The 144,179-nt window shown below is 41.7% G+C and overlaps 5 protein-coding genes across 9 annotated transcripts; 4 read left to right on the top strand and 1 right to left on the bottom strand.

Annotated features, from left to right (window-relative positions):
• The first annotated feature begins 15,261 nt into the window (after positions 1–15,261).
• Positions 15,262–18,268, top strand: enam (enamelin). Of its 2 annotated transcripts, none has more exons than XM_064925859.1 (7): positions 15,262–15,355; positions 15,945–16,005; positions 16,158–16,181; positions 16,328–16,399; positions 17,121–17,144; positions 17,347–17,442; positions 17,610–18,268. In XM_064925859.1, the coding sequence occupies exons 2-7, from the start codon at positions 15,952–15,954 to the stop codon at positions 17,976–17,978; spliced, it is 639 nt and encodes a 212-aa protein (XP_064781931.1). In that variant the 5' UTR covers positions 15,262–15,355; positions 15,945–15,951; the 3' UTR covers positions 17,979–18,268. The 2 variants fall into 2 exon arrangements, with proteins under 2 accessions (XP_064781931.1, XP_064781930.1); XM_064925858.1 differs by having other exon boundaries at positions 16,325–16,399.
• Positions 18,269–52,070: 33,802 nt separating this feature from the next.
• Positions 52,071–62,773, top strand: synpo2b (synaptopodin 2b). Its single transcript, XM_064925993.1, has 3 exons — positions 52,071–52,308; positions 56,380–58,580; positions 61,887–62,773. The coding sequence occupies exons 1-3, from the start codon at positions 52,071–52,073 to the stop codon at positions 62,424–62,426; spliced, it is 2,979 nt and encodes a 992-aa protein (XP_064782065.1). The 3' UTR covers positions 62,427–62,773.
• A 4,822-nt stretch (positions 62,774–67,595) lies between these two features.
• On the top strand, positions 67,596–78,594 carry myoz2b (myozenin 2b). 3 transcript variants are annotated; one of them, XM_064925855.1, is made up of 6 exons: positions 67,596–67,729; positions 69,005–69,127; positions 72,161–72,327; positions 75,781–75,883; positions 77,306–77,489; positions 77,891–78,594. In XM_064925855.1, the coding sequence occupies exons 2-6, from the start codon at positions 69,046–69,048 to the stop codon at positions 78,120–78,122; spliced, it is 768 nt and encodes a 255-aa protein (XP_064781927.1). In that variant the 5' UTR covers positions 67,596–67,729; positions 69,005–69,045; the 3' UTR covers positions 78,123–78,594. The 3 variants fall into 3 exon arrangements, with proteins under 3 accessions (XP_064781927.1, XP_064781928.1, XP_064781929.1); XM_064925856.1 differs by having other exon boundaries at positions 67,596–67,771; XM_064925857.1 differs by lacking the exon at positions 69,005–69,127.
• Positions 78,595–80,331: 1,737 nt separating this feature from the next.
• On the top strand, positions 80,332–133,173 carry usp53b (ubiquitin specific peptidase 53b). 2 transcript variants are annotated; one of them, XM_064925991.1, is made up of 19 exons: positions 80,332–80,716; positions 84,504–84,694; positions 84,954–85,129; positions 85,386–85,478; positions 85,901–86,035; positions 88,240–88,353; positions 89,019–89,101; positions 94,585–94,690; positions 100,179–100,325; positions 102,562–102,711; positions 104,008–104,176; positions 106,753–106,863; positions 108,873–108,995; positions 110,740–111,553; positions 111,939–112,003; positions 124,302–124,380; positions 124,511–125,394; positions 125,670–125,758; positions 128,765–133,173. In XM_064925991.1, the coding sequence occupies exons 2-18, from the start codon at positions 84,628–84,630 to the stop codon at positions 125,744–125,746; spliced, it is 3,393 nt and encodes a 1,130-aa protein (XP_064782063.1). In that variant the 5' UTR covers positions 80,332–80,716; positions 84,504–84,627; the 3' UTR covers positions 125,747–125,758; positions 128,765–133,173. The 2 variants fall into 2 exon arrangements, with proteins under 2 accessions (XP_064782063.1, XP_064782062.1); XM_064925990.1 differs by having other exon boundaries at positions 111,936–112,003.
• Positions 133,174–133,357: 184 nt separating this feature from the next.
• fabp2 (fatty acid binding protein 2, intestinal) lies at positions 133,358–135,313 on the bottom strand. Its single transcript, XM_064925992.1, has 4 exons — positions 135,196–135,313; positions 134,619–134,791; positions 133,975–134,082; positions 133,358–133,639 (listed from the first exon to the last, which is right to left on the bottom strand). Exons 1-4 carry the CDS (start codon positions 135,260–135,262, stop codon positions 133,589–133,591), a joined length of 399 nt encoding a protein of 132 aa, XP_064782064.1. The 5' UTR covers positions 135,263–135,313; the 3' UTR covers positions 133,358–133,588.
• Between the last annotated feature and the right edge of the window lie 8,866 nt (positions 135,314–144,179).

The raw sequence follows: 144,179 nt of genomic DNA, 5'->3' as shown, positions 1-144,179 counted from the left end.
CACTGGGGATGCTGAACACCTCCTTTTGGTCACTCTTGCTAGACTGGGCAGAGATACAGAGTTGCTTTTTGATTTTTCTAAAGGTCGTTCTAAAGGTTTCTATCCAAAATAGCCCAATCAAAATGAAAAACTCCTTAAACGTGGGAATATGCCAGGCATATTTGGCCATAATCAATTCCAAACGTGAGTACAAAGATTTATCAATCAAAAAACTGTCATGAAACGTTTTATGAATTTTTGGAATGATTTTGGAACGTACGTATTAAATTGCTTTATTTTTGCAATATATTTGTTTTATCTTTTCACAGCTGTTCCCGAATGAATATCAACCACAAACTGTGCCACAGCAAAGACCCAATGTAGGACATCCCTTTCTTGACCTGTAGTTATTGTAATGGGTGCAAAGATGTACGTGTTTCCTTGATGACAGATGGTTTTGAACAGGGGGCAAAGTGGGGTATTGCAGGGGGTCCACTGCCAAATCTCAAAATATATCAGATTTTTATTTAGTACATTTTTAAAAATTAATATTGCTTGCAAAAACGGATTAAACACATTTTGGACAAGTTCTCAATGGAAAGAGTTTAGAGGGTGCAATACAATGCAATGTAATATACAATTTATGTTCTTGGGACTTATATGTACAACATGGCCCTGGGAGGCTCACAGGGATATTGGTATCCACAGCAGTGATCAATTATAAAAATGTTCGACTAAATTCTTCTTGTATTCCCCTAAATGTTTGTTTTGAACATAATTCACTATAATTTAAGCTTTACATCTGCTCAATGCTATTTCTGCCCCAAGGCAACATTTTCAGAATTGCAGGAAATTAACTTTAAAACTGCAACATGCAAAGTGGGAGATTTTAAAAGGTTATTTCCAGGGTCCTGAGGCTTGATTAGTCCGGCCATGCACTATAGAGGTCATAATAAAACTGATGGTATGCTATTTTTATTGAACTCTAAAGTAAGAGTTGTATTCTGATGTTATGAGGGGGTCCCTCATGAATTTGTTATCACAAAAGGTGTCCCAGACACAAAAAGTTTGGAAACCCCTGCTTTGGTGTCCAAGACAACAGGTGCTCTTTTTTCTGCAGATCCCATTCCCACCATACAACTCTCAACTTCCTCATTCCCAGGATCCTTTGCAGCCAGCTGAGCAGGAGCAGCCAATGCAGACAGGCCAGGTTGGAAAGCTAGAATTTTATCTATCATAACTATATGTACAACTTCTTTCCTGAACATCATTTGGAAATGATTTACCTTCTTTTCACATACTCTTTTACTATATGTCATCTGTAGTTTAAGAAATACAACAATAACAGTGAACTTTTGACTGAAAAACAACTCCTTTCCTGAACATATTGTTTAAGTGATTCATATTTTTTATACCTGCTCTTTTACTAGATGTCATCTATAGCTTAGCGGAAATCAAAGAATGACAGTGACATTTTTCTTTGTCCATAGGTACCTCATGTGCAACCATAGAATAGAAACTGAATGTAAGTCTTAATTATGCTGTAAAGTCCTTTGACAACAAATGAAGACACAATATACTTTATTCATTACATTATTCCTGCTATTCTTTTAGTTACCAGCTTGAAGGAAGTACAAAGTCTGCCGACCCAGAGAAGACCAGATGATTTGCTACTTCTATATGGCCTATTGATATTAATTGGGGTATTTACAGTAGTATGGTTATGAGTATCAATGTAGAGTGTTAATCTACTGTCCTTTAGAGTTTTTCCCCTTGAAGTTTCTAGCGGAGGCTATTGTAATTAGCATAAAAAGCTTATTACATTAGCATCATTGATATTACAGTAGGCAATAGAGAGTATGGGTGGACATTATCTAGCTTACAATCTTTCCTTTGCTACATTTAATTTAAGCCATGTGTTTTAGTAAAGGCAATTAAAGTATGTTTACAAGCAATTATTGAGTTGTTTCACTGTTAAATGTCATTGTGTGAATTTAAAGAGGAGAATAAGTTATTTGATTAAACAGTTCATTTTATTCATGTTCATTTCAGGTGGACAGTATCGATCGATGGATATCTGTTGATAATAACAATCAATGTCCATTTGTTTATAGTTCCCTCTTACTTTACCACAAAAGGAGTTACCAGTAACTGTAATTCTTCATGGCCATAAAAGTCTAAAATATATAATAAAGTTTTGAATTTGAACAGTCATATCACAGGGAATAAATTCTATTTCCCAGCATTTTTATTTTGTGGGGGCTAAGCTTTATGATAGCCTTTTTTGACTGTGGAATAAGCAAAGAATGTCACGCCAAAATACATTTCACTGCATAGTCCTCCAAATCAACATAAATGTATGGTGTATTGTAGAGTAAGAAAAGCAAACTATAATATCTGGGTCCTACCAGCCATGTTCAATCAGATGATCGTACAAAATAAACAAATAAGAGAAACATTACCAACAAATCCACTACATGACCAAAAGTATGTGAACACCTGCTCTTCTGGACCTCGCTTTCTGCACAAGGAGATTGTAATGCTGAAACAGGAAAGGGCCTTCCACAAACGGTTGTCACAAAGTTGGAAGCACAGAATCGTCTAGAATGTCCTTGTATGCTGTAGCGTTAAGATTTCCCTTCGCTTTACCTCAGCAGACAAATAATTATTGTCTTTCTGGTCTAGTCATCCTTCTCCTCATCCTCCCCTCCAGGGGCCTACAAGTAAGAACAGGTATATTGTGAGAACACACTCCACTCCTCAAAATAGAAGGAGAGACAGACACCATCTTTTGAACTCCTTTATGGCTGTTCACCTCACAAGTCGTTGCCTACAGTCTTGGATTGTTTACAGCACCCACTATACTACAATCACTTAAAACTTTCTTTCAGGCAGGCCACCAACTGTTCAGCCTATCAGAGTTCACATCGAATGGTAAAAACTCCCTACATACCAACTCGATACTATCACAAACTGATAAAAATCAAACATAATTCATTGAATGTTCAAGCAGTTAAAGAGTCCAGTGTGTCTACAGGTTCTACAATTCTGCCGTCCATGTACCAAAAAACAGATAAGCCTAGTTTTACCATTTTTATCACATGGTATCTTCTCGGACTTGCGGCAGGGGCTGCCTGTTCAAAACTGAATGGGTAGAACTGGAGGACAAGACGGAAGGTAATGTTTAGGAAAGCCCATCTCTATTTCCATCCCTTCTGAGGAAAACCTACTAATGGAGAAGTCAAAGGTTGATACAGTATGTTCCGAGAAGGGTCAGAGTTCAGTGTTTACTCACCACCTTGAGACTAGCTTTACCGGGACACTGAGGGATGTCACGCTTGATGAAGCCTTAAGGTGGGAAGAGCTGTGGGACAGAACAGGAACACATCAATCTTTACATTCCATTATATCTATTGAGACTTTGTTAATGTGTGTAGAATTGCTCATACAGTATGTAGAGACCACATTCTAAACGTCCATAATATCCACAGGTTCCCATTTTCCCACTGTAGGTTTAAACTATTGCATTATGTAGCATTCAACATTCGCTACTTACAGGGTTTTTTGTTGGCTGTCACTGCCTGGCTACTTACTAGACGATAGCAAGTGCTGTTGACTGAAAATGATAAAATGTGTCTCAATGACATCTCTATTAAACATTTTCCTTAATTAACTGAATAAGATTTCTGAATAAAACAACTTAACATTCCAGGCTTCTGCTGGGCTCCTAGAGGGATTTTCTGAAACCCAAGGAAGAACAGCGTCAAGGTAACTAACTTAAAGAGAGACATGCCTCGCTAGGGTTCTCTTTCTTCTCTGTGGGGAAATTGAGTCTAATCAAATCAAATCCAATTTTATTAGTCACATGCATGTAGACCTTACAGTAAAATGCTTACTTACAAGCCCCTAACCAACAATGCATTTTAAAAAATAAGAATAAGAAATAAAAGTAACAAGTAGTTAAAGGGCAGCAGTAAAATAACAATAGCAAGACTATATACAGGGGGTACCGGTTAGTCAAGGTAATTGAGGTAATATGTACATGTATCTATGCATTAAAGTGACAATGCATAGATAATAACAGAGAGTTGCAGCGGCATAAAAGAGGTGGGGGGGGGTAATGCAAATTAACTGGGTAGCCATTTGATTAGATGTTCAGGAGTCTTATGGCTTGGGGGTAGAAGCTGTTTAGAAGCCTCTCGGACCTAGGCTTGGCGCTCCGGTACCACTTGCAGTGCGTCAGCAGAGAGAACAGTCTATGACTAGGGTGGCTGGAGTCTTTGACCATTTTTAGGTTCTTCCTCTGATACCACCTGGTATAGAGGTCCTGGATGGCAGGAAGCTTGGCCCTAGTGATGTACTGGGCTGTACACACTACCCTCTGTAGTGCCTTGTGGCCGGAGGCTGAGCAGTTGCCATACCAGGCAGTGATGCAGCCAGTCAGGATTCTCTTGATGGTGCTGCTGTAGAACCTTTAGAGGATCTGAGGACCCATGTCAAATTTCTCCTGAGTGGGAATAGGTTGAGTCGTGCCCTTTTCACAACTGTCTTGGTGTGCTTGGAACATGTTAGTTTGTTGGTGATGTGGACACCAAGGAACTTGAAGCTCTCAACCTGCTCCACTACAGCCCCGTCGATGAGAATGGTGGCGTGCTCGGTCCTCCTTTTCCTGTAGTCCACAATCATCTCTTTGTCTTGATCACGTTGAGGGAGAGGTTGTTGTCATGGCACCACACGGCCAGATCTCTGACCTTCTCCCTATAGGCTGTCTCGTTGTTGTCGGTGATCAGGCCCACCACTGTTGTGTCATCTGCAAACATAATGATGGTGTTGGAGTTGTGCCTGGCCATGCAGACATGAGTAAACAGGGAGTACAGGAGGGGACTGAGCTCGCACACCTGAGGGTCCCCTGTGTTGAGGATCAGATTGGCAGATGTGTTGTTTCCTATCCTTACCACCTGGGGGCGGACCGTCAGGAGCCTAGGATCCAGTTGCAGAGGGAGGGGTTTAGTTCCAGGGTCCTTAGCTTAATGATAAACTTTGAGGGCACTATGGTGTTGAACGAACGCTGAGCAGTAGTCAATGAATAGCATTCTCGCATATGTGTTTCTTTTGTCCAGGTATGAAAGGGCAGTGTGGAGCGCAATAGAGATTGCATCATCATAATGAATGGGTAGAGGAAGATCCTCAAGTGTTCTTCCTCATGAACAAACATTAAACATGCATTGAACAATAAACATCAAACATGTGTCTCTCTTGCAGTTCTGTGTGGCTTTTTGAGTCAAATTAATGGTGCATGAGTGAAAGTTGGTTCTTTCAGAAGTTCTCACCTGTGCCTGAGTTGCCTCATACTCAATTAACTGCACTGCCTACGACGGAAGTGGAATCACACTTTCAACATTACAATACAATTCAATTCACATATACATCAGCCTGAGTCTCAATTTGTACATAAGAACATATAAATAAGGTATTGTACTTACAGGCGCACAGGGCACTGTGCCGATGACACATGCATAAAGGACAGCAATAGAAATCTTCATTGTAACTGAACATCGACAGAACATCGTTGTTCCGTTGAAAGGGCAGTCAACAATAAACAGTCAAAATCTCTGGCTCTGATTGTACCTCAGGCACAGGTATGGTTCTGACCCACCTCGACAACATCCGGTGAAATTGCTGAGCGCCAAATTCAAAATACAAAAATACTCATAATAAACATTCAATAAAGATACAAGTGTTATACATCGGCCCAAAGATTAACTTCTTGTTGTGTCAGATTTCAAACGGCTTCACGGCGAAAGCATAACATGCGATTATCTGAGGACAGCGCCCCGCTGACAAAAGCATACAAACATTTTCAAGCCAAGTAGAGGAGTCACGAAAGTCAGAAATATCGATAAAATTAATCACTTACCTTTGATGATCTTCATCTGGTTGCAGTCACAAGAGTCCCTGTTACACAATACATGTTTGTTTTGTTCGATAAAGTCCCCCTTTATATCCCAAAAAGTGTTGTTGGCGCGCTTTGTTCAGTAATCCACTGGCTCAAAGGCGGTCACAACATGCAGACGAATACATCCTAATAGTACCGGTAAAGTTTGTCGAAACATGTCAAACAATGTTTATAATTAATCCTCAGGTTGTCTATTGTCTAAATAATCGATAATATTTCAACCGGAATATAGCTCTGCTTCATTCTACAGTCCACTGACAAAATGGTCCCATTCTTCCTAATTTTTCAGAAAACCAGCATGAAGCAATGTCTAAAGACTGTTGACTTCTAGTGGAAGCCATAGGAACTGCAATCTGGGTCCTAACCCATTACATACTGTATAGGCATTCAATTGAAAAGTACCCATATAAAAAAATCCCACTTCCTGGATGGATTTTCCTCAGGTTTTCAATTGCCATATCAGTTCTGTTATACTCACAGTATTATTTTAATATTTCTGGAAACTCTAGAGTGTTTTCTATCCAACTCTACCAATTATATGCAAATCCTAGCTTCTGGGCCTGAGTAACAGGCAGTTTACTTTGGGCACCTCAGTCATCCAAACTTCTGAATACTGCCCCCTATCCCAAAAAAGTTTTAAATTCTCTTATTTTTTACTTGTTGAGGACTCCAATTTGTTGAATAATTCCAATCTCCAAGAACTGTCTTAAATAGAATCATTTTATTGTACTCTAAGATGGAAAATATTTTATAATTGTATATTTATTTTATTTTACACAACACCAAACAAAAAACACAACACCAAGACACTGACATTTCTCAACAATGTGTTTACAAGTTGAGTACCAAACTAGCTAAGTAATTTGCTCAACTGTGGAACAACATAACTGTTAGGGAAGATGAAAGTAGTTATCTGAAGATGTTATTAACTGAATGTGTTGATGGAGTATGGAATGTATTTATTCACCATAGAAACAGACGGGTGTCAACAGCAGGTTTAATGAGCCAGCAAAATGAATAATACAAATGCATTTTTGAACAGTTTTATAGTGATCATCACGATTGACAAATCAAAGGTTTGATTTCGATTAATTATGACGTTCAGAGAATATGCTTCTTCCAACTTTTATATAAAAATGTTATGCGATACATAGCATATTATTATCTGCAAAGTGTTTACAGTGGGGCAAAAAACTATTGTCAGCCACCAATTGTGCAAATTCTCCCACTTAAAAAGATGAGAGAGGCCTGTAATTTTCATCATAGGTACACTTCAACTATGACAGACAAAATGAGAGAAAAAAATCCAGAAAATCACATTGTAGGATTTTTAATGAATTTATTAGCAAATTATGGTGGGATATTCTACAAAAGTCTCCAAGCAATCAAGGTCTGCAAAGCACCCAGCCCAGACCTAATACCCCCAGAAACTGTTTTAACATTTTACCTGCGAGATCAGTACTCCCCTATGTCACATTCTCAACTCCTCTTCAAGGAGGGCCTAGTTCATAAGCATTGGAAAGAAGTAGTGTTCACCCCTATCCCAACCTGCCCATGTGAAACAACTAAGACAAATCTCTCTGACATCCCAGTTTGCAAAGATTGATGAAGGCTTTGCTCTCCAATGGATACTCAACGACATCTGATACGCAACGACATTGACCACAGACAGTTTGGAAGTCTTAATCTTAGGGCTATGCGTCCCGCTAATAATGGGACATCTTCCGGTGAAGCTGGAGGCGCGCAATTCAAATAAAAAATCATAAAAATTATGGATATTAAATATTTAGGTAGATACAAGTGTCTTATATCAGTTGAAAGCTTAAATTCTTATTAATCAAACTGCACTGTCCGATTTACAGTAGCCATTACAGTGAAAGCATGCCATGCGATTGGTTGAGGATGGCACCCCACATTAAAATATTTTTCCACCGGCACAGGTTTTATAAATTCACAAATAGTGATTAAATATTCACTTACTTAAAAAAAAAATCTTCCTCTGATTTGTCATCCAAAGGGTCCCAGCTATAACATGTAGTGTCATTTTGTTAGATAAAACCCTTCTTTATATCCCAAAAAGTCTGTTTAGTTGGCGCCCCCGATTTGAGTAATCCACTCGTTCCAAATGCATAGAAAGGAATCCAAGAATTTACCGCTAAACTTTGTTAAAACAAGTCAAAATATGTTTCAATTGACCCGTCAGACACCCTAAAATGTAATCAAACTATAATATTTCATACGGAAAGAAGTATGTTCAATAGGAAACCGATATTAGCAGGTGCATCTTGTCTTAATCGCGCACCCAAACACAAATTCCCAAGACAGTGTCCTTGTACTAAAACAGTTCTTTCTCAATCGTTTTGGAAGAAACAAGCCTGAAACCTTGAACATAGAGTGCAGACACCCTGTGGAAGCCATAGGAATTGCATACTGGGAGCCAGATTTCATTATTTCCCTATACGTTCCATTGTAAGAGCATGGGCTCTCAAAAGAAAAAAATTCTGGTTGTTTTTTCTTTGGATTTTCTTCTACCATATCTATTGTGTTATAGGCTCCTACACTATTTTAACATTTCTACGAACTTCAAAGTGTTTTCGTTCCAATGGTATCAATTATATGCATATCCTGGCTTCAGGGCCTGAGAAACAGACATTATACTTTGGGCATGTCAGTCAGGCAGAAATTGAGAAAAAAGGACCCTAGCCCTAAGTCAACCACCCATGCCCTGCTTATTGATAACCACAGATTTCAGCAAAGCATTTGACAGCAAAGCATTTAATCAAATGCCTACTTGCATTGAGTAACACCCTCTTGAAGGAAGCCGAGGGAAACAGCAGCTAGTGGTGAAACAGCTGTAGACAGAGCAGTAGCCGAACTTGAGATATGACCGTATCTAATGTGCAAACCTTCTATTTACAACTTGCAGACTTGTTTACGAGTTGCTGTGCGTTTTGTTGCCAACCTATTTTGCTACCTGAAAACTTTACGTTTTTAACTTTTTAATTACCGTTTATATTTTTGCTTTTTTCCCTCAACTTTTTCACTCCGGACGCTTTATCTGGACACTGTTCGTCAGGACCTCCAACAACCGAAGCTAAGTAGTAACATTAACATGATGCCTTCTAATTGCAGTCGCTGTACTCATAATATACAGGAGAACGATCGCCTTAAGGCGAGGATAGCTGTGCTACAAGCCCAGCTTCAGGCGCAATCGTTAGGCAAGGGTAACTTCAGTGTAGGAAAGGATGAAACAGTACCCAGTAAGTACAGATAGTAGTAAAAATCCCCTGGCACAGTCCCCGCAGCCGGACAACTTCCTCACGGTTTCTGGAAGGAAATGCTGTAGGAACGCTCAACCGGTGTCGCTCATTCAGCCGACAGAAACTTTCAAACGGTTTTAGAGCCCAAGTCTTCTCTGGTCTCTACTCCTCCGGTTACGGGGTCTGAGACGCCGAAGCTTCCCACCATTAGCTCTGACAAATGGAAAACTCTAGTCATTGGCAACTCCATTACCCGCAGTTTAGCCTTAAAACGAATCATCCAGCGATCATACACTGTTTACCAGGGGGCAGGGCTACCAACGTTAAGGCTAATCTGAAGATGATGCTGGCTAAAGCTAAAACTGGCGAGTGTAGAGAGTATAGAGATATTGTTATCCACGTCGGCACCAACGATGTTAGGATGAAACAGTCAGAGATCACCAAGCGCAACATAAATCAGCTAGAAAGATGTGTCGGCATCGAGTAATTGTCTCTGGCCCCCTCCCAGTTAAGGGGAGTGATGAGCTCTACAGCAGAGTCTCACGACTCAATCGCTGGTTGAAAACTGTTTTCTGCCCCTCCCAAAAGATAGAATTTGTAGATAATTGGCCCTCTTTCTGGGACTCACACACAAACAGGATCAAGCCTGACCTGCTGAGGAGTGACGGACTCCATCCTAGCTGGAGGGGTGCTCTCATCTTATCTACCAACATAGACAGGGCTCTAACTCTTCTAGTTCCACAATGAAATAGGGTGCAGGACAGGCAGCAGGCTGTTAGCCAGCCTGGCAGCATAGTGGAGTCTGCCACTAGCACAGTCAGTGTAGTCAGCTCAGCTATCACCATTGAGACCGTGTCTGTGCCTCGACCGAGGTTGGGCAAAACTAAACATGGCGTTGTTCGCCTTAGCAATCTCACAAGGATAAACACCACCTCCATTCCTGTCATTATTGAAAGAGATCATGATACCTCACATCTCAAAATAGGGCTACTTAATGTTAGATCCCTTACTTCAAAAGCAATTATAGTCAATGAACTAATCACTTATCATAATCTTGATGTGATTGGCCTGACTGAAACATGGCTTTAGCCTGATGAATTTACTGTGTTAAATGAGGCCTCACCTCCTGGCTACACTAGTGACCATATCCCCCGTGCATCCCGCAAAGGCGGAGGTGTTGCTAACATTTACGATAGCAAATTTCAATTTACAAAAAAAAATGACGTTTTTGTCTTTTGAGCTTCTTGTCATGAAATCTATGCAGCCTACTCAATCAATTTTTATAGCTACTGTTTACAGTCCTCCTGGGCCATATACAGCGTTCCTCATTGAGTTCCTTGAATTCCTATCGGACTTTGTAGTCATAGCAGATAATATTCTAATCTTTGGTGACTTTAATATTCACATGGAAAAGTCCACAGACCCACTCCAAAAGGCTTTCGGAGCCATCATCGACTCAGTGCGTTTTTTCCAACATGTCTCTGGACCGACTCACTGTCACAGTCATACTCTGGACCTAGTTTTGTCCCATGGAATAAATGTTATGGATCTTAATGTTTTTCCTCATAATCCTGGACTATCGTACCACCATTTTATTACGTTTGCAATTGCAACAAATAATCTGCTCAGACCCCAACCAAGGAACATCAAAAGTCGTGCTATAAATTCACAGACAGCACAAAGATTCCTTGATGTCCTTCCAGATTCCCTCTGTCTACCCAAGGACGCCAGAGGACAAAAATCAGTTAACCACCTAACTGAGGAACTAAATTTAACCTTGCGCAATACCCTAGATGCAGTTGCACCCCTAAAAACTAAAAACATTTCTCATAAGAAACTAGCTCCCTGGTACACAGAAAATACCCGAGCTCTGAAGCAAGCTTCCAGAAAATTGGAACGGAAATGGCGCCACACCAAACTGGAAGTCTTCCGACTAGCTTGGAAAGACAGTACCGTGCAGTACCGAAGAGCCGTTACTGCTGCTCGATCATCATATTTTTCTAACTTAATTGAGGAAAATAAGAACAATCCGAAATTCCTTTTTGATACTGTCGCAAAGCTAACTAAAAAGCAGCAAGAGAGGATTGCTTTCACTTTAGCAGTGATAAATTCATGAACTTCTTTGAGGAAAAGATTATGATTATTAGAAAGCAAATGACGGACTCCTCTTTAAATCTGCGTATTCCTTCAAAGCTCAGTTGTCCTGAATCTGCACAACTCTGCCAGGACCTAGGATCAAGAGAGACGCTCAAGTGTTTTAGTACTATATCTCTTGACACAATGATGAAAATAATCATGGCCTCTAAGCCTTCAAGCTGCATACTGGACCCTATTCCAACTAAACTACTGAAAGTGCTGCTTCCTGTGCTTGGCCCTCCTTTGTTGAACATAATAAACGGCTCTCTATCCATCGGATGTGTACCAAACTCACTAAAAGTGGCAGTAATAAAGACTCTCTTCAAAAAGCCAAACCTATATCGAAACTTCCATTCCTCTCAAAATTTTTAGAAAAGGTTGTTGCGCAGCAACTCACTGCCTTCCTGAAGACAAACAATGTATACAAAATTATTCAGTCTGGTTTTAGACCCCATCATAGCACTGAGACTGCACTTGTGAAGGTGGTAAATGACATTTTAATGGCATCGGACCGAGGCTCTGCATCTGTCCTTGTGCTCCTAGACCTTAGTGCTGCTTTTGATACCATTGATCACCACATTCTTTTGGAGAGATTGGAAACCCAAATTGGTCTACACGGACAAGTTCTGGCCTGGTTTAGATCTTATCTGTCGGAAAGATATCAGTTTGTCTCTGTGAATGGTTCGTCCTCTGACAAATCAACTGTAAATTTCGGTGTTCCTCAACGTTCCATTTTAGGACCACTATTGTTTTCATTATATATTTTACCTCTTGGGGATGTCATTTGAAAACCTAATGTTAACTTTCACTGCTATGCGGATGACACACAGCTGTACATTTCAATGAAACATGGTGAAGCCCCAAAATTGCCCTTGCTAGAAGCATGTGTTTCAGACATAAGGAAGTGGGTGGCTGCAAACTTTCTACTTTTAAATTCGGACAAAACAGAGATGCTTGTTCTAGGTCCCAAGAAACAAAGAGATCTTCTGTTGAATCTGACAATTAATCTTAATGGTTGCACAGTCGTCTCAAATAAACTGTGAAGGACCTTGGCGTTACTCTGGACCCTGATCTCTCTTTTGAAGAACATATCAAGACCATTTCAATGACAGCTTTTTTCCATCTACATAACATTGCAAAAATCAGAAACTTTCTGTCCAAAAATGATGCAGAAAAAATAATCCATGCTTTTGTCACTTTGTCCCAAGATGCAGGCTTCATTATTGTCTCTAGAATTTCAAGCAAACAGCTGGTGGAAGGGCTTTCTCCTATAGAGCTCAATTTTTATGGAATGGTCTGCCTATAATTTTTATGGAATGGTCTGCCTATCCATGTGAGAGACGCAGACTCGGTCTTGACCTTTAAGTCTTGAAGAATCATCTCTTCAGACGTTCCTATGATTGAGTGTAGTCTGGCCCAGGGGTGTGAAGGTGAATGGAAAGGCACTGGAGCGATGAACCACCCTTGCTCTCTCTGCCTGGCTGGTTCCCCTCTCTCCACCGGGATTCTCTGCCTCTAACTTTATTAGTCACTGGCTTACTGGTGCTCTGCCATCACGTCCCTAGGAGGGGTGCGTCACTTGAGAAAGGTTGAGTCACTTGAGAAAGGTTGAGTCACTGACGTGATCTTCCAGTCCAGGTTTAGCGCTCTCTTGGGTTCATGACGTGGGGAAGATCTGCGGACTATTTAAAAAAACATATTTTTTTTTACCTTTAAGGCAAGTCAGTTAAGAACACATTCTTATTTTCAATGACGGCCTGGGAACAGTGGGTTAACTGCCTGTTCAGGGGCAGCACGACAGATTTTTACCTTGTCAGCTTCCGGTTATGAGTCCAATGCTCTAACCACTAGGCTACCCTGCCGCCTATACTCGGCCTTGTCTCAGGATAATAAGTTGGTAGTTGAAGATATCCCTCTCGTGGTGTGGGGGCTGTGCTTTGGCAAAGTGGGTGGGGTTATATCCTGCCTGGTTGGCCATGCTGCAACAGTTTATGTGTCAGGGGCTAGTCAGTCTGTTATATCTGGAGTATTTCACCTGTGTGAACTTAAGTATGCTCCCTCTAAATTCTCTCTCTCTCCCTCCCTCTCCCTCTCCCTTCCCTCCAGGAGGACCTGAGCCCTGTGACCATGCCACAGGACTACCTGGCCTGATGACTCCTTGCCCAGTCCATCTGGTCGTGCTGCTGCTCCAGTTTCAACTGTTCTGCCTATGGCTATGGAACCCTAACCTGTTCACCGGATGTGCTACCTTGTCCCGGACCTGCTGTTTTTGATTCTCTCTCTCTACTGCACCTGCTGTCTCTAACTCTGAATGCTCGACTGTGAAAAGTCAACTGACATTTACTCATGAGGTGCTTACCTGTTGCACCCTCTACAAATACTGTGATTATTATTATTTGACCCTGCTGATCATCTATAAACGTTTGAACATCTTGGCCATGTACTGTTATAATCTCAACCCTGCACAGGCAGAAGAGGACTGACCACCCCTCAGAGCCTGGTTCCTGTCTAGGTTTCTTCCTAGGTTCCTGCCTGTCTAGGGAGTTTTTCCTAGCCACCGTGCTTCTACATCTGCATTGCTTGTTGTTTGGGGTTTTAGGTTGGGTTTCTGTATAGCACTGTGTGACATCGGCTGATGTAAAACGGGCTTTATAAATACATTTGAATGATTGATTGATATCAGAACTCTCCCGTTCCATACTTTACAAAACTGATCAATGCACACCCTATACTTAGAAATGTCTACGTAAGAACTTCAACAATGTATTTTCTAAAGCTGCCACCCCAAACCTTGTCTTTGTAGTATTTGTTATATATATTGCGTATTTTAACGCTGTATTATATTATAAGTGTTTTGCTATTTTAGGATTTTACTATTTGATAATTATTTATGATTAATGATGTGATTGTAAATTGGTGTACAATTCAGTCTATGACTGCAAGAAACCAATAAAACCTACTACAAATAGAGTATTGTGACCAGTGAAAATACAGTGAAGTGGAAGAGAACTGTTATGTTTAGTAAGGTACAAAGTCATAGACATGCTGTGGCAGTCCTCTTAATTTGACTACAAGGCACCCACTTTCACAACCTCCCTCTTCCTTCAGCACAATAGTATTTTTCAGCTCTAGACAAAGCAGAAAGCAACAAGTTGCCAAGATTCTTATCATATCTCCATGAAGTCTCACAGCTCAGCATATTCTTAAGTGGCATGTGTGTATGTTATGGATTGTGGAATGTTTAGAATACTGTACCTGATTATCACACATTGATGTAACTCCTCTTATCTGATTTGGTCCACACCACCATCATGACTAACCTAACCTTTACACCCAACATTCAAAATACCCTTGTGCATCTGTGATATGAATCAGACATGCCCTAACCAACGAAGAGGGAAAAACCTGTTAAAAATATCACTGTGTTCACAACAACGACAAAAGAGAAGGATTGATGTTTAATATCTCTCTGCACCATCAGTGCGTTCGAGTCAGTGTGTTGACAGACTGTTAATTAAAAATGTTAAAGGAATGTACGCTTTTGAGCTCCAATATCTATCAAGGCCTTTTTTCTGAGTTTGATTGACTTGGCACTACCCCCTATGCCTTTATGGAGATAATTGCCCTATTGCTAAGAGACTGTGAGAACTTTTAAGTCCCAAAAGAGATATTTTATTAATGTAACCATGAGAGATACACTCGATTGATGCCCTCTACTTTAGTTTGAGAATCTTTTCAAGTTTGGGGTTTACTTGGGAGGGGGGGATGTGTGGTGTGGTAAGCATAATTGCACGGTGTGTAATTAAAGATAATAGGGACATTAAGACTCCACGTCTTACTTGAGTTTTGAAGAGAGGAGATTTCATCAAACAACAGTGGCATGCACATTTGTCAGGGTGCAAAGACCTGATTGGTTGTCGCAAGTGGTTCCAGAGTATAAATTGACTTAGAGTGAGAAATGATGTAGTTCATTCTTTCCCACATCAAGACCACTGCTTCACTTGCTCCTGACACCAAGACAAAGGTGAGATTCTAGATTTCCATTTCACAGTATACAGAAAAGTATACCGTTTACAGTTTGGGAGAAAGCTTTTGTTTTGCTGTATTATTATATCACAGACTACTTACGTTACATTATTGAATACTTTTAAGCATATATTTAAGAAACTGCTGCTGAAAATAAATGTTGTTCAGCAAGTAATATTTTTCTCAAAATAAAATGCACACTAGTTTCAATACCTTTCAATGTCTCACCTTGTGAGGATGAGGGCGCCTTTTTCTAAAATGTTTTTTGAGATTGGAGAACACATTGGTAGGGATCTTTTTACAATTTCACCATACAGAATCTTTCCAGATCATTAATTTCCCCTCGACTTTGTTGCACCGGCTTCGAGGACGTTACCACTTAATTATGGGGCTACTTTTTTGCAAGAAAACAATATTACTTGTTAACTCTGAGCAATTGTATTAGTATGAAAGAATATAATTTCCCATTTTTTTGGTTTTGGAGCATACAATATTTGTATTCATTTTATACAGTCTTTTCTGCTCATTTTTATCAAGGGTGCCAATCATTTTTGGACCTGACCGTATATCCTCTTTCTCTGTTTAAGGATCAATATGATATCTGTGGTGCTATTGATGTGCCTGCTGGGCTTCTCCCTGGCTGCTCCAGTAAGTCTCCAAACCCAGACCATGTTGTTTACATTCTAATTGAATAATTTTATGCTTGAGCTTCAATTGTATGCTGGTGTTCTCTTGATGTTGATATAAGTCTGTGTGTTGACTGGATGATGATTATCAAAATGCTGTGTTGTGCCTTGCAGACTCCTGATAGTGGAAGCGATGAGGTAGGTGGATTTCAGTTTCGACATCTCTTAACAGCATCATGCAATCATCATGTCACGTCATGTCATGGACATGGGAGAGGGGTTTCAATTACCTTAACTACTACGTTAATTACATGTTTGGTTCCACATCTGGTATTTCCCAGCAGGTTGCAGCACATGCCAACGAGGCCCTGAGATGGATGGAGCTCTACAGAATGTATGGTTCCCTCGGACAACTGGTTAGAGGGCAGCCATTTTGTTTTGGATTTAACTTGCACAACATGTTAGACATATAACAACTTTCAATGGAATAAAAAGGTGACAGTAGCCTCGGGTTTAGAGAGACAAACCAGCAACAAGGAGGATTACCAGTTCGAATCCTATTGCTGACGAGGGTGGGGGGGTTCGGTGGGATCTGGCGGCATTGAGACTACAATGATGCTGGCATCATTATCTCACGTGCCATTTAGCAAGGAACTTAACCCCCTAAACTGCTAATTGGGCACTGCACGTCAGCTGCCCTCTGCTATAACCTCTTATAACCTCTAGGTTTTTCATGCTCAACAGTTTCCTGTATCTCAAGAATGGTCCACCACCCAAAGGACATCCAGCCAACTTGACATAACTGTGGGAAGCCTTTGAGTCCACATGTGCCAGCATCCCTGTGGAACACTGTTGACAACTTGTAGAGTCCATGCCCCGAATAATTGAGATTGTTTTGAGGAAAAAAGTGGGTGCAACTCAATATTAGGATGGTGATACTAATGTTTGGCACTCAGTGTACATATGCAATATAGTGTTTCGCTCTCCTTCATATTTTGGCCATTTCCATTTACCAACTCCTCAAACACCCCCACTCAACAATCCCATAAATAAAGAAACATAATGGAATAATTAGCTCTGTATATCAACCATATCAGTGATCCTCTAATCAATGTAATTATTTTCTTTCCTCCGAAGGCTGCACCAGCTCAGCCCCCAATGGTAAATGCTGCTTTAAGAAACTCTTTAAAAAACTGTAGATGCATGCTGTAGAAAGATTCTTCTCATAAACATCCCTAGCTTTTCTAACACTTCTATCATTCCTTGTGAGACTCAAGACTCAATACCCTGTTTTTGAGCTGATAGTGACACCATAATGTTGTCTGAAAACTCTTATGGACTGAACCATTTGTGGTGTGAACAGTTGAATGCGCCTGCTGCAGCCCCTGCTGCCCCAGCTCAAGACCCCAAATTCTTCTACCCACCACCACCAATGAACTCAGATGAAGAGGCCCCAGTGGTGAGCTCATGGTCCTTTAAATCAGTTGTTAAAAAGCATCAGTGGGTTTCCTCTCCATCTCTCTACGAGAAGAGATACGAATTACTGTAATATAATGCTTACAAATGTGTTCATTGTGATGTGAGTGTGTGTTCAACCCCTTCTCATGCTCACTATCCCTCTTTCAGCCCCGCTATGGCGGCTATGGCAGATATTATCCCTATCCTGGCCAGGCTGCCCCTGCTGCCCAAGCCGTCCCTCTGAACTCTGACGAGGTTGGAGAGGACGAGGCTGCCACTGAAGCCGAGGCTGAGCCAGCAGTGGACCCCGCAGCTGAGGAACCAGCAGTTGTGGATACCGCCGCCCCAGTAGACCCAGCTGCTGCAGCCCCTGTCGACCCAGCAGTGGATGTACCTATCGATGTTGTTATACCCGCTGCCGTCGACATCCCTGCCACCATTGCCACTGACATCATTGTCGTCGATCCTGCTCTCATAGCGCCAATCGACACCATTGTGGTGGCTGGACCTTTAGACCCTACCCTCCCTGTTATGTAGGCACCACAGCAATGGTTGCCAGCCTGCTCTTGTGTTGAGCCAGGGAGACATTCCCTATCATAGTCATAGTAACACAAAGGCAGAAACAACAGTGATGGGAAAAAGGCAGGGTAGGAGCGGCGAGGTCTATGTTATGGCTACTTGAATAGGGACTGAAATGGAATTTGGCAAATCTCTGTGAACCTCCATGTGTGAATGAGCCTGTACTGTCATTGTTTTGCACGCCCAATTTTTCAGTTTTTGATTTGTTAAAAAAGTTTGAAATATCCAATAAATGCTGTTCCACTTCATGATTGTGTCCCACTTGTTGTTGATTCTTCACAAAAAAATACAGTTTTATATCTTTATGTTTGAAGCCTGAAATGTGGCAAAAGGTCGCAAAGTTCAAGGGGGCCGAATACTTTCGCAAGGCACTGTATATACACCTGTTCTGAAAGGCCCCAGAGTCTGCAACACCAATAAGCAAGGGGCACCACCAAGCGGCACCATGAAGACCAAGGAGCTCTCCAAACAGGTCAGGAACAATGTTGTGGAGAAGTACAGATCAGGGTGGGTTATAAAAGAATATCGGAAACTGTTAACATCCCAAGGAGCACCATTAAATCCACTATTTAAAAAAGGAAAGAATATGGCACCACAACAAATCTGCCAAGAGAGGGCTGCCCACCAAAACTCATGGACCAGGCAAGGAGGGCATTAATCAGACAGGCAATAAAGAGACCAAAGATAACCCTGAAGGAGCTGCAAAGCTCCACAGCGGAGATTGGAGTATCTGTCCATAGGAACACTTTAAGTCGTACACTCTACAGAGCTGAGCTTTACAGAAAAGTAGCCAGAAAAAAGCCATTGCTTGAAGATAGAAATAAGCAAACGCATTTGGTGTTCCCCAAAAGGCATGTGGGAGACTCCCCAACCACATAGAAGAAGGTGCTCTGGTCAGATGAGACTAAAATTGAGCTATATGGCCATCAAGGAAAACGCTATGTCTGCCGCTAACCCAACACCTCTCATCACCCCGAGAGTACCATCCCCACAGTGAAGCATGGTGGTAGCAGCATCATGCTTTGGAGATGTTTTTCATCAGCAGGGTCTGGGAAACTGGTCAGAATTGAAGGAATGATGGATGGTGCTCAATACAGGGAAATTCTTGAGGGAAACCTGTTTCGGTCTTCCAGAGATTTGAGACTGGGACGGAGGTTCACCTTTCAGCAGGAGAATGACCCTAAGCATACTGCTAAAGCAACACTCGCGGGATTTAAGGGGAAACATTTACATATCTTGGTATGGCCTAGTCAAAGCCCAGACCTCAATCCAATTGAGAATCTGTGGGATGACATAAAGATTGCTGTACTGCTGGAGCAGTTTTGCCTTGAAGAATGGGCAAAAATCCCATTGGCTAGATGTGCCAAGCTTATAGAGACATACTTGCAGCTGTAATTGCTGCAAAGGTGGGGGGGATAGTTATGCACGCTCAAGTGGTTTTTGTTGTTGTCTTATTTCCTGTTTGTTTCACAAATAAAAATATTTTGCATCTTCAAACTGGTAGGCATGTTGTTTAAATCAAATGATACAAAAACCCCAAAAATACATTTTATTTCCAGGTTGTATGGCAACAAAATAGGAAAAATACCAAAGATTTGTTTGGCAAATGTTGTTTTGAAAAATGTGTCAATGGTGTATTGGAGGGGACGTCAGGTGCAGGAGAGCAGAGTATAATGAATAGGCACACTTTTATTAAAGTTCCAAAAATGAGAGCACGACATAAATCAAACGCGCTCAAAAAACAGAACATAAAAGTAAAGCGCGTAAACTAACACCACATAACATGAAACAATTACACACAAAACATGATGGGAAACAGAGGGTTAAATACAAGTAGATTGATTTGGGAGATGAAAACCATGTGTGTATGGAAACAAGACAAGACAAATGGATATATGAAAAATTGAGCGGTGATGGCTAGAAAGATGGTGACGTTGATCACTGGACGCAGCTCGAACATGGAAAGGAGCCGAATTAGGTGGAAGTTGTGACAAAATGTAGGTGTTAGAAACTTTAGATTTTGCTCCTTCCGATGATCTATAGAAAACAAAACATCTGGATTGAATGCATTTGAAAATATATTTTGGCCTTGACTTTGAACTTGATTAACGACACTGCGATTGACTCAGCCAGTCAATTAAATGCGAGGTAATTAAATGCATCAAATTCTGGGGTGGGGCTTGACAGTGGGTCAATTAGCACATATCCATATCTTACTTAAAGTGATAGTTCACAGAAAATACAAGGGAAGGTAACAAGATTAGATGATTTGGACAAAATATGCTAATATTGGGGATATTGACTAGCATTTGCAGACAATAGCCAGATGAACGTAAACAATGCATGGATTGCTATCTTACAATTTCTGTAAACTACATGGTAAGAACACTAATATCTAATTTTGTATTTTGGGTGAACTATCACTTTAAACCATCAGTCTGTGAGGAGCATAGGTCATCCAGTTAAGAAATAGTAAAAAACAAACCTGTCTTCCAGCTTGTTTTATCTCATCATAGACAGTATCATGTCCATTGTGCTTTGTTACTAGGCACAGTCTGCAGATAAGTGTCTGGTCTGTTCTGCAGAACACCTCTAAAACTCTGTGGTGCTCCTGGCAGAACCTCTGCCTTGGGTTTTCCGGTCACCTCCAACAGTGTGTGTTTTCATACATACTTTGTAGGGTACTTTGTAGTGGTGTTTAACCGTTTACTAAATCAGGGTCACACAGTGTTTCTTGATAGTCTTAAACAGATCTACTTTGAAACAAAAGTATACACCTCACTCACATGGTTATGGGCAAAAGAAAAAGACATGTGTACCATGTCAGATATAGCGTTGAAAAGTATTACATTTTGAGTTTGCATCCCAATATTACACTTTATATACATCACAGAAGACAAACATAACAACACCGATTGACATAGAAACACCAGATTTGCCACCAGAGCTCTTTATAGGACACATCACTGCACTCTATACTCTGTAACTGGATCATCGCTGTATACCTGTCGCAAGACCCACTGGTTGATGCTAATTTATAAAACCCTTTTAGGCCTCACTCTCCCATTTCTGAGATATCTACTGCAGCCATCATCCTCCCCGTTCTGCCAGTCACATTCTGTTACAGGTCCCCAATGCACAGACATCTTTTCAGTTGTAGCAGCTAGCGACTGGAACGAGCTGAAAAAAACACTCAAACTGGGCAGTTTTGTCTCATTCTCTTCATTCAAAGACTGATTAAGTTGTGGCTGCTTTGCGTGATGCATTGTTCTCTATCTTCTTGCCCTTTGTGCTGTTTTCCCTACCCAATAATGTTTACCCTGTTTTGAGCTGCTACCATGTTGTGCTGTTGCCATGTTGTGTTGCTAAAATGCTGTGTTGTCATGTGTTGCTGTCTTGCTATGTTGTTGTCTTAGGTCTCTCCTTATGTAGGGTTGTGTTGTCTTTCTTGTTGTGACTTGTTTAGTTTCCTATATTTATATTGCATGTATTTTTTATTTTTAATCCCAGGCCCCCGTCCCCGCGGGAGGACTTTTGCCTTTTGGTAGGCTGTCATAGTAAATAAGAATTTGTTCTTAACCTGTTGATGCTCTGGGGGCGCTATTTCATTTTTGGATGAAAAACGTTCCCGTTTTAAACAAGATATTTTGTCACAAAAAGATGCTCGACTATGCATATAATTGATAGCTTTCGAAAGAAAACACTCTGACGTGTCCAGAACTACCAAGATATTTTCTGTGCGTGCCCTAGAACGTGAGCTTCAGGCAAAACCAAGATGAGACGGCATCCAGGAAATGAGCAGGATTTTTGAGGCTCTGTTTTCCATTGTCTCCTTATATGGCTGTGAATGCGAGAGGAATGAGCCTGCCCTTTCTGTCGTTTCCCCAAGGTGTCTGCAGCATTGTGACGTATTTGTAGGCAGATCATTGGAAGATTGACCATAAGAGACCACATTTACCAGGTGTCCGCCCGGTGTCCTGCGCCGAAATTGGTGCGCAAAAGCCAGCTGCCAGTATTTTTCCATGGGATACAGAGAGGAAAGCAAGCTTCCACGAACTGCATATCAATGAAGAGATATGTGAAAAAACACCTTGAGGATTGATTCCAAACAACGTTTGCCATGTTTCGGTCGATATTATGTAGTTAATTCGGAAAAAGTCTTACGTTGTAGGTGACTGAATTTTCGGTTCGTTTCGGTAGCCAGACGCAATGTAGAAAACGGAACGATTTCTCCTACACACAGATGCTTTCAGGAAAAACTGCGCATTTGGTATGTAACTGAGAGTCTCCTCATTGAAAACATCAGAAGCTCTTCAAAGGTAAATGATTTTATTTATTTGGTTATCTGGTTTTTGTGAAAATGTTGCGTGCTAAATTCTACTCAAAATGCTATGCTAGCTTTGCATACTCTTACACAAATTAGTCAATTTCTATGGTTCAAAAGCATATTTTGAAAATCTGAGATGACAGTGTTGTTAAGAAAAGGCTAAGCTTGAGAGCAGACGCATTATTTTCATTTTATTTGCGATTTTCAGAAATCGTTAACGTTGCGTTATGCTAATGAGCCTGAGGCTTTAGTCACGATCCCGGATCCGGGATGGGGACTTCCAAGTTATTAACTGACTTGCCTAGTTAATAAATAAATGATAAATAAAATAAATAAATAAATAACGATATGGCAGAGGATGTAAAGCCCCAACACATAAGTTCTCAACAACAGGTTATGGTCAAAATAATATCAAAGGCTACACTGAAATATAACAGCTCTCACAATCTTCTTATTATCAATTTCTTTCAACCAATCATCAGTCATTTGTGTCGGTGCAGTACATGTTGAGTGTCCTTCTCTATAAGCCTGTTGTTGATTTGATTAGTTTGACAATAACGTTTCCACCTCAAACTTGCAATGCTTTTCTTTCATTATTCATTTTTTTAAACATGAGCCTAAGTTTGCCCATTTTGTCAATTAAGTATTTGCATTTTTATTGATTATGGATCCCCATTATCTACTCTTCCTGGGGTCCAGCAGAATTAAGGAAGTTATGCAATTTTTAAAACATTACAATACATTCACTACATAATTCATAACACACTAGGTGCGTGCCCTCAGGCCCATACAACACTACCACATATCTACAACACAAAATCCACATGTGCCTGTATGTATAATGCGTATGTTATCATATGTGTTTATGCATGTGTCTGTGCCTATGTTTGTGTTACTTCACAGTCCCTGCTGTTCCATAACATGTATTTTTAACTGCTTTCTAAATCTGATTCTACAGCTTGCATCAGTTACCTGATGTGGAATAGAGTTCCATGTAGTCATGGCTCTTTGTAGTACTGTGCACCTCCCATAGTCTGTTCTGTACTTGGGGACTGTGAATAGATCTCTGGTGGCATGTCTTGTGGGGTAGGCATGAGTGTATTTTGAAAAGACATCTCAGTACCTTCAACTTGTCAACACCTCTTATGAAAACAATAAATGATGATGTCAATCTCTCTTCCACTATGAGCCATGAGAGATTGACATGCATGTCATAAATGTTAGCTCTCCGTGTAGTTTTAAGGGCCAGCGGTGCTGCCTTGTTCTGAGCAAACTGCAATTTTCCCAATTCCCTCTTTTTTGGCACCTGACCACACTACTGAACAGTAGTCCAGGGGAGACACAACCAGGGCCTGTAGGACTTGCCTTCTTGATTGTGTTGTTAAGAATGCAGAGCCACGCATTATTATAGACACAGACTTCTCCCCATTTTAGCTACTTTTGTATCAATATGTTTTGATCATGACAGTTTACAATCCAGGGCAACTCCAAGCAGTTTAATCAACTCAACTTGCTCAATTTCCACATTATTCATTACGAGATGTTGTTGAGGTTTAGGGTTTAGTGAATGATTTGTCCAAAATACAGTGCTTTTCGTTTTGGAGATATTTGGGACTAACATTCCTTGCTACCCATTCTGAAACTAACTGCAGCTCTTTGTTAAGTGTTGCAGTCATTTCAGTTGCTGTAGTAGCTGAAATGTATACATAGACACACTGGCCTTACTCAAAGCCAGTGGCATGCCGTTAGTAAAGATTGAAAAAAGCAAGGGGCCTAAACAGCTACCCTGGGGAATTCCTGCTTTTACCAGGATTATGTTTGACAGACTTTCATTAAAGAACAGCCTCTGAGTTCTGTTAGACAAGTAACTCTTTATTCACATTATAACAGGGGGTGTAAAGCCATAACACATGAGATTTTCCAGCAGTAGACTATGATCGATAACGTCAAAAGCTGCACTGAAGTCTAACAAGACAGCCCCCACAATCATGAACCATCAATTTCTCTCAGCTTGTTACGGATACAGGTATCCTGTGTGTGTGTATGTATCCTGTGTTTGCTCTCCTTCTCCCCTCACAGGTGAAAATCATCACTCCCCAATCAGTCACCAATCAATCATCAATCAGAAGACACACCTCCTCCTGTTTTCCTACCCTATCACAGTTCCTTTCCCTTGGTTTAAAAACCCTGTCAGTTGTTTGCTCTTGAGCTCAATCTCTCTGTAAATGCCATGACTGTAGGTCTCTGTGTTTCACTCTCTCGTTGTGTATTAACCTCTCTTTTGTTTGAGCACCTCCATAGCACTTTGTCTTCACCTGTGAGTATTGTTTTGGTTATGGTGTTTGTGTTTGATTGCTGGTGGGAAAAGGGGAAACCAAGACAAGTCGCCCATGGGCATACACTACCCGTAGGTAGACTTTGTTAAATACACTAGTTAGAACTGGGCGGACCACCCACTGTATTTTATGTTAGTTAGCTGTTGTTAAAGTAGGCTAGTCTAGCTTAGGGGGTTCTTGAATACTTGTTTCTTTCCTTGGGTCCAGCTCAGCCCCTTTTCCTGCTCCCCCCATTACCGTGTGTTTTCAAATAAACCTTGAGTTTGACGGTAGATTTCAGTTGTCCTGGTTATTTCGTTAACACTTTTGCTTTGTCACTGTTATAATTTGCATGAGTTATGTTACGGGTCTCATTACCATCCCCCCCTAGACTGTCGGGGACTGAGACTTTCAAACTACAGTTACCCGGAGGCACCTGTTTTGTTGCAGACCTCACAACCATACGAATTAGAGCAACACCTGTTGGTGGCTTGGCACGAAGAGACATCCCTTGTTTGCGTTTTAGCAGGAAACAATCATTAATCATATGTCCCACTTTATGACAATAGAAACAGGGACGCTCATTCTTCTGGCGTGCTTGATATACTACTAGGGCTAAAAGTAGGCAACTCTGTGGATCTACTCTCAGTATGAGCCGAAAACTCTCAGCACAAACTCTCAACACAAACTTGTCTGCCAACACAGACGCTTCTGCCAGGGAGGATACTGTCAGTCTGCATGGAGTAACCAGAGCTGCCAGTCTGCATTGAGCAGCTAGAGCTGCCAGTCTGCATGGAGCTGCCAGTCTGCATGGAGCTGCCAGTCTGCATGGAGCTTCCAGTCTGCAAGGAGCTGCCAGTCTGCAAGGAGCTGCCAGTCTGCATGGAGCAGCCAGAGCTGCCAGTTTGCATGGAGCAGCTAGAGCTGCCAGTCTGCATGGAGCAGCCAGAGCTGCCAGTCTGCATGGAGCTGCCAGTCTGCATGGAGCTGCCAGTCTGCAACGAGCTGCCAGTCTGCAAGGAGCTGCCAGTCTGCAAGGAGCTGCCAGTCTGCAAGAAGCCGCCAGAGCTGTCAATCTTCATGGAGCAGCCAGAGCCTCCAGTTAGCATGGAGCAGCCAGAGCCGTCAGTCAGCATGAAGCAGCCAGAGCCGTCAGTCTGCCAGGATCCGCCAGTCAGCCAGACTCTTCCAGATCTGCCAGTCAGCCAGACTCTTCCAGATCTGCCAGACTCTTCCAGATCTGCCAGTCAACCAGACTCTTCCAGATCCGCCAGTCAGCCAGGATCTGCCAGAACTGCCAGCCAGCCAGGATCTGCTGGATTCAACTGCCTGGCTGGGCTTCCTCTCAGTGCTGGGCTTCCTTTCAGTGCTGGGCTTCCGTTCAGTGCTGGGCTTCCTCTCAGTGCTGGGCTTCCTCTGTTCCAAGCTGCCCCTCTGTCCCGAGCTGCCCCTCTGTCCCGAGCTGCCCCTCTGTCCCGAGCTGCCCCTCTGTCCCGAGCTGCCCCTCTGTCTCGAGCTGCCTTTCTGTCCCGAGCTGCCCCTCTGTCTCGAGCTGCCCCTCAGTCCAGTGGGGTTCTGGGTGAGGCCATGGTCATGGTCGGCCATGGTCGGCGGCGAGGGTGGATTATCCCAGGACGCGTAGGGGAGGAACTATGACATTAATGGAGTGGGGTCCACGTCCCGAGCCGGAACCGCCACCATGGACAGACGCCCACCTGGACCCTCCCTATGGTTTTGAGGTGCGTCCGGGAGTCCGCACCTTAGGGGGGGTTCTGTCACGCCTTGGTCTTAGTATTTTGTGTTTTAGTTAATTAGTTGGTCAGGCCAGGGTGTGACATGGGTTTATGTTATTGTGTTGTCGTATTGGGGTTTTTGTAGGCATTGGGATTGTGGTTGATTAGGGGTGTGTTTAGTTTAGGTTTGGCTGCCTGAGGCGGTTCTCAATCAAAGTCAGGTGATTCTTGTTGTCTCTGATGGGGAACCGTATTTAGGTAGCCTAGGTTTCACTGTGTATTTCGTGGGTGATTGTTCCTGTCTCTGTGTAGTTTCACCAGATAGGCTGTATTTAGGTTTCACGTTCCGTTTTGTTGTTTTGTATTTGTCTCAGCATTTTCATGTAATCGTCATTTGTTTTCATTAAAAACCATGAGTAACCAACACGCTGCATTTCGGTCCGACTTTCTTGCGACAAACGAAGAACGCCGTTACAAAGGGCTTGCAAGTTGGCACATGTGACAAATAGAATTTGTGATAAATATATTTAAAAAATGTGATATTGTGTATAGACGTAACAAAATATAGAAAAGCCAAGGGATCTGAATACTTTCCCGAAAGCACTGTATGCCTGTAATGAACATGACGGGAGACAGAGAGCTGGTTTCAAGCGCAAGGCGCAGCAGGTGTTAATTGTTGTGCCAATTGTTCATCAATGAAATTACCTGTGGCCCCCCGAGTCCACTAGTCCCTCCACAAACTGAGTGACCCCATTAGTAGAAGAGCCGGGATACCGAACTGCCTTTTGGTAATATTCAAAAACGTAGAGGTGCTTACCCGGGCAGAAGTGGAGGTGTTGTGGTCATCCCTTTGTGGGGGGGTGAATCAGACACAGACAGCTATTGAGTAGGTGGTTACTCTCTCCACAATAAATGCACAGGTATTCACGTAACCTCCGATGTCTCTCGGCAGGCGTGAGGGGGGTGCAGCCGAGTTGCATGGGTTCGGGGCTATTAGACCATGGCGAACGAGAGAAGGGCATGCAAGACACGCAGGCCATGGGCGACTGTATAGGTCTGCGGTCCACCAGTAGGTTGCCAATGGATATCGACATCCGGATGTATTGGTTAAATCTCCTCTGCAGGCCAGTTCGGTCTGTAACTCCCGATTCACTGCCTTCCTGAAGACAAACAATGTATACGAAATGCTTCAGTCTGGTTTTAGACCCCATCATAGCACTGAGACTGCACTTGTGAAGGTGGTAAATGACCTTTTAATGGCATCAGACCGAGGCTCTGCATCTGTCCTCTTGCTCCTAGACCTTAGTGCTGCTTTTGATACCATCGATCACCACATTCTTTTGGAGAGATTGGAAACCCAAATTGGTCTACACGGACAAGTTCTGGCCTGGTTAAGATCTTATCTGTCGGAAAGATATCAGTTTGTCTCTGTGAATGGTTTGTCCTCTGACAAATCAACTGTAAATTTCGGTGTTTCTGAAGGTTCCGTTTTAGGACCACTATTGTTTTCACTATATATTTTACCTCTTGGGGATGTCATTCGAAAACCTAATGTTAACTTTCACTGCTATGTGGATGACACACAGCTGTACATTTCAATGAAACATGGTGAAGCCCCAAAATTGCCCTCGCTTAGAAGCATGTGTTTCAGACATAAGGAAGTGGATGGCTGCAAACTTTCTACTTTTAAACTCGGACAAAACAGAGATGCTTGTTCTAGGTAGCAAGAAACAAAGAGATCTTCTGTTGAATCTGACAATTAATCTTAATGGTTGAACAGTCGTCTCAAATAAAACAGTGAAGGACCTCGGCGTTACTCTGGACCCTGATCTCTCTTTTGAAGAACATATCAAGACCATTTCGAGGGCAGCTTTTTCCATCTACGTAACATTGCAAAAATCAGAAATTTTCTGTCCAAAAATGATGCTGAAAAATTAATCCATGCTTTTGTCACTTCTAGGTAAGACTATTGCAATGCTCTACTTTCCGGCTACCCGGATAAAGCACTAAATAAACTTCAGTTAGTGTTAAATACGGCTGCTAGAATCCTAACTAGAACCAAAAATGTTGATCATATTACTCCAGTGCTAGCCTCCCCACACTAGCTTCCTGTCAAGGCAAGGGTGATTTCAAGGTTTTACTGCTAACCTACAAAGCATTACATGGGCTTGCTGCTACCTATCTCTCTGATTTGGTCCTGCCGTACATACCTACACGTACACTACGGTCACAAGACGCAGGCCTCCTAATTGCCCCTAGAATTTCTAACCAAACAGCTGGAGGCAGGGTTTTCTCCTATAGATCTCAATATTTATGGAATGGTCTGCCTTACCCATGTGAGAGACGCAAACTCGGTCTCAACCTTTAAGTCTTTACTGAAGACTCATCTCTTCAGTGGGTCATATAATTGAGTGTAGTCTGGCCCAGGAGTGTGAAGGTGAACGGAAAGGCTCTGGAGCAACAAACCACCCTTGCTGTCTCTGCCTGGACGGTTCCCCTCTTTCCACTGGGATTCTCTGCCTCTATCCCTATTACAGGGGCTAAGTCACTGGCTTACTGGTGCTCTTTCATGCCGTTCCTAGGAGAGGTGCGTCACTTGAGTGGGTTGAGTCACTGATGTGATCTTCCTGTCTGGGTTGTGCCGTGGCGGAGATCTTTGTGGGCTATACTCGGCCTTGTCTCAGGATGGTAAGTTGGTGGTTGAATATATCCCTCTAGTGGTGTGGGGGCTGTGCTTTGGCAAAGTGGGTGGCAAAGTGGGTGGGGTTATATCCTTCCTGTTTGGCCCTGTCCGGGGGTATCATCGGACGGGGCCCCAGTGTCTCCTGACCCCTCCTGTCTCAGCCTCCAGTATTTATGCTGCAATAGTTTATGTGTCGTGTGTCAGTGTTTATGTGTTTATGTGTCAGTTTGTTATATCTGGAGTACTTCTCCTATCTTATCCGGTGTCCTGTGTGAATTTAAGTATGCTCTCTCTAATTATCTCTTTCTCTCTTTCTTTCTCTCTCTCGGAGGACCTGATCCGTAGGACCATGCCTCAGGACTACCTGGCATGATGACTCCTTGCTGTCCCCAGTCCACCTGGCCATGCTGCTGCTCCAGTTTCAACTGTTCTGCCTGCGGCTATGGAATCCTGACCTGTTCACTGGACGTGCTACCTGTCCCGGACATATTATTTGACCATGCTGGTAATTTATGAACATTTGAACATCTTGGCCATGTTCTGTTTTAATCTCCACCCGGCACAGCCAGAAGAGGACTGGCCAACCTTCATAGCCGGGTTCCTCTCTAGGTTTCTTCCTAGGTTTTGGCCTTTCTAAGAAGTTTTTCCTAGCTAACGTTCTTCAACACCTGCATTGTTTGCTGTTTGGGGTTTTAGGTTGGGTTTCTGTACAGCAATTTGAGATATCAGCTGATGTACGAAGGGCTATGTAAATTCATTTGATTGATTTGATTTGCTAACTGCTAGCTTGTTTAGCATCGGCCTGCTAACTGTCTGAATCGCCATGGACCCATATGTTCACTTGGCTACGCATGCCTCTCTCTAATATCAATATGCCACGTCCATTACTGTCCTGGTTAGTGATTACTGTCTTATTTCACTCTAGCCCTGTGTCACGCCCTGACCTTAGTTATCTTTGTTTTCTTTATATTTTTGGTTAGGTCAGGGTGTGACATGGGTGATTATATGTTTAGGTCTTGTCTAGGGGTTTTGTAAGTTTATAGGGTTGGGACCAGTCTAGGGGTTTTTGTATGTCAATGGTTGCCTAGATTGGTTCTCAATTAGAGGCAGCTGTTTATCGTTGCCTCTGATTGGGAACCATATTTAGGCAGCCATATGCTTTGGGTATTTTGTGGGTGATTGTTTCCTGTGTCAGTGTTTACGCCACACGGGACAGTTACGTTTATATTCATTTTGTATTCTGTCATGTTCATTTATACTATTTAAACATGGACACTTACCACACTGCATATTGGTCTGATCCTTGCTACTCCTCTTCAGACGAAGAGGATGATATCCGTGACACCCTGCTCAATATGCGTTAACCAACCATGTTATCCCACCTCCTACATATGCGATGACATCACCTAGTTTAAACGTCTCTAGAGATTATATCTCTCTCATCATTACTCAATGCCTAGGTTTACCTCCAATGTACTCACATCCTACCTTTGTCCTTAAACTATGCCTTGAATCTATGCTATCGTGCCCAGAAACCTGCTCCTTTTACTCTCTGTTCTGAACGTGCTAGACGGCCAGTTCATATAGCCTTTAGCCGTACCCTTATCCTACTTCTCCTCTGTTCCTCTGGTGATGTAGAGGTTAATCCAGACCCTGCAGTGCCTAGCTCCACTCCCCAGGTGCTCTCATTTGTTGACTTCTGTAACCGTAAATACCTTGGTTTCATGCATGTTAACATTAGAAGCCTACTCCCTAAGTTTGTTTTACTCACTGCTTTAGCACACTCTGCTAACCCGGATGTCTTAGCCGTGTCTGAATCCTGGATTAGGAAAACCACCAAAAACCTTGAAATCTCCATGGCTAACTATAACACTTTCCACCAAGATAGAACTGCCAAAAGGGGGTGGAGTTAGCCTGCAGAGTTATGTTATGCTGTCCAGGTCTGTGCCCAAAACAGTTGGAGCTTCTACTTTTAAAAATCCACCTTTCCAGAAATAAGTCTCTCACTGTTGCCACTTGTTATAGACCCCCCTCAGCTCTCAGCTGTGCCCTGGACCCCATATGTGAATGGATTGCCCCCATTTATCTTCAGAGTTTGTACTGTTAAGTGACCTAAACTGGGATATGCTTAACAATCCGGGCCATCCTACAATCTAAGTTAGATGCCCTCAATCTCACACAAATGATCAAGGAACCTACCACGTACAACCCTAAATCTGTAAACACGGGCACCCTAAAATGACAAGTATATGGTTTTATCTTTTGTCCTATAATGATGGAATGATGCCAAACCTATATCCTAGACAGCCACCTGAGCAATCCACCCACTAAGGAGAAGTCCTTGTCCATTTCCTAGGCTTACTGCAAGTAGCCTAAGCAGACAAGACAGAAAGGTGAACGCGGTCAGAGACCCACTAATGCAGCACTGCCTCAAGAGTCTGAGCCTGCCTGGCAGGGTTGGTCCCAAAGCCAAATCCCCCGGATGGGTGAGCACAATATACAAGTATTTTCTCAAAGCTACTAATGAGAACCTTGATAACCTCGTACCTAGCTGATGGGAATTCCATTGGAGTACCACCACCCAGGTAGTGGCAGTGCTGTCAAACACTGACTGCAGTAACACATGGGGTGGGAGTCACACTAGCCATTCAGAAAGGGGGCATATTATTGTGGCCCTGGTGACACAGAATAATCAACAGGTTTGACTGCACAGAGGTGCTTCGGAAGATGGGTTACAACGGGAGACAAGCGTGCGTGTGTTCGGGGAAAAGGGAGGTATTTGAGCTCCATCAACTAGGACTAGATATTGGTTAATCAAATCTTCCCATTCCTGCTCAATTTGGCACGTCTTCTTAAACAGCCAAACTTGATTGACACATCAAGTCTTCTCTTGAATTGGGCTTGGGGACGGAACAATGTTGAACATTTGAGTTTCTGGTTGTGTGAGAGTGCATGTGCGTGGGAGTACTGGGGTGAGTGAGTTTATGTTTCCACCTCTGTTGACAACAATGTAGATTTTCTACTGCCAGTCATTGTTATAGTTAACAATCCTTTGTAGAAGTGTTTGTATTATTATGCATATTATTTGTCAATTGTTGGAATAAATTAAGATATGCAAGATTTTTTTTTATAAATAGGTGCAGTACAACCTAGGTGAATGTATTATAAATGGTTTTGGCTGCAAAACTGGTTCTGTACTGTAGGTGGCACCATGTGCTCTTTTTATAGGATGTGGGCCCCTATCTCTCAAAGGTCCTAGGATCCATGTGTACAGGGGTGGTCAGCCAGTCACGGGGACGGCAACCCAACATGGAATGGGGGGAGGTTTTAGGTTTTAAATTTACAAACATATATTATGGTAACTATAATCAAAATGTGTATCTCATTATGGTAAGTGGGGAAATAGGTATAGCTAGTTATGTTTGTAATGGCTTTGCAGATAATAACAAAAGACAATCTGTTTTTAACTGGCTAAAAAAGAAGGAATATAACTCATTCTACACCTTTAGTCAAAATTGTAAGGAAAAAGCAATGGGGGGCAAAATATATTTCTCCCATGGGCAATTAAACTAAAAAGGCGTGATGATATTAATTAACAATAATTTTGATCCGAATGTGAAAACTGTTCAAACAGATCAGCACGGTGGATCTAAAAGGTGGATCTAAAAGGTGGATCCTTTTATATATGATATTGGACCATAAACAGATTTGGCACATTAATCTATATGAATTCACCAATTTGTAAGTCGCTCTGGATAAGAGCGTCTGCCAAATGACTTAAATGTAAATGTATATCGTCCAAATAATGATGAATCATGCTTCTTTGAAAATATATATAATAATTTATCCAGTTTACAGGCAATCCATGACTCAATTATTATGAGATTATAATATGGTTTTAAGTAACTAAATGGACCGTAAAGGAAATCACACTACAAACTATCACCCTTATGCACTTAAGAAAATCATGAATGTTATGGATATCTTGGAACTAGTGGATATATGGAGGCTTAAATATCTTGACCTAGTGACATATACATAGCAGAGGCTCAGTCAAACTAGTCATCTTGAGTACTTTCTTATGTCATTTTCGCTGGCACCAAAAGTTAAAAGAGTGTTGATAGGGGACAGAATACGGTCAGACCATCAAATAATTGATATACACATTACTCTTACAGATATTCCACGAGAGCAAATATATTGGATATTTAATAAAAGCCTAGAGGATGACAACTTATTTTTAACCAAGACAGAAGAATGTATAACATACTTTTTCCTACATAACATACTGTAGGTACAGCAGATTCCCTTATTGTATGGGACACTTTGTATGTGCCTTAAGAGGTCATGCAATTCAATACTCATCTTTAAAACAAAAACGATTTAGGTCAAAAGAGTTCATCTTAACAAAGGAAATAGAGGAACTAACAGTACAGACAGATAGCAATAAAAAACTGTAACATAGAGGCACAGAATAAGTTAGAGGAAAACTAAAAAATAAATGGAGGAACTTATTCAAGAATGATCAAGTGTAATATATTACACTTGATCATAGCGAACTGGGAACATAGAATATAGGGAAAAATGCACTCAATATTTTTTAAATCTTCAACATCTTCAACACTACCAAAAATAAATTACATAAACGGAGACGGAGTCATCCATGATTCACTAAACAATATTTTGAAAGAGGAAGCAAAGTTCTTTAAACATGTGTTTTCATTGCAGTCTCCAGTAACTGAAGTTAATTGTAAAGATGTTTTATATTAATAGTGTAAAATTGTACAGAAAGACTCATGTGAATGCTTAATTACAGAGGAGGAACTTCTAGATGCAATTAAAGTCCAGGAAAACTCCAGGTCTGGATGGCAATTTTCAATGTACTCAAAGGTCCATTATAAACATGTTTTAACCTTTCCTATAAAAAATGTAAATGATCAGATAATCAGCATGAAGGTCTGCTTTCACTATTATTGAAGCAGGACCCAGGTGGTAAATATAAAGATCCAGTCCACCTAAAAAACTGGAGACCACTTACACTTATATATATATATATATATATATCCCATATATATATCCCATTTAGCAGACGCTTTTGTCCAAAGCGACTTACAAGTCGGCTGGGGCCACTAATTTTACATATGGGTGGCCCCAGCGGGAATCGAACCCACGACGCTTGGCGTTGCAAGCGCCATGCTCTACCGACTGAGCCACACAGGACCCCCTTCAGTGTTTTGCCAAAATACAACTTTTACATTACCGTTTAGTTTACCAATACAGTGGTCTGACGGTGAAGTGGACATGCTCTGTATTCATGTCCCAAAATAAATGAATCATCTCACTGCAATACATTTTAATAGAAAGTTAGCCAAATTAGATAAGGTCTTGTTTTTTGTGTAAAAATCCCATTAATTCATTCTTTAGTCATATCCCAGTTTACCCATTTACTTATGGCCCTGCATACCCCTAATGACAAAAAAAAAATTCCACTTAATTTGGACTGGCAAGCCAGACAAAATGAAATGGGCCTATTTATATAATTCATATGAATTCGGAGGGCAGAAATGATTAAATATTAAAACTTTATACCTGTCTCTTAAGGCTTAAGTCATGCAAAAACTATATGTAAATCCGAGCTGGTTCTCGAGCAGACTAGTCATCCATTCAGATTAGAACCCCTCGCTTTTGGTTTTTGTAAATGAAATAATCTCCAAAATATCCCTATTTTTAAAACAAGCCATAGAATGCTGGTTGCAATTTCAGTTCAATCAAATCAAATCAAATTTTATTTGTAACATGTGCCGAATACAACAGGTGTAGTAGACCTTACAGTGAAATGCTTACTTACAAGCCCTTAAACAACAATGCAGAATTATTAAAATACTTAAGGTGGAGAGGGGGGGGACAATGCATATAGTCTGGGTAGCCATTTGATTAGCTGTTCAGGAGTCTTATGGCTTGGGGGTAGAAGCTATTTAGGAGCCTCTTGGACCTTGACCTGGCGCTCCGGTACCGCTTGCTGTGTGGTAGCAGAGAGAACAGTCTATGACTAGGGTGGCTGGAGTCTTTTTTTTAGAGCCTTCCCCTGACACCGGCAAGTATAGGTCCTGGTTGGCAGGAAGCTTGGTACCGGTGATGTACTGTGCCGTACGCACTACCCTCTGTAGTGCCTTGCTGTCGGAGGCCGAGCAGTTGCTATACCAAGCAGTGATGTAAACACTCAGGATACTCTCGATGGTGAAGCTGTAAAACCTTTTGAGGATCTGAGGACCCATGCCAAATCTTTTCAGTCTACTGAGGGGGAATAGGTTTTGTCGTGCCCTCTTCACGACTGTCATGGTGTGCTTGGTCCATGTTAGTTTGTTGTTGATGTGGACGCCAAGGAACTTGAAGCTCTCAACCTGCTCCACTACAGCCTCGTCGATGAGAATGGGGGCGTGCTCAGTCCTCCTTTTCCTGTACTCCACAATCATCTTCTTTGTCTTGATCACGTTGAGGGAGAGGCTGTTGTCCTTGCACCACATGGCAAGGTCTCTGACCTCCCTATAGACTGTCTCATCATTGTCAGTGATCAGGCTGTTGACACTGTTGTGTCATCAACAAACTTAATGATGGTGTTGAAGTCGTGTAGTCATGAGTGAACAAGGAATACAGGAGGGGACTGAGCACGCACCCCTGAGTGGTCCCCGTGTTGAGGATCAGCATGGTGGATGTGTTGTTACCTACCCTCACGACCTGGGGGTAGCCCGTCAGGAAGTCCAGGATCGAGTTGCAGAGGGAGGTGTTTAGTCCCAGGGTCCTTAGATTAGTGATGACCATTGAGGGCACTATGGTGTTGAACGCTGAGCTTTAGTCAATGAATATCATTCTCACATTGGTGTTCCTTTTGTCCAAGTGTGAAGGGCAGTGTGGAGTGCAATAGCGATTGCATCATCTGTGGATCTGTTGGTGCAGTTTGCAAATTGGAGTGGGTCTAGGATTTCTGGGATAATGATGTTGATGTGAGCCTTAACCAGCCTTTCAAAGCATTTCATCTCGTGTCATTTAGGCAGGTTACCTTTGTGTTCTTGGGCACAGGAACTATGGTGGTCTGCTTGAAACATGTTGGGATGAAAATGTCAGTGAAGAATCTTGCCAGTTGGTCAGCGCATGCTTAGAGTACACGTACTGGTTATCCGTCTGTCCCTGCGGCTTTGTGAATATTGACCTGTTTAAAGGTCTTACTCACATCGACTGCGGAGAACGTGATCACGCAGTCGTCCGGAACAGCTGATGATCTCATGCATGTTTCAGTGTTACTTGCCTCGAAGTGAGCATAGAAGTAATTTAGCTCATCTGGTAGCCTCGTGTCACTGGGCATCTCTTGGCTGTGCTTCCCTTTGTAGTCTCCAATAGTTGGCAGGCCCTGCTACATCCGACGAGCGACGGAGCCAGTGTAGTACGATTCGATCTTAGTCCTGTTTTGACGCTTTGCCTGTTTGATGGTTCATCGGACAGCATAGCAGGATTTCTTATAAGCTTCCAGGTTAGAGTCCCTCTCCTTGAAAGTGGCAGCTCTATCCTTTAGCTCAGTGTTAATGTTGCCAGTAAACAATGGCTTCTGGTTGGGGTATGTACGTACAGTCAATGTGGGGGCGACATCCTCCATGCTCTTATTGATAAAGCCAGTGACTGATGTAGTGTACTCTTCAATGCCATCGAAAGCATCCAGGAACATATTCCATTCTGTGCTAACGAAACAGTAGTTCAGCATCTGCTTCATCTGATCACTTTTTTATAGACCGAGTCACTGATGCTTCCTGCTTGAATTTTTTGCTTGTACGCAGGAATCAAGAGGATAGAATTATGGTCAGATTTGCCAAATGGAGTGCGATGGAGCGTTTGTATGCCTCTCTGTGTGTGGAGTAAAGGTGTTGTAGAATTTTTTCCCCTCTGGTTGCACATTTAACATGCTGATAGAAATGAGGTAAATCTGATTTAAAGTTCCTGGCCCCTTGAAGCACCGCCTCTGTATGAGCGTTTTCCTGTTTGCTTATGGCAGTATACAGCTCATTGAGTTTTAGTGCCATGATCGGTCTGTGGTGGTATGTAGACAGCTATAAAAAATACAGATGAAAACTCTCTAGGTAGATAGTGTGGTCTACAATTTATCATGAGATACTATACCTCAGGCTACTCTAACTCAGGCGAGCAAAACCTCAAGACTTCCTTAGATTTCGTGCACCAGCTGTTGTTTACATAAATGCGTAGGCCCCCACTCCGTGTCTTACCAGAGGCTGTGGCCACTTCTCCAGGTGTTCAATATTTTCTGTGTGGGAGAGCTTCAGAAAAGCAAACTAAATCAAACTGAGTGCATATTCTATAGTCATAGTTGATGTGAAATGTCCTAAATATCAGTAGCTAATTTGAATCTGCCATGAATAAGAGAAAATGCCCTTCCCGAGAGCAGCACACGTATACACACTATAGCAAGAGAACAGGGAGGGGGCGAAAAAGTAGTCTGTGTGTTGTTTAGGATTGACATCACATTTATTGTAGCCTATCACACAATGACTGTGTAATGCAAATGAATGATTACGAAGTGAACGTTTGCCTACTTTCAGCATGCTACACACGGTATTGGTCCCACATACAAAATCTACAAAAATGTAAGCTTCTCTGAAATGAAGCCATATACACAACAACTGTCATTTTGCACACATTGTTTTTGAAGAAAATCCCCACGAGGACTGGTAGCCCAAGATCCGATCATTTAAACAGCACACACTTAACCATTGATTCAGAACCATGGAAAGATAATGTTAGATGCACTGCCAATTTCAGCGTTGCCTCAGAGCACAACCATTGTCCCCATACCCGAAAAATAACGCAAAGATACAGTGGGGCAAAAAAGTATTTAGTCAGCCACCAATTGTGCAAGTTCTCCCACTTAAAAAGATGAGAGAGGCCTGTAATTTTCATCATAGGTACACTTCAACTATGACAGACAAAATGAGAAAAAAATCCAGAAAATCACATTGTAGGATTGTTAATGAATTTATTTACAAATTATGGAGGAAACGTGACGCCATCCCTGTCGGTGAAGCATGATGGTGGCAGCATCATGCTGTGGGGGTGTTTTTCAGTGCCAAGGACTGGGAGACTCGTCAGGATCGTGGGAAAGATGAACGCAGCAAAGTACAGAGAGATCCTTGAGGAAAAACTGCTCCAGTGTGCTCAGACTGGGGTGAAGGTTCACCTTCCAATAGGACAACAGCCCTAAGCACACAGCCAAGACAAGGCAGGAATGGCTTTGGGACAAGTCTGTGATTGTCCTTTGGTGTCCCAGCCAGAGCCAGGACTGATCGAACGTCTCCAGGGAGACCTGAAAATAGCTGTGCAGCGACTCTCCCTATCCAACCTAACAGAGCTTGAGATGATCTGCAGAGAAGAATGAGAGAAACTCCCCAAATACAGGTGTACCAAGCTTATAGCGTCATACCCAAGAAGTGTCGTGCCTGTAATCACTGCCAAAGGTGCTTCAACAAAGTACTTAGTAAAGGGTCTGAATACTTATGTAATTGTGATATTTCCAGTTTTTTTTATACATTTGCTAAAATGTATTTTTTTTAAAGGTTTTGCTTTGTCATTATGGGGAATTGTGTGTAGATTAATGAGGAAAAATAACAATTGAATCCATTTTAGAATAATGCTGTAAGGTAACGAAATGTGGAAAATGTCAAGAGGTCTGAATACTTTCCAAATACACTGTATGTCTCAAATGTTAATTCATGTTTCAGTGCCAACACCATTTTTTTGTTTTGCTCTTGGCAGTGCCCAGCCCTTTTTGGATATTCATGCTAATTAGCCATCTATAATTTTTCAGCTCACCGCTTCCAAAACTTAACAAAGCTAAGTGGGTGTAGCCTATAGTGTGACACGGCACAACTTTCTGTATTCTAAGAGGACTGGATTGAATTCTTGGACAGCCTCACAACTGACCATCACCCAATTCATACTGCAGATAAGAACCATGCGGGGTCCCGGTACACATCCTTGAGTAACTTCAACTGTTTGATCACTTGGCTTAAATCAGCACAGCAGTGCACTGGTTGCTGTTTTAGGGTTTTTCCCTACAGGAATTCTTCATTGATATTTCCAGGTACCTAAGGTAGGTCATATTAAATAAATAATAATGGATACTTCTAGTTGAAAAGAGTTGTTGTAAGTGTGAAAATTGTTTTGTGTTGATATTATCAGAAATAACAGGGCTGGAGTGACAATACTTGGAGCAGTGTTACGTGGGGGAGAGGTAATAGTGCTGGTAGTGAAGTTTTTAGTTTTACAGTAGCAGTGTGATATTCTATTTGTCTATTTATTTATTTGGGTTTTCATTCAAGGTTGCTATGGAATTCAGAACTGTTCAGCTCAGGGCAGATATTATAAAGTCATTTTACCATTGGAAATGTAAATGTAAAGATTAGTTATATGCATGGTCCGTGAAAGCAAAGTGTGTGCAGAGCCTATAGAGTATTTGGTATATACCTCAAGTACAATGTGTATAACATCGTCAGAGACTTAAACAAGGAAATATGTCTACAATTAACTTTACACTATGAAGTGAATCATAAGAGTTTTCAGCATGTTACTTGTATCTATGTGTATGTCTTGCATTTCACATTCATTTGGACCCCACACTGGGTTTTAAATCAAATATTATATTATGTAATGAAGATAATGAGACATGATTTTTTAAAGTTTTGTGTAATATACTATCCCTTGCTGCTATAATAAATTATATTTGAATGTAATATAAACATAACAAATCCATTCTCACCCCTTAATTTTATCTGAACGTTTGGACATCTTAGCCATGTACTGTTATAATCTCAACCCGGCACAGCCAGAAGAGGACAGGCCAGTCCTCTGAGCCTGGTTCCTCTCTAGGTTTCTTCCTAGGTTCCTGCCTTTCTAGGGAGCTTTTCCAAGCCACTGTGCTTCTACACCTGCATTGCTAGTGGTTTGGAGTTTTAGGCTGGGTTTCTGTATAGCACTTTGTGACATCGTTTGTTGTAAAAAGGGCTTTATAAATACATTTGATTGATTGATTGATTGATTGATCTTTAGAATCATACTGTAATTGTTAAATATCCACAAGTGTCTTAACAACTATGACATTTGAGATTTGTTGAGGACCTGACAAAAATAATGTATGGTTCTCATTAGTGGGTGACATGAAGTGGTCTAATTGGCTGATGAGACCATGGAAATAGCTAATCCCCTGACCCCAAGCACAACCCCCCTCTAGGGGTCATACACCAGATTATGGGGTCATCACAGGGTCTCCAATGGTCACGGATGCTTATTTCACTTTGCCCTGGCAGGACGAGTCATGATACTGAGGGCATTGCCTTACTAGGTCAAAATTGAAGTCTTCTTACTGATGTAAGGAAGGAGTGCACCAACCTTGACCGTGGATCATGACAGTTAAGTGGTATCGCATTAATTACTGTTGAATGTGCTTGAAGGGACATTCCAGTCCAAAAACTATGCTTGAGAGATGATTTCAGACCTCCAAAGTGGTGTTCTCTAGAGATGTTGTATTTGTATTTATTAAGGATCCCCATTAGTTGCAGCTACTCTACCTGGGGTCCAGCAACATTAATGCAGTTATATACAATAAAAAATATTACATGACAAAATATTACATGACATTGCATTTCATAACACTTTTCACAACACATTAAGTGTGTGCCCTCAGGCCACTACTTTGAAGATCTCACTCCAAAATCATGGGAATGCTTTCCACTAGATGTTGGAACATATTTACAGGGACTTGCTTCCGATCTGCCAACTTCTGTCTGTAGCGTCCGAAGAGTTTGGGCTACACATTAAAATGACCAGGTGAGACTCTCACGGACATGAACAGTAACAGTTAAAAGTTTGGACACACCTACTAATTCAAGGGTTTTTCTTTATTTTTACTATTTTCTACATTGTAGAATAATAGTGAAGACATCAAAACTATGAAATAACACATATGGAATCATATAGTAACCACAAAAGTGGTCTTTAAATAACCACCCTTTGCTTTGAGGACATCTTTGCACACTCTTGGCATTCTCTCAACCAGCTTCACCGGGAATGCTTTTCCAACAGTCTTGAAGGAGTTCCCACATATGCTGAGCTCTTGCTGGCTACTTTTCTTTCACTCTGTGGTCTGACTCATTCCAAACCATCTCAATTTGGTTGAGGTTGGGGGATTGTGGAGGCCAGGTCATCTGATGCAGCACTCCATCACTCTCCTTCTTGGTAAAATAGCCCTTACACAGCCTGGAGGTGTGTTGTGTCATTGTCCTGTTGAAAAACAAATGATAGTCCCACTAAGCCCAAACCAGATGGGATGGCGTATCACTGCAGAATGCTGTGGTAGCCATGCTGATTAAGTGTGCCTTGAATTCTAAATAAATCGCTGACAGTGTCACCAGCAAAGCACCCCCACACCATAACACCTCCTCCTCTATGCTTTACGGTGGGAAATACAAATGCGGAGATCATCCATTCACCCACACCTCGTCTCACAAGAGACACGGTGGTTGGAACCAAAAATCTCCAATTTGAACTTCAGACCAAAGAAGAAGTTTTCACCGGTCTAATGTTCATTGATTGTGTTTCTTGGCCCAAGCAGGTCTCTCCTTCTTATTGGTGTCCTATAGTAAAACATTTTTTTCAGTAATTCAACCATGAAGACCTGAGTCACACAGTCTCCTGTGAACAGTTGATGTTGAGCTGTGTCTGTTCCTTGAACTCTGTGAAGCATTTATTTGGGCTGCAATTTCTGAGGCTGGTAACTCTAATGAACTTATCCTCTGCAGCAGAGGTAACTCTGGGTGTTCCATTCTTGTGGCGGTCCTCATGAGAACCAGTTTCCTCATAGCTCTTGGTGGTTTTTGCGACTGCACTTGAAACTTTAAAGGTTCTTGAAATTTTCCGTATTGATATAATGTCTTAATATAATGATGGACTGTCGTTTCTCTTTGCTTATTTGAGCTGTTCTTGCCATAATATGGACTTGGTCTTTTACCAAATAGGGCTATCTTCTGTATACCTCCCTCTACCTTGTGACAACACAACTGATTGGCTCAAATGCATAAAGAAGGAAAGAAATTACACAAATGAACTTTTAACATGGCACACCTGTTAATTGAAATGCATTACAGGTGACTACCTCATGAAGGTGGTTGAGAGAATGCCAAGAGTGTGTAAAGCTGTCATCAAGACACTGGGTGGCTATTTGAAAAATCTCAAATCTCAAATATATTTTGATTTGTTTAACACTTTTTTGGTTACTACATGATTCCATATGTGTTATTTCATAGTTATGTCCTCACTATTATTCTACAATGTAAAGAAAATCCCTTGAATGAGTAGGTCTTCTAAAACTTTTTACCGGTAGTGTATGTTCCCGAATGTATCTAAGCATGGCCAAAAAGATCATCAAGGACAACAACCACCCAAGCCACTGCCTGTTCACCCCGCTATCATCCAGAAGGCGAGGTCAGTCCCAAAGCTGGGACCGAGAGACTGAAAAACAGCTTCTATCTCAAGGCCATCAGACTGTTAAACAGCCATCACTAACATTGAGTGGCTGCTGCCAACATACTGACTCAATCTCTAGCCACTTTAATAATTCATAATTGGATGTAATAATTGTATCACTAGTCCCTTTAAACTATGCCACTTTATATAATGTTACCCTACACTACTCATCTCCTATGTATATACTGTACTCTATACCATCTACTGCATCTTGCCTATGCCGTTCGGCCATCGCTCATCCATATATATTTTTATGTATACATTCTTATGCATTCCTTTACACTTGTGTGTATAAGGTAGTTGTTGTGAAATTGTTAGATTACTTGTTAGATATTACTGCATAGTTGTAACTAGAAGCACAAGCATTTCGCTACACTCGCATTAACATCTGCTAACCATTAACATCTGCTAACCAAGTGTATGTGACAAATAAAATTTGCTTTGATTTGACAAAGGGAAGCATGATTTATGTCACTTTAGATCATGACCGCTGGAGGGAGCAAATGTACAATGTTATACAAAATGTAAAGCAGTCAGTAAATTCGTATCACACATCAAAGATACAAATTGTCATCAAAAACTGCAGCTTTACAAGGTATAACATGGTGTGTTACAGTATAATATCATAATAATAGTATAATTTATTTGTGTATTTGGATCCCCATTTACTGTTACGATCCCCCCTCCCACCAAAACATAACTAATCAAAACAACAATGAGACAATAACACTACACAGACAACAAAACATACTTTTTTTATAAACCCATGTGAGGACAAATTACTGATAAAAAAAAGGAAAACAATTATCATCAGGTCAACAGCTGAAATTAATGTTAATCAAATCTGTTTTGACATTGTTGTAGTAATGACACTGTGTGTACTGTGTCTAGGCCTTATTGTTGAAAGTAAATTAATGTGTTACTAGCCATGCCATAATTTTGAATTATTGGATAATTAGTGTGCCTGCAAACATTTTGTGTCATCTTCATAGCACAAAAGCAGTATGCATGAAAAGTGCTTATTATTCTATTGAGCTGCCTTCTTTCTTTCACTGTTGTGGTCTTGGACTGTAGCCATGTGCCCCTAATTAGTTCCATGGTCCTGTTCAGTAGCCAAATGTTGTCGAATGTTGCAAATAGAAATACAATGATTCTTATTCTACATGTCAGAGAGGCATGTTTTTGCAACATGGCATATTTCGAACTGAATGTTCCAAAAAGTTGTGTCTTGCTGAACGTGCCCTTGTTCATCCCTATTTGAACATGGATCCCTTGCAAAACAACTCTCACCTCCATGGAAAAGAAGGACGGGTATCTTGACCTACTTCTGAGAAACATTGTCATAGATCATATTAGAAATATGCTACTAGCTCGTGTCACAGACATCTCAGCGGCCAAGAGGTGGCTGCACAGTCGCGGCTTGAGGACTTAAATATCAAAGTATTGCAGTGAAGAGTAAGCACTTCTTAGGAAATACGAAAATATGCTTTATCTCAAAGTACCAGCTCTGAGGGGTGACTAATCTATCGCAAATTTTACTTCTGGGTAACCGAGATAAGAGGTGACATACTAGCTTTGGAGACCCTTAAATGTAGTCTACTGTATGTTAGTCCTAGTTAATGCTGATAGTGCAGTATATCTTAAACGGTTGGTGCAATGGTTTCTCTGTAAATCAAGGTTGATGCCATCAACTTTAGGCTTAAAGGTCCCTTACCATGGTAAAATGTGTAGTTATTGTTGCACCACTACGGCAATTGCGGACCATTCCACAAGGTAGGCTCAATGAGTTAAGTAAATAAACAAATAAAAAATCCAAGATAGAAGTATTGCAGATGTTTTCAGACCTCCAGAGAAGTATTTTGTCAAGAAGAGTCCATGTCTCTGGCCATATGTCCTGCAGATCCATATTATGTCTCAACCCAAAATGTATGGAAAAGATAAGCACATTTGGAAATGACATGGTACTTATATTTGCTATTTTGACATATAACTGGACATGGACTCATTTTGACATTAGACTACTTTAAAGTGCTGAAAACATTTGACTAAATTAGAGTTTGGAGCACCATTTCCCTTTAAATCCTGAATAAGAACTGCCTTTCAAGCTCTAGAAAGAGAGCTCACACAATGTGTAGTTGCATCAGAATCTATAGCAACCTGGTGGAAAAAGTACCCAATTGTCATACTTGAGTAAAAGTGAAGATACTTTAATAAAAAATGACTCAGGTGAAAGTGAAACTTGTCCAGTAAAATACTACCTGAGTATAGGTCTAAAAGTATGGATAGCCAGGGGCACACTCCAACACTCAGACATCATTTCCAAACAAAGTATTAAAAAATTAAAAAATGTTTTAAAAAAGAATAGAAAACAAAGTGATAACTGGCTCAGGCCACAGTGTACTGTGCATTAGTTTGGTCCGCTAGAAAGTGAATTGTTCCATTTCAATCTTCAGGCCACTGCTTATATCGAGTGCAGCGCAAAACTGAAATTATTTTCTCCTCTGTGAGTCTGCCAGATCAGAGGCAGTAGGGATGACCAGGTGTGTTCTCTTGATAAGCATGTGACTGGACCATTTCAAATCAAATGAAATGTTATTTGTCACATGCTCCAAATGCAACAGGTACAACCTTACAGTGAAATGCTTACTTACAAGCTCTTAACCAACAATGCTTTAAGAAGTTAATTTAAAAAATAAAGAAAAAATAGAAAATAAAAGTAACAAATAATTCAACAGCAGCAGCAAAATAACAAGTGAGGCTATATACAGGGGTTACCAGTACAGAGTACAGATGTGCGGGGGCAGTGGTTAGTCGAGGATTGAGGTGATATGTACATGCAGGGAGAGTGACTAAGTGACTATGTATAGATTATAAACAGAGAGTAGCAGCAGTGTAAAAGAGGGGTCTGATGAGCTGTTTAGGAGTCTTATGGCTTGGGGGTCGAAGCTGTTGAGAAGCCTTGAGCTCAGTAAGGATGTTGCCTGTAATCCATGGCTCAAATCAAATCAAATCAAATTTTATTTGTCACATACACATGGTTAGCAGATGTTAATGCGAGTGTAGCGAAATCCTTGTGCTTCTAGTTCCGACAATGCAATAATAACCAACAAGTAATCTAACTAACAATTCCAAAACTACTGTCTTATACACACAAGTGTAAGGGGATAAAGAATATGTACATAAGGATATATGAATGAGTGATGGTACAGAGCAGCATAGGCAAGATACAGTAGATGGTCTCGAGTACAGTATATACATATGAGATGAGTATGTAAACAGAGTGGCATAGTTAAAGTGGCTAGTGATACATGTATTACATAAAGATGCGGTAGATGATATAGAGTACAGTATATACGTATACATATGAGATGAATAATGTAGGGTATGTAAACATTATATTAGGTAGCATTGTTTAAAGTGGCTAGTGATATATTTTACATCCTTTCCCATCAATTCCCATTATTGAAGTGGCTGGAGTTGAGTCAGTGTGTTGACAGCAGCCACTCAATGTTAGTGGTGGCTGTTTAACAGTCTGATGGCCTTGAGATAGAAGCTGTTTTTCAGTCTCTCAGTCCCAGCTTTGATGCACCTGTACTGACCTCGCCTTCTGGATGATAGCGGGGTGAACAGGCAGTGGCTCGGGTGGTTGTTGTCCTTGATGATCTTTATGGCCTTCCTGTAACATCGGGTGGTGTAGGTGTCCTGGAGGGCAGGTAGTTTGCCCCCGGTGATGCGTTGTGCAGACCTCACTACCCTCTGGAGAGCCTTACGGTTGTGGGCGGAGCAGAGACCGTACCAGCCGGTGATACAGCCCGCCAGGATGCTCTCGATTGTGCATCTGTAGAAGTTTGTGAGTGCTTTTGGTGACAAGCCGAATTTCTTCAGCCTCCTGAGGTTGAAGAGGCGCTGCTGCGCCTTCTTCACGATGCTGTCTGTGTGGGTGGACCAATTCAGTTTGTCTGTGATGTGTATGCCGAGGAACTTAAAACTCACTACCCTCTCCACTACTGTTCCATCAATGTGGATAGGGGGGTGTTCCCTCTTCTGTTTCCTGAAGTACACAATCATCTCCTTAGTTTTGTTGATGTTGAGTGTGAGGTTATTTTCCTGATACCACACTCCGAGGGCCCTCACCTCCTCCCTGTAGGCCGTCTCGTTGTTGTTGGTAATCAAGCCTACCACTGTTGTGTCGTCCGCAAACTTGATGATTGAGTTGGAGGCGTGCATGGCCACGCAGTCGTGGGTGAACAGGGAGTACAGGTGAGGGCTCAGAGCGCACCCTTGTGGGACCCCAGTGTTGAGGATCAGCGGGGTGGAGATGTTGTTGCCTACCCTCACCACCCGGGGGCGGCCCGTCAGGAAGTCCAGTACCCAGTTGCACAGGGCGGGGTCGAGACCCAGGGTCTCGAGCTTGATGATGAGCTTGGAGGGTACTATGGTGTTAAATGCCGAGCTGTAGTCGATGAACAGCATTCTCACATAGGTATTCCTCTTGTCCAGATGGTTAGGGCAGTGTGCAGTGTGGTTGAGATTGCACCGTCTGTGGACCTTCTGGTTGGGGTACTTACGTACGGTCACTGTGGGGATGACGTCATTGATGCACTTATCGACAAAGCCAGTGACTGATGTGGTGTACTGCTCAATCCCATCGGAAGAATCCCAGGACATATTCCAGTCTGTGCTAGCAAAACGTTCCTGTAGCTGCTTCATCTGACCACTTTCTAATTGACTGAGTCACTGGTGCTTCCTGCTTTAGTTTGTGCTTGTAAGCAGGAATCAGGAGGACATAATTATGGTCAGATTTGCCAAATGGAGGGCGAGGGAGAGCTTTGTCTTTGTGTGTGGAGTAAAGGTGGTCTAGGGATTTTTTCTTCTGGTTGCACATTTAACATGCTGATAGAAATGTAGGTAAAACTGATTTGAGTTTCCCTACATTAATGTCCCCGGCCACTAGGAGCGCCACCTCTGGATGAGCTTTTTCCTTTTTGCTTATGGCTGTATACAGCTCATTGAGTGCGGTCTTAGTGCCAGCATTGGTCTGCAGTAGTAAATAGACAGAAAAATATAGATGTAAACTCCTGGTAAATAGGGCGGTCTACAGCTTATCATGAGATACTCTACCTCAGCCGAGCAAAACCTTGAGCCTTCCTTAGATTTCGTGCACCTGCTGTTGTTTACAAATATGCATAGGCGTCGCCTCTCATCTTACCGGAGGCCGCTGTTCTATCCTGCCGAAAAGCTTAATACCCGCTAGCAGTATGTTAATCACGTCGTCGTTCAGCCACGACTCAGTGAAACATTACAGTTTTTATTACATTTTTATTACAGTTTTTAATGTCCCGTTGGTAGGATATACGTGCTCGTAGTTCGTCTATGCACATTGGCTAATAGGACTGATAATAAAGGTAGATTAACCTCTCGGCTACGGATCCTTACAAGGCACACGGACCGTCGTTCACGATTCAGTTGAAGTCGGAAGTTTACATACACTTAGTTTGGTGTCATTAAAACTAGTTTTTCAACCACTCCACAAATTTCCTGATAACAAACTATTGTTTTGGCAAGTCGGTTAGGACATTACTTTGTGGATCGCACAAGTCATTTTTTCAACAATTGTTTACAAACAGATTATTTCACCTAATAATTCACTGTATCACAATTCCAGTGGGTCAGAAGTTAACATACACTAAGTTGACTGTACCTTTAAACAGCTTGGAAAATTCCAGAAAATGATGTCATGGCTTTAGAAGCTTCTGATAGGCTAATTGACATAATTTGAGTCAATTGACAGTGTTCCTGTGGATGTATTTCAAGGCCTACCTTCAAACTCAGTGCCTTTCAAAAGAAATCATTCAAGATCTCAGAAAAATGTAGACCTCCACAAGTCTGGTTCATCTTTGGGAGCAATTTCCAAACGCCTGAAGGTACCACATTCATCTGTACAAACAATAGTACGCAAGTATAAACACCATGGGACCCCGCATCCATCATACCGCTCAGAATGGAGACGCGCTCTGTCTCCTAGAGATGAACGTACTTTGGTGTGAAAAGTGCAAATCAATCCCAGAACAACAGCAAAGGACCTTGTGAAGATGCTGGAGGAAACAGGTACAAAAGTATCAATATCTACAGTAAAACGAATCCTATATTGACATAACCTGAAAGGCCGCTCACAAGGAAGAAGCCAGTACTCCCAAAACCGCTATAAGAAAATCCAGACTATGGTTTGCAACTGCACATGGGGACAAAGATCATACGTTTTGGAGATATGTCCTCTGGTCTGATGAAACAAAAATAGAACTGTTTGGCCATAATGACCATTGATATGTTTGGAGGATAAAGGGGGAAGCTTGCAAACTGAAGAACAACATTCCAATCGTGAAGCATGGGGGTGGCTGCATCATGTAGTGGGGGTGCTTTGCTGCAGGATGGACTGGTGCACTTCACAAATATATGGCATAATGAGGCAGGAAAATTATGTGGATATATTGAAACAACATCTCAAGACAAGAAGTTAAAGCTTGGTCGCAAGTGGGTCTTCCAAATGGACAATGACCTCAAGCATATTTCCAAAGTTGTGGCAAAATGGCATAAGGACAACAAAGTCAAGGTATTGGAGTGGCCATCACAAAGACCTGACCTCAAACCTATAGAAGATATGTGGGCAGAACTGAAAAAGCATGTGCGAGCAAGGAGGCCTACACACCTGACTCAAGTAACCCAGCTCTGTCAGGAGGAATGGGCCAAAATTCACCTTTATTGTGGAAGGCTTGTGGAAGGCTACCCGAAACGTTTGACCCAAGTTAAACAATTTTAAGCCAATGCTACCAAATACTAATTAAGTGTATGTAAACTTCTGACCCACTGGGAATGTGATGAAAGAAATAAAATCTGAAATAAATAATTCTCTCTCCTGTTATCCTGACATTTCACATTCTTAAAATAAAGTGGTGATCCTAACTGACCTAAGACAGGGACTATACTAGGATTAAATATCAGGAATTGTTAATGTCAGGAATTGTTAAATGTATTTGGCTAAGGTGCATGTAAACCTCTGACTTCAACTGTAAGGGTTGGGTGTCTGGAGTAAATCCTTCCCGTCCGACTCGTTGAAGAAGAATTCCTCCAGAATGGGGTGAGTTTTTGCTGTCCTGATATGAAGAAGCAGTTTTTTTTCGGTCATAAGACATGGTGGCAGAAACATTATGTACAAAATAAGTTACAAATAACGCGAAAAAACATACACAATAACACAATTGGTTACGAGATCGTAAAATCGGCGGCCATCTCCTTCGGTGACATTATTTTCCTCTCCTGCTAAGCATTCAAAATGTAACAAGTATTATTGGGTGTCGGAGATTTGTATAGAGTAGAAAGTACATTATTTTAAATAGGAATGTGGTGAAGTAAAAGTAAAAGTTTTAAAAAATATAAATAGTAAAGTACAGATACCCCCAAATGACTTAAGTAGTACTTTAAAGTATTTTTACTTGAGTACTTTACACCACTGATAGCAATGTGTGCTCTACCTAGCCTCCTCACAGGGTAACTCAACTCACAACTCAATTCACATGTTCTCTCGACCAATCAAATCAAATTCCCTCCCTCCTGTAAGAATTACATCACTCAAGATTTACTGAAACACAGGTCCTACTATTTACCCCATATTACCACAGATAACTACAAACAACCCCATACAAGAAACTACCCAAAACAGCTTCCACAAAACTATGCAAAAACAAAAACTCAGCTTGGAGTAGCTGTTTGGGGTAGTCTGGTATTTTGGGGATGTTTGAGGTAGTCTGGGGTGTCTGTTTGCTTTAGTTTCTAGTATTTTGGGGTCATTTTTGGTATTGAAGATGTTTGCAGTAACTGTTTTGGGTATTTTCTAATATGTAGGGCTTGTTTTGGGATAGTTTGTAGTACAACTGTTAGGGAATTTTTGGGTGATTTTGGTTATGGGAAAATTAAAAGTGTTATTTGCGCATGCATTTCTTACATATTACACTTTTTCTGTGCCATTTTACTGTGCCACAATATGAAAGAAAGAGCTCCCTTAATAAAACATAAAAAATAAAGAGCTTCCTTAGCAACAGTACTATCATATAAAGTGCTACCCTTAACTGTAATTAAGTAGCAGTGGCTTTGTTGCTATTTAACTTTGAGACTTCTTTTTGGCAACACTTTATCAAACACATCTAGGATTTAGTTCTTAAATGGAAATGCCAGCAATCCAAATCCGCTCAGCCGAGTGATATGTTTGTATGGAGGAGTGGAAAAAAACTCTCTTTGTATAAATCATAGCTTGGAAAACAGCCTTGGATGTGAATGCTGTTTCCAGTGTGATATTGCATACCATTCCATTTAGAGTGGTGGCAGTGCTGAAGAAATTGCTGACGCAAGCCACTGCGCCTCCTATTAGGAATAAAGAATGCATTGATCACACAGTAGCTGAATTGCAAACTAAATTTCTTGTGAAACATGTGGCTAAACCAGCTGCACAAGTTAGAACTGTAGTTGCTCGTATTTGATGTCATTAGCTAATTTAATTGAAACATCAAATATTAACTTGACTGCTTGAGATAGTTAAAGAAATACAGGCATGATGGTGGAGTGTGTGTGTGTTATGTGCGTGTTTGCATGTGCATGCATGCATGCTCATGTACGTTGATACATGCGCATGTGTGCATGTGTCTGTGTGCGTGTTCAAATCGTATCACATTGCTTTGCTGCTTTGTGTTTACAGCTGCGAGGTGATATTGTTGACATTGATAATGAATACTTAATACTGTACACGTGATCAATTTCTTAGTGGAAGGTCCCTGTCTTCTTATTTATCATGCTCTCTTGTCTTGTTCTAAATGTTGCATTTGTCACATCCAGGACCCTGTCTGTGTCTGTAACATACTAGACATGGAGCCAGAAACAGAGGACCAGGAGAGCACTGTCATGGACTCTTGGTCAGTCTCTGAGTACGGCCACTCCTCTGACGACCTTTACATCTCAGAGTCCCGGGATGGATCCTACTATGAAGAAAGGAAGAGTGATACAGAGCTCCCCATAGATCCGCAGCACACCCACATAAGACAGGCCGAGTCCCCCCATTCTGTGGAGTCCCCTGAACCATACACCAAGAAATCTATGGTGGAACATCAGAGATCACCATCGAACTACAACCCGGAAGAACGTAGCCTGGTAAGGGGGCTGAGCCCCAGCAGTCAGGAGATAGACACCTTATCACAGGGGCCATGTAGCGTCTACCCTGAGGAATCTGTGAGCTCCGATGCCGAATCCTACCCAAGCACCGCTTCACCGACTCCCCCAAAGTCCCCACAAGCCCCCACCCCGAACCCCAACTTGAGTCAAATTTCAAGGCAACGGTCCACCTCCTCTTCCTCCGTTGGCCGGAGTGAGATGACCCTAACTCTGACCCATGGGCAACCCAGGGGGGACGGTAGGAGGCTGGGCTCTGGGACCGGGGCCAGGGGGAATGGGAGTGTTGAGTCTCTGGAGGAAGGAGGGCACAGCGAAGCACCTCCTGCTCATCTATCCTTTGGAATTTCAGCGCAGGGTGCTGAGCAGGCAGAGCAGTGGAACTCTGCGTCTGAGAGAGATCTCCCCAGTCCCAGCAGACACAGGGTGAGGCGCGCACGTAAGTAGCCACCCTCCTCCTCCCCCCACCCCCTCATTCATTTACTGTAGATCGTGTACCAATGTAAGTCTGTGCAACTCAAAACTATGTGGTAACTTTCTCTCTGTCGCATTCGGCTTATAATGAAATAAAACAATGTTAGAAATGTTATTTTAATGCAATAATTTGAAAAGAAAAGGCATGTCAAAATGTAACTGGCTTGTTGTCACTTAAATTATGTTCTTTGTCATGTAAATGAACTGCTGTTATTGCTGCTACAAAGTACAGTGACATTTAGAAAGCAAAATAGATAATGATGTTTTGAATTTGGACTAAAGGGCATGACTGCTGGGATGTGTGTTTTATTTAAACTGGGCATATAGGCTGACTCTCCTGTGCATTTAATAGTCTGAGTGGATAAGAATAAAATACGACCATGCCTCTGATGAGGCTGGCAGATGTTAATTTGACGGACACCAACATGTGTCATCCTGGCTTGACACCCGATCCCTTTCAAACCGTTAGCGTTGACTGTGTAATGGAAAGTTAGCTCCTCAATTTTCTTGCCTCATAGACCCCCCCTAAGTTAGCTCTGAAATGACACTAGTGTTTTTATTGCATCTTGCTATGTGGACCTAAAAATAAAAGGACACAGTTGCAGAGTCGGCAGGTCCAGGTGATACTGAAAGCACATTAAAAGTAGCAGTCCAACGTTGCTGAATGTTTACCCTCTTTGGATTTGCTGTCTGCTTGCTCTATGCACATGGCAAAAAACGTTGTTGCAAACACCATGCAAACAATATATTTATAAGTAGTCGATTTCGTTTTTTTTCATTAAATGCAACGTTTTTAATGGGGGCCACAGATGTTTTGATAAATATTATTTAAATTAACATGAAGTGTCATTATGTGTTTGTACACTGTTATTCTTTTTTTTGTGTAATCCTCCAAGGAAAGTCTCAACTATATCAAATGCAATTAATAATTTGCATTCATTCAGTCTACAACACTAGCAGATGGACAATAACAGAAAAACATGGATAAATCAGGTTGACCGAACACAAACTGGTGCTTCAAGACATTTCGCAATAACTTATTTGAAGTGTTTAAGGAGAAGTTGAGTATTTTAAAATGTAATTTTAGATGGTTTTCTTTCAACTTCAGCTAAATTTAGCCACCACTAGCTAAAAACAATGGGAGTGATGATGGCATGTGGTGCCTGTTAAAAAAAGCTGGATCACCTTCAAGTAACTTTAAACAAAATAACTTAGTTGATTTAAGTTGATTTGGCTATGAACATTTAAAAAGGCACTGCATTACTTCCATAGATTTGTTGCTTCTGTACAGTATAATACTGAACATCCCTTCTAAGATTTAAAGTGTTAATTTGGCAACAATGTAGGAGTATAGTTAACGTATTATTCTAATGTAAAGATGAAAGTTGTAATATTGACAGGTTGTGTCTAATGTTACAAATCCTAGTATGCAAATTGGATGTATTTATCAGTAAAAATACATATATTATCATCCTCTAGTGAGCACTATAAAAACTTTATAGCTCTAGGATAAAATCAAAATAAATTCAAAATGTCAACTGACTAAAATCTAACTTAAAAAGTATCATATTTCTATTATTTGCATTCGTTTGCTACTTCTAATATAGCTATTTAAAAGTACTATTCAACTGCACAGGGTCTTTATATAAGCTACAGGTAATTGGCTGGGTAACTATAATGGGTTTAGCTAAAACTGTGCAGTCACTTTATATGACATCCATCACGTCAATAGATGACAGTGTTCCGTAGATCTTAGGGTGGAAGCTTCAAGTAAAGTGAAGTGTTTGCTATAATACAATATGATAGGAAAGATATTTGTCAGGAGTCATCGTGACAAGATAATAAATAGAAGGTCTGGAATTACATTTCAAATCTCTAGCTCTCTATTTGTTCCTTTATTTTGGAGATGTCTAAATGTTAGGAAGAGAAAGGTTACTCTAAAATATTGACCATTAATGTTCGAATGATTTGTAATACATTATGAAATAATAGAGCTTGTTGTTTCCAAAATTGTCTGCCTCCAAGACTTCTATTTCTAATGTAGTAAACTAAGGTACTGTACATGATAAATTCCTTTCCTCATGAATCATGTCATGATATTAGCACTGTACATTCATAAACACTAACTGTTTTGCAGAAGGGCAAAGGATTAGATGTAAACCATACTAATTCAATTATATTCCAGACTAAGGCTAGATTTACCATAGGTGCTGAGATTAATAAATCACAAGCAACTAAGTTGAACAATGTCAAAAGATTAACCATTTGACATTGTATAGTATTAATTAGATATTTCTATTCAATATCCATTATATTCTACAGCTATCACCATGTACAATGCATTCGGAAAGTATTCAGACCCCTTCACTTTGTTAACTTACAGCCTTATTCTAAAATTGATTATATTCATGTTTTTCCTCATCAATCTTCACACAATACCCCATAAGTTTAGCAAATGTATAAAAAAAAAAATAACTTATTTACATAAGTATTCAGACCGTTTGCTGTTTCCATTGATCATCCTTGAGATGCTTCTACAACTTGATTGGAGTCCACCTGTGGTAAATCAAATTGATTGGACATAATTTGGAAAGGCACACACCTGTCTATGTAAGGTCCCACAGTTGACAGTGCATGTCAGAGCAAAAACCAAGCCATGAGGAACTGTCTGTAGAGCTCCGAGACAGGATTGTGTTGGAGGATTGGATCGGGGGAAGAGTATCAAAAAATGTCTGCAGCATTGAAGGTCCCCAAGAAAACAGTGACCTCCATCATTCTTAAGTTGAGCAAGTTTGTAACCACCAAGACTCTTCCTAGAGCTGGCCGCCCAGCCAAACTGAGAAGGGCCTTGGTCAGGCAGGTGACTAAGAACCCAATGGTCACTATGACAGAGCTCCTCTGTGGAGATGGGAGAACCTTCCTGAAGGTCCACCATCTCTGCAGCACATCACCAAGCAGGCCTTTCAAAAGGAAGGCACACGATAGCCTGCTTGAAGTTTGGCACCTAAAGGACTCTCAGGCCATGAGAAACAAGATTCAAGATTGAACTCTTGGCCAAGCGTCACATCTGGAGAAAACCAAGCACCGCTCATCACCTGGCCAATACCATCCCTACGGGGAAGAACGGTGGTGGCAGCATCATGCTGTGGGGATGTTTTTCAGCGGCAGGGACTGGGAGACTGGTGAGGATTGAGGGAAAGATGAACAGATCAAAGTATAGAGAGATCCTTGATGAAAACTCCAGGGCGCTCAAGGCCTCAGGCTTGGGCGAAAGTTCACCTTCCAACAGGACAATGACCCTAAGCACACAACCAAAACAACGCAGGAGTGGCTTCGGGGCAAGTTTCTGAATGTTCTTGTGTGGCCCAGCCATAGCACAGACTTGAATCCAACGTCTCTGGAGAGACCTGATAAAAGATGTGCCAAGATGTGATGTTTCCGCCGCCCGCCTGAAAGAGCTTGAGAGAATCTGCAGAGAAGAAATTGAGGAACTCTCCAAATACAGGTATGCCAAGCTTGTAGTATCATTGCCAAGAAGACTCGAGGCTGCCAAAGATGCTTCAACAAAGTGTTGCGTAAAGGGTCTGAATACTTATGTAAATGTGATATTTCAGGTTTTTTTTTAAATATACATTTGCGAAAAAATCTAAAAAACCTGTTTTTGCTTTGTCATTATGGGGTACTGTGTGTAAATTGATGAGGAGATAAAAATGATGTATTGCCTTTTAGAATAAGGCTGTTACGTAACAAAATGTGGAAAAAGTGAAGGGCTCTGAATACTTTCCGAATGCACTTTAACTTAAATGGCAATTTTAAATGGCAATTGAGAAAGCTACACCCTAAAATGAATCGGTTGATGACATTCTCAAGACACAGATCATTTGAAATGGGTAGACAGTTCTCGTGTAATGTACTGTATGTGGGCTACTTTAATGTGATACCTCCTCACATTACATATGCATCATTCTGAGGTAGCAAACAATTATAATTTATGTAATTACATTCTCTTTTTATCTCTGTCCTCTCTCCCTCACAGGGCCCAGACAGAGTGAGAGCCAGTCAGACAGGCAGGTGAAGGAAGCCAAGTCTAAATGTAAACGCATTGCTTTGCTGTTGACCGATGCACCAAATCCGAGAAACAGAGGGGTGTTAATGTTCAAGAAGCGTCGGCAAAGGGTTAAGAAGTATACACTTGTCAGCTACGGGACAGGTCAGCACCAGTTTGACGACCAAAGCGGCAAAGACGAAGACAGTGAATACGGCAAAACGGTCAGGTTTACTTTGGCCACGAATGATTATTCAGAACTTGATGAAGACTACACAGTGAATGTACGAGACCGAGACGTCAATTTAAACTGGGAGAACCTTGGAATAGCCAACATATTTCACCACCTGGAAGAGATGGAGCAACTGCCAGAGACAAAAGGCAAGGGCGTGGCAATGTTTGTGCAGCGCCGCCAGAGGATGGATGAGATTGCCCTAGAGCACGAGGAAATGAGGCGCAAAGGCTTACCCGTGAAAGGTATCGTAGAGCTTGAAGACACAGAAATGTACAAGTCTTACAAAACAGATGAAACTTATGTGCAATCCAATCAAATTCAATACCGTGAAAGGCATGCTGATCAGATCTACATGGATGGCCATGGCAATCAACATCTGCAGTACAAAGAAAACCAACAGGAGATGCAACAATATGCTCACGTGATGAATAGTATGCCCAACCTCCTAGCTAGTGCCATACCAAAGCCTCTTGTGCCCAACAGAACAGCTAAGCCCTTCTTGGGATCCCAAAACAGAGTGCCTGTCCCATTTTCTCCTCTTAGTGGTGTCACTAGCCCAGTGAAGCATCATGAACTCAAATTCAAGGTATCAGTCCCTATACACACAGTTCCACAGGTCTGGTCCCCAACTGGGGACTTCATAGCTTCGCGTGACGAACGCATATCTGTACCAGCAATCAAGACGGGCATCCTACCAGACTCAAAAAGAAGAGGTGCTAATAGAGCGGCCTCTGATCAACCCTCCAACGCCTATATTCAAAACAGAGGGGAAAGAAGACCATATATTGAGTCAGGCGAAGAGGAAGACTACTTTAGTCTTGGTGCTGAGGCATGCAACTTTATGCAACCCCGAACAGTCAAGCACAAGAATCCCCCACCTGTTGCCCCAAAGCCTAGCATTAATCCAGTCTGTCCACCATGGTTGAAGGAGAGTCCCTCGAATGTGCTACTTCACCTGGCAAGGAGTCCAATCCCGGCATATTTCCCAAATCCAGTGGGGTCTCCTCCTCAGCAATACTTCAAACAACAAGACTGGCATTCGCCTCAGCAAACGGCGAACCCCCGGGAACCACCCCAAACTCAGTCACGACCACAGCCACCCATGAACACCGGGGCACCAGCCAACTCAACATCACCCTCTCAACTTCATCCAACCATGAATAGCTGGAGTCCACAGCCACCGCGGTCCCCAGTGAGTATTCAGGCCCCGAACCCAACTCACACGGCACCTCGCCAACCCACAGTCTCAAAGAATAAGTCCCCAAATCCTTCGGTGGCATCTTGCCCACCCCAACGAGGGAGCTCTTACAGCCACGCAGCCAAGGCACCACCTACTTCTTCAATGGGTCACATCTCTGAGGGCCATGTTAGTCCAGCCATAAATGGTCCAACTCTGAGGGGAAGAGGTGCCGAACTCTTTGCCAAGAGGCAGACCCGTATGGAGAAGTTTGTGGTGGATGCCGAAACAGTTCAGGCCAACAAAGCAAAGTGTCCTTCCCCCACCGCCTCCCTTCCAGGTGCTTGGAGATATTCTTCCAACATCCGAGCCCCACCTCCTTTGTCATACAATCCCCTTCATGCTCCTTTCTACCCCCATGCAGCAGCTAAACAGCCCTATTCAACAAGTCCAAAAATCAAACCAAAGACCACTGTGAAAACCAAACCACAACCCTCCAAGCACCTGGATGCCCTAGATGTCATGAAACATCAGCCCTATCAGCTGGACTCATCACTCTTTAGATATAACGTAGGCACTGAGGCTGAAGGCCTTAGCCCTAGCCTCAAAATGGCCCCCATCCCAACCTCTGAGTCAAACCCAACCTTGAGCCCTAAACCTGCCCCTGTTGTCAGCCCTAGACCTGCCTTTACCATTTCTCCTTACTCTTACCCTGGCCATGACCTTCCCCCGGCAAAACAACAAAGCAAGCCCATAGCTCCTGCTAAGTCTACTAGATCGGTGAGTGTCCTATACCCTTTTGACTGTCAACCTACACAGTCAAGTGAACCACTCCCAGTTAGCAAGCAACTGGATTGGAAGCATAATGCTTCACCTGCTGTGCATGATAGCGCCAACAAAGCTCCCCAAGCTCCAAGCACCCACTGCCCTATACCCACAAGCACACCCTGTCAGCTATCTCTCAGTGTCAACTCAGCATCTTTGTCTTCTATACCCTTTGATGCTGATGTCCTCTCTAGAGGTACCATTCAAATGGCTCCTCGGCCTACATTTTCTGCCAAAAAACAAGCGGTAGCAACCAAACAGTGGAGGCATGTCGTTCTCCAACACTAGTTCCAACCCACTGACCCATTTTGATGTTGCAGAAAATGCAGAGATTATACACTATTTCTTACCTTTTCTAAAGAACCATTTATTTAAAAAATATATATATTAATTAGACGTGTCCTGCCAAGTATTTTTTTTAAATTGACTTGTTTTTGGTAATATCTTTGCATTGTTGCAGTGTCAAAATGTCACCCTATATCTTCTTACTTTCTGCTGTACATAGTATGCAAACCTAGCACAAAACATTTTAAATTACAACTTAGAACAACAAAACTAAACAATGAATTCAATATTTAAAGAATGTGCAATATGCATGACAGGTCAACAAGGGAAAACAATGCTTTACCAAAATGTTGAAAGAAATAGCAAAACATTTACATTTATAGGAAATTAACATAAGAAAACAAATGCCTCTGTCTCTCTGAATTCATTTCCCAGACCATCTATCTGGCTTATACCAGTGATTTTATACAGACAGAATATTTCAATAGATATCACTTCATATGGTTGTTATCATTAATTGGCCACCCCTCCTCGATCTACCTCCTTTGCTTGAGTTAACGCCCCACTTCAACTTGATAATGCTGTCTGTTTGCTTTATAGCTTGTAAAACAATGAAATTAGAGGCTATTGTAGCTGTACGTGAGTGTTTCTCAGCTGAATGAAAAACTATTGAGAATGAGAGACTATTGTAGGTGTTGTTAATGAAGATGTGAATGAAGCTAATGTTAGCTTCTGCTAATACCAATGAAGGTAATGTTTGCCAATGAAGCTAGTTAGCTAATTTTGCTAGCTATTGATACACAGTTTAGCAAGTCAATCCGTTAGGTAGCTGTTATATTGTTTTCTGCAGCGCTAGGTCATTCATGAGGATACAGATACTAGCAGGGGAAAGTGATGTACACATTAGGCATAAGAGGCAGATTTTTTTTTAAGTCCCCTCCTTGGCTGAAGCTTTGGTCCCACTAGGGATACATCGTGTTGAGTAATTTCAGGAAAATGAGATCAGTTGTGTGTGCAGCTGAAAAGAGGAATCATTTCTAGTTTGTCTATGGTGTCTTGCCTCGCCTTTTTTGTTGTAAATTAATTTATGTTTAGGGTAGCCTGTATTCACCAGTGGTCTCATGACCACATGCAACATTACCATTATTGGAACAGTAATGTTCATACCCATAGGAAATGTAAAACAGTGTAAGTAGGTTGGATGCTAGTCAAAATCATGTTTGCAATGTATGCAATATGATAGCAATGAGAGTGCATAACATAAAAACAGGGGGGTTTGTTCATACTTTTATGATGACGATTATTGGAAGAGATATAATAATAGAAGAATAATAATAGGCACTATATTTGGATGCAGACCTCTTAAAATTCCTTCAGTCTCATTCCAAACTATATTTAATAGTGTGATACAGCTCAAAGCTTTTGCTAATGGTGTTTTTAAAGTCCCCTCTACATCTTTGTGTTGTTGACAATGTGGAATTTTGTATTTTATTGTCAATTATGGCCAGTTACTTAGTTGATTTTATCAACATCTTAATTTTAACACTTCATCAAACATGATTTGTTTTCAGGTTAAACACAATTGATATATATATATATTACAAATAATCCTTCTTTAATTTCCAACCAGATTGCTGACTTTACCTTTCCTGTCCTTTGTTACATTTATTTTTCCTCTTTTATGTGTTCCATTGTATATTGCACTTCTTGTACTCGGCACAATCTTGCTATTAAATATCTCCCTTTAACTTTTTGTGTGTGTTTTCATATTTCATTACTACTGCATGGACTCTTGCAATGTTTTCTTTTATGAATGCATCACGCTTTAATTATTGTACCACACTCTTTATTCATTTGTAATACCTCTTCTATTTTAATGTTGCTTATGTATTCATTAATGTTGCCAATTCTTAGTACCTTAAGCAATATCTGGTTAAAAACAGTAATGATACAACAATGATTGCCTCACCGTGCATCATGCAGGTTAGATCACATCTTCTACTTTACAGCAAATGAAACTATATTTGAGTCCTTTCCACCTGTATAAGACGCTTTGGTAGGTTTAAGTTTTCAATAATCCACAAGGCAATGTGTTACGTCCTCTGAACAGGTCTTTGTTGAAATCCAATGTTTGCATGGAGACCTGCTATGAGCAAAGGGCTCATCTGTTTCCAAATATAGCTCAGACTCACCATCTTTAAAACCTGCTATCCCTTTCGAAAAGTTAACTCTGCTAAAGCAGAGACCCGATAGGATCAACCCATGCCAAAGGTAAGTGCTGAAAACTGACTCTCTTCCCATCCATTGGTCTTAATTGGCCACGGGGACTCGTGTATTTTAGGGAGAAACGACACCATTACGTCACCCAGATATGTTTGGAACATGAACACTGAACAAAAATATGCAGTAATGTTGCATCATTAGGTTTGATTGACATTCACTACTGTGATTATTTATAGGTGTTAATCTCCAGGCAACAATGACATTGGAAGATAGAGTGATATGACTTCTATGTTGTGAAAAAATAGCAATAATCATGGGGAAATGTATTGATGAACACACAGTTGAGTAGAATTGGGCTGTGTCCATTTTGAAGAGTTTGAAAGGGGATAGCCTGCCCTTTCATGGGAGGCAATGCTCTCTGACACTGTGTGTGTTTCTGTGTGTTTTATTGGACCGCAAAATGAATCACCTTACTCCAGTGCACAGGATGAGAATCTTCTCCCCTTCTTGGCTCAAGTAATCCAGGCCAAACCAGGTTGTGGAGAACTACTGTTTTTCTGTGTATTCTACCCCAAATTCTTTGTTGGGAAAAGAGGGTTGCACTGTCATGAACACATTTATTTACTGCCTCATAAATACATGTGCATTACAGTACATTTGGTATTTTATATTTTGACCCTGAGCCCCAGTGTGTACAGTATCCTTAATATTACCAGAATCACATCAATCCAGTACAATGTCCTTTTCTTCCAGGGACTTGGCAGAAGCTACTCTCTGTCCCTACCCAGACGGATGTGCTCCATGTCCTACATGTCCTCGCAGTCATCTATGTCCCCTGTGACCACCCCTGTGTTCCATCCATCTCTCGGGAGGCAGACCTCCTGGCAGGAAAAAGCTTCCCTCAAGCCCCCCAGCCCTTGGGAGGCTGCCTCCCGGAGCCCTCTGGGCCTGGTGGACGATGCCTTCCGATTCCAGAACTTCCCTCAGTCCATCACCACTAACGTCAACTCCGCCGCCAACCGACGATCTCTTCCAGAACCTCCGGACGAATGGAAGCGCAAGGTGTCGTTGGATGCCCCCAGTGTCAGTGGAGGTTACTATTATGCTCCACCACCAGCCATGCATACTAGGTCTATGAGCATGACCTCTGCCCCTGTCTATGGGCCTCCCTTCAGACAGGCCCAGCCTCTGTGGTCAGCGATGAGTGCTAGCGCTGGACATATGGGTCGAGGCCCGGGCCACCCGAGTCAGTCCCTCTACGCTAGTTTGCCACGCACAGCTATGAGAAGGTAATCTCCTCAGCTAGAATTCAAACATATAAACAGTGCACTTGTAAGAACAAACGTAGAAAATATAATTGGATGTACAGATGTAAACAATAGGGCCAGCATATTATAATTAACAATTTGATCAAGGTAGTGTTTATTTTTTAAGACAAATGTTTGGATTCAATGAGGAAATACTGACCCAGATAGTGATAACGGTCTACAGCAGCATGATAGGGTGAATTACACGTTTGAAGATGGATTCTGCAGAGAAACGGCGCCACTGTTTGCCCCACCACCATTGTTCTTGTTTTCAGTTGAGGAGCGTGTCACAGCGTGAAAAAAAAACATTTGTATTATTAATTCTGCTGTTCTATCATGTAACTTTGTTTCACCATTATGGAGTCGAGCTTTAAAGGTTTTCTGGGGAAAAAAGTACTGATGTTAATGGTCTTTGGTTTAAAATGGAGTTTGTTTTTCTATATGTGTGTGCATGTACAGTATTTTGGTTTGAGCATGGATTGTTTGTGCATTTTGTCCTGTGGCCACAGGGGGCAAAGAAGTGGTTTCTCGTTCTCCACTATAATTCTGATCAGTGAAGTGCATTCACACACATCTATAGTATGTACTGCATGTTCCATTGAATGTTCTGTACCTGAAAAGTTGAAATTCTAAACATGTTTTATGAATTTTGATAAATGGATACATGATAGGCCTATTATTTACTTGCATGTGCATAAAAGTAAGAGGTTTGCAAGGTGATGAGTGAGAAAATGACAGATGGATGGGAAAAGAAAGTTAGATGTGTTGAACCTATAACTCGTTTTATTTAGAAAAATGGATTGAGTATTGTTATGTGATGTAAGCGGTAACATCTAAAATATCAATACAGTAAAGCGGATTTCAAATGTACTGCTAGGGTTCCTTGATGGTTTGTGTAATATGTGTGATAGCATGTGTAGCAGGTTAGATAGTAAGTACCAAGTGCACATACGGATGAAAACAACCAATATTCAAGTTCACTTTCTGTTACTATGAAAATTAAGGACATTTACAAATGTCTTACATTTCTTAAAATAATATATCAAATGTCAGATTTCATTGCTGAAATATAGAACATTAACAATGTTTTTGTTCATACCTTTGTCAGTTTGCAAAACATAGGCACACACTATATTCTAGACCACGTCATTGAATACAGGTCGAAGTTTCCGTGAAAGGCATACGAAATGTGCCACACTTGTGAATGTGTTGAAGATATTGTCACTTTTATCACTTGATTGTGTTGTTCATTTGTTGCAGCACTGAAGATAGATATTGTACTCTTCCAATAAAATGTTGTTGAGTACACCGTGCCTCTGATGTTTTATTACATTAACATGTATGTAAGATATGTAGGATTTGTCAAATGTTTTTTACACTTTGTAAATTGTTGGTTTACCTATTCAAAATGTGTGGTATGCTGAATTCGTTGAGAAACAAACAATTGCTGAATACCAATAAAACACGTAGTAATATATAAGATACATGTATATAAATGGAGTGGAATGTGGAGTTAGGTAAGTAGAGAAAGTACTTTTCTAAAGTTACACTCCACTGCAGCCAGTGTTTGTTTTGCTAACATGTCAGGTTATTGCTCCGACATCCGTCACAAAGCATCTCCACAAGTCCATCCAGGGACTAGTAACCAAAGAGATGGTTACATAATCACAGACTGAGCTATTGGGAGACGACTGGTGGGAGATTTTACACAGGAAGTTGAAAAGAGAAAGTTAAAATGTTAAGTATGAGAAAAAAACTAAAAATGAATCTCACTCATCTCATTGCCAAACATTTTTGTCGTTGTGAAGAGAGCCACATGACACCCCAACCATTTAAATCTACAGTGAACAAAAATATAAACACAACATGCAACAATTTCAAAGATTTTTCAGTCACAGGTCATGTAAGGAAATGTGTCAATTTAAATAAATTCATTAAGCCCTAATCTATGGATTTCACATGACTGGGCAGGGGTGCAGCCATGGGTGGGCCTGGGAGGGCATATGCCCAGCCAATCAGAATTAGTTTTGCCCTACAAAAATCCTTTATTACAACCAGAAATACTCCTCAGCACCCCCTGTCCCCCACTGACAATCCCGCAGGTGAAGAAGCCGGACGTGGAGGTCCTCGGCAGGCGTGGTTACTCGGTCTGCGGTTGTAAGACTGGTTGGACGTGCTGCCAAATTCCCTAAAACGACGTTGTAGGCTGCTTATGGTAGAGAAGTGAACATTCAATTCTCTGGCAAAAGCTCTGGTGGACATTCCTGCAGTCAGCATGCCAATTGCACGATCCCTCAACTTGAGACGTCTGTGGCATGTGTACAAGGTGCATGTGTAATGATCATGCTGTTTAATCAGCTTTTTGATATGCCACACCTGTGAAGTGGTTGGATTATCTTGACAAAGGATAAAATGCTCACGAACAGGGATGTAAACAAATTAGTGCACATAATTTTTTATTTTTGTACGTATTGAACATTTCTGGAATCTTTTATTTCAGCTCATGAAACATGGGACCAACACTTTACATGTTGCGTTTTTTGTTCCGTGTACTTTTGTAGTTTCATTTTTACTCTGAATGTTTTAATATTAAAATGTATTGACACAAATCCTCCAACAAGTCTTTGTATTAGGGTGGAATAACATGAGAAGAACCAGTCACTTCAGAAGTAGTTAGACAATTCAAGGCAGTAAGCTTGTTTCTTGGCAGCACTGTGAAGATAAATGATTTAGTATCTTGACAGCACTTATCTTAGAAGTCCCATGAACATACAGCTATTTCTATAACATTACCCCTGCAAAGTTGTTTGCTTGATTGCTACAACACAGTGTAAAAAATAAGTTATATCTATGCAGTGGCAATTTTAGCATTTTAGCTTGGTGGGGAAAACTCCCCACATTTTTTAGATGCATGCCAGCAAAGCCACAACACAACACTAAACAATACATTAATTGCACTATAACGGTGATAAACAGTGTCCACAAACTGTTAGTGCCTACATAAAGCTGTCCCAACAGCAGAGCTTTCCTTTCAACACCTTAGAGTGAATCGTTACCACTGCTACACCTGGCTATCACTGGAGCCTTGTCTGGCAGTGAAGCAGTGAAACAGTTCAGCCTTACTGACTTTAAAAAAAACATAGCTGATATGGCTGACTTGCTTAAACAAATGTGGTTTCTACTGACAATTGAGATGTAAAAACTATGGCATAAGGAGATGATGAGTGAATAAGAAGATAATCCGTAATTTCAATTAAGACAATGAGCGAGCTAGGATGGACTTAGTCAATAAACTATTTGTTCAGCACTTTTGAAATGTACAGCGACAGAATTCAGAACATGGGCCGTTCTTACAGTATTCTCCCTGTACAACAAGTCAGAACCATAGGATACGTAAAGGGGGCATACAAGCAGACAATAAAAACTCTTACAATATTCAATGATATTAAACAATATTCAATGATTACATTCTCGAAAACAGTATAGGCTACATGTGCACCATCAAGTCAGAACAGTAAGCAAAGTTATGAGGGGGATAGGGACTAAATAGTTAGGATGATGCACATGGGCCACTAACAGCTTACTACACAACATACACATAGTATTACTTTCTTAGCTACAGTATACATATCTCCCTGGCATATTACACCATTTATGCAGCAGCATACAATACATTTTTGGACTCCCATTGTTGTGCTGTGATCTCTTGAACAGGGAGGTGGCGCGGCGGTCCTTGTGGGCAAATTCTGTCATTCTCTGGATTTATGTTGCTTTCAAGATAACCGGAAACTCTAAAAAAAACAAGGTTGAATCATGATGTCAGTGATCTCCAGGTCAGAGCTTTAGAAAGAGGCCCAAATTCCCAACTTGGAATACTGAGTTGGATGACTGTTCATAACGGGTTTTTTTCCCAGTCGGAGCTCTTTTTTTCCTTCCAGTTTCCAGTTGTCTTGAACTCACTGAAGTCTAAGATTTCCCCGTTTTGACTTTCCAGTTGTTTTGAACGCTTCAGAAGTCATGCTGGATTGACAGCATGGCCAATGTATTCAACCTTTTCTGGCCCATGGTGTTGAATATTTAGCCTTTTAAGATTGGAAAAGAGACCCTTAAACACAGACTTGGACCACACACACCTTGCTTGGGCCAAGAAACACGAGCAATGGACATTAGACCGGTGGAAATGTGTCCTTTGTTCTGGTGTCCAAGTTTCAGATTTTTGGTTCCAACCACTGTGTCTTTGTGAGACGCAGAGTAGGTGAACGGATGATCTCCGCATGTATGGTTCGCACCGTGAAGCATGGAGGAGGAGGTGTGATGGTGTGGGGGTGCTTTGCTGGTGACACTGTCTGTGATTTATTTAGAATTCCAGGCACACTTAACCAGCATGGCTACCATAGCATTCTGCATCAATACTCCATCCCATCTGGTTTGCGCTTAGTGGGACTATAATTTGTTTTTCAACAGGACAATGACCCAACACACCTCGAGGCTGACCAAGAAGGAGAGTGATGGAGTTCTACATCAGATGACTAGTACTCCACAATCACCCAAACTCAACCCAATTGGGATGGTTTGAGATGAGTTGGACTGCAAGGTGAAGGAAAATCAACCAACAAGTGCTCCGTATATGTGGGAACTCCTTCAAGACTGTTGGAACTGCATTCCTCACGAAGCTGGTTGAGAGAATGCCAAGAGTGTGCAAAGCTTTGCAAGGCAAAGGATGGCAACTTCAAATAACACTTTTATGGTTACTACATGATTCCATATGTGTTATTTCATAGTTTTGATGTCTTCACTATTATTCTACAATGTAGAACATAGAAAAAATTAAGAAAAATCCAAACTTTTGACTGGTATTTCTTTTTTTTTTAGACCAGAGGAAAGAGTGCCTCCTACCGCCCCTCCAACACTACTTTCAGTGTCATGTCTTCCCTATACATATCTAGGGTCCAGGAAACACAAGCGCTCTTAAGGGGAGAGCCCTCCTTCGGTGTGGTTCCGGTGGCATAGGTCAGGTGCCCCATCCTCTCCCTCTCTCCGATAGCCTCCCCACGTCCCCATTGCTTTTGTGAGTGGTTTTGAGTGTTTGGCCTGCTAAATTTAGCCTATTGATGTAAGCTACATTCCATTGACAACAGACACAGAGACACCCCCCAACAGTTTGGCTTCAGTGGCCGGGAGTGTGAAGATCAGGGTGGATCAAAACTACCTAGGTCGACCCCTGAGCCTCCTTGCCTTCCAGTCAAGGATACAGGTCGTTTAAAAGACAGACAGGACACACACACACAGGTATGGACTAGTCCCATCAAGGTGTGCAGTTGTGATTCCGAGGTATGGCAAAATACTAGTGTCAATGTGTTGTGCTTTGACCATTCACAACAACTAACTCTGATTATGCTATTTTTTGTCGTATTCAGTCATATAACCTTTGTATTAATCAATATCTCACATCCCTTACTAACAAACCTCTTTATTATTTTGTGAAGACAAAACAAGAAGCTACAAACAAAATGCAATTGTTAGGTTACTGTAATCACTCTGAAATAATGTTTCTATGTTTATGTTGTATGAAGAGCTGATTATGAACATTGTGTTCAATAACATCTCTATGTTCTAATTATATTTCTCATGTTCGATACGCAATTTATTCTTGTAAATATTTAAAGCACTATAAATGATCTACATTTCAGTCATAACATTGAGAATAAAGATGTTGTACAACATGTCTGAAACATAATGCAAATAGGAGAGGATATGAACATGATGGGGTAACATTGAGAGTTTAGTGAAAGTTGTGATGTGAATACAAAGGGCATTGTTGTTTTGTTTCATTTGTTTGCAAAGCAAAAGCATCTACATTTTAGCACGGTAACTTCAGTTTTTTAGGACTGCTGCAATTAGATTTAGGGAAACTAGGCTATTATAATTGTCACGGAAATGTATCTTTTTTTCTCTCAACGCCATTGTGCCGCAGTAAAAATATTTATTTTGTCAAGATCACATTAAGGATTTCCAGTGTCACATACTACCCTGGGACACAATGTTCAGCCCTCACCCAACACTGATGATTCACAATGCTGAATGTCATGTGACACCTTAATGCGCATCAACTAGTATTCTTTACAAGGTTATTTTAAAGTAAGTGTTGACTTTGCTCTTCAAGCGCAAACAATGAATGACACCTGCCTTGTAATGTTTTGGTTTGGGGTTGACAGAAACCCTGTCCTTGAAGTAAATGTCATAATGCTTACCTAATGCTATCATAAACCAGACATGAGGCCCATCATAATATTTTATGACCCTTAACTCACAGGACATTAATGGCATATCATAATGTGGTCTAAACAACATGCAGTAGTTATCCGATAGGTCAACCAGTATTGCACGTGCCATGTGAGCAATAACTCTTTACCACAAACCCTCACTAACAGTAATCTTATTTTATTTATAGCAGTACAGTATGTTGGCTCTCTAATGTTCAGTTCATATCAACACTATAATTGGAAAACATTTTCTGCTGGGGTAGAACAGAAAGTACATCCTGTGTCCTTTATGTGTTTCCAGTACCCAGGGGCAAATCGTGTGCCACCCTTCCCAAAGCCACAATGTCACAATTCTGTACAATGCCAGCTGGAGAGAGGAAGATGCATGCAGCGGCTATTTCTCGAGAGGTCCACGGTGCCAATGGTATGATCTGGGCCCGGGCTCAAAGACAGCCTCAACAGCAAAGAGAATCAAACTTATTCTGGTGGAGGGCAGTTATTCAGATCCGGGTTGAACATGTCAGGGCCATTTCTCTAGCAGTTGCCATAAATAAGCTAATGAAGTTTTTTTTACTACCTATGGCGACAAATCCTTCTGTCGTTGTCCTTTTGAAAGTGCTATTTTGGGGCGGGTGAGGTGGGGAGTTATGGAGGGCAGGGTAGGACAACTGTGTGTAGCCATTTAGGGGACCGTGAGTGTTTGCGACAGCTGAAGTACATTCTGTTTGGGTATAGCTCATCGAAGCAGCATCATGTTCAGCATTCAATAAGTAAAAAGAACAATGACATAATAAAAATTGAATTCAATAAGAAATAATACATACAAAATTGCAAGACTGCATTTGTCTCAATCAGATTTGAAGAGTACAATCATAATTCACCTAGACTTTCTAGAACTTGCAAATAGCAAGTAGCATTAGCACTGTTGAGTGCAAATCAATGGAAATTCACTAGGCTGTGGTTGCATTGTCCAAAGAGCATGCCTAAATCAACTCAATGCACAATTTTGTTTAATAACCATACAATGTAGAATTACTGAGAAACCAAATGATTACTAAACTATTCAGATCAAATCAATCAAATCACATTTATTTATAAATCCCTTCTTATATCAGCTGATGTCTCAAAGTGCTGTACAGAAACCCAGCCTAAAACCCCAAATAGCAAGCAATGCAGGTGTAGAAGCACGGTGGCTAGAGATTATAACAGAACATGGCCAAGATGTTCAAATGTTCATAAATGACCAGCATGTTCAAATGATAATAATCACAGTAGTTGTCGAGGGTGCAACAGGTCAGCACCTCAGGAGTAAATGTCAGTTGGCTTTTCATAGCCGATCATTAAGAGTATCTCTACCGCTCCTGCTGTCTAGAGAGTTGAAAACAGCAGGTCTGGGACAGATAGCACGTCCGGTGAACAGGTCAGGGTTCCATAGCCGCAGGCAGAACAGTTGAAACTGGAGCAGCAGCACGGCCAGGTGGACTGGGGACAGCAAGGGGGCATCATACCAGGTAGTCCTGAGGCATGGTCCTAGGGCTGTATTGCAGTATACTGTATATTGAGGCAACCAATTATTAATATATACATGCAAACTTTTATCATATTGTGATGCTTACTATACATCTTGTTTTGAAACTACATTAATTGGAATTAGGCATGCTAATTGTCAACAGAAAGGCATTTTGAAGGAACAATATGTTGTTGATATTATCCCTTCAGATGATATCAGAATAATAATGTTAATTAACTTCTCCTTTGATAAAGGTCTCGCTGTAATCAGAAATGGTTAAAAATGCATGCTATGTACAGTATGTCTTAGGGAGAGTGTCAGAACAAAATATATACTGTATATCTTTAGGGAAACTAAATATTTTGTGCAACTAAGACATACAAATCAAAAACTGAAAAATTGGGCGTGCAAAATTATTCAGCCCCCTTAAGTTAATACTTTGTAGTGCCACCTTTTGCTGCGATTACAGCTGTAAGTCACTTGGGGTATGTCTCTATCAGTTTTGCACATCGAGAGACTGAAATGTTTTCCCATTCCTCCTTGCAAAACAGCTCGAGCTCAGTGAGGTTGGATGGAGAGCATTTGTGAACAGCAGTTTTCAGTTCTTTCCACAGATTCTCGATTGGATTCAGGTCTGTGTTCTGGCCATTCTAACACCTGGATATGTTTATTTTTGAACCATTCCATTGTAGATTTTGCTTTATGTTTTGGATCATTGTCTTGTTGGAAGACAAATCTCCGTCCCAGTCTCAGGTCTTTTGCAGACTCCATCAGGTTTTCTTCCAGAATGGTCCTGTATTTGGCTCCATCCATCTTCCCATCAATTTTAACCATCTTCCCTGTCCCTGCTGAAGAAAAGCAGGCCCAAACCATGATGCTGCCACCACCATTTTTGACAGTGGGGATGTTGTGTTCAGGGTGATGAGCTGTGTTGCTTTTACGCCAAACATAACGTTTTGCATTGTTGCCAAAAAGTTCAATTTTGGTTTCATCTGACCAGAGCACCTTCTTGCACATGTTTGGTGTGTCTCCCAGGTGGCTTGTGGCAAACTTTAAACAACACTTTTTATGGATATCTTTAAGAAATGGCTTTCTTCTTGCCACTCTTCCATAAAGGCCAGATTTGTGCAATATACGACTGATTTTTGTCCTATGGACAGAGTCTCCCACCTCAGCTGTAGATCTCTGCAGTTCATCCAGAGTGATCATGGGCCTCTTGGCTGCATCTCTGATCAGTCCTCTCCTTGTATGAGCTGAAAGTTTAGAGGGATGGCCAGGTCTTGGTAGATTTGCAGTGGTCTGATACTCCTTCCATTTCAATATTATCGCTTGCACAGTGCTCCTTGGGGTGTTTAAAGCTTGGGAAATCTTTTTGTATCCAAATACGGCTTTAAACTTCTTCACAACAGTATCTCGGACCTGCCTGGTGTGTTCCTTGTTCTTCATGATGCTCTCTGCGCTTTTAACGGACCTCTGAGACTATCACAGTGCAGGTGAATTTATACAGAGACTTGATTACACACAGGTGGATTGTATTTATCATCATTAGTCATTTAGATCAACATTGGTTCATTCAGAGATCCTCACTAGAGAGAGTTTGCTGCACTGAAAGTAAAGGGGCTGAATAATTTTGCACGCCCAATTTTTCAGCATTTGATTTGTTAAAACAGTTTGAAATATCCAATAAATGTCGTTCCACTTCATAATTGTGTCCCACTTGTTGTTGATTCTTCACAAAAAAATACAGTTTTATATCTTTATGTTTGAAGCCTGAAATGTGGCAAAACGTCGCAAAGTTCAAGGGGGCCGAATACTTTCGCAAGGCACTGTATGTCTGTAAACAGAAAGCTGTTCAACCGTGTTAGATGAAATCACATTGCTGAGTCTACCTTTAATGGAAAGTCAGTCAAAGGCATCTACTGAAACTTGTTTTGGTTCTTTTCCCAGGGGACACCATGGACCTGGGGATAAAGGTTAGCACTCCCAAAGACATCATGCTGGAGGAGCTGTCACTGCAATCCAACAGAGGCTCTCGTCTTTTCAAAATGCGCCAGCGAAGATCGGAGAAATACACGTTTGAAAGTATCCAAAATGAGGCAAACGTGCAGCTGAGTGTAAGGACTTTTACATTTACATTCGTGTAATTTAGTAATCCAGACGCTCCTATCACAAAGACCAACAATAAGTGGATGCAAATATGGAGACTTAAACAACCACAAAATACAACACACCTCACAACTCACATTCACTACCAATATCATACATCTGGGTGACGCCACAGCAGCCATCTTTGATAGACGGGTCAGATGGATAGTGCTGCAGGACGCTTGTTCCACCGCTGTGAGGTTGGGGCAGAAAGAGCTGTGACAGTCAGAGTCTTGTTTGTAGAGTTTCAGAAAACAGCTTAATTTTGGACTTACACTCAACTCCAGGACTGGCACTAGGACGAAATCCATGGGGGTGCACATGAAATGAATGAAGGTCACAACTCGTATTACATTATAGTCCTATTGGTCCCACTACGACATACAAGTTTATTCGAAATGTAGCCATAGGCTACACCTAAACCATAGCCTATCAAAAATAATTTCACATACAGTATGCAATAGTAGATGTATAGACAATATAAATTGTACTATGAGGCATGGAATGGAGAGCAATGGCGCATGTTTTTTTATAACAAAAAGGCAACTTTTTGACATACAGTCACACGCAGACAATATTTTTTTGTGTCTATATAGAATTGAAAAAAATACATATTATTAAAGGATGGCTGCAGTTCCTGATTTTGCCTCATTTTAGACTTGGTTCATTAAGAATTGCTAACGACCATGACAGAATTAAAACGTGAGTTGGTTTCAGGTTGTGGTTTGATATCGGTGTCTCTTGTGTGTTCACAAGTGGGAAGAGTAAGACAAGTCATTTTGCCAATTAGCTTCAGCCGGCTTGTTTTCAACCTTTGCCTAATTAGTTTGATTTTGGATAGCCTAATAAGGGGGTAGTTAGGGACCGGCAATACATGTAAATGAGAAAAAAAAATCATGTTCCACACCTTTTTTCCTCATTAAATGCTTTCAATATTTGTATATTCATTCGTACAATGTATTATTGGTCTGAGATTTGTAAGTCATTTAAATCTGGAGCTATTGGAATTTTAAGGTATTGTCCCATGTAAATTGTGCCATTTACCGATAGTCCCTAATATGCAAAGGGATATCCAGCGTCAACCCACATTTACCACAGCCATTACAATCGAGTCACGTGCAGCTGCACTCCCAATTGATGATGAATTGTGCTGTCAGCTGTTGGCATGTGCGCAGGATTGAAACAAACCCAAACTTAATTTACGCTGTAATGCAGTCACAATCAGTCTCATAAAACTCAGACTGACTTTATAACCAAAATCCTATTTACACATGCCCGGTTCTGCCACCCCCTAATGTCGGGCCTAATTATATCAGACACACAGTTATTATTGTATCTTGGACATTATGGGTTGAGGGTCCAAATCCTGGGATCACATTATTGGATCTCTGGACTTACGGATTTAAAAAGTATTTGCGATTATTTTCTTTTACGGTACAGTAACATTGTTTCATTGTTTACTTGGATCCAAAAGTGCTTTATTGCAACCAGATAACTGGATTTTAAATACGTTTCTGAGTGTCTAATGGTTGCATTAAGGATGTGTGCACCCCGACAAAAGTGTTAGAACACATGGGAGATATGGTGAAACATGTGCCTGGTGCCCTTTCCCTGCACCTACTCTGGCCAGAGGCTCCTGGAGCACTTTGCTCAAGAGTATCTATGCTGCTTATCAGTTGCTTGCTGATTGTGTGTGTGTGTGTGTGTGTGTGTGTGTGTGTGTGTGTGTGTGTGTGTGTGTGTGTGTGTGTGTGTGTGTGTGTGTGTGTGTGTGTGTGTGTGTGTGTGTGTGTGTGTGTGTGTGTGTGTGTGTGTGTGTGTGTGTGTGTGTGTGTGTGTGTGTGTGTGTGTGTTGTGTGTGTGTGTGTGTGTGTGTGTGTGTGTATTACTTCAGAAAGTATTCACACCCTTTTACTTTTTCCACATTTTGTTGTGTTGTAGCTTATAGCCTGCATTTGAAATTGATTAAATGCAGATATTTTTTGTCACTGGCCTACACACAATATCACATAATGTCAAAGTGGAATTTTCTTTTTCAAAATTTTTACACATTATTTAAACATGAAAAGGTGAAATGTCTTGAGTCAATAAGATTTCAACTCCTTCATTATGGCAAGCCTAAATAAGTTCAGGAGTAACATTTTGCTTCACAAGTCACATAATAAGTCGCATGGACTCACTCTGTGTGCAATAATAGTGTTTAACATTACTTTTGAATGACTACCTCATCTCTGTACCCCACACATACAATTATCTGTAAGGTCCCACATTCGAGCAGTGAATTTCAAACACAGATTCAACCACAAAGACCAGGGAAGTTTTTCAAAAAATGACTATCCCTTTTTGCATGGTAAAGTTATTAATTTCACTTTGGATGGTGTAGCAATACACCCAATCAGTACGAAGATACAGGTGTCCTTTTAGGATAAAATAAAAACGGAATAGAGCTAAGCACAGGAAAAATCTTAGAGGAAGACCTGGATCAGTCTGCTTTCCAACAGATGCTGGGAGACAATAACCGAAAACACAAGGCCAAATATACACTGGAGTTGCTTACCAAGACGACATTGAATATTCCTGATTGGCCTAGTTACCGTTTGACTTTAATTAGCTTGAACATCTATGGCAAGACTTGAAAATGGTTGTCAAGCAATGATCAAAAACCAACTTGACAGAGCTTGAAGAATTTTTAAAAGAATAATGTGCAAATATTATACAATCCAGGTGTGCAAAGCTCTTAGAGATTTACCCAGAAAGACTCACAGTTGTAATTGCTGCCAAAGGTGATTTCATCATGTATTGACAGAGGTGTTAATACTTAAAATGAGATATTTCTGAATTTTGTTTACAATAAATATGCAACAATGTCTACAAACATATTATCACTTTGTCGTCATAGGGTATTGTGTGTAGATGTATGAGAAAAATATATATTTAATCAATTTTGAATTCAGGCTGTGAAAAATGTGAAATAAGTCAAGAGGTAAGAATACTTTCTGAAGGCATTATATGTTCATGTGTGCATTGGTCAGATGCCAGTCCACAGGGGGTATCTGGGGGGGGGGGGGTCTGGTTGCAAATTACTGTTTTTACTTTTGGCAACTGTTCAAATGGAGCAACATTGCACATAAATTCTCAGCATTGCAAACAAACATGAACTAGTTGCTATTTCAAGTCTTTTGATGGACATTTTGGCAGTAGCTGAGCTTGCTTTGACCTTATGCCCAAGCTTTAGCTCAGTGTGCTAAGCTAACATGCTTGTAAAACCTGTGAGCGCCCTACCCATTTACCTAGTGGGCCTCATTTACGCAAAGTTAACAATTTGGTGCAGCTAATCCCCAAATGAATAAATTAGATAGGTTCAGAACTGCGCAAAAGGGGAAAGCTTAGCTAATGACAAAATACTTTCTAATTTTTTCCAGAGCGATCTTCTAGCTGAGAATGCAGACAGTGCCGAAAACAAAGAGGGATCGAAAACACTTCCTTACACACCCACCCCAGGAAACCCAGAAAGCATTGCACCAGGTATGTAGCTACCGCATCAAAACATACCTTCTGTTATTTTCAAAATGTATGAATGCTTATTAGGCAGAATAATACAGTTTAAGGGGATAATAAGGCCTTATTGAAATATCCTTGTCATTATTATGTAGTGTTATACATGAGTAACGCTTCACTTGAAGGGATACTACATAAGGACTTCATAACACAATCATAACTCATACATACCGCATTCATAAGTAAATGGTATTTTTCAACCACTACAAATTGATATGTACGCTTTGTCTTGCAATTGTTGACATTAGCATTTATGAACTGCTTATGTACTGCTTATGAATGGGTTGTGAATGTATTTTTAAGGCCTATGTAGATGCTCATGTTACCTCTAAAGACAAGTCTTATTCCCCCTAGCGACTCAGCAGACCTCTGGCCTTTAAGCAGGATACATGAGAAGCATTTCCTTTCCCTGCGGTGCCTTGCTCTCTGTTAAATTGTCAGCAGGGGATCCCAACAGAACACTCTTGTAGAATCTGATATGACCAAGCATGGTGTCAACCCATGTCAAATGGACCAACCCGCTTTTCACACCAAGGATGAAAGCACACTTACGGTGTGCACTATTTTAAGACTTGAGATGATAAAGATCGACAAGTTGTGTTGAGTCTTCATCACTTTTTCCACTGCTCTAGTTAATACTGTTATTTAATGACAGTGGCTATTGATAAAACTGCCACAGTCATGTTGACACCTATTTTGTTTCCCAAACAATAATAACAGATAATACTAAACCAAAATGTACATTTTTTTTGTTATGTCTTGATGAAATTAGCATGGGTGAAAAGGTGGTAACAACTGAGGGACTAATTTGTTGTCATTGCAAACTAGATTCTAGATTCTAGATTCAGTCGCAAGACAGTTTTTTCTGGAGCGGATGGTCGGGGGGCGGAACATAATTACAAATAATTTGTAGACTGCAAATTGACTGCATGAAGCTCAAACAGATATAATGTTGGACTAAAACATAATAATTCAAACCTTGCTTACGTTTGTATACAATCCCGTGTTTCTCTATAATGCTTGGGAATACTTGGGAACAGATTTCTTGAATTAAAATCAGTTGGAGCTGATTACCTGTTGTTTTTACAGTCTTTTATGTCCAACAATGAAAATTCAACACAAAAAAACTTGTCAGGCCACCAGTTGGGGAACCCTGTTCTACGGGTTAAACCATTAATTCAAACTCACCTCTCACAACAAGATTCATTCTCAATGCCCTAGTACTTCTTTATATTTCTTGTGAAAGGACAACAAGCAAGAAATTGGCAGTAATCATGTATCCCACTTAAGTCCAACCCCACAGATCTGCTAATGTGTTGATAGGATAAGTGAGTGTCTGTACGCTGCACTGTTGGTCTTATGATCCTGTCTTCTTGGTATGTGTCTCAGGATATGGAGGCCCCTTGAAGGATGTCCCTGCAGAGACGTTCAACTCTACAGCTATACCCAAGTCCTACCATTCCCCTTGGGAGCAGGCTATCATTAACGACCCCAACCTGGCCGCGACCCTCAATATCAGGATGCCTGTCCCTGAGCCAAGACCAGAGGCTCCTGACTACAAGAGCTTTAACAGGTGAGGCTAATGTGAAAACAGGTGTTCTGAGGAGAGTTTTCAGACAACTGCTATTCAACAGCTCAAAATTTAAACCAAAGATTTGCGTGCTACTTGAACATAGTGCATCAGTCATGCACTTCTCTCATGGCAGATTTTGAGTTAAGTATGCAAATCTGAAGTCTGGGATAATACTCTCAGTAGAAATGATCATCAGTACATATAATGACAGTAATATTGCAAACATTTCCATGGAATGAAATGGTTTTCTTATAACACAGTTCAGATTCACTGTTACATGGATGCACTACTATAACCGCCTATAAAAAGACAGCTTTCTATATTCTACACAACCGTCACATCTTTAGAGATCTTCATTTTGATTTTGCATTCACCCTTGTATCACCACATCTGATTTACAGGGTGGCCACACCATTTGGTGGTTTCGACAAAGCCCCCCGGAGCAGCGGGATCACGTTCAAGCTGCCCGAGATCGACTTAAACCTCCACAACTACTCTGAGCTCCAAGACCCAGGGGTGAAAAGACCCACCTTCAACAGGGTTGCCCAGGGATGGATATCTGACGGCATCCCACTGATCCTGCCCACCGTGCCTCTGGAACCTATGCCCATCCCTGAGTCCGATGACCTCTAGATGACCTTTAGATGACCCATAATACCCTGGAAAGACAAGAGAGCACTAGTCTGACAAAATCCACTGCTGTCACCCCTAACCATACTGCCTGATCTGCGATGTAGGGGTTGGAGGTGAAGCCTAAATCATGATTTCTGATTATGTGCAACCGACGACAAACTGATGGTTTAAAATAGGGCTTCCATGCTGCCCTGTTTCAATTCTGTGCCATTTGCCTGAGTAATGATACTGATGCTTAGTTTTGCATTGTGTATTCAGAGAATAACATGTAAATAAATAGCACACATGGCTGAAATGTTATTGAAATATCTAAGAGGAAAAAAAACATGAGCAATACATTGAAACTTCAATGCATCTGTTGGCTTATATTGGATATCAGATCCAAAAGTATCTTTGTCTTTTAATTATGTAGACATGTTGCCTATTAATCTTTTAGAATGGGCTTATCGATGTGCAAATAAAAAAGATCTATCTCTTTGTCATGACATTGTATAATGAATTGGCTTATGTAAATCAATGTGTGGTTTGGATATGTGGATCAAATGAATCTGTACAGACTTGAACACACAATTCTGCAAATGAAAAGAAAAGTAAGTGGGCTACTACCCAGGAACCGTATGACCAACCTCAGACCAACAACAGTTGATGGCTGATCCATTTACACACACACACACACACACACACACACACACACACACACACACACACACACACACACACACACACACACACACACACACACACACACACACACACACACACACACACACACACACACACACACACACACACACTGTAAATTATCTGCTAGGGTTCGTTGACAGACCACATTTAAAACAGTTAAACGGTTGGGTTAAATTAGCCTATAGCTTTATGCAAAGCAATGTTGTTAGTGTTAACTGCAGAATGTGACCTGCTCATTGGCCACAATGGCTGGCAAACTAATTATAGCAGAAAATATGGATCGAACCATCAGTGTGAAACAATTCTCTGTAGTCTGAGCAGTCTGAACAGAGCACTGTAGGCCTATGTGTAATTTTGTAATATTTGAAAGTACATTAATTTTAAACAAGTATGCTGTTTTAACATTATAACAATAATAGTGTCTTGACAGTAGCAAGATTTGTAATCCAATTGGGGACAGATTTTCATTCGGATATTCCAGAATACACGGAATATATGTTCATTTTCCCACCAGTGGTACAGTATGTTTCTATCAAACGGACTTGTTGCAGATAAAAATCAGTGTGTGATGAGGTAGTGCACACAGAATTAGCTTTTTTGCTTAATTTTTCAGGTACCAAATAAAAATCTAAAGTTCAATTTGTTTCCATTGCATTTTCAACTCTACCAATAGTTTTGTCACAAAAACTGTTGTGTTAAAGAGCAAATGGGCCAAATCTGGCCTTGGCGCCTGCGCTCTACCCAACAGCTTGCATATATAGTGCGGGTAGGCTGTGCGGGTTGGCTAGTCTACATGATCAGATTATTATGGATAAGAGCGAGAATATTTTGATTTGTCAAATGGCAGTCAAGCATCATCATGTCACCAGAATAAGACCTTCTGTGCACTTTCACCACCCTGTGAAGTTCATCATAACTTATTTCATCTGTAGCCTAATAAACTGTGTGGTTTCCCTATTGGTAGTGTGAGGACCACACACCATATCATCACGACTCAATATTTACTTTCATATATGAACATAATTATTTCAATAGTTATCTATAAAGGCATTTCCACCACCATTTCCCGCATAATTAATTTTACCTACACAAAAAATTCCCATGTTTTATGTTGACATTTATAAAATTACAACGACACTTCCTGTTTCTGCCAAAACTGTCATTATTTTTTTTAATAAGATTTGACTTTACTTGGATGACAAGGAACATGGTCTTCAGATAAGTGCATTTTATATAATTGCAAACGTCAAAGCATAGCTTAATATATTAAACCCAGAATATTGTCACGTTACATGCTGCAGTCAGCATTATTGTGAAACAGTTTTTTGAGTCATGTGATTTCTAGTCTCACCTCAACTGGGACAAACCAAACGCCGAATGCTTGTCTGCTCTGCGAGACAAGCAATTTGCTATCAAATGCGCCCATGCGGCCGAAATTTCTCTTTTGGAATTGCATTAGGCTACTGTACACTAGGGGCGGATTTTGACCTCGCAACTCTCAAAACATCACTAATCTGCGGATGACATTCAGGCATAGACCGCTGCTGGATTTATTTCCCCAAATGAATTCCGCTGCTGAACCGAAAACGTCAAAACAGCAAGAAAATTGTCAGGCTAGAATAAGACAAGAGCTAAAAAGTCTTCGGGTATGACGGTTAAAATGCGGGTTGGAATTGTATCACTGCACTAACGTAGCGATTTATTGTAGCTATGCAGGCCTTAATACTGCATTTGCCCACAGATTCCATCCACCAGTACTACCTGACATCCACGAGCGTGTCTGTGTAGTCTATTGCAGTCATTTTTGCTTATAGGATTTTAACGGGACAAAACTTGTGGCAATCTAATGTTGACAACTAAGCTGCTTTGGGAGATCTATTATATCGGCCAAATATTATCGACGAGATACGGTGAGTATTGCATGTGTGCTATGACATTTTGTATCGAACGGGTATGTTTTTCTGTGATGCAGTGATGCGAGTTGCGGTAAATAAAGCGGTTCCCCAATAAGACGCATGCGTCCTAACAGGTGTAAATTGCACGATATGCAATGGCATCTGAAGTAGCCCTATGCGTGGTAGAAAAGTCCCTCGTGTTCGTGTAAACCCCTCGCTATTTCGATTAATACAATGCATGCAAGGATGGAGAATGTTCGGCTAAATTAAATCATATGAAGGTTTAGGTTATAATTATAGGGCTTTGATAAGCATCCTTTTTCTATTTGAAGAATACACCACATGTGCAGATAAACACATTGAATAATATTTGTGAATGTCTATTTGCTTGTGATTATTCAGGTTCATATGTATACTGTACCACTTTTTGGTCACAACATGGGCTGGATAACTAGCCTGGACACCAGGGTTGGGCTCAATTCGAATTGAAGGCAGTGTATCCAGTAAACATCTTGCACATTTTGTGAATATTTGATTCTTACAAGCAAAAACATATTATTTGCAAATAGCAAAAATAAGGACAAACATGGGTCAACTACAGATGCAGTTAGATATTATGCTTAAGTCAGTGAAGGCAAACAGAATGTGAAAGGATAGTTCACAAAAAAACACATCTAATTTCATGCATACCTAAAGGAATGTATCGATAGGTGGGATGTTCTGTCATGTTCCTTATTCTTATCTTACCTTTCAGATCTGCATTAGTGCCTAACAGGTTGTTTCTGGACAGGGCTTATAGCTTTTTCAAACCAAGCTGCAGCCCTGTCCAGAAGCAAACATCCTCTAGCCCCTAACATCTAGGTAGTTATGAAACAATATCAGATGGAATGCTGGCGCTATTGCCTCTAGCTCTTGTATGATCCCTGAAGTAGGTTTGTAGAGCACTTTGGGTTGGGATTTATATGTCTTAATACAGGGCTTCTTGTTTAATACATGGCTATTAGTAGGAGCTATTGGATGCATCCCAAATGGCACCCTATTCCCCATATAGTTCCGTATGGGTCCTGGTCAAAAGTAGAGAACTTCAAAGGGAATAGGGTGCCATTTGGGACACAGGTACAGTATTAATGGGAGGTATAATTCATCCTGCTCATTGTTTCCATGGCACATCTGAGATCTGACTACATTGTCAGACAGGAGGAGGATAACCATCTTTCAAGAAAAATGTGGCTGGTTGGACCCAGAAAATATTATAGAATATTAAATATGATGTGTTATATAGCAGTGTCTTTATGGATTAGAAACATTAAAGTGATAGTCCATAGCCAGCTCTTAGAGAAGAGGTTGAGAATAGCTTTACAGGTAACACTTCCATTATTTTTGCTCTTATACCTGTGTATTAACACTGTAATTACTACAATAACAACATTGTAATAACATATTATTTTAGTAATGCTTTACAATCACATAGTGATAGAGATGGAGTTCAATGTAGAATAAAGTGCAATTACAGTGTTATTACACTTCTATAAGAGCAACCTAAGGTTTTGTAATGTGCTTCTGGGTTACCTACCTGTAGGCTATTAGGCTTATTACTTGGCCGAGGCCTAATCCTACTTCATATGGAATTAATTCTGTGGATTCCTGGAAAACTTCATGACTCGGCAGCATCACAGCTCAGCAACAAGATCAACAACCTGTCCTGTCTGTAATGTTTGGGTGAATTTGAATTGAAGGCAGTCAATTCAGGAAGTGATTTAAAAAAAAAAAAAAAAAGTGATTTTTATTTATTTATTTTAAATACACTATATATACAAAAGTGTGTGGACACCCCTTCAAATTAGTGGATTCGGCTATTTCGTCCATACCCGTTGCTGACAGATGTATAACACCGAGCAGACTGGAATGCAATCTCCATAGACAAACATTGACAGAATAATTTCTTGTCGTGATGTGTGTTTTGTCCTATATTTTTATTTAATTAATTTTATTATTAATCCCAGCCCCTGTCCCCGAATTCGTTCTTAACTGGCTTGCCTAGTTAAATTAAGGTAAAAAAAAATGGCCTTACTGAAGAGCTCAATGAGTTTCAACGTGGCACCGTCATAGGATGCCACCTTTCCAACAAGTCGGTTGGTCAAATTTCTTTCATGCTAGAGCTGCCCTGGCCAACTGTAAGTGTTGTTATTATGAAGTGGAAACATCTAGGAGCAACAACGTCTCAGCAGCAAAGTGGTAGCCACACAAGGTCAAAGAATGGGACCTCCGAGTGCTGAAGCATGTAAAAATCATCTGTCCTCCGTTGCAATTCTCACTACAGAGTTCCAAACTGCCTCTGGAAGCAACGTCAGCACAATAACTGTTTGTCAGGAGCTTCATGAAATGGATTTCCATGGCCGAGCAGCTGCACACAAGCCTAAGAGCACTATTACACATGAGTGGTGTAAAGCCATTGGACTCTGGAGCAGTGGAAACGTGTTCTCTGGAGTCTGATGGATGAATCCGTCAGATTCGCCCAACATCAGTGCCCAACCTCACTAATGCTCTTGTGGCTGAATGGAATCAAGTCCCCGCAGCAATGTTCCAACATCTAGTTGAAAGCCTTTCCAGAAGAGTGGAGGCTGTTATAGCAGGAAAGAGGGGACCAACTCCATATTGATGCCCATGATTTTGGAATGAGATATTCGACGAGCAGGTGTCCACATACTTTTGGTCATGTAGTGTATCTTCTACTTTTCAGTTAATTGAGAAGTAATTTTAAATTGATGCCCTTTTTTCAATTTTTCGCTTGGAATGTCAGTTTACTTCCAGAATCGACTGACTTCCATTCATATTGACCCCAACCCTGCAGGGAGCCTCATTGGCCTAGTTAGCAAACTATATGTGCTGTTTTGGTATGGGGAGTATCCAGACCTTCACACAGTCCTAAAGTGATTAAATAATTTGATGAAATGCCAGGGTGAACTGTATTTTTCAGTGCTGTGACAACCTTTGACTTGAAAATGCAGCTACGGCCTGTGAACTGACTGTTGATTCAGTGTCCAAGTAAGCTATACAGTTCCAACATTGTCTACCCAGCTCACGTCAATCACAACACAGAGAAGCCATTGCAACTGTAGGCCTAGTCTCTGTGGTCACTAGTATCTAGTATCTATAGTCACTTATATAACTATCATCATCAAGATTCTATTTAGGTGTATGTAAAATAAAATCACAACACTTTGAGAAGGTCAGAAACAATGTATTAAGGCATAGGATAAAACAATGGCAGTAATTCAACATAATAGCAGGGGCGATTCTAAGAAGTATTTTAATGGGGGGCCAGAGCGGGGACCAAGCACCTGAAAGGGGTGGCCATGGGAAATCAGGAAATTGTATCACAAATAGCATTGACAATTGGCTTAAACTACGATGCATTTTACTGAAAAACTGTTTCAACGGATAATTTGTATCTGTCCCTAATCTGTTCAAAAAATCTATTTGAAAATGAACACAGGGAAAATATTCAAGTTAGATACATGAGAACTTAAGTGGTAACTCACTGCTATTAAATATTAGGGCAATGCAACGGTAACAGTGACATTGAGAACCAGGTTTTTCACTTTAAAATGTATTTTAAACAAAAACCAATGACTACTACTTTTAACAATTCCTGCATTTTTTTTTTTTTACAAAAGCACATTTACTTGTAGAACAGAGCAGATGCAAAGTTTGGTAACAGAATGATGCTTTGTGCAGTTTGTGCCGTCATTGCCCAACGTTTTTTTTTTTAAAGCCAATGATTTGTCCCATCTCTCTTTAGACTTGGTCCCATTGTCATTCAATGTACAATAGTGCGATTCCAAAGCTTCCCTATGGATGAACCTGGGAATGACTTCAATGGATCTCTTTGGAAGTGCGAGGCAGGGATGTAATGGATTGGTCCCATGGCCTGCCAGCTTCCTCTTCACAGTATGTCCAGCTGTGGCAAACCTCCCCCACTCTCCGGAGAAGGTAAACAACAGCTTCCATCACACAAGTCACTAAATCCTACCAAACCCAATGTATGATCATAACCAGTGGCCAAGTGCTATTTCCTCTAAGATTTGCATGGACACATAAGGACTTGCCCCTCAGGATGTATTGTATGATTAAAGTGTTTTCTATGGATATATCTCATAACAGGGGTCTTAAACTCCTGGTCCAAGAGCCACATTTGTGTATCCCATTGCTATTAGAACATAAAAACAATTTGTGACTACTCTCCCTCCAGGGTCAGGCTCTAACTCTCTGGCATGGGTCAAACTCTTCAAAAAGCCTGGAGGTGTTGGTGGTGGTGGGGGTCTGGGGAAGTCCTATCAGCCTGGGAGCATGTTGTCTCTGGCTCTCACCAAAGGCCTGCTGAACGAACCAGGCCAGAATAGCTGCTTCCTCAACAGTGCCGTACAGGTGAGTGCTAAACCTTGTCAATATGCAGGTTTATGCAATAGTTTAAACATAGCTTATTTGCTATGGAAGGCTAAGGGGCAAGATTACTACTAAATTAAGATGTATCCGTGTTTTAAGTAGGACCTAGGTCTACATTTCATATAGAACTTCATGTAGGACTAAAACAGTAATAACATTTTATGTTACAGATTTTGTTTGATTAATACACATATAAATGTGATTTGAATATGACCTGTCTGTCATTTCACCGGAACAGGTGCTATGGCAGTTGGACATTTTCAGGAGGAGTTTGAGACAGCTTCCTGGTCATTTTTGTCTAGGGGATGCCTGCATTTTCTGCGCTTTAAAGGTTTGTATATAATATCATCATCACAATACATCTTACACCTAGTTTGATGACTTATTCAAGAGATCACAAGATGTCCAAGTTCACCATACCACTCATTAAAATGTAGAATAGTTATTATGTTTCTATTTAAACAAAAGTAGCCATTGATATTTGTAAATATTTTAAACCCACCCACTGGGAACACACTAGTTGAATCAATATTGTTTCCACTTCATTTCAATAAAATAGCGTTGATCCAACATGAAATAGATGTAAAATTGACGTCTGTGTCTAGTCGGCAGTGTTCCACATCTAGAATTAAGACTAATCCTGGACTGCATTGAACATTCCTTCTGGGTCCAGGAAACCGGCCCTTAGTGACTTGATAAGTAAGGCAACTTACAGTACTAAGTAATTCTCTACAATGCATTTTCCCCCTGCAGAGTATTTTCAGCCAGTTCCAGGAGAGCCGAGAGCGAGCGTTGCCCTCAGATAGCCTGCGCTGCGCCCTTGCCGAAACCTTTAAGGACGAGCAACGCTTCCAACTAGGCCACATGGACGACGCTGCAGAGTGCTTTGTAAGTCAGAACGGTAGCGCTTTCTTTTTTAGCGGTCGCAATGTCATATCAGCCTTTTTTATTGAACTAAAGTAGTTCCCCAAAACTCTCCTTTGGTACCCTTTAAATTTGCTCAATTCCAGTAACTTTCCCAAAAGTAATTTTGCAACCCTAACCCAGCCTACTCTATGTATTCCAGTACAAATACACCTGATTCAACTAGTCACTTAACCAGTTAAGTCAGCTGTGATAGTTCTGGAATAAATCAAATAAGGGCAAATGGCTGGGGGTACTTTAAGGAGAGGTTTGGGAAACACTGAGTTAAAAGAACAGAAGCTAGGAGGTCAGAGGGTATTTTCTGCTTAGCACAGACAAGGTTATAGCTCCAACTGAGATATTTGGGGATTCTCCCAGAGCTGTCCAATGGTACCATCTTAGCTGAAGACCATAACAACCCAGGAAGACGCCAAGGGGTAAGACAAGATGACATTTCTCCTATGCTGCAAAAAAATACATTTCAAATTTTGAGCAGTTGAGTTTCTTTTTGGTCAACTCTGTTAACATTGTTTCATTGATTACATAGTTGAAATGTGAATTCTTGCACAGTATATTAATAGTTCACCACTGAATCAGGATTGAAGTACTTGTTTAATATTTCTGTATGCTTACTTTGCATGTTAGCATTTTCGGCAAACATTAGCATGGCCATTGATTGTCATTAAAATTCAATATAATATATCAGTGAACAGTCATTTTAAATGGATAGTGCGAGATAAATAATTTAATATACACTGAGTGTACCAAACATTAGGAAAACCTGCTCTTTCCATGACATAGACTGAACAGGTGAAAACTATGATCCCTTATTGATGTCACCACTTCAATCAGTGTAGATAAAGGGGAGGAGACAGGTTAAAGAAGCTTTGAGACAATTGGGACATGGATTGTGTATGTATTTGTATTTATTAGGGATCCCCATTAGCTGCTGCAAAGGAGTCTTCCTGGGGTCCAAGCACAATACAGCACTCACATTACACATAGATAAAACAGTACATCATATAACATTATACCACCACTACATATCTACAATACAAAATGTATAATACCACCATACAACAATATTACAATGTACGTGTGTGGGGAGTGCGTGTGCTAGTGCCTGTGTGCGTATGCGTGTGTGTGTGTGTGTGTGTGTGTGTGTGTGTGTGTGTGTCTTTACACTCCCCGCTGTTCCATAAGATGTTTTTTTTTCATCTTAAAAAGAAATCTGATTCTACTGCTTGCATCAGTTACCTGATGTGGAATATAGTTCAATGTAGTCATGGCTCTATGTAGTACTGTGCACCTCCCATAGTCCGTTCTGGACTTGGGGATTGTGAAGACATCTCTTGCGAGGTATGCATGGGTGTCCGAGCTTTGTACTACTGGAGTAGTTTAAACAGCTCGGTGCATTCAGCTTGTCAACACCTATTACAAAAACAAGTAGTGATGAAGTCAATCTCTCCTCCACTTTGAACCATGAGAGATTGACATGCATATCATTAATGTTAGCTCCCCGTGTACATTTAAGGGCCAGCCATGCTGACCCTGTTCTGAGCCAATTGTAATTTTCCTAAGTCCCTCTTTGTGGCACCTGATCACACGACTGAACAGTAGTCCAGGTGCGACCAAACTATGGCCTGTAGGACCTGCCTTGTGGATAGTATTGTTAAGAAGGCAGAGTAGCGCTTCATTATGGACAGATGTGTCCCACTCAGAGGGTGAATGGCCAAGACAATAAGATTGAAGTGCCTTTGAACGGTGTGTGGTAGTAGGTGCCAGGCGCACCGGTTTGAGTGTGTCAATAACTGCATCACTGCTAGGTTTTTCACGCTCAACAGTTTGCCGTGTGTATCGAGAATGGTCCACCACCCAAAGGACATCCAGCAAACTTGACACAACTGTGGGAAGAATTGGAGTCAACATGGACCATCATCCCTGTGGAATGCTTTCGACACCTTATAGTCCATGGTCTGACGAAGTGAGGCATGGACTACAAGTGCAACTCAATATTAGGAAGGTGTTCTTAATGTTTTGTACACTCAGTGTACACTGTTATGTTTTTACTCACAGATATGCGTATCAGGATAGTTTGGACTTCACATGCTAAGGATGTAATGGAAAACTCTTAACAGTAACTGACTTCAGATGTCTGACCTCATTTTGTTTAATTCTTGGTGCACAAGGAGAACATTCTGGAGAGAATTCACCTGCACATAGTTTCTGACACAGCGACTGAGGCCTGCACATCCAAGTCCTGCATTACCCACCAGAAGTTTGCCATGACACTTTATGAACAGGTAATGTGATGTATTTATTCCACTGTTGATTGGGAAGAGGGAAAAGGAGAGACATATAGACTATTGGATAACACTCTACTTAAGAGATATAGGTATAATGCATTATGATACGTATATAATGCATTATAAGCATTGCCATCAGTATTTATGAGGTGTTTATAATGTGTTTTCATCTTATAATGAAACTGCTATTTTCAGCCATTTTCAGTTGATACATTTCCACATAAAAAGATGTAGCATTTTATAAGTTCCTTCATAAAACAGTTATAAAGACTTATACATGCTTGTAACAAGTAATACTACTTTATGCCTTAAGTAAAGTGTTACCCAATAGTGAGATACTCACTAACAACAAAAAGATTATTAAACCAAGTCAATTCAATAGATCTTTATTGTCCCCGAAGGGCAATTCTTACGCCACTTAAGAAATACATATACATGTATAAATAAAAGCATACACACAGCAAACATACACAGCTAAGGGAAGATGTTTTAAAAATTTAAAAAAGCATAAATGAGATTTTGTCAAATATACTGTATATAGATTACCGGAAGGCCAATCTGAAAAGGCCTATACACATATTGTCGGATTTCCAAATTCAACTTTCTCTATAGTTATTCTGTTATTTTAATTTGACATGAAACTTGTTTTTCTCCCCCTACAGTTTGTATGTCGTAGTTGTGGCGCCTCCTCGGACCCCCTTCCTTTCACAGAGCTAGTGCATTATGTTTCCACCACAGCCCTATGGTAAGTACTTCCTCTAAGAAACTTGTCAAACTGAACTGAATCTTTGCTCTAAGCCAAAATTGGATTCTCTGGTGAGATGGCGCTGCAGTGGATAGCTGCCGTCTTACGGACTCCTGATATTTTGTGTTTTTTTACGCTGATCTTAACTTATTTCCACCATCATTTCCTGTGAACGAAAACAGCTTCTGGACATCAGAAGAGCGATCACTAACCTCGATTTGGATGAACATTTCTACTACAATGAGTTGGCAACTCTGGACATTATGCTTACCCCGGACCAGGCCCTGATCGCTGGGATTCGAAAGAGGAAGAGGCGGCGAAAGAGAGGCAAGCGAGGCAGAGTCATGATTAAGCTATGTCAGCGAGCATCTAGAACGTCATTGCCCTCTGTTTTGTAGGCGAACATACAATCACTAGATAACAAACTGGACGAGCTCCGTTCGAGACTATCCTATCAATGAAACCTGAAGAACCATAATATCCTATGTTTCTCGAAGTCGTGACTGAACAAGAACTTGGATAATATACACCTTGCTGGCTTTTCCATGCACCATCAAGATCAGACGGCAGCTTCGGGTAAGATGAGAGGGGGAGGGGTGTGTCTCTTTATTAACAACGGCTGGTGATCAATCTCTAATGTTAAGAAAGTGGCAGATTTTTGCTCACCTGAGTTAGAATACCTCATGATAAGCTGCACACCATACTATTTACCAAGAGTGTTATCGTCTAGATTTTTGATAGCTGTCTATTTACCACCACAAACTGATGCTGGCACTATGACCACACTCAACGAGGTGTATAGGGCCATAAGCAAACAAGAAAGTTCTCATCCAGAGGGGCGTTTTTCCAGGGGGGGCACTTTGTTTTAACTAATTTTACCATCATGTCACCTGTGCAACTAGAGGCAATACAACTCTAGATCACCTTTACTCTACACACAGAACTCCGTACAAGGCGTTTCCCTCACCTTTCCTTTGGCAAATCTGACCATAACTCTATCCTCCTGATTCCTGCTTACAAGAAAAAACTCAAACAGGAAGTACCAGTGATGCACTCATTACGGAAGTGGTCTGATGAAGTGAATGCTAAGCTACACAACTGTTTTGCTAGCACAGACTTGAATATGTTCCGGGATTCATCTGATAATGTTGAGGAGTTTACCACATCAGTCACTGGCTTTATTAATTATTGCCTCGAAGACATTGTTCCCACAGTGACCATACGTACAGTACATATCCCAACCAGAAGCCATGGATTAAGGACTACATCCTCACTGAGTTAAGGCAAGAGCTGCTGCTTTCAGGGAGCAAGATACTGATACGGACGCTTATAAAAAATCCCACTAAGACCTTCTAGGAGTCATCAAACAGGCAAAACGTCAATACAAGACTAGTATCGAATCCTACTACGCTGGCTCTGACACTCGTCGGATGTAGCAATGCTTGGAAATGATCACAGATTATAAAGGGAAACCCAGCCTCGAGCTGCCCAGTGACACAAGCCTAGCAGACAAGCTAAATGCCGTCTTTGCACGCTTCGAGACAAGCAACACTGAACCATGCATGAGTGCAGAAGTAGTTCTGGACAACTGTGTGATCTCGCTCTCCGCAGCCGATGTGAGTCAAACCTTTAAACAGGTTAAAATGTACAAGGCCGCGGGGCCAGATGGATTACCAGGATGCTTAGTCAGAGCATGTTCTGACAAGCTGTCTGGTGTTTTCACTGATATCAACCTCTCCCTGACCCAGTCTGTAATAAATGCATGTTTCAAGCAGACCCCCATATTCCCTGTGCCCAAGAATGCCAAGGTAACTTGTCTAAATGGCTATCCCGCCGTAGCACTCACCTCTGTAGCCATGAAATGCTTTGAAAGTCTGGTCATAGCTCACTTCAACACCAGCATCCCTGGCACTCTGGACCTAGTGGTTAGAGCGTTGGACTAGTAACAGGAAGGTTGCAAGTTCAAACCCCGAGCTGACAAGGTACAAATCTGTCGTTCTGTCCCTGAACAGGCAGTTATCCCACTGTTCCTAGGCCGTCATTGAAAATAAGAAAATAATAATGTTCTTAACTGACTTGCCTAGTTAACTGCCCTCTCCCTCCTGGAAAAGAGGAACATCTATTTGAGAATGCTATTTATTGACTGCAGCTCAGTGTTCAACACTTTAGTGCCCTCCAAGCTCATCACTAAGCTTAGGACCCTGGGACTGAACACCTTCCTCTGCAACTGGATCCTAGACTTCCTGACAGGCCTCTCCCAGGGGGTGAGGGTAGGTAACAACACATCCGACATCCCTTACCAAAGGGCCCCTCAAGGGTGAGTGCTTAGTCCCCTGCTCACTGTTCACCCACAACACCATCATCAAGTTTGCTGATGACACGACGGTGGTAGGTCTGATCACAGATTGAAAAAAATATATATATAAAAAATGTTTAGCTTTATTTAACTAAGCTAGTCAGTTGAGAACAAATTATTATTTTCAATGACGGCCTAGGAACAGTGGGTTAACTGCCTGTTCAGGGGCAGAACGACAAACCCCCCAGCTCGGGGGTTTGAACTTGCAACCTTCTGGCTCTAACCACTAGGCTACCCTGCCGCCTATAGAGAGGAGGTCTGTGACCTGGCAGTGTGGTGCCAGGAAAACAACCTCTCCCTCAACATCAGCAAGACAAACGAGCTGATCGTGAACTACATGATCAGCTCGTTTGAGAGCTTCAAGTTCCTCGGTGTCCAAATCACTAAGGAATTAACATGGTCCTTACACACCAACACAGTCCTCCCCCTCAGGAGGCTGAAAAGATTTGGCATGGGCCCTCAGATACTCAAAAAGTTCTACAGCTGCACCATTGAGAGCATCTTGACTGGCTGCATCACCACTTTGTGTGGCAACTGCTTGGCATCCGACCGCAAGGTGCTACGCATGGAATTGACATCCAGGACGTCTATACCAGGCGATGTCAGAAGAAGGCCCTATAAATTAACAAAAATTCCAACCAGCCAAGTCATAGACTTTACTCTCTGCTACCGTACAGCAAGCGGTACCGATGCACCCAGTCTGTAACCAACAGGACCGTAAACAACTTCTACCCACAAGCCATAAGACTACTAAATAGTTCAACAAATAGCTACATGCATTGACCCTCTTTGCACTAGCTCTTCTAACTATTTTGACTCATCACATACGCTGCTGCTACTGTTTATAATATATCCTGATGCCTAGTCACTTTACCCCTACCTATATGTACATACACTACATGGCCAAAAGTATGTGGACACCTGCTCGTCGAACATCTCATTCCATAATCATGGGCATTAATATGGAGTTGGTCCCTTTGCTGCTATAACAGCCACCACTCTTCTGTGAAGGCTTTCCACTAGATATTGTAACATTGCTGCGGGGACTTGCTTCCATTCAGCCACAAGAGCATTAGTGAGGTCGGGCACTGATGTTGGGCGATTAGGCCTTACTCGCAGTCTGCATTCCAATTCATCCCAAAGGTGTTCAATGGAGTTGAGGTCAGGGTCATTGCAGGCCTGTCAAGTTCTTCCTCACTGATCTCAACAAACCATTTCTGTATGGAACTCACTTTTGCACGGGGTTATTGTCATGCTGAAACAGGAAAGGGCCTTCCCCAAACTCTTGCCACAAAGTTGGAAGCACAGAATCATCTAGATTAATGTCATTGTATGCTGTAGCATTAAGATTTCCCTTCACTATAACAAAGGGGCCTAGCCCAAATCATGAAAACAGCCCCATTATTCCTCCCCCACCAAACTTTACAATTGGCACCATGCATTGGGGCAGGTCGCATTCTCCTGGGGTCCGCCAAACCCAAATCTGTCATTCGGACTTCCAGATGGTGAAACATGATTCATCACTCCAAAAAACACATTTCCAATGCTCCAGAGTCCAATGACGGCGCGCTTACACCATTCCAGCTGACGCTTGACATTGTGCATGGTGATCTTAGGCTTGTTTGCGGCTGCTCGGCCATGGAAACCCATTTCATGAAGCTCCCGACGAACAGTTATTGTAAGTAGTGAGTGTTGCAACCGAGGACAGGCAATTTTTACGCGCTGGGCACTTCAGCATTCGGGGACATTCCCGTTCTGTGAGCTTGTGACCTAACACTTTGCTGCTGAGCTGTTGTTGCTCCTTGATGTTTTTACTTCACAATAACAGCACCTACAGTTGACCGGGGCATCTCTAGCAGGGCAGACATTTGACGAATTGACTTGTTGGAAAGGTGACATCCTATGACGGTGCCATGTTGAAAGTCACTGAGCTCTTCTGTATAAGGCTATTCTACTGCCAATGTTTGTCTGTGGAGATTGCATGGCTGTGTGCACAACTTTATACACCTGTCAGCAACAGGTGTGGCTGAAATAGCAGAATAAAGTAATTTGAAGGGGCGTTCACATACTTTTGTATATATAATGTATCTACTTCAATTATCTCATACCCCTGCACATCAATAACCTCAATTTGTCAGGGCATGGACTACAAGGTGCCGAATGCGTTCCACAGGGATGCTGGCCTGGGTATCCTTTGGGTGGTGAACCATTCTTGATACAGAAGGGAATCTATTGAGTGTGAAAAACCCAGCAACATTGCAGTTCTTGACACACTCAAACGGATATGCCTGGCAACTACTACCATAACACTTTCAAAGGCACTTAAATATATTGTCTTGCCCATTCACCCTCTGAATGGCACACATATACAATCCATGTCTCAATTGTCGTATGGCTTAAAATAATTCTTTAACCTGTCTCCCCCCTTCATCGACACTGATTGAAGTGGATTTAACAGGTGGTAGTAATAAGGGATCATACCTTTCACCTGGGTTCACCTGGTCAGTCTATGTCATGAAAAGAGCAGGTGTTCCTAATGTTGTGTACACTTAGTGTCTAGCAAGTTATCGTTACTCATTGTGTATGTATTCCTTGTGTTATTATTTTTTCTATATTTTTCTCTCTGCATTGTTGGGAAAAACCTGTACGTAAGCATTTCACCTGTTGTTTTATGAAGCATGCGACAAATAACATTTGCATAGGCATCATTCTACGATAACTATAAGGCAAAAACCTATGCGAATGCCTTGTACCAGGTGTGTAAGCACAGCTAGTTATAGAATAGACCTACTGCTTTAGTAGGTCGTCCAAAGTACTCCAACTGCATAATGTACTAGTGGTAGGTAAAACTTTACACTACAATGCTATTAGAACTGTTTAAATTGTGTGTGGTAAGTACAGTGTGTCAGTACAGTGTAGTAACTATACAGTAACTGTACTGTACTTACAGAAATAATTACACAGTAATAAGGGCTGTAAGGCACTAATGTAAAGTGTGACCGTACTAGCCTGCTAAGGGTCACTGCATACATTGTTCCTCTTCCACTTGCTGTTAGTTTTGGATAAGGCTTATGTGATTTGCAGTGCAGAAAGACACCCCTATTATCCTGCCTCCTATGTGTCCCAGCCAACAGGTGGGCCACGTCCTGGGGAAGAACGACAGGCTTCGGTCGGACATGTTTGGGGAATTGCTGCAGGCGGCAAACACCATCGGTGACCTACGGAACTGTCCGGTATGTTGCTAGCTCATTTTCAATGTGAACCATAGTTTGAAGTCAATGTGATATATTTGTTTTTGACATGTGGCCATGTTGTTATCTATGCAGCCATAAAGTTGGTGCTGAACAATGTGACATGTCATTTAGAGGAACTCATCCCAGCTTCGAGCAGTACATGACTCCAATGGATTTTTTTAATGCTTTCTGAACTGTGTGAAAGTCCCTTACTGAAGCAATGTTCAGTATGAATGGATTCTACCAGCTATTCTATCAGTATCAAAAACATTCTGTGATATAAAATACAATGGGAAACATCTTCACAGTAAACGCTACTTTTTAAATACTACAATACTGTTTTATTGAACTGAACCCTTAAAGTATGACCATCATAACAATATATTATAGCTACTGTACCTGCAGTATCCCAAAGCAAGTGAATGCAGATCCAGACATTATTTAATTCAAACCCGCATCGAGCTGATTTCTACTGTCTGTATTCTGCTGTGTGACATTATGATGGGAACAGGCCTGAAGGAGAGGCTGCCAGACTAGTGCTAGGGATATAAATAGCAGTTAAAGCTTATCCACTGTTGCTCTCTCATCTCGATTGGCTAGCACTGGTCTACCACTTCAATGTGCGTCAGCCCTGGTGAAAGTGCTATGTTCCATTAACTCTTTCTACTGTGCCTGGGAAAAATAAAATCATAGCACACAGGATTCTTAAAGTTAGATATTAAAGCTATTTTTGTATTTTCTGTAATGAAAGTTGTTTTACATTTTTCATATTAACAACATTAAGAATAATTAACAACATGTAAATAATAATTATTAAGGATTAGTAAATAGTTTATTAATCATTTATTAATCATTACTCCATTTAAAATATGTTTAAGGGATTTCTATTCATTATTTAAGTATTTTTGCATGGCCTCGTCTAGTGTGGGCTATTTATACCTTAAAAATACTTAAGAAATATTTTGAGATACCAGTGTAATCTCTCACAAAAAGATGGCCATTTGTAGACATTCCAGCAGTACCTGATGCTCCTGAAAGTCTCAAAATGGCAACGCCATGGGCATGCTCCTGATGAGGTGGCGGATGGTCTCCTGAGGGATCTCCTCCCAGACCTGGACTAAAGCATCCGCCAACTCCTGGCCAGTCTGTGGTGCAACGTGGCATTGGTGGATGGGAGCGAGACATGATGTCCCAGATGTGCTCAATTGGATTCAGGTCTGGGGAACGGGCGGGCCAGTCCATAGCATCAATGCCTTCCTCTTGCAGGAACTCCCAAAGAAATGCCACCCCACACCATGACTGACCCACCGCCAAACCGGTCATTCTGGAGGATGTTGCAGGCAGCAGAACGTTCTCCACGGCGTCTCCAGACTGTCACGTCTGTCACGTGCTCAGTGTGAACCTGCTTTCATCTGTGAAGAGCACAGGGCGCCAGTGGCGAATTTGCCAATCTTGGTGTTCTCTGGCAAATGCCAAACGTCCTGCACGGTGTTGGGCTGTAAGCACAAACCCCACCTGTGGACATCGGGCCCTCATACCACCCTCATGGAGTCTGTTTCTGACCGTTTGAGCAGACACATGCACATTTGTGGCCTGCTGGAGGTCATTTTGCATGGCTCTGGTAGTGCTCCTCCTTGCACAAAGGCGGAGGTAGCGGTCCTGCTGCTGGGTTGTTGCCATCCTACAGCCTCCTCCACGTCTCCTGATGTACTGGCCCGTCTCCTGGAGGCGCCTCCATGCTCTGGACACAACGCTGACAGATACAGCAAACCTTCTTGCCACAGCTCGCATTGATGTGCCATCCTGGATGAGCTGCACTACCTGTGCCATTTGTGTGGGTTGTAGACTCCGTCTCATGCTACCACTAGAGTGAAAGCACCGCCAGCATTAAAAAGTGACCAAAACATCAGCCAGGAAGCATAGGAACTGAGAAGTGGTCTGTGGTCCCCACCTGCAGAACCACTCCTTTATTGGGGGTGTCTTGCTAATTTGCACAACAGCATGTGACATTTATTGTCAATCAGTGTTGCTTCCTAAGTGGACAGTTTGATTTCACAGAAGTGTGATTGACTTGGAGTTACATTGTGTTGTTTAAGTGTTCCCTTTATTTTTTTGAGCAGTGTATATAGTCAAACATCTGATATCAGGACTTGAGGAAGCGTTGTAATGGAATGTTCTGCTTATGTTGTCAACCTCGCCAATGCAAAATAATCATAAAACAAGGAGATGTAGCCTACACACAACAGCAATTTTTCACTAGTGGATTTCTTTTTATTCAATACTACTGATATATGATTGAGGTATAAATGTTACATGTATGATTTGCAGTTAGAAATGTTACATGTATAAACTTCAAATGCCTGCAGTGCCTCAGTCTTTTAACCGCAGACTTTTCACACATGGCTTTGTTTGGCAGCACCTTTACATGTCTTTTAAAGGCAGTAAGGTTTTAAACGTAATGGGATAGTTCAGCGGAATAAGGTATTCAGATATGTGCTTCCTTACCTCGTAAGCAGTATATGGACTGCTCTGGGCGGTAAGATAGCCTGGCGGGTTGGAGTGTTATACCGAAGGTTGCTAGGTCAAATCCCCGAGCTGACAAGGTAAAAATCTGTCATTCTGCCCCTGAGCAACACCGTTACCCATTGTTCCCTGGGCGCCGAGGATGTTGATTCATTAAGGCAACCCTCCCCATCTCTCTGATTCAGAGGGGTTTGATTAAATGCGGCAGACACATTTCACTAAGTAGACCTTTTCATGAGGATAAATTCTGTGCGTAAACCAAATAATCTGTTTGCAGGAGTAGTTTCAGTGTTTGGGTTTTCGTCAATGATTATTTGGATGTACCAGGAATGGGTGAATGTAGCGCTTAAACGTTGACCGCTTCGTGCGTGTAGCGAAATTACCGGAAGGAGGCCAGGGGCTTTGGAGGAGAGTTTCCTTTTGCTTTGGCGGAGAGTTTCCTTTTGCTTTGGCCGGAGAGTTTCCTTTTGCTTTCGCCGGAGAGTTTCCTTTTGCTTTGGCCGGAGAGTTTCCTTTTGCTTTGGCCGGAGAGTTTCCTTTTGCTTTGGCCGGAGAGTTTCGTTTTGCTTTGGCGGAGAGTTTCCTTTTGCTTTGGCGGAGAGTTTCCTTTTGCTTTGGCGGAGAGTTTCCTTTTGCTTTGGCGGAGAGTTTCCTTTTGCTTTGGCGGAGAGTTTCCTTTTGCTTTGGCCGGAGAGTTTCCTTTTGCGAGGATAGACTTCGCAAACACGTACACGCAAGGTTTAAGTTCTGGGTTAACTGAGATTCGACTCTCTAAAGGACACACTTTTGGTAGAAAAGTCACTGCCAAAAAACACGTACAGTGCCTTCGTAAAGTATTCAGACCTCTTGACTTTTTTCACATTTTCTTACGTTACAGCTTTATTCTAAAATGTATTCAATTGTTTTGTTCTTATCATCAATTTACACACAATACCGCATAATGACAAAGCAAAAGCAGGTTTTTAGACATTTTTGCTAATTTCTTAAAAAGTAAAAACAGAAATATCATATTTACATAAGTATTCAGACCCTTTACTCAGTACTTTGTTGAAGCACCTTTGGCACTGACAACAGCATCAAGTCTTCTTGGGTATGACATTACAAACTTGGCACACATGTATTTGGGGAGTTTCTCCCATTCTTCTCTGCAGATCGGATGGGGAGTGTTGCTGCACAGCTATTTTCAAGGTCTCTCTCTCGAGAGAGAAGTCGGCTCTGGCTGGGCCACTCAAGGACATTCAGAGACTTGTCTCGAGGCCACTCCTGCATTGTCTTGGCTGTGTGCTTAGGGTTGTTGTCCTGTTGGAAGGTGAACCTTCGCCCCAGTCTGAATTCCTGAGCCATATGGAGCAGGTTTTCATCAAGGATCTCTCTGTACTTTGCCCCCAGTCCCTGCCGCTGAAAAACAGCCCCACAGCATGATGCTGCCACCACAATGCTTCACTGTAGGGATGGTGCCAGGTTTCCTCCAGACATGACACTTGGCATTCAGCCTAAATAGTTCAGTCTTGGTTTCATCAGACCAGAGAATCTTGTTTCCCATGGTCTGAGAGTCATTTAGGTGCCTTTTGGCAAACTCCAAGTGGGCTGTCATGTGCCTTTTACTGAGGAGGTGTTTTCATCTGCCCAGTCTACCATAAAGGTCTGATTGGTGGAGTGCTGCAGAGATGGTTGTCCTTCTGGAAGGTTCTTCAATCTCCACAGAGGAACTCTAGAGTTTTGTCAGAGTGACAATTGGGTTCTTCATCACCTCCATGACCAAGACCCTTCTCCCCAGATTGCTCAGTTTGGCCTGGAAGAGGAAGAGCCTAGGTGGTTCCAAACTTATTCCATTGAAGAATGATGGATGCCGCAGTGTTCTTGGGGACCTTCAATCCTGCAGACATTTTTTGGTACCCTTCCCCAGACCTATAAATTGACACAATCCTGTCTCAGATCTTTCCTTCGACTTCATGGCTTGGTTTTCGCTCAGACATGCACTGTCAACTGTTGGACCATATATAGACAGGTGTGTGCCTTTAAAAATGATTTCCAATCAATTGAATTTACCACAGGTGGACAATTAAGTTGTGGAAACATCTCAAGGATGATCAATGGAAACAGGATGCACCTGAGCTCAATTTCGAATCTCATGAATATATGCTTGTGTAAATAAGGTATTATAAGTTTTTTTTAAATACATTTGCAAACATTACTAAGAAACTGTTTCTGCTTTGTCATTGTGAGGTATTGTGTATAGATTGCTGAGGATTTTTTTGCTATTTAACCCATTTTATAGTAAGGCTGTAACGTAACAAAATGTGGAAGAAGTCAAGGGGTCTGAATACTTTCCGAAAACACTGTGTGTGCATATATTAGCATTTTCGTTATTTTCCTCCGCATTTGTATGAAGATACACATCACACTATTACAGCAGTGTGACTGTTTTGGAATATAATTTTCAATATATTTTCTTAAAGATCCTCTGTGTTGTGTGCTTATTGTTTAACCATTGATAAATTCTAGGGGCCATTTTGAGACTGCTGGAATATCTACCAATAGCATATCTTGTGACACTGGTCGCTCAAAGCATTTCTAAAGTATATATAGCCCACACTTTCGATGAGGCCACACAAAAAGACTTAACTAACGATTAGGAAATGGTTTATTAAACATCTTATACATCATTATTAAATAATTTAGAAGTTGTTTATAAATGGTTACTAGGTTACTAACATTTACAAATGTGGGAGTAGTGATTCATACATTATTAAACGATTTACTAATCCATTATGAATGCTTTATTTACGTGGAGTTATAAAGTGCTACCATAGTTCTGTATATATTATAGTTTATGATTCCAATATGATGCAACATGTTTTATGGCAAAGTTGAGAAGGTTTCTGGAATAAAATACATTGATTTATAAATGGATTTCTGCTTATAATTACCTCTCATGGATGATAGTTTATCATCTTCTTTGCAGAGCAACTGTGGCCAGAGCATCAAGATCCGTCGGGTTCTCCTGAACTGCCCAGAGATCGTCACCATTGGCTTCGTGTGGGACGCAGAGCAGTCTGACCTTACAGAGGATGTGGTTAGGTCACTGGGTCCACATCTCAACCTCTCGGGGGTAAGAATTAAAAATACACAATGGAAGTTTAGTCGCTACTTGTTTACATCAAATTTGGCTTGACGGTTGACTGAATGGTTCATATACAAGATTATAAAAAAATAAATTTTTAAAATAACAATGATAATAATACATAAGATAACAATAATAATTCATAATAAAAACAATATACACGACCGTTCAAAAGTTTGGGGTCACTTAGAAATGTCCTTGTTTTTGAAAGAAAAGCATATTGTGAGCCGTCTGTTTCTCAAACTAGATACTCTAATGTACTTGTCCTCTTGCTCAGTTGTGCACCGGGACCTCCCACTCCTCTTTCTACTCTGGTTAGAGCCAGTTTGCGCTGTTCTGTGAAGGGAGTACTACACAGCATTTGTCACGCCCTGGTCTATATTTATTATGTTTATCTTCATTTATTGGGTCAGGCCAGGGTGTGACATGGGTTTATTTGTGGTGTGTTTCGTCTTGGGGTTGTGTGGGGTGTATAGCATAGTCTATGGCTGCCTGAGGCTGTTCTCAATCAGAGTCAGGTGATTATCGTTGTCTCTGATTGGGAACCATATTTAGGTAGCCATATTCTTTGAGTGTTTTCGTGGGTGATTGTTCCTGTCTCTGTGTCTTCACCAGATAGGACTGTTTAGGTTTTCACGTTTCCGTTTTTTTTTTTGTATTGTTCGTGTTTTTTCATTCTTCAATAAATATGTCTCAAAAGTACCACGCTGCATTTTGGTCCGCTCCTCCTTCAACAGAAGAAAGCCTTTACAGCGTTGTACGAAATCTTCAGTTTCTTTGCAATTCCTCGCATGGAATACCTTTAATTTCTCAGAACAAGAATAGATGGATGAGTTTCAGAAGAAAGGTCTTTGTTTCTGGCCGTTTTGAGCCTGTAATCGAATCCACAAATACTCCAGAGACTCAGCTAGTCTAAAGAAGTCCTGTTTCATTGCTTTTTAATCAGGACAACCATTTCAGCTGTTCTAACATAATTGCAAAAAGGTGTTCTAATGATCAATTAGCCTTTTAAAATGATAAACTTGGATTAGCTAACACAACGTGCCATTGGAACACAGGAGTGATAGTTGCTGGTAATGGGACTCTGTACTGATATGTTATTAGGATTCAAGGAAATTTCTAAATGTGACCCCGCACTTTTGAACGTTAGTGTATACATTTAGCAGACTTTTATCCAAAGCAACTTAGTCATTTTTGTATGGGTGGCCCCAGTGCCATTCAAACCCACAATCCTGGGCATTGCAAGCACCATGATCTACCAACTGACCCACACTGCACCCCAATCCCATTCAACAACACAGTCCTTAATTTTAAAATATTTTTAACTCCTACATGGGTGTCCAATTATGTAATTCTGCACAATATTTTATTCCATTTCGTGGGCCCTTTTGGTTTCAAAAGCACCCCCAGAGGCAAATCTTCAGTATACAGTATTATCCTTAAAAGTTTAATCTGTACAATTTCCAGTGGTCTCATTGTATCTGCTAAAATAAAGTAAATACGCCTCCATTTTGAAGAATACAACTTAAAAAATAAGATTTTTTTCATGAAAGAAAACAAGAAACACTAAATCAAATATTTGCAAATATGTGAGATATTACTCAATTGCTTGTTTTCAAAATATAATAACAACAGATAAACAAATCAGGAAAAACTGACATCATTACAATGGTGTTACTACAGTTATTACTGTGTAACTACATGTATAGGGGAACTTTAGGTGTAGTGCTATAACTGATGTAGGTTATATGTTACAATGTGTGCCTACACTGTAATTACACTGACTGCACCTGCCTACAGTATGTAGGTAGAATTTATTCATGCCACAATCAGGTATAACAATTGTTAGTAGTATGTAGCAATATGTCATTGTAATTACACTGTACCTGCATTTGTAGCCTACCATTTAAATGCAAAGTCATTAGGGGCACATATTGTGAAGTATGACCCAAGAACAAAAGTATGAACACACTCCAAGTGTGAAATAGCTCACACACAAAGAGACATGATTGTCCACTGTTTATGTTCACATTCCAGTCTGACTAAATCCTATCCAGGTGCTGTGAGATCTGGCAGGAGTCATGTTAAGGAACCAGACTGGATAGCTGTATTAGGGTTGCTTGAGTGTTAACTAAGTGTCAAAGTTGGTTGAAGATTCCTATCCTAGTTGATAATATGTATCCATTGTTTGTGTGTGCCATCTTTCATGTATGTCTTATTTCAGCTGTTCAACCGGGTCACTGATGAGAACGCCAAAAGGAGTGAGTTACGTCTCGTGGGAATGATTTGTTTCTCCAGCAAACATTACTCTGCATTCGCTTATCACACCAAGTCCTCAAAATGGGTCTTCTTTGATGACGCCACCGTGAAAGAAGTGAGTGTTTAAATGAATGTTTTGGGGTCTGTTTCAAATGAATTGAGAAAAATACTTCTAATATCTCATAGATGATCTATTTGTGCAGATGTTGCAGAAGTCATGTCAAACATTGAAAACAACCTCAAAAGTGCTCTTATGTTGAGATAAATCCCAGGCCATCAATTCACCCGATCCAGCTACATCAAATGAATCAGAACGTTAAGGACCAAATCATTTCCAGATCTTATTAGGTGCTTATCTTTTCCATTCATTTGGTGTTGGCATACAGATACATTGACACAATCCAATGTGGATTCATCTTGATGTTAAGACTACATTTGAGGTCTAAAAACATCTGGCAAATGTTGATTTTGGAGTGTAATGTCCCTTTAACATAGCCAACGGCAAACATCATCTGTGTTTAATGAATGAAAGAAAGTAGGTTATTGATGCTAAATATATTTTTTTGACAAGAGCCATAAAAAGCAATTTAACACCTTTAAACAGCTGGGCTATCCTTTGAGCTATCCTTGGGATCCTTAGTCGCGCAGCGGTCTAAGGCACTGTATTGGAACGCTAGAGGTGTCACTAAAGACCCAGGTTCCATCCCGGGCTGTATTGGGTTAGGGAGGGTAGGCTGTCATTGTAAATAAGAATTTGTTCTTAACTGACTTGCCTAGTTAAACATTTTTTACATTTAAAATGTTTAAAAAGCTTAGCAATCAACTAAAGGCTCTCACAAGAGCTCTGCCAAATTGTAATGATGAAATGTGAAGGCAAAATGGACAGGTTCACAAAAGATGGAAGCCATTTTAACATCTTACTCAAACTATCCATCGTTAAGCTGATAGTTATACAAGGTCTATGCCTCACCAACAAAAACACGACACTAGACCTTGTTTCATTTGGAATCACCACACACGTACAGTACCAGTCAAAAGTTTGGACACCTACTTATTCAAGGGTTTTTTCTTTATTTTTACTGTTTTCTACATTGTAGACACAGTGTTAAACACATTTCATATTCTTCAAACATGTGTGTTATTTCATAGTTTTGATGTGTTCACTATTATCTACAATGTAGAAAATAGTATAAATAAAGAAAAACCTTTGAGTAGGTGTGTCCAAACTTTTGACTGGTTGGTACTGTAGAAATACACCGAAAATTCTCTGTACTTCACATTATATGAAGAAAATAAAAACATCATGTATGTCAACATAGTAGTTGCTATTCTTTAGCGTTTAGTCTCAAACATGTCAGTTACACATCAAAACATTTTTTTCACTTTTACATTATTTTTATGTTCTTCTTAGATCGGATCCAAGTGGAAAGACGTGGCCTCTAAATGCATCCGGGGACATTTCCAGCCACTGCTCCTGTTCTACACTAACCTGGAGGGGACCCCAGTCTCCAGCGAGGACGCACCCAGACAAACAACCATGTGTCCCCGCTTTAAAGCCAACATCAACGGGGAAGTGCCAGGTAAGACGAAACATTAACGGTGGGTTTACATGTGTGTCACAATGAGTCGTCACAAAAACAGTTGGTTTTTACCTGCTACACTGGACTCGTTACTTTTGCCATCGTGAGCAGAGCGTGAGCCACTTTATGAAGAGTTTTTGGCCGTGTGCTGCATTTCAAATTCTTGAAAATAGAACCAGAGCATAATTTTATGCAAAGTTTTGTAGGTTCTTGGGTTATATAGAAATGAATGAGAGCGTCTCACGCTCAGCAAAAAATTAAGTGTCCAGTGTAGCAGACCTTTAATGGGAGGTGTGGGGCAGGTTAGGTTATGGTCGTTAAACGTTTACTTAACTTTTTCGGTCACTACCACCTGGTGCAAAAATGTTGGTAACACTTTACTTAAGGCATTTAAGTGGAATGCATTTGACTTAAATGCTTTTGTAGGCTTTGTTTCACAGTCGTCCTCACTGTCTTTCCATAATTTTCTTGCCCATAGACAAGGTTCTATCTTAATCACATATCCACCACCCACAACCCAGCAACATTTCCCCTCAAATAACGTAGCTGTGGAAAGAGAATATGTACTATCCTGCTTCCACTACATGCGTAATACAGAGTCCTACAGTACACAACTAACTCTGCCGTCGCTTTGAGAAAAAAACATCCTTTCAATGTGATGGCACCTGGCATTGTTTTTAAAACCGCTCCCCAGACGGAGCGTTGGGGATTGGGATTGTCCTCCCTTGTCGTGTGCAGAGTTGAACTTGATATGAGGATGTCTGTGGCCTGCAGATTACTGCCCACGCCTGCCTCCCTGCCTAATCCCTGCTTTCCCTGCAATCCCTGCTCCCCGGGTCAAGTGCGCTTGGTAGCTTTCACTCCCTCCAGTGATCTCCCATGCCGCGTTTGTTCCCATTCTAATATGCACTTGCTTTCGGAAATGGTGTCCTGCTCTTTGAAATGGACCGTTTAGCCTGGGCGTTGTATCCGGTCACCTCTTTTGGAATGGGATTTGATTTGCATTATTACGTGGATAAGAGTAAGTAATTCAAGTGTTGTGTTTCGTTATTGTTTGAGGTAGATTATTGGTTTATATAAGGACATATATTTGTTAAACTGCTTTTGGGCAGTATTGGCTGGATTATCGATGCTGTTGATAGTTTTTTTTAGGCATTGTTAACCTGCCTTAGCAGTGCTCTTGTCTGATAATAACCTTTTCCCAAATTGGAGATTGTGTAACTTGTGGGCTCGCCACAGACTACTCAGAGCATAAAAACTTATTTCATGTTGAAATCCAATCAAATATAAATACACTGTTACCATACAATATTTGGCTAATTATATAAAGTAAACAAAGAGTGCATTTTTTCTTTGATATCGCTACACCTGTAAAGCGAAAACAAATTGGGGGGGACAATCAAACAGTGGACTACTAATCAACGTGCCGACAGATAAAAGTGCTTTATTTTGGCCTTGCATGCCTTTCCATGATCTAATTGAAGCCTGGTTAACTGGCAAATACTCCTCACTGGTTGTTCTATATACTGTATAGTCACACATGACTACTGATTTGGATGAAGAGTAGCTGTTATGCTGTAACACTAGTTAGGCGTCCAAATTCTCTACCTGTCTTCCAAAGTGTGCACTGCCAAATTGGATGCTTTTCCCTAATGCATTTAAAAGCATGATCGAAAAAGCATATTAAATCATTTACCTATTGCACATGTGGGTTGATTCGAAAAGCAAGAAAATCCTTTGAGGGCCTAATTCCAATCGGAATCAGATATCAGTCTGGACCCCACAAGAAGCATTTTATGGGCCTGATATAGCTCCCATGGGTTTGAGACCCCTGGGTTAAAGGGAGTTTCCATCGTATTCTTTGAACCAGTCTTTTCCTTTTAAATCCGTGAAGGCAACTGAACATGTGTACACACAAGGCAGCAGGGTAGAGAATTGGGACGCAACATGGGCTGGCTAGATGCTACCAAAAATGGAGTGAACTAATGCCAGACTGGGCCAGTTGCTGTTTTCGTGAGGCGGAACACCTTGGCAAGGATAGACACACAGGTTTGTGACAGGCAAACTACTGAGCTAGGTCATGTCATGTGTCGTAAAAAACACCAATTGAGCAGACAACATTTGTGGAAAATGTGCAACATTATTATAACGTTTTTTAAAATGCATTGTCCAATGTTGCATTTTAGCTTACAGCAGCGGTTGCCAACTCTCTTCCTGTGCAGTTGGCCACCACTGCAAGATTTTATTCTAGCCCTTCTTTAACATACTTTATTCTGCTAACCGTTGGGAAACTCAATCAGCTGGGTTAGTGTCAGGCTAGAGCAAAGGCCTTCATACACATAGGTTGCTTTCCAGACCAACTGCATTGCAGATGTTGCATTGGTTGTGTGCCACGTCATTGACTGCGTAGTTAAGCATCAGATTTCTATATCATATGATGTGGATAGCTGACATGTTAAACACCCATCCAAGCGTTCTGAGATCTGGCATGCATCTGAAATGTAGTCAGCCTGGAACATGGCCAATAGCTCTCACCTCATCTCACTGAATGCCTGTCTGATGTTCTGCTTCTGCAGCAGGGATGAAGAAGCTGGATGCCGTCCGGGAGAAAGCAGGCCCACTCCGCTCCAACCAGGGGCCCTATAAGCAGATGCTACCTCCACCCTCCACCTCAGGCTACAAAAGAGGTAAGATCCGGGTCAAGGCCAGTAGGCACAGAACAGTAAAGGCTTTGAAGCGTATTCAACCTCATTTCCGATTACATTTCAAATCTTTTAAAATCATTGTACTTCGGGGTGCCCTGAAGAACATGACCCAGGCCCCTTTGGCCTTAGATGAAATACAGTGGGGAGAACAAGTATTTCATACACTGCCGATTTTGCAGGGTTTCCTACTTACAAAGCATGTAGAGGTCTGTCATTTTTATCATAGGTACACTTTTATCATAGGTACACTTCAACTGTAAGAGACAGAATCTAAAACAAAAATACAGAAAATCACATTGTATGATTTTTAAGTAATTCATTTGCATTTTATTGCATGACATAAGTATTTGATCACCTACCAACCAGTAAGAATTCCGGCTCTCACAGACCTGTTAATTTTTCTTTAAGAAGCCCTCCTGTTCTCCACTCATTACCTGTATTAACTGCACCTGTTTGAACTTGTTACCTGTATAAAAGACACCTGTCCACACACTCAATCAAACAGACTCCAACCTCTCCACAATGGCCAAGACCAGAGAGCTGTGTAAGGACATCAGAGATGGAATTATAGACCTGCACAAGGCTGGGATGGGCTACAGGACAATAGGCAAGCAGCTTGGTGAGAAGGCAACAACTGTTGGCGCAATTATTAGAAAATGGAAGAAGTTCAAGATAATGGTCAATCACCCTCGGTCTGGGACTCCATGCAAGATCTCACCTCGTGGGGCATCAATGATCATGCGGAAGGTGAGGGATCAGCCCAGAACTACCCGGCAGGACCTGGTCAATGACCTGAAGAGAGCTGGGACCACAGTCTCAAAGAAAACCATTAGTAACACACTACGCCTTCATGGATTAAAATCCTGCAGCGCACCCAAGGTCCCCCTGATCAAGCCAGCACATGTCCAGGCCCGTCTGAAGTTTGCCAATGACCATCTGGATGATCCAGAGGAGGAATGGGAGAAGGTCATGTGGTCTGATGACACATGAGCTTTTTGGTCTAAACTCCACTCGCCGAGTTTGGAGGAAGAAGAAGGATGAGTGTAACCCCAAGAATACCATCCCAACCGTGAAGCATGGAGGTGGAAACATCATTCTTTGGGGATGATTATCTGCAAAGGGGACAGGATGACTGCACCGTACTGAGGGGAGGATGGATGGGGCCATGTATCGCGAGATCTTGGCCAACAACCTCCTTCCCTCAGTAAAAGCATTGAAGATGGGTCGTGGCTGGGTCTTCCAGCATGACAACGACCCGAAACACACAGCCAGGGCAACTAAGCATCTCAAGGTCCTGGAGTGGCCTATCCAGTCTCCAGACCTGAACCCAATAGAACATCGTTGGAGGGAGCTGAAAGTCCTTATTGCCCAGCGACAGCCCCGAAACCTGAAGGATCTGAAGAAGGTCTGTATGGAGGAGTGGGCCAAAATCCCTGCTGCAGTGTGTGCAAACCTGGTCAAGAACTACAGGAAACTCTCTGTAATCTCTGTAATTGCAAACAAAGGTTTCTGTACCAAATATTAAGTTCTGCTTTTCTGATGTATCAAATACTTATGCCATGTAATAAAATGCTAATTAATTACTTAAAAATCATACAATGTGATTTTCTAGAATTTTGTTTTAGATTCCGTCTCTCACAGTTGAAGTGTACCTATGATACAAATTACAGACCTCTACATGCATTGTAAGTAGGAAAACCTGCAAAATCGCCAGTGTGTCAAATACTTGTTCTCCCCACTATATGTCAGGGCCCCAAGGCAAATTGGCAGAGGAAGACAACTAAGATTTAAAAAATAAAAAATATATTAAAAAATTGCATAAAACTAACAGTAGTGTTTTTAAACCTTTTTTGTGGTATACTTAATGATTTTAAATGTTTTGTATCCACATTGCGTGGTTGAATTGTGTTTTTAAATTGTACAATAAATAAAATAAAATCCAAAGAGCATGTATTGTAACTCATGTGTTCTCCCAATCCCAATATCCCTAGTGAAAGGCCCACCTGCTAGTCTCAACACATTCCGGGATCCTTCCAAGGAGACTTCCCAGAGGGTGGTAGAAGGGATAAAGAAAGAGGCCGAAAGAGGCCATCGAAAACTAGATCCACACAAAGGTAACGTGCAGTACAGTGATTGTTATACTCTTAAGGTAGCGTTTTACTGTACTTTGAGGGGTACCTTGAAAAACAATGACGAGTGCTGATGACATGCATAAGAACCAGTATACTGTGTCCATAGTCTCTTTGTCGAAACAGTTTTAGCTTACAGTGGCAGTTAGAAATGACTATTCACTGAATCAGAGGCAGTTACTTGTCACTGACTACCACAAACTTAATGTTGTGTGTGATGAGTGAACTATACAACCAAACAGTGCTACAACCAAAGTCAATGTATACTTGTGTTAACCTGAATGTAGATTATTAAGATGCAACGGTTTTCTCCTCATGTGTGGTTGTATTATTTTTCACACTGTTTATAGCCACAAATTGTATTTACTATAATGTGATATGATGATGCGGTGCACCTTGTCGTGGAAATTTCCTCTATTTGATTTTAGATGTGGCCCTGAAGAAAAGGGCAAACTAAGGGCAGCAATGGCCAGTCTCCAAGAAAAGAGCATAACATCTGTCCTACACAGATAAAGTCGGCTCAGGGCAAACAGAACCATGCAAGATGGAAATAATTTGTTCCAGAGTGCTTCACCACTTTCATTTTTTTGTTTAGTTCTTTTATTCTTACATTTTCAGTTCAGAGGTATGTTTTCTGATAAAGCTAAACAATGTGCGTTGCATTTTGCCAGTGTTTCCCAGAAGACCATGTGACATGTGTCCCAAAAGTGCCCTCTCCAATCAGATTTCTCGACCCAAAATTCCACCCGAAACAGAATATTCAGAGAAAGATTATGTAATATTGTCTTTTGGCATATCTGGACGATGTTGGAAGGCGTTGTATCCTAATGTCAAATATCTTCGGCTTTTACGATTTAAACCTTGGACCAAGTGCAGGAGATTTTCTTCTCTCAATCGAGCCATTCATTTTTTTATGCAAAATGTATCCAAACCTGAGAAATATATTTAAAAACCACCTATATCAAGCTTATATGTAGATTGTTGGCCTAAATACATTTTACAATGCTACATTTGTACAATATGCACGCTTGGCACACGAAAACAAAAATGCTTTTTCTTACATACAGTGGGGCAAAAAAGTATTTAGTCAGCCACCAATTGTGCAAGTTCTGCTTTAGAGGAGATCTGCATGGAGGAATGGGCCAAAATACCCGCAACAGTATGTGAAAACCTTGTGAAGACTTACAGAAAACGTTTGACCTCTGTCATTGCCAACAAAGGGTATATAACAAAGTATTTAGATAAACTTTTGTTATTGACCAAATACTTATTTTCCACCATAATTTTCAAAAAAATTCATTAAAAATCCTACAATGTGATTTTCTGGAATTTTTTCTCTCATTTTGTCCATCATAGTTGAGGTGTACCTATGATGAAAATTACAGGCCTCTCTCATCTCTTTAAGTGGGAGAACTTGCACAATTGGTGGCTGATTAAATACTTTTTTGCCCCACTGTATGTAGGATCTTAATTTGATCACCCTGTTGCAGTAGAACTTTCCTGCAATCTAGGAAAATAAAAATGTGAAGTGTATTTGAGGTTTAGATTTTCTAAAGTTTGTAATTTCCACTTTGAAATTTCAGACTTGATCTGCCTTAATGTATCAACCCCTACAAAAATTTCCATTAATTATAATTTTTCACATTTCCTGTTGCTGCAGGATTATTGTCCTGCTGTAGCAAACTGGCACAAATGAAGATCCTATATCTGTATGTCACTTCCTGTTTAGATATGGCCTATGCCAGATCCCCTTCTGAGGGCGGGCTGAGGCAGCACGCCGACCAGAGTTTGCGAGGCGGGAGTGGCGCCCGGGCTGACAAGTTGTCATCCTCCCACCAGAACAGAGCTTCCCAGGACCCACGCTCTCAATCTGGTGCCCCTGGTGGACACAGTTGGAGACAGGAAAGCTCCCCTGGTCGCCAAGAACAGGATGGCAGCCAGGATGCGTGGGAGAAGGATGGCGGGTCGGGAGCGGGCCGCAACAAAGCCAAGCCCTCCTGGAGGCCCATCCGGGAAGTTCTGAACGTGGACAGCGTCTTGAATGACCTTGAACGACGGCAACAACAGCAGCAGCACGGCGGCGGTGGTGGTAGCCCCCGGCTCTCTAAACCCTCCTGTCAGGAGAGGCTTCACGGCAGCGAACGGGACAACCGGGACTGGGAAAAAGAGCGGGAAAGGGATAAAGAGCGGGAACGGGAGCGTCTCAGGATAAGGGAAGAGCGCAAGCAGCAGAAGTGCTTGATGACGATTTACGAGGACGAGCAGCGGCAGGAGACAGAGAGCCACAGCTCCCTCGAATCGGAGGGCAGGGCAAGTGGGCACGGAGACCAGGGCGGTGGAGGGGGTGGGAGCAGAGGTGGAGGGAGGGCCAAGGGCGGGCCCAAAGCCCTGTTGCGCAGCGACACCTGGACAATCCAGAGGACTGAGTCGGGATACGAGAGCAGCGACCGGCTGAGCAGCGGCTCCACCAACCCTGACTCGCCGGGGGTAGACAGCTTTGCCGGGAAGGAGCAGCGGTTGACACCAGAGATGCAGTCTCAGAGGTATGTGTGACAGACTAGGTTTGACCCCAGATCTAGAGACCGGGCTTTAGCCTGCTGAGCTAAAGCCTAGGAGCATAGGTTAGTGCCAGGTGTGCAGTCACAAAGGTGGACTTTGTTTACATTCAAGTCTTGTATTAAGTGACTGTAATGCACTATTCATTACTTTTAATCGAGTTCGTAGTTTGACACCTAATAAACTTGCCTTATATTTGTTTACATAGATTTTTTGTCTTTTCAGGGGACCCATGCGCTAATACAATGCATTTGACACTTTAAATATCACACAATGATAGTTGCACCACAATGTCCATCATAAGCTTCATCTCTTGGGGCATCACAACGATCTTACTCTCAAGAGTTGAAATCTTCTTATTTTTTTCAGCAGGGGTCAACTTCACCCAAACAGATGTGATTCAAAACCTGACTCAGTACACTCCTCTTTGCATCAAGGTAAGTGTATGTTCTGAGCTTTCAAGAGTGTGTTTTTAATATAGAAGTTGTTGTACAGATGTATGTTGCCGTACCAGGCGGTGATACAGCCCGCCAGGATGCTCTCGATTGTGCATCTGTAGAAGTTTGTGAGTGTTTTTGGTGACAAGCCGAATTTCTTCAGCCTCCTGAGGTTGAAGAGACGCTGCTGCGCCTTCTTCACGATGCTGTCTGTGTGAGTGGACCAATTTAGTTTGTCTGTGATGTGTATGCCGAGGAACTTAAAACTTACTACCCTCTCCACTACTGTTCCATCGATGTGGATAGGGGGGTGTTCCCTCTGCTGTTTCCTGAAGGTGAGGTTATTGTCCTGACACCACACTCCGAGGGCCCTCACCTCCTCCCTGTAGGCCGTCTCGTCGTTATTGGTAATCAAGCCTACCACTGTTGTGTCGTCCGCAAACTTGATGATTGAGTTGGAGGCGTGCGTTGCCGCGCAGTCGTGGGTGAACAGGGAGTACAGGAGAGGGCTCAGAACGCACCCTTGTGGGGCCCCAGTGTTGAGGATCAGCGGGGTGGAGATGTTGTTGCCTACCCTCACCACCTGGGGGCGGCCCGTCAGGAAGTCCAGTACCCAGTTGCACAGGGCGGGGTCGTGTTAAATGCCGAGCTGTAGTCGATGAACAGCATTCTCACATAGGTATTCCTCTTGTTCAGATGGGTTAGGGCAGTGGGTCTGTGGACCTATTTGGGCGGTAAGCAAATTGGAGTGGGTCTAGGGTGTCAGGTAGGGTGGAGGTGATATGGTCCTTGACTAGTCCATCAAAAGCACTTCATGATGACGGAAGTGAGTGCTACGGGGCGGTAGTCGTTTAGCTCAGTTACCTTAGCTTTCTTGGGAACAGGAACAATGGTGGCCCTCTTGAAGCATGTGGGAACAGCAGACTGGTATAGGGATTGATTGAATATGTCCGTAAACACACCAGCCAGCTGGTCTGCGCATGCTCTGAGGGCGCGGCTGGGGATGCCGTCTGGGCCTGCAGCCTTGCGAGGGTTAACACGTTTAAATGTTTTACTCACCTCGGCTGCAGTGAAGGAGAGACCGCATGTTTCCGTTGCAGGCCGTGTCAGTGGCACTGTATTGTCCTCAAAGTGGGCAAAAATGTTATTTAGTCTGCCTGGGAGCAAGACATCCTGGTCCGTGACTGAGCTGGATTTCATCTTGTAGTCCATGATTGACTGTAGACCCTGCCACATACCTCTTGTGTCTGAGCCGTTGAATTGAGATTCTACTTTGTCTCTATACTGACGCTTAGCTTGTTTGATAGCCTTACGGAGGGAATAGCTGCACTGTTTGTATTCGGTCATGTTACCAGTCACCTTGCTCTGATTAAAAGCAGTGGTTCGCGCTTTCAGTTTCACGCGAATGCTGCCATCAATCCACGGTTTCTGGTTAGGGAATGTTTTAATCGTTGCTATGGGAACGACATCTTCAACGCACGTTCTAATGAACTCGCACACCGAATCAGCGTATTCGTCAATGTTGTTGCCTGACGCAATACGAAACATGTCCCAGTCCACGTGATGGAAGCAGTCTTGGAGTGTGGAATCAGCTTGGTCGGACCAGCGTTGGACAGACCTCAGCGTGGGAGCTTCTTGTTTTAGTTTCTGTCTGTAGGCAGGGATCAGCAAAATGGAGTCGTGGTCAGCTTTTCCGAAAGGGGGCGGGGCAGGGCCTTATATGCGTCGCGGAAGTTAGAATAACAGTGATCCAAGGTTTTGCCAGCCCTGGTGGCGCAATCGATATGCTGATACATTTTAGGGAGTCTTGTTTTCAGATTAGCCTTGTTAAAATCCCCAGCAACAATGAATGCAGCCTCAGGATGTATGGATTCCAGTTTGCAAAGAGTCAAATAAAGTTTGTTCAGAGCCATCGATGTGTCTGCTTGGGGGGGAATATATACGGCTGTGATTATAATCGAAGAGAATTCTTTGTAGATAATGCAGTCTACATTTGATTGTGAGGAATTCTAAATCAGGTGAACAGAAGGATTTGAGTTCCTGTATGTTTCTGTGATCACACCACGTCTCGTTAGCCATAAGGCATACGCCCCCGCCCCTCTTCTTACCAGAAAGGTGTTTGTTTCTGTCGGCGCGATGTGTGGAGAAACCCGCTGGCTGCACCGCATCCGAGAGCGTCTCTCCAGTGAGCCATGTTTCCGTGAAGCAAAGAACGTTACAGTCTCTGATGTCCCTCTGGAATGCTACCCTTGCTCGGATTTCATCAACCTTGTTGTCAAGAGACTGGACATTGGCGAGAAGAATGCTAGGAAGTGGGGCACGATGTGCCCGTCTCCGTAGTCTGACCAGAAGACCGCCTCGTTTCCCTCTTTTACGAAGTCGTTTTTTTGGGTCGCCGGCTGGGATCCATTCCGTTGTCCTGGTTGAAAGGCAGAACACAGGATCCGCTTCGCGAAAGTCATATTCTTGGTCGTACTGATGGTGAGTTGACGCTGATCTTATATTCAGTAGTTCTTCTCGACTGTATGTAATGAAACCTAAGATGACCTGGGGTACTAATGTAAGAAATAACACGTAAAAAAAACAAAAAACTGCATAGTTTCCTAGGAACGCGAAGCGAGCCGGCCATCTCTGTCGGCGCCGGAAGTAGTATATGTATATGTAGCCTAATTTTGGCCGGCGAATAGCCTAACCACTAATATAGTCTAACCACCGATCAAGCAACCTGCTGCAGGATTATTTTTGCTGCGGCAATACTGGTCCAATTAAGATCCTACAGCTGTAGTACTGTATGTAACGTTCATCGTTTGTAGTTTTAACTGAAAGACAGTTATGTTCTCTCTAAGGGACAGTTCGAAAATGTACTGGGGTGGGAGGGCTGCTCCAAAACAGGGGAGTATGTTTTTTCCCTGGTTTACAGTCACCATTTTGCAGGTTTTCATGATTTATTTCAGCTTTTATTTCTTTCATCACATTCCCAATGGGTCAGAAGTTTACATACATTCAATTAGTATTTGGTGGCATTGCCTTTAAATTGTTTAACTTGGATCAAACGTTTCAGGTAGCCTTCCACAAGCTTCCCACAATAAATTGGGTAAATTTTGGACCATTCCTCCTGACAGAGCTGGTGTAACTGAGTCATGTTTATAGGCCTCCTTGCTCGCACACGCTTTTTCAGTTCTGCCCACACATTTTCTATAGGATTGAGGTTAGGGATTTGTGATGGCCACTCCAATACCTTGACTTTGTTGTCCTTAAGCCATTTTGCCACAACTTTGGAAGTATGCTTGGGGTCATTGTCCATTTGGAAGACCCATTTGCGACCAAGCTTTAACTTCGTGACTGATGTCGTGAGATGTTGCTTCAATATATCCACAAAATTTCCCTCCCTCATGATGCCATCTATTTTGTGAAGTGCACCAGTCCCTCTTGCAGCAAAGCACCCCCACAACATGATGCTGCCACCCCCATGCTTCACGATTGGGATATTGTTCTTCAGCTTGCAAGCCTCCTCATGGCCAAACAGTTCTATTTTTGTTTCATCAGACCAGAGGACATTTCTCCAAAAAGTATGATCTTTGTCCCCATGTGCAGTTGCAAACCGTAGTCTGGCTTTTATATGGTGCTTTTAAAGTAGTGGCTTCTTCCTTGCTGAGCGGCCTTTCAGGTTATGTCGATGTAGGACTCGTTTTACTGTGGATATAGATACTTTTGTACCTGTTTCCGCCACATTCAAATAATATTACTAAAAATATTTATATTCATGAAATCACAAGTGCAATATAGCAAAACACAGCTTATCCTTTTGTTAATCCACCTGTCGTGTCAGATTTAGAAAATATACTTTACAGAGAAAGCAATCCAAGCGTTTGTGTAAGTTTATCGATCGATCGACAAAACATTATGAACACCAGCATCAAGTTGCTTAGTCACGACAATCAGAAAAGCAATCAAATGAATCGTTTACCTTTGATGATCTTCGGATGTTTTCACTCACGAGACTCCCAGTTACTCAGTAAATGTTCATTTTGTTCCATAAAGATTACTTTTATATCCAAAATACCTCAGTTTGTTTGGCGTGTTATGTTCATAAATCCACAGGAAAGAGCGGTCACGACAATGCAGACGAAAATTCCAAATAGTATCCGTAACATGTCAAACGTTTTTTATAATCAATCCTCAGGTTGTTTTTAAAATATATAATCGATAATATACCAACCGCAATTGTATTTTTCAGTAGGAGAGGGAGAGACAATGGCTGCCCAAACTCTGTTGCGCTTACAAAACGCTGTTGGCACCCAGCCATACAATGACGCGATGTTATCGTTCTCACTCATTTTTCAAAATAAAAGCCTTAAACTATATCTAACGACTGTTGACACCTTGAGGAAGTGATAGGAAAATGAATCTGGTTGATATCTCTTTAATGGAGCAAAGGCAGGCTATGGAACATGGAGTTTTCAAAATAGAAGACACTTCCTGGTTTGATTTTCCTCAGGGTTTCGCCTGCAATATCAGTTCTGTTATACTCACAGACAATATTTTGACAGTTTTGGAAACTTTGGAGTGTTTTCTATCCTAATCTGTCAATTATATGCATATTCTAGCATCTGGTTCTGATAAATAGGCCGTTTACTTTGGGAACGTTATTTTTCCAAACATAAAAATAGTGCCCCCTAGCTTCAAGTTAACAAGAAATTTGTTGAGTGGTTGAAAAATGAGTTTAAATGACTCCAACCTAAGTGTATGTAAACTTGACTTCAACTGTAAGTATTCAACCCCCTAAATCAATACATATTAGAATCACCTTTGGCAATGATGAGAACTGTGAGTCTTTAAGAGCTTTGCACACCTGGATTGTATATTTGTACATTATTATTTTAAAATATCTTTAAGCTCTGTCAAGTTGTTTGTTGATCATTGCTCAACAGCCATTTTCAGGTCTTGTCATAAATTTTCAAGACAATTTAAGTCAAAACTGTAACTAGGCCACTCAGGAACATTCAGTGTCGTCTTGGTAAGCAACTCCAGTGTATGGAGGAGGAGGAAACCCCAGAGACGACCGTGGAGGACAACCGGGATACAGCGCTGGACGGAATTACCCCTTGCCACCCCCAGCAAGACGATACAATTGGAGTTAAATTTAGACTTAGATGGGCAGAAGGCGAATATGATTTTGTTTTTTGTTTTAAGTTATTGTCCTACAGAAAGGTGCATTTTTGCCTATGCTTAGCTCTATTCCGTTACTTTTTATCCTACAAACCTCCCTAGTCCTTTCCCATGACAAGCATACCCATAACATGATGCAGCCACCGCCATGCTTGAATATATGAAGAGTCAGTGATGTGTTCTGTTGGAGTTACCCAAACATAACGCTTTGAATTCAGGACAGGAAGTTAATTTCTTTGCCACATTTTTTACAGTTTCACTTTTAGTGCATTGTTTTAAACAGGATGCATGTTTTTGAATATTTTTATGTCATGTAGGTTATTATTGTGGAGTAACTACAATGTTGTTCCATCCTCAGTTTTATCTGATCACAGCCATTAAGCTCTGTAACTGTTTTAAAGTTACCATTGGCCTCATGGTGAAATCCCTGAGAAGTTTCCTTCCTCTCCAGCAACTGAGTTAGGAAACCTCTACGGGATCGGTGTCCCTATACCGGGACGGTTGATGCTAACATGCGCTAACGTGCGCTAATGTGACTAGAATGACGTTGTAAGTAACAGCAAACTTTCCAGGAGATACTGTAGACATGTCTTATATGGGCCGAAAGCTTAAATGCTTGTTAATGTAATTGCACTGTCCAATTTACAATAGCTATTACAGTGAAAAAATACCATGCTATTGTCTGAGGAAAGTGCACAACAATAAAACACTTTTATCACTGCAACTGGTTTGATACATTCACCTCTGAAGGTAAATAGTGTACTTACATTCAGTAATCTTGCTCTGATTTGTCATCCTCAGGGTCCCAGAGATACAATGTAGCATCGTTTTGTTTGATAAAATATTTTTTTATATTCAAATGTAGGAACTGGGTTCTACAGTTTCAACCCCTGCTGTCTCTTGCTCCACACCCACCCTGCCCGGCCATCTAGATTTATAAGCTAATGATCCGTCATGTATGACATTCCTGGGAGTGTGTAAACTTAAATGTTGTATTACCATAAAATGTTTGTATGTTCTCTATAGTTATGTACTTGAAAATGTATCAATTGACCAATTCGGCACATTTGGGCAGACTTGATACAATATACTGTGCAGTATTGCAATGCCTCACTGGATGAATCTGAAACTTTGTACACACGCACTGCTGCTATCTAGTGGCCAAAATCGAAATAACATCTAAACTGCAATATTATATTATGGCCTTTCTCTTGCATTTCAAAGATGATGAAAAAAAAATTGAAGACATGTTTTTTTGTTTGTATTATCTTTTACCATATCGAATGTGTTATATTCTCCTACATTAATTTCACATTTCCACAAACTTCAAAGTGTTTCCTTTCAAATGGTATCAATAATATGCATATCTTTGCTTCAGGTCCTGAGCTACAGGCAGTTAGATTTGGGTATGTCATTTTAGGTGAAAATTGTAGTGACAGGGTATATTTATACACCATCCAAAGTGTAATTTCTAACTTCACCATCTTCAAAGGGATTTTCGATATCTGCTTTTTTTTGTTTTACCCATCTACCAATAGGTGCCCTTCTTTGCGAGGCATTGGAAAACCTCCCTGGTCTTTGTGGTTGAATCTGTGTAAGAAATTCACTGCTCAACTGAAGGACCTTACAGATATTTGTATGTGTGGGGTACAGAAATGAGGTAGTCATTCAAAATCATGTTAAACACTATGACTTGTTAAGAAAATATTTACTCCTGAACATATTTAAGCTTGCTATAATAAAGGGGTTGAATACTTATTGACTCAAGACATTTCAGCTTTTAATTTTTACAAAAGCTTTTAATTTTTACAAACATAATTCCACTTTGACATTTGGGGTATTGTGTGTAGGCCAGTGACACAAAGTCTCAATGTAATCATTTTTAAATTCAGGCTGTAATTACTACAACATTTTGAAAAGGTCAAGGGGTGTGAATACTTTCTCTAGGAACTGTGTCTATTTTTAAATGACATTCTTAGAATGTTCTTTGAATGTTAGTAATGTTTTTTTGTGTTTTTTTTATGGAAAGTTTTCTTTTTGTGACTTAATATATATCACCATCAGGAAACTTGCAGAAAATAATATCCTGGAGTACTGAAATTCCCACAGAGGAATGTTGTTTCTTAATGTTCTGAGAACATGACTTTAAATAGGACCATGAGGAAACCTGTAGAAAACGTTCTGCTGAAGTACTGAAATTCTAACAGAATGACATTGTTTCTTAACGGTCTCGGAACAATTTGAGAACATTACTATAAATAGAACCATGGTGAAACCTGTAGGAAACGTTATGCTGAAGTACTGAAATTCCCACCTAAGAAACATATGGTTCTCAGAATGTTACACCACATGACCAAAGGTATGTGGACACTTGCTCATCGAACATCTCATTCCAAAATCATGGGCATTAATATGGAATTGGCCCCCCTTTTGCTGTAATAACAGCCTCCACTCTTCTGGTAAGGCTTTCCACTAGATGTTGAAAAATTGCTACCGGACTTGCTTCCAATTGTCCATAAGAGAATTAGTGAGGTCAAGCACTGATGTTGGTCGATTAGGCCTGGCTTGCAGTCGGCGTCCCAATTCATCCCAAAGGTGTTTGATGGGTTTGAGGTCAGGGCTCTGTGCAGGCCAGTGAAGTTCTTCCACGTGATCTCGACAAACCATTTCTGTATGGACCTCGCTTTGTGCACGGGGGCATTGTCATGGTAAAATGGGAAAGGGCCTTCCTCAAACTGTTGGCACGTCTAGAATGTCATTGTATGCAGTAGTGTTAAGATTTCCCTTCACTGGAACCAAGGGGCCAAGGGGTTATTCCACCTCCACCAAACTTTACAATTGGCACTATGCATTGGGTCAGATTCCAATAGTCCAATAGCGGCAAGCTTTACACCACCCCAGCCTACACTTGGCATTGCGCATGGTGATCTTAGGCTTGTGTTCGGCTGCTCGGCCATGGAAACCCATTTCATGAAGCTCCTGGCAGCTTTTGTAGAGTTTAGAACTCGGTAGTGAGCGTTACAACCGAGGACATCTACATGCTTCAGCGCTCAGTGGTCTCATTCTGTGAGCTTGTGTGGCCTACCACTGAGCCTTTGTTGCTCCTAGACGTTTCCACTTCACAATAATAGCACTTACAATTGACTGGGGAAGCTCTTGCAGGACAGAAATTTCATGAAATGACTTGGTGGAAAGGTGGTAGCCTATGACAGTGCCACATTGAAAGTCACTGAGTTCTTCAGTAAGGCCATTCTACTTCCAATGTTTGTCAATGGAGATTGCATGGCTGTGTGCTCAGTTTTATTCACCTGTCAGTAATGGGTGTTGCTGAAATAGCCAAATCCACTAATTTGAAGGGGTGTCCAAATACTTTTCTATATATAGTGTATGTGCTACAGTAGCTGGGTATCCTGCACCATTCCCAGAATGTTTTGGGAAGACTGTATGCAAAATAACCATAGGACAACCACGCACTCACCAAGCTCTAAGAAACATATGGTTCTCAGAATGTTATGTGCTAGCTGGGTAGTCTACCAGTCAACTGTCTATACTGCCTTCTATCCATAGTGACAATCGTGGTAGGTGAATATTTTGTCAAGATCTGCAATAGGTTAACTATCAATCACACCACACAAAAATATATTCAATTGAGTAAAATTCTACTCTGGGCTGTAAATTGTAATGGTGCAAAAGCCCGGTTATTTGAATGTTTCATTCCATTAATTTCATTAGGATCAGTTGTGGGTTTACTCAGGACAGATTATAGAAAGGCACAGTAGCAGGACAGTCTGGCTGTATATTTACTTCTGATACTAATGCGCTGTCTGTTGCCGATCATCATTCTCCGAAGTCGTCCTATATAGTGTCCACATAGACCTATGCTCCCAGCAGGCCCATTATTCAGGAAAGTTGTCACGCCTGCTCCCGCTTCCCCTTTCTGGCGCTCAGCCCACCATTACGCACACCTGTCACCATCGTTACGCGCATCAGCGCTTCATGGGAATCACCTGGACTCTATTGCTTTATTGATTGCCTCCCTTATATCTGTCACTTCCTCAGTTTTTTTCATTGTCTGCATTAATGTTGTTATTCCCCCCCTGTCCAGACGCTGTTCTTGTTTTGTTTTTTGTCCGTGTATCTATTAAATCACTCCCTGTACTTGCTTCTCATCTCCCAGTGTCTGTCCTCACAAAAGAATAACAAGTGTTCTGCCTCTGATCCGAGCGGCTATTCTTTGACCTAGAACCTAACGCTTCAATATAGCCTAAATATTTGTAATTTCACTTTTTAAATGTATTACCTTTTATGTGTGGCATAAACACAACTCGTCACGATGTTTTAATCTGATTAGGCCACTTCAAAAGTCTCCCGTCGGCTATCTTCTCACGTTCATACACTCCACTTGAATATAATTCCATTATCCAAACTGCTTAACTGCTATTTGATTAATGTAAAGAGACAACTGTTACAAAATACACAAAAAATGTCATGACATTTGGAGATTGTCAAACCAAGCCTTCGTTATTGATTAGGGGGGGATATATTTTCTGTTTTTTCGAGACTGACATACTCTACTTGGTTGTGGTGTTGAAGACACAAACCATGAAGATGAGTGCTTGAAGTTGGTAATCGGTATGCAGTTATTTCTTGCTTATTGGTTGTGTGGCGCATTGGTATAGAAACCTGTTGGTGGAAAATTAATTTCATATATTTTATATAATTATAAATATAGCATAAAAATTTTGAAAATATGATTCCCCCTACAGTAGCTGATCATTGTCTGCAGCTGGCTCTTGTCGTAGTGTAAAGGCATGGAGAGTGAGCTTGAGTGACCGTGTCTGTGGTGGTCGGCGAACCCTCAACCCTTTAAGAACCCTCAACCTTCTAAAGACGAAATCCACGTTTATAAACACAAGGTTGCTACAGTTATTGTTATTTATGGTGGTAATAATTATTTTTTATTTAATTTTATGAGGGGGATTGTGTGCAAGGGGAAGGTCATGTGAAAATATTTTTTTCATATTTCAAACTGTCCCTAAAGAGTTGCATTCATAACAAATCTCTCAGAACACTTAAAAAAATGTTTATTCTTGCAAAGATATAGCATTATAACTGCAAAATCATAGTAATAGTTCTAAGTCAATACAATACATAATGTATCTTCTATCTATTGTGATGGAAATGTTTTATTTAATTTCCATCACACTATCATATTTCAACCCTTGATAAAATGTTCAAACTGTATTATAAGACGACTTTGTATTTACATCCGAGCAAAGACAAAATCCTCAGTGTTTTGAAAAGAGTTATATCAGTATTATCTTCCCCTGCCCCATACCAATGTTTCAGGGAAACATAGGCTTTAAAAAAGAAGGAAAAGCAGATTAAGGGACTTTTCATTTTGATCCCCTGATTTAATGGTGCTAGATTATGGCCAACTGAATATGGGGGCAATAGGCCCTAAACGCAAAGGATTTTTGTCATGATTGCACAGCCCTGGTGAGTCATGCAAGACCAAGCCCTTCAAATCTCTTACGTTCTAATCTGCACTAGCTATTTAAAAAACATGACGATTTCCGAGAAGAAAACGCTAAATAAACCTAGCGTGGAAATAGATTTTGAGCCGAGCTAACAAATGGCCAACTGTTGCTACTGTAAATAGCAGTACTGTAAGTGTCACATCAAAATCTATCAGACATGTGTAGTGTACAGTAGGATATGTGTTGTGTAGTACTGTAGGTTTCTAACTATTTTCCACACGGAGAATGAGGCTAGGCAAAATATAAAAATGCAGTAACATCCTGACTATAATTTGTTGTTGTCATGTTGAGAGCTTGATCTTATTATTGAGGGGCCAGAGTATGGCATTTTAGTTACGTTTTATCCTGTGTGTGTTCAGAGGCTAAAGAGGACATTTTAGTCACAGAAAAAAAAATGAAAACACAGTATGGGGTGAATAAATGTAAATTGTGCGCTGGTTGTCTGTATGTCTCTAGAATGTCCACCTGTTGATTTAACCTGTTCACCCACAAAGCCCCTCCACATTCATTAATCTGACAGTAATCCCCAAATTCTTGTTCAGATGCCGCAGCTGGACTTGACTATTTCCATCTTAGTCATATGTTAGCTTGTGTGTAGGATATGTTCCCCGTAAAATATATAAAAGCTAAGCTATTGAAAGCTTTTATTGTAACTGAATCAAGTGAGTGCTGACCCCTTTTTCCATTTTCATGTTATCGAGTGTTGACTGCAAGCATTCTTTCATTGTTTTATGCAAGAGCATAGAGTTGCACATGTTTTATCCCTTTACCTGAATGCGTTAGCTTATAGCAATGCTTCCTTCTACAGTCAAGCCTGTATGAATCTAGAGCCAAACCGACTCCCACAGCTTTTATCCTTGCATGGACCTCTAGGTCAGTGGGGGGAAAAAAGACGCTTCTATTTTTAAAGTGGATGAATTTAGCATGCATACTGCCTCCTGCTGTGCTGGCCCGTCTGCCGATTGGTCGATCCGGTGGCAGGGACAATGGCGGTGGAGATCAACACTGTGCTGCCACCGTGCTTCAGAAAAACAGAAATGCTTTTACTCTCCCAACTCACTGGCACTGTGAGAGAAATAGGCTATCTCCCTGAAAATAGGCCATTCCCTATTTTTCTCTCTCACTCTCTCTCTCTCTCTCTCTCTCTCTCTTTTCTCTCTCTGTTTCTGTCTGTCTACCTGCCTGTCCATCCCTTTCTTTCTTTCTCTCGCTTTCTCCCTCGCTCTAATGTCTCTCTTGTGTGTTTCTCTGTTTGTTATTTCTATTCTTTGCGATTAGGTGTCAGTTTCTATCTGTCTCTAGAAAATGGAGGTTTAAATGAAAATGTCAAATACTTATTCCAAATTTAGAAATCATGAAGAAATAGACCTGATTAACTGTTGATTGAATTTATTCAATGGAATCACCCCCAAGTTGTATTACTTTTCCCTTTTGGACAAAGTATCAAGATTTATTGTGGGGGGAAAAATGTCCATACTATAAATAATGTAAATAAATAACTCCATTAAATGTTGGTGGTTACATGATTTTGGGGTTTCATTTGAATTTTGTCCTTAGCAGTGAGTCAGCTTTGTCTATTTGTTTTCTAGGCAAACATCAACTGACAACTCAGGGAAAGAACTGCGACCATCAAGTTTCACATCTCCTGAAAAGTAGTCCAAGTTCAAGGTAATGCACCAACTTGGATATTGTTATTGTTATTGATATGTTTAATGTTGTTAATTGTCAATGTGTACATCCATATTTTGTGCACTTAAAAAGTCTATTGTGTTCTATTCTATTGTATTCTATTCAACAGGCGAAAATGTAGATACAGCTCTGGCAGTTCTAAGAAAGGAGCAGGTCTAGAGAGGGACGCAAGCTCCTCAGACAACAGGAGTAGTCACATGATGGGATCGCCAGAGATGAGTAACAACAACAGAGGTGGTCACCATGGCGACAGCCCCGCCGTGCGGCGCTTGGGTAAAACCAGCAGCTCGGAGTGGAACAGCTCTGACGACCTGGCTGGAAATCTCTCGGAACCAGAGGACAGTGCCTACCGCTCCAGCAACAGCAAGCCCCCTCTGTCCGAGTCTCCCTGCCCCTGTCCCCCCCACCACCTGGCCTTCCACCAACTCCCCCATATCGAACTGGAAGAACCCTCATCTCAACATCAGCCCTCCATGCCGTCACTGCCTCACCCTAAAGCCGCCCAGCGAGCTTCCCCTCACCAGGGGGATGTTGGCCGCCATTGCTTCCGTCCCAGGCTACTCCAAGAGCCCTCCCAGACCAGCCCCCGGCCCAGCGTCCGGCCCACCCCGGCCTCACATATCCCCAGCCCCAACCAGAGGTCGGAATCCAATGGCCCTCTGCAGAGGCCCTCGTCGAGTGCCAGCTCCAAGTCGGGCTCGGACCCAGAGAGGAGCAACCCGTCATCGGGCGAAAGTGAGGAGAGGCTCCCCATCTGCAGGCCACCTGGAGCCGAGTCAGCGGTAGCCCAAGGGGTTTCCCTCACCACATACTTCAGCGTGGACAATTGCATGACAGACACATACAGACTTAAGTATCATCACCAGCGACCCCTCCTCCTCTCAGCTATCATGCCCAAAGCACCAACGGAGCCCGGAGAACACCCCAGCCACCACCTGCACCCCGCAAACACACACTCCATGCTAGACCCACCCAAAACCCGGCCTGATGCAGGTAAGCTTGGACAGTCACAGCAGCTTGTAAAAACACCTACGGGCAGTCATGTACAGTAAGTACACTGTTCCAAAACAAGTGGTCGCAACAGTAAACTTACAACTCTAATTAGAAATATAAAGCATCCAAATATTTTAAATGCTGGCATCTACCCAAAATGAGCTTTGACGTCATCTGTAAAAAAAAATATATATATATATATTTTTTTTTTTCATGTGTGTTTTTTCATTGAGTTCATCTATATCTATATTGTTTTATTTTTTCCACAAAAACAGGCCATAACAGCAATAAGCCCACTGCAAAATGGAACCCAGTGACAGCCAAAGGACTGGATGAGCGTGGCTATTTGTGACGATATTACCTGGTAAGTGAAACGCTGTGACCTTTCAGGAATTGCCATGCATCACAGTTCCTCTTATCAGCACCTTTTTGATGGCTCTGTGACCAGATCCTTTTATGCATACAGATGCAGTTTATTTTGTGCATTACGGGATGACATGCTGCACTCGCCTGGGTCAAAATCAGTGAGAGAAGGGCAGGCACAAATGAATTTAATTTCACTGGTGATGATGAGGACACATTAATTTAATGCAGTAAAAAATCTCTCTCTATATATTTACATACATGTATACATATATAAATGTATATATGGTTATGGATGTGTCACTGCAACCTTAAAGGTCCTCAATGATGTCACCATTGCCCTTGAGTCGAAGCAACATTGTGCTGCTATTTTTATGGACTTTATTGGCTAAGGAGTATTGGTGTCTCTGAGGGGTCTTTGGCCTGGTTTGCTTAACTACCTCTCTCAAAGAGTGCAGTGTATAAAGTGAGAAGATCTGCTGCCTCAGCCACTGCCTGTCACCAAGGGAGTACTCCAAGGCTCAATCCTAGGCCCCACGCTTTTCTCAACTTACATCAATAACATAGCTCAGGCAGTAGGAAGCTCTCTCATCCATTTATATGCAGATGATACAGTCTTATACTCAGCTAGCCCCTCCCCGGATTTTGTGCCAAATACTCTACAACAAAGCTTTCTTAGTGTCCAACAAGCTTTCTCTACCCTTAACCTTGTTCTGAACACCTCCAAAACAAAGGTCATGTGGTTTGGTAAGAAGAATGCCCCTCTTCCCACAGGTGTTATTACTACCTCTGAGGGTTTAGAGCTTGAGGTAGTCACCTCATACTAGTACTTGGGAGTATGGCTAGACGGTGCACTGTCCTTCTCAGCACATATAAAAGGCTAAAGTTAAATCTAGACTTGTTTTTTTCTATTGAAATTGCTCCTCTTTCACCCTAACTGCCAAACTAACCCTGATTCAGATGACTATCCTTCCCATGCTAGATTACGGAGACATAATTTATAGATCGGCAGGTAAGGGTGCTCTCGAGCGGCTAGATGTTCTTTACCATTCGGCCATCAGATTTGCCACCAAAGCTCCTTATAGGACACATCACTGCAGTCTATACTCCTCTGTAAACTGGTCATTTCTGTATACCTGTCGCAAGACCCACTGGTTGATGCTTATTTATAAAAAAAACCCTTAGGTCTCACTCCCTCCTGTCTGAGATATCTTCTGCAGCCCTCATCCTCCACATACAACACCCGTTCTGCCAGTCACATTCTGTTAAAGGTCCCCAAAGCACACACATCCCTGAGTTCCCTGCAGCTAGCGACTGGAACGAACTGGAACAAACACTCAAACTGGACAGTTTTATCTCAATCGCTTCATTCAAAGACTCAATCATGGACACTCTTACTGACAGTTGTGGCTGCTTTGTGTGATGTATTGTTGTCTCTACCTTCTTGACCATTGTGCTGTTGACTGTGCCCAATAATGTTTGTACAATATTTAATGCTGCTACCATGTTGTGTTGCTACCATGTTGTTGTTATGTTGTGTTGCTACCATGCTGTGTTGTCATGTGTTGCTGCCTTGCTATGTTGTTGTCTTAGGTCTATCTTGTTGTGATGTGTGTTTTGTCCTATATTTATATTGTATTGATTTTATTCCCAGGCCCCCGTTCCCGCAGGAGGCCTTTTGCCTTTTGGTAGGCCATCATTGTAAATAAGAATTTGTTCTTAACTGACTTGCCTAGTTAAATAAAGGTTAAATAAAATAAATAAATATATTCATCTGTATACTAGAATTGAAGCTGTTCAATACCACCACTCAGGACAAGCACTGACTTTGCTACTTATTGAGGAAATGTTTGCTTACAGTAACAATTTTCCATCCACAGCTGTGATGGGAGCAGTTTCGATACAATTGTATAAATGCCGACCGATAATGTGTTTCTTCGAAGTGTGAATTTTTGTGTCTGTAAAATGTCGGTGGAAAAGCCTTTATACACGTATATTGATATAATAACCATCGTATCGAAGTAAACTTGGAGTCACGCGATGATATGGTGTGTGGTCCTCCCACTACGACTCGGTAAAGTATGTAAGTCGCTCTGGATAAGAGCGTCTGCTAAATGACTTAAATGTAAATGTAATGTAAACCAAAAGAGTTTAGGCTATATATAATAAGTTATGATGAACTTCCTGATGCTCCTTTACAATAAATATCGAAGGTCTTATTCTGGTGACATGATGATTGACATTTGACAAATAAAATATTCTAGCTAAATTTTTGTTTGAGAAAAGTTAATTTAAAAATGAATCTATTTAATCTATTACTGTAGTTAAAGTTAATCTATTACTGTAAGGTACTTAATTGTTACCCAGAAACGAGTTGATATTCATATATAAACAGCTGCATTGGGCCTTTAAGATAAATGCACTAACGAAGCTGCTCTGAATACAAGTGTCTGCTAAATTACTCAAATGTAAACTTAAACAAGCAAAAACAAGAGCTGAAAAATGCACAACCAATAAACCAGACTTAGATCAAATACATAGGTTGAGTAGTTTAAATACTTAAAAATATCTGTTAATCAAAAATATATAGTATGTGTGGTGCACTTCTAGTATTATTGCATTGGTTTCATTGTACTCAACCAAATGAAATGAAACTCCATGTATTTGAAAATATTTGACATTGACAGATATTTTACACAGGTCTGCAATACAAGAAGTGTGTAAGGACAAGAAAGGTTTTTAGCCACAAGCTCTATAACACACATTAGTAATGCGGTCCTCTGTTGCTCAGTTGGTAGAGCATGGCGCTTGCAACACCAGGGCAGTGGTTTCAATTCCCACGTCCACCCATACATAAACAATGTATGTATGCTTTGGATAAAAGCGTCTGCTAAATGTAATTTCTCTCTTAATGTAAACAGTGAAAATGTATTCATGGCGTACACATATAATCCATATCATAATAATCTACTGTCATAATAATCTACTGTCCTCTTCTTACTCATAGGTCTGATGTCCATATAAAATAAGCTATTGAACTGGATGCCAAAGAGTCTGCTGGCTGGAAAAGTGTTGCTCCCAGAACTTCAACTGTAATCAGTGTCAAATGTCAAATCACTGATGCACTGTGGGTTACTGAAGTACTTCTATGTATTTTAAAGTAAGATACAGTTTGATAGATACATTTTTTCTCTGACAGTGGACTATGTTGATAGATGAGTTGGAAGTTGGAAAGGGCAGTCCAAGTCATAATACAGTAAAATATAATGATTACCTGTTGAGTAACACTCTATACCTTTTGGTTTAAGGTAATGTGCATCTCTGATTGTGTAGCCAACACAAATTCTGTTTCCGAATATAAGCGGCAAATTCAGCAATCTCAGAATACAAACACTATCATTGTGTTTGTATACTTGTTATCCTGCTGAATAGACAACTGTAATAATGTTAGCCAACCTGCATGAGGGCTTATAAAGAGGTAACAATAGTGATGTGTACAGTATGAGCATGCGCATGGCATACTTTACATTTGTATCCAACCGACATCCAAATTCCAATTGGTTTATGTTATTGGGTTTACTTAAATGATATCTACACTTTTTTGACCTGCCTCAATTTTTCCACATACAGTACCATGCAAGTACTTTATAGGGCAGGAGAGACATCAGATTTATTTCAACCACTGCTAACTTGACCAACTTTAGCCACTGCTAACCAAAAAGTGAAAGGAATGATAGGGTAAAGCTCACTATGTTCAGAATTAGAATTAGAAGTAACTTCAATCAATCAAATATCTTCATGATGTCCAAATGTTCCAAAGATGACCAGCAAGGTCAAATATTAATCACATTGGTTATAGAGGATGCTATAGGTCAGCACCTCAGGAGTAAATGTCAGTTGGCCTTTCATAGCTGAGCATTCAGTGGTCAAGACAGGTCGAGAGAGAGAGAGCGGGAAAGAGAGGGTCGAAAGAGCAGTTTTGGGATAAGGTAACCGGTCCGGTGAAAAGGTCAGGGTTCCAGGCAGAACAGCAGAAACTGGATCAGCAGCACAACCAGGTGGACTGGGGACAGGGACAGCCAGGAGTCGTCAGGCCAGGTAGTTCTGAGGCATGGTCCTCCGGGAGGGGAGAGCGCGAGAGAGAGATGGGAGAATTAGAGGGAGCATAATTTAGATCACACAGGACACCAGATAGGACAGGAGAATTATACCAGATAGGACAGACTGACCATAGCCCCCAGGCACATAGACTATTGCAGCATAGATACTGGAGACTGAGACGGGGGGTCGGGGACACTGTGACCCTGCCCGACGATACGCCCAGGCGGGGACAACCAGGCACGATGTAATCTCACCCACTTTAACAAAGCACAGCCCCCACACCACTAGAAGGATATCAACAGACCACCGACTTACTACCCAGAGACAAGATGGCGTATAGCCCACAAAGATCTCCCCCACCACACAAGCCCAAAACCGGACAGGAAGATAACGTTGAGTATAGCTATAAAAAAAAAGCCTTGCACGACGTGATGCACCTATCTTAGGGACGGAATGGGAGAGCACTAGCAAGCCAGTGTAGAGAGGAGAACCGGCCAGACAGAGACGGCAAGGGTGGTTTGTCACTCCAGTCCCTTGCCGTTCACCTTCGCACCAGTGATTTGAAGGTATTTGAGTTGATTTGGTCGTGCAATTTTGAACATGGTGAGCTTGCCCCTATCACTCCAATTGTTAATAGTGGCTATTTAAATAAATCAAACCTGTGGATGACAGTTTCTTTGGCCCCATAGACTACTTTCAGAGTAAGTGGAAAAAAATAGAGGTAAGTTTGAAAACAGCAAAAAAAATCCTTTAAGTTGTTATTATTTATTGTATTTATTTAGGGAGAAGATAACGGCAGGGATTCAATATGATCGCGAGTTATAGCTATTGCAGCTTTTAAAGCCAATGTTTCCACATTCACGGAGATCCTATTTACGGTAAATGCTGCTAATGTTGTCTCAATCGGAAAATAGCGTAAGTCTGAAAAAAGCATAGTGTTCCAAGGTGTGGGATACTATGCTAGCATGATTGTGTCAATATGTTTTCATCAATTTCTATAACCTACGTTCGGATTGAATCCGGGCCAAAAGTGTTGGACACTATGTAAGCATGATTGTGTCAATACGTTTTTGGCAATGACACCCATAGTATCACAATTTAAGGTGCAATTGATTTAAATGTTGGTAAATCTGATAGCAAGTTGCCCTCTAGATGTTTCTGAATGAAGCCAAACAAATATAATTCACATTAGAATTCATTTCATACTGTTTTCATTGGATAGGTCAGGGGTCATTTCCCTGTCAAAAACCAGGAACCATAACTTTTACCATAACTTTTTTACATACAACATTTTCACATTTCACATTGTTAAAGGAAGAAAAGTATTTGGTAAATAACCCAATGGGAGATGGCTTCAGTTTTGGTGATCCATAAAACCAATCAGATCATGCTAATGTGTAAACTTTAAAGGCCCAGTGCAGTCAAAATCTTGTTCTATATATATTTCCACACTATGAGGTTGGAATAATACTGTGACTTTATGATAATGATGAATACCATTTTAGTGTAAGCTGTTTGAAAAGAGCGTCTGAAATATCTGCCTGTTTTGGTGGGAGGGAGTATTGGCCTTCCATGGTGACATCAACATGCAGTAAATTAGTTAATAGACTGAGAGATGGGTCGAAGATACGAGAGTTCCAAACCTCTCCGCCATTAACAGCAAAAGCTTCTTTTTTTTGTAGTTTTCCCATGCTCAAATCACTCCCAGGCAGTCCTAGCAAAATTCTTGCTCGAGAATTTGCTATTCCTAATAAGATATTTTTGTTTATTTTTGAACATTTGAATTGAAAACAATCAAAGTAAGGCACTTCATTGTTACTTAGAAATGATTTGATATTGAGATAAAAACAGCTGCATTTAACCTTTAACACTTCACAGTAGAACACTTTGTTGGTGACAGTTTGCTTGAGGAAACTATCCGTAATATTTTATATAGGTGGGATGGTACTTTATCCATGGGGATTTCTGAACACTGCAGCTCATGATTTATGTTGAAATTTTGCAGCATTTGGAAATTGCCTTGGATCATGTGTCATTACATATTTAAAATGTTCTGGTTAGTTTGCTCATGCAAAGTGCTTCTTTGTGAGAGGAAAATGTCTCTTGAAAACTTTCCAGATATCTCAACTCCATTGCCTGTTATAAAAAATTGCAACAGAGCTGCATTGTAGTTTTATGGTATTTAAGTCACCAATAGGCAAAACTTCATTGCGGCTAACTGGGGATACGTATGTAGATTCTTTAACGTAATGATTTATTTTAATTGCAATGTTCCTCTATCAATTTGCAATGTGTGCAAAGAACAGGTAAAGCAATTACATGGTTGGGCAGAACCAAAAACAAATCTTCTGAATCTTGCCCCATGTCCCAGAGGACCCTGCTACTTTCAGAAGAAAAAAATAATTTAAAGGGATAGTTCACCCAAATTACAAAATTACATGTTGGTCTATGCAGTCTATGGACAAGGTGAGACAGCAATCCGTGCTTTGGTTTTGTTTACCTGGCGACTGTCTCCAAATGCAAACTTTTTACCATCTATGGCACAAATTCAATGCAAGTCAATATCCCCGATATTAGAATCTTTTACATTCTTCAGCATAAAATGTAGTGCTGCGTCTATGTGCACAAATCTTTAAGAGAAAAAAGCTATTGAAAACTTAGCATCTTCGCTGTCCTTTTTCAGTTATCAAAACAAAATGTAATCCAATTGTGATCCGTCATTTGATTTTTGTAATTTATTTAAATCCATGCTGTTTCAAAATTAATGGTTTTGCCATTATGTCTGGTAAATTTCATTTTTTGTTATGACATTTTGGCATTCAAATAATTTGGGGTAAGACTCAACAAACCGGGACACTAACAACAATGGATGTCATAGTATTTGCCCACTAATGTTCTTAGGCTGTTGATATATGAATCCTCTTTAATCTTTTTGAGCTCAACATGAAACTGTGTTCCCAGTTCTCACTGGTAGTGTTTTTATTTGCTTGTTGTAAAGTTGGTTATTTCAATGCTTTACATTAAATTATTCATGTAATATACAGTTTATTATTTATTTATGTAAGTCTTGCTTCAGCGGAAAGGTTTTAATTGTTTTTCTCACTGGGTATTTTTGGGAGTATAGATTTTGTATATATTGCTCTGCTGTTATATCTGGAGTGCCTTTGCATTTTTTCGCTGAGAAGGTTTAACATGTTCCATTTGAAAAGAAACATGTACAGTATAGCTGACTGTGTACACTTTATATTTTTGGAGATGCCTATGCATTTATTTTTATTCATTGTTTAATAAACTTAAAATTATGCAATCACTAAATGTTTTTTGTATGCCTCTGGTTTTTGCAGTCACTTGATTTCCATTGATGATTGACAACAGTGAGTCACAGTCATTGGCAATAGTGTATTGCACTAGTGTGCTTGCACTCATCTAATCTTGAATATTCAGAAATATCTGTATACATTTTGTGGACATTGAGAAATTCAGAAAATCAGTCCATAAATAATTCAAAAAATGTGTTTACTTCTTAAAATATCAAAACTTGAAGTGCAAATAAAACCTGCTTTACACATTTCTATTACACACAGTGCATCTTGTACAGCTAAAAATGATGTTGGCATTACAAAGACCTAAAGTGGTCCAGTGGCTTCAGAAAGGTTGTAAAATGATATCATTCTGGTTTTGAACGTAGCTCTTCTTGGTCTTAGTGGTTGGATTGTTTGATTGGTTTCCTCTAACCCCTCTTGAATATTCTCTTGGCTTCGACTCCATCATAGCTGTAGCTCTGTTGGAGGAAGAGTATATATTTTATTATGACAACAAAAATATCCTACAACCAGACCTGGTTCAAATCCATATCCATGACAAATACTTCTGTCAAATGCTGTACTTGATTTGGTTTGCCCTGTATAATTAAATCAATGGAATTGTCCCAACATTGCAAACTCCAAGGTAAATCAAGCTAGGTACTTTCAAGCATTTGATTTGTACTTTGGCCAAGGTCTGCTTCCTGTTTTCTTCTTCAGAAATGTAAATATGTTTTCATTTAGGGTGTGTAAAACAGGGTGCATATACACTTTTTTCACATGCAAATAACATTTTCCTTAGAGGGTAACTAACCTGTACAAGTTCCTCTCCAACAATGGCTCTGGTAGTTGTCAGCACCTTTCCATTGTCCTTTCTGGTGAATGTACCTTTCATCATGTCTCCTTCAATGCCCCATGAACCCTGAGGGGTGAAAGGTCAAATAATTCATCATGATACTGGTCCAAGAATCAAGTGGCAACACGCCAGGTAATCTTTTTTGCAGTCATGCTGCACATCGAAAAAGATTTCCATATCGTATTCATCTAGTTGCTGAAAGGTTTTATACTTCATCAGGCCTGTGTTCCTAAATGCACAGTAGCAAACTGTACATAATGAAGAAATGTATTGTGAATGTGTTTTAACTGGTATCCTAGTGTGGACATGTTGGAACAGTGCCAATGTGACTGTGCCCTGTACTTTGCAACTCATTATCAAGTATTGAATAGCTTTGAGCGCAGAAAAATAATGCAATAAACATTTGTTATTGGAAATAACAGATAGGAATAAAATCTTTGGAATTGTGGTATGCACCCATTCAATTATGATGTTACTAATTTCTTCACCTGGGAATACACTATGCATCAACATAAAAACTATGCCTAAGCTCTACCACAGCCATTGTATGTATGACTGCAAGAATATAATCCTATATAATACTGTAAAAATGCATTGCTTACTGATAGCATTGTCCCATCTGCAAGAGCATATTCAAAGTTGACTCCCAGGGTAAATTCCATATCCAGCGTGCGGAAAGAACTGGCCTCCTTCACGACAAATTTGTCTCCAGTTTGTTCAAGGGTAATCTTGAGGTGATCGTGAGCGGCCAGCTTCCTCTTGACCATGTTGACACCTGTGAACAGAGACACAATCCATGTGTCCAACTCCAAATCGAATTGAACCATGCGTAAACGACTATACAAGATATTTCATTTGGATGTACTACAGTGCAGCACCTGGCTAGATATTATGCAATCATTTTACAGTGCCTTATGTCAAATGTCAGAAAACATACATAGTCCTCTAATCTAAATGCATTTAATGCTTTAAAAATTGCTTTTATACAAACACACTACTGAATTGCCTGTGGTACAAAAAGTTAATTGACTTTATTTGCATTAAATGCACTTTGTATGCCTGTTTATGTAAACATTTTGTAGGCCTACTTGTCTTTGCTTTCAACATCCACCAAAAGGCCATTTGTGCCGAAGTGTCTTTCCCCCAAAACTAATTTTCCAAAAACTATTGATCTCTTACCCATCTGCTCCATGAATTTCTCATAGTTCTCGCTGCGGTCTACTTTCCAAGTGCCGTTGTAGGTCATGGTTGCTGGAAGGGTTGGACTGGCTCTACTCTAAGGAGTGACCTGCCTTAGCCTACCACCTGGCCTTTTAAACCACTGCCTGTGTGAGCTCACTCTCTTATCGCTCTCCCCTATCTCATATGCTGATGTGGTGTGTGTAAAGCTCATATTTCCTCAAGGCTACATAAGTCATTATCTTCCACTGTGTAGTGCCAATAGCTGTGTTTTGGGACAATGGTAATTGTCCCTTTAATGATCATACAATATGCAAGGTTATTGTTTCGACATCCTTTGCCCTTTACTATCACATAGTTATTTGTGGCCGCATATAATCTGTGCTGTGCTTCGGATGTGCAGGATGGTTCCTTTGTTATAAACAATGAGTCACTGTTTTCCATCTATTTAGTAGAGCATTATTGGTGCTGCTCCTACTCCTACTACAAGTTGTAGTAGTAGTAGACAAGTAGTAGTAGTAGAAGTTGTAGTAATAGCAGTAGTTGTATTAGTAATAGTACTAGTACATTAGTAGTAGTATTTTATTTATCCATTATTTTACCAGGTAAGTTGACTGAGAACACGTTCTCATTTACAGCAACGACCTGGGGAATAGTTACAGGGGAGAGGAGGGGGATGAATGAGCCAATTGTAAACTGGGGATTATTAAGTGACCGTGTTGGTTTGAGGGCCAGATTGGGAATTTAGCCAGGACACCGGGGTTAACACCCCTACTCTTACGATAAGTGCCATGGGATCTTTTAATGACCTCAGAGAGTCAGGACACCCATTTCACGTCCCATCCGAAAGACGGCACCCTACACAAGGGCAATGCCCTGGGGCATTGGGATATGTTTTTAGACCAGAGGAAAGAGTGCCTCCTACTGGCCCTCCAACACCACTTCCAGCAGCATCTTGTCTCCCATGCAGGAACTAACCAGGACCAACCCTGCTAAGCTTCAGAAGCAAGCCAACAGTGGTATACAGAGTGGTATGCTGCTGGCCACAAGTAGTAGTAGTAGTAGTAGTAGTAGTACAGTAGTAGTATTTTATTTTTTATTTAACCTTTATTTAACCAGGTAGGCTAGTTGAGAACAAGTTCTCATTTACAACTGCGACCTGGCCAAGATAAAGAAAAGCAGTTTGACACATACAACAACACAGAGTTACACATGGAATAAACAAACATACAGTCAATAATACAGTAGAAAAAGTATAGTGTGTTCAAATGAGGTAGGATGAGGGAGTTAAGGCAATAAATAGGCCATGGTGGCAAAATAATTACAATATAGCAATTAAACACTGGAGTGGTAGAAGATGAATGTGCAAGTAGAGATACTGGGGTGCAAAGGAGCAAGATAAATAAATAAATACAGCATGGGGATGTGGTAGTTGGATTGGCTATTTACAGATGGGCTATGTACAGGTGCAGTGATCTGTGAGCTGCTCTGACAGCTGGTGCGTATAGCTTGTGAGGGAGATATCACCAGCTTCAGTGATTTTTGCAGTTCTTTCCAGTCATTGGCAGCAGAGAACTGTAAGGAAAGGCGGCCAAAAGACGAATTGGCTTTGGGGGTGACCAGTGAGATATAACTGCTGGAGCGCGTGCTACGGATGGGTGCTGCAATGGTGACCAGTGAGCTGAGATAAGGCGGGGCTTTACCTAGAAGAGACTTGTCGATGACCTGGAGCCAGTGGGTTTGGCAACGAGTATGAAGAGAGGGCCAGCCAACGAGAGCGTACAGGTCGCAGTGGTCTGTAGTATATGGTGCTTTGGTGACAAAACGGATAGCACTGTGATAGACTGCATCCAATTTGTTGAGTAGAGTGTTGGAGGCTATTTTTTAAATTACATTGCCAAAGTCGAGGATCGGTAGGATGGTCCGTTTTATGAGGGTATGTTTGGCAGCATGAGTGAAGGATGCTTTGTTGCGAAATAGGAAGCCGATTCTAGATTTAATTTTGGATTGGAGATGCTTAATGTGAGTCTGGACGGAGAGTTTACAGTGTAACCAGACACCTAGGTATTTGTAGTTGTCCACATATTCTAAGTCAGAACCATCCAGTGTAGTGATGCTGGATGGGCGGGCAGGTGTGGGCAGTGTTCGGTTGAATAGCATGCATTTAGTTTTACTTGCATTTAAGAGCAGTTGGAGGCCACGGAAGGAAAGTTGTTTGGCATGGAATGGCTCGTCTGGAGGTTAGTTAACACAGTGTTCAAAGAAGAGCCAGAAGTATTACAGAATGGTGTCGTCTGCGTAGAGGTGGAACAGAGAATCCCACCATTGCGATCTGTATGCTCTCATTGGCTGGTCCTCGCTACATATTCGTGGCCAAACCCACTGGATCCATTTGATCTATAAGTCTTTGCTTGGTAAAGCTCCGCCTATACTCAGCTCACTGGTCACCGTAGCAACACCCACTCGTAGTCTTTGCTAGGTAAAGCTCCGCCTATACTCAGCTCACTGGTCACCGTAGCAACACCCACCCGTAGCACGCGCTCCAGCAGGTATATTTCACTGGTCATTCCCAAAGCCAACACCTCCTTTGGCCGCCTTTCCTTCCAGTTCTCTGCTGCCAGTGACTGGAACGAATTGCAATTATCTCGGCCAGGTCACAGTTGTAAATGAGAACTTGTTCTCAACTGGCCTACCTGGTTAAATAAAGGTGAAAAAATTATCATAAATAAACTGCACATTTTAGAGTGGCCTTTTATTGTCCCCAGCACAAGGTGCACCTGTGTAATGATCATGCTGTTTAATCAGCTTCTTGATATGCCACACCTGTCGGAAATGCTAACAGGGATGTGTGCACAAAATTTGAGAGAAATAAGCCTTTTTTGCATATGGTACATTTTGGGGATTTTTTTATTTCAGCTCATGGAACAACACTTTACATATTTATATATATTTTTCAGTGTATGATTTGTTGTCTCTCAATATTTACCAGCAGCCATCATGGTAGTGATAGGGCAACTGCCTTTGAGAGCTTTTAAGTTAAAGGTGTGATTTCTTATGTAATAGTAAGATGGTTCCTTACCCTGCAATCAGCCTATGAGCCAGGATAAACTAATCCATGGTTGGGATTGGTTTATGGGAGCAAATGGAGGGAGGATACACCACAAATGTAAGATTGCAGTGAAAGATCAACTAAAATCACCTCAAATCAACCGAGAGATTTGGTTTTCTCCTGACATTACCACAGAGTTGAAGTTATAACCTAGGATCCCCCCCCCACAGAAACACCCAACCCCAGCATCTCACCTTGCTGCAACCACTTTCAAATTTCTCTCTTTCAAATCTCATCTGGTGGGTGATACCCCGGCAACCATTTTTGCACCAGAAAGTTCCCCACTCATCTAACACTAACAAAAATGGAATACTAAAGCAGTTCTTATTTTGGGAGTGGTAATAAACATGTGTATTGCATTTTTGTGTTTAGCTGTTGTGTGGTAAAATTTCAGGTGCAAAAATGGCTGCCGTGTCATCACCCACCAGATGATATTTGAAAGACAGAAATCTGAAAGAGAGACTAATGCACTCAGATGGCTTCTGTTGTTAATTCGTTTATTTGGAAGAAAACCCTTGTATCTCCACAATGGGAATTTTTCAGGAAATGGACAGCACAAGAATGTAGGTGAAAGATTGATGAGTTATTTCCTTCCCACTAGTCACATGAACTCTATCTGGAGTTGGATAAGATTCATGGCCACGTACAAACTGAAGCCCTGTTTTTTCCTGGTGCTCACATGTGGTTGTCGTAATCCGATCAAGAGGATCCAATCACCATAATCTGATCAAAATTTGTCACGCCTACAATTGGCATTAAAATGTGTCTTTTATCAGTCACTGTGTCCGCAGTGTGACCAGATTTTGTGGGTACTTGCCTCTTTAGTTTGTATTGTATGTAATGTCTATGCTAGGTAAAGCTCTGCCTTATCTCAGTTCACTGGTCACGATAATAACACCTACCCGTAGCACCCGTTCCAGCAGGTATATCTCACTGATCACCCCCAAAGCTAACACCTCATTTGGCCGCCTTTCCTTCCAGTTCTCTACTGCCAGTGACTGGTACGAATTGCAAAAATCGCTGAAGTTGGAAACTTTTATTTCCCTCACCAACTTTAAACATCAGCTATCTGAGCAGCTAACCGATCACTGCAGCTGTACATAGTCCATCTGTAATTAGCCTACCCAATCTACCTACCTCATCCCCATACTGTTTTTATTTTATTTACTTTTCTGCTCTTTTGCACACCAGTATCTCTACTTGCACATCATCATCTGCTCATTTATCACTCCAGTGTTAATCTGCTAAATTGTAATTATTCGCTCCTATGGCCTATTTATTGCCTACCTCCTCATGCCTTTTGCACACACTGTTACGGCTTCTGTGAAGGGTGGGTGGAGTAGTCAAGTGCAGAGAGCAGGTTAGTTCCGTACGTGGATCTTTATTCCAATAACAGTGAAAAACGGACATGCAAAACACAAGGGCGCATGAAACAACCCGTCCAAACAAACAGGACTAAAACTGTCCGGGAGACCACAAATTAAACCAACACCATAAAACAGAGAACAAGCCCGCACAATAGCCAGTGGGCCTAGTGCCCTTAAATAGCCTACAAACAAAACTAAACTCAAAACAGGTGTAACCAATTAGACCAAACTAACAGAAATAAAAGGAAAGGGAATCGATGGCAGCTAGTAGGCCGTCGACGAAGTCCGCCGAGCACCGCCCGAGCAGGAAGAGGCACCATCTTCGGCGGGATTCGTGACACACACCGTATATAGACTTTCTTTTTTTTTCCATACATAATTCATTACCATTCCAATTGTTTCACACCATATTTTGTGTTGTATTATGACATCCATTGTATTATCCATTGTTATATTGTATAGACAACAATTGACAACAAAGGACTCTGACAGAATCCCGCACCCTTAAAATGGAGTCAGCAGGAGCAGCTGCACCTCCTCTCCCATCGATGGAGGAGCGAGTATTCCATCATACGGCCATTCTCCACCAGATCGGGGCAGCAATGGACCAGATGATGGAGAGGATAGACCTATGGGAGAGGAGTGGCCGCCCTACCTCACCCCCAGCTCCGCTTCCGCCAGCACCACCACCCCTCCTCCAGCTCCGGATCCGGTGCCCTGCATCTGGCGCTCCCCAGGGAGTATGATGGAATGGCGGCTGGGTGCCAGGCGTTCCTACTACAGCTGGAGCTGTACCTGGCTACCGTTCGTCCGACTCCCTCGGGGGAGGAGAGTGTGAGCGTCCTCGTCTTCTGTCTGATGGGTCGAGCCCTGGAGTGGGTCAACGCAGTGTGGAATTGCCCAGACTTGGCGAGGGACAAGTACCCCGAGTTTACCCGCTGGTTCCGGGCCGTGTTCGACCACCCACCAGAGGGCCGAGCGGCGGGTGAACGGTGACAGGAGACAAGGAGAACCTGCAACAGGTGACGAAGAGCGCGCAGGACTTTGCGCTAGAGTTCCGGACCTTGGCCGCCGGGGCGGGTTGGAACGACAGGGCCTTGATGGAGCACTATCGCTGTAGCCACCGGGAGGACGTCCGCAGGGAGCTAGCTTGTCGGGACACCACCCTCTCCCTCGACAAACTGATTGACATGTCCATCCGACTGGACAATTTGCTGGCTGCTCGTGGGTGTCCAGAAAAGGCCCTGTTGATTCCACCTCCACGCCCTCCCGCTCCAATCTCCATGGAGTTAGGGGGGGCCGCATCGAGGGGGACCGGAGGAGGAGGCTCCTCCTGCACCAGATGTGATCGGAGAGGACACACTGCCAATCGGTGCTGGAGGAGCTCGTCTGGGAGTCGCGATGGCAGGCAGAGCACTCCTCGTTCACCCCAGGTGAGTCAGCCGCAGACTCACCCAGAGCTCCCTGTTGGCGATATGTTCTTACTAATTTCCTTTTCTGGATTTTCTCCCTCTCTACAGCATAAGGTGCTAGTCGATTCAGGCGCAGCTGGAAACTTTATGGATCGTGGGCTCGCGTTAAGGCTAGGGGTTCCCCGGGTGTCGTTAGACCAACCTTTCCCCGTGCACTCCTTACATAGCCGACCACTAGGGTCAGGAGTGGTCAGGGATGCCACGGTGCCACTGGACATGGTAATGCAGGGAAGTCATAAGGAGCAGATTAGTCTCTTCCTTATTGATTCACCTGCGTTTCCAGTGGTGCTGGTATTCCCTGGCTGGCTAATCACAATCTGGAGATTTCATCGAGGGTGGTCAGAGGAGTGTTCAGGCAGGTGCATAGGAGTTTCCATCGGTGCGACGACTGTGATCCACAACGACTAAGATCGTGGTGTTTCCACTGTGCGCATTCCCTCTGAATATAACGATTTGGCTATCGCCTTCTGTAAGAAGAGGGCGACCCAATTACCACCTCATCGACGAGGGGATTGTGCGATAAACCTCCTGGTAAACGCTGCACTTCCCAGGAGTCACATGTACCCGTTGTCCCAGGAGGAGACAGTGGCTATGGAGACATACGTCACTGAATCTCTGGGACAGGGGTACATTCGGCCCTCCACCTCACCCGTCTCCTCAAGCTTCTTTTTTTGTGAGGAAGAAGGAGGGAGGTCTGCGTCCGTACATTGATTATAGAGGTCTAAATTCCATCACAGTGGGGTTTAGTTACCCTCTACCTCTCATCACCACGGCGGTGGAATCATTTCATGGGGCGCGTTTCTTCACAAAACTGGACCCTAGGAGTGCGTATAATCTGGTGCGTATCCGGGAGGGAGATGAGTGGAAGACCGCGTTTAGTACCACATCTGGCCATTATGAGTACCTTGTCATGCCGTATGGGTTGAAGAATGCTCCAGCCGTTTCCCAATCTTTCGTAGACAAGATTCTCAGAGACCTGCACGGGCAGGGGGTGTTGGTGTATATCAATGACATACTGATGTATTCTGCCACATGCGCCGTGCACGTGTCTCTGGTGCGTAAGATACTTGGGTGACTGCTGGAGCATGACCTGTACGTCAAGGCTGTGAAATGTGTGTTTTCCAAACAAGACGTTTCCTTCCTGGGTTATCGCATGTCCACCTCTGGGGTGGTGAAAGAGTGTGACCGAGTTACAGCGGTTACAGGAGGTGCAGCGGTTTTTAGGGTTTGCCAATTACTACCGGAGGTTTATCCAGGGTTTTGGTCAGGTGGCTACTCCCATTACCTCACTGCTGAAGGGAGGGCCGGCGCGCTTGCACTGGTCAGCAGAGGTGGGCAGAGCTTTCAGTCACCTGAAGGAGCTGTTCACCAATGCTCCCGTGCTGGCTCATCCGGACCCCTCCTTGGCGTTCATAGTGGAGGTGGACGCGTCCAAGGCTGGGGTGGGAGCCGTGCTATCACAGCGCTCGGGCACGCCACCAAAGCTCCACCCCTGCGATTTTCTTTCGAAGACGCTCGGTCCGGCGGAGCGGAACTATGACGTGGGGGACCGGGAGTTGTTAGCTGTAGTCAAGGCTCTGAAGGTGTGGAGACATTGGCTTGAGGGGACCAAGCACCCTTTCCTCATCTGGATTTACCATCGTAATCTCGAGTATATCCAGGCAGCGAGGAGATTGAATCTGCCTCAGGCCAGGTGGGCCATGTTCTTTACCCGTTTTCGTTTTACGATTTCATATCGGCCAGGCTCCCAAAATACGAAGGCCGACGCGATGTCCCGCCTCTATTACACCGAGGAGCGGCCCATCGAGCCGACTCCCATCCTCCCAGCTTCATGTCTGATGGCACTGTTGGTATGGGATGTGGATGAGGAGATCAAGCGGGCGTTACGGTTCAGTACGTGCCGCTTGGTGTCCGTGATAAGTTGATTCAATGGGCCCATACACTACCCTCTTTGGGTCATCCTGGGATCGAGAGGACAATGCGGAGTCTTAGGGGGAGGTATTGGTGGCCCACGTTGGTAAAGGACGTGAGGTTTTATGTCTCCTCCTGCTCGGTGTGCGCTCAGAGCAATGCTCCTCGACACCTGCCTAGAGGGAAGTTACAGCCCCTCCCCGTTCCACAACGGCCGTGGTCGCACTTGTCGGTGGACTTTCTCACCGACCTTCCCCCGTCTCAGGGAAACACCACGATCTTAGTCGTTGTGGATCATGCCGTCTCATCCCATTGCCCAGTCTCCCTACGGCCCTACAGATTGTGGAGGCTCTGTTTACCCATGTCTTCCGGCACTACGGGGTGTCTGATGATATCGTTTCTGATCGGGGTCCCCAGTTCACGTCCAGAGTTTGGATGGCGTTCATGGAATGGCTGGGGGTCTGGGTCAGCCTGACCTCGGGTTTCCACCCGAGAGTAATGGGCAGGAGGAGAGAGTAAATCAGGATGTGGGTAGGTTTCTGTGGTCGTATTGCCGGGACTGGCCTGTTGAGTGGGCGAGGTACGTCCCATGGGTGGAGCTAGCCCAGAACTCCCTCTGCAACTCCTCTACTAACATGTCTCTGTTCAAGTGCGTGTTGGGCTACCAGCCGGTCCTGGCTCCATGGCATCAGAGCCAGACTGAGGCTCCTGTGGTGGAGGAATGGGTGCAGCGCTCGAAGGGCACCTGGAGAGCCGTCCAGGAATCATTAAAACAGGCTAGTGGACGGCAGAAAAGGAGCGCTGACCAGCACCGCAATGAGGCCCCCGTGTTTGCACCGGGGGACCGGGTCTGGCTCTCGCCCCGAAACCTGCCCCTCCACCTGCCCTGCCGGAAGCTGGGGCCGCAGTGTGTGGGGCCATTTAAAGTCCTGAGGAGGATAAACAAGGTGTGTTATAGGTTACAGCTTCCTACTTACTATCGTATTAACCCCTCATTTCATGTGTCTCTCCTCAGGCCGGTGGTGGCTGGTCCCCTGCAGGAAGGTGAGGTGCCGGAGGTCTCTCTGCCCCCTCTGGACATCGAGGGGTCCCCGGCGTACACAGTACGTGCTATTCTGGACTCGA

This window comes from Oncorhynchus masou, chromosome 20, assembly GCF_036934945.1.
Source record: "Oncorhynchus masou masou isolate Uvic2021 chromosome 20, UVic_Omas_1.1, whole genome shotgun sequence".
Lineage (NCBI taxonomy): Eukaryota > Metazoa > Chordata > Actinopteri > Salmoniformes > Salmonidae > Oncorhynchus > Oncorhynchus masou.
This window is presented reverse-complemented; position numbering and strand designations above follow the sequence as displayed.

Coding starts and splice junctions, on each gene's coding strand:
- enam (XM_064925858.1), top strand. CDS start 15,952: ATGATATCTGTGGTGCTATTGATGTGCCTGCTGGGCTTCTCCCTGGCT. Junction 16,182..16,324: donor CTGATAGTGGAAGCGATGAG/GTAGGTGGATTT, acceptor GGTATTTCCCAG/CAGGTTGCAGCACATGCCAA. Junction 17,145..17,346: donor CACCAGCTCAGCCCCCAATG/GTAAATGCTGCT, acceptor TGGTGTGAACAG/TTGAATGCGCCTGCTGCAGC.
- synpo2b (XM_064925993.1), top strand. CDS start 52,071: ATGACCCTAACTCTGACCCATGGGCAACCCAGGGGGGACGGTAGGAGG. Junction 52,309..56,379: donor ACACAGGGTGAGGCGCGCAC/GTAAGTAGCCAC, acceptor TCTCCCTCACAG/GGCCCAGACAGAGTGAGAGC. Junction 58,581..61,886: donor CTGCTAAGTCTACTAGATCG/GTGAGTGTCCTA, acceptor CTTTTCTTCCAG/GGACTTGGCAGAAGCTACTC.
- fabp2 (XM_064925992.1), bottom strand. CDS start 135,262: ATGACCTACAACGGCACTTGGAAAGTAGACCGCAGCGAGAACTATGAG. Junction 134,083..134,618: donor CAGATGGGACAATGCTATCA/GTAAGCAATGCA, acceptor TTCACCCCTCAG/GGTTCATGGGGCATTGAAGG. Junction 133,640..133,974: donor TTGGAGAGGAACTTGTACAG/GTTAGTTACCCT, acceptor TTCCTCCAACAG/AGCTACAGCTATGATGGAGT.
- myoz2b (XM_064925855.1), top strand. CDS start 69,046: ATGTCACAATTCTGTACAATGCCAGCTGGAGAGAGGAAGATGCATGCA. Junction 69,128..72,160: donor AGAGGTCCACGGTGCCAATG/GTATGATCTGGG, acceptor TTCTTTTCCCAG/GGGACACCATGGACCTGGGG. Junction 72,328..75,780: donor AGGCAAACGTGCAGCTGAGT/GTAAGGACTTTT, acceptor AATTTTTTCCAG/AGCGATCTTCTAGCTGAGAA.
- usp53b (XM_064925990.1), top strand. CDS start 84,628: ATGGCCTGCCAGCTTCCTCTTCACAGTATGTCCAGCTGTGGCAAACCT. Junction 84,695..84,953: donor TCCCCCACTCTCCGGAGAAG/GTAAACAACAGC, acceptor CTCTCCCTCCAG/GGTCAGGCTCTAACTCTCTG. Junction 88,354..89,018: donor CCATGACACTTTATGAACAG/GTAATGTGATGT, acceptor CTCCCCCTACAG/TTTGTATGTCGTAGTTGTGG.